A 120,304-nucleotide genomic window follows, 5' to 3' on the forward strand; every position below is an offset into this window, starting at 1 on the left:
GCTCTATCGCGCGGATCCATGATTCGGCCTTGGCCGGTTCTCCGAGTCCATCAAACACAGGTGGTTTCTTCTCCAAGAACAGCTTCACTATTTCCCGATTAACCGGGGGTGGGGGAGGCAATGGTGTCGGAATTGACTGCGTCACACTCTCCTCGCTCGAAGGCTGAGGTGTCGGTTGACGGTTATTGCATCGCGGCGGCATTCTGATTTACCAATACACGGATTATTCTCAAAATTCTAACAACAGTCGCATGGTATAACAAGGTCATGGGACAATTGTTTTGGTGTATATGGCGAAGCAAAAAGTTCGTCACATAGATGGATTTCACAAGTTGTGTCAAAACATTATTATCACAAAATCGGTTGCGCTATAGGGTATCAAAAGAATCATTGGTCCTTATCAACAAGGTAATTGTAATCAAGAGATAATTATGCAATTTAAGTGGCAAGTATAGGGCGCAATAAGGTATTCAAAGGTAGTGGCGTGATAATATGATGACATGATAACATAGTGATAGATAATTTTTCACAATGACATGGGAAAACAATATGGAAATCCATTGCATCATAAGGTAGTGAGTAATAAAAAAAATTCTCCCCATAGCATATCAATCAAAAACATTGCCTCAATGAGGTCTTAGTATCAACGGAATTTTAAAAGAGCAGAAATAGAAAGGTACGGCAAGAGTTTAGCAAAATAATCAAAAATATGGGGGAAGCAAAACAACGTTTTCCACGACCAACACTCCTAGTCAATATCATTCATATCCTCCTCGGGGTCCTTATCCTCATCAACATTTCCCATGTCCAAATCGTGTCCTTCCTCATAAGGTTCCTTGTCCTCGCTCGATCCACCAACATCCGGGGGCGGAGGGGTTATCACACGCATGTCCTCCACATTCTCATTTATGACCAACGGGTTAGACGTACAAGTCCTAAGCCTTGGTTTGGTAGGGATATGATCAACATGTGGCTCCTTATCACGACGATATCTCCATCGACGGGCCTGACTCGGCGGATACTTGTGCGATGGGGGACTAAGCGGCGGTCCATCCCTTGCAGCTGCCATGGCTGGGAGTAGCACTCCTATCAAGCCAATCATATCGCCTCGCAGCTTGTACTCAGGCGGACTGAACCACGTAAACGGTAACTCAGCTTGAGCAGTCCATTCACTCCATGGAGAAGGCAGGCTGTGGATCAATTTCGAGATCCCCGCGTGATGGGTAGCTCCCCCATACGCGTATGCATCCATCCAGCGATCGTAGAATTCAGTGACGTAGGATAGGAGAAAAGACTTTCCATCCCACTCAAAATCTTGGTAGGTCTCGACAGGGAAAACCTTGTTCTTCGCGTAACGGTCGCGCATCGGTGCGTAATACCGGTTAAGCATCTAAAAAAGAAATCTCAGCATCAGCACAAGGATCGAAGAAAATATCAATAGTGTATGAGGTTTCAAATGATGCTGAGAGTATGATGGATATATATATATATATGTACTATATATGGGTCGAACGATGGAGGTGTGAAGGTAATATCATATCAAGAATGAACGTAATTTCATTTCCGAGGCAAAAGGTTCGTGTATATATATATATATATTTCGCATTTCGGTAGTTCGCAATTTCATCCTCGTAAGTCGTTCGCCTCGCATTCGGCGTTTTTATGCCTCCAATTTCGGTATCGTATAACAATATTTTCTTTCACAACACGATTTTCAACTATGTATAGCAGTATGCTCACATTCATCCACATAAGTGTCGTTCATCATTCAATCAAGCAATCACAAATCATGTAGAATTTCATTTATTCGATTCGTAGAGATCTTAGTCGCAAAATCACTTGCATAACATCATTCATCATTTTTGCATAGTCGCAATTAGAAAATTTCACATGCATGCATAATCATCATTTCATACTCCAACACAAATCTCAAAATATCACAACCACTTCCATTCGCTTCAATTTCCAACATTTCATAATTCAATTCAATATTCAAAGATACGGGTTACCTCATTCTTCGTGGTTGAGCGGAGACGAGTCGTGGTGTTGAGCCTTCGACGATTATTACTTACTCAATTTACACAAATTTAAGATTTTAATACAACAAGACTCTTGGGTCCAGAGAGGAAAGAACTGAGGCTCTGATACCAACTGTAACAACCCGGATTTCTAGGGTATAATAAATACGGCGACTGCTACTTAGGCGAACTTAAAGGCAACAAGAACGTAGACTAGGGTTTCATTTAAAGAGATTTGACCAAGTGTTTAATGAACTATCAAGGCAATAAGTCAACGGCTTAATCACGAAAATCAAGTGTTTATAGATAACATAGGCTAAGCTCAAAAGTCAAGGGTTTGTTGTAAATCCAACAAAACGCAATATTTCACAGTATTCCAATAAGTTCAAATCAACCAAAGATAATAAGTTTCAAAAATTCAGCGGAAACAACCCAAGAGAAAGCGAAACCATATATGAAGACACGACTACACTCAAAGTTCCAAACAACCATTTTATTCGATTCAACTGTCTCAACACCACCGACCGCCCGTCTCCGCTCAACCTGCACATAGGGAAAACACATGCAGGGCTGAGTATTTTAAACATACTCAGTGGACTCATGCCAAAACGTTTTAATAGTTATGCTACCCTTACCATAGTGAACTCAAGGTTTAGCATTTAATTTAAAAGATAGCATCGAGTATCACAAAATATTTCATGGACTGGCCAGTCAAACAGTACCTCCCATCTTCTCATCAATCAACAATATCATGGTGCGAAGAAGTGTGGCCACACTTTCGCCCACGAGACCGGCCGACTAGCAAGGACAGCTCCCGATCTCCCGTGTACACTAGCCTGATAGGGTTTGCGGCCCTACTCAGACTCGAATTCGTTTATATAGTCCTATAGCCTAATGGAGCGCACTCGCAAACTAGGCATCAGACACACACAATATCGAAAATAATCATAGGCATGCATAACAGTTTAATCCACCCTTATCGCTCCACAATCATAATTTGCAACATAAGAGAGAGTTAAGAATAAAACCCACCTCTATTTCTAGGCCACAAGTACGTTCTTCTTCTTATTATCACTCCGTGAACGCGAGTTCTCACCTTTAATTTATGTATTACAAGTAAGTCTCAATCATTGATCAAAATCATGCATGTTCTCACGTTTCCCTTCTTCTCATCGATTAATTTCAATATCATCATTCAAAATCAAAGTACAATTATCATATCGTGTTTATTCGCACAACAACTCCAGATTTATCATCAAATCCTGTCACGCATGAGTGTTTCACACACACAACACACGCACACACACACAACACATGTGCACGCATACCGAGACGTGCACACACACACACATGCATCCCAAATTCATCGATTGTTTTCCCTTTCACTCAATCTAAATGCATGTGGACTTAAGAACACCGATTGATCGGTAGAAGAAGAGAGGATCAAAATAAAAATACCTTTTCAATAGAACAATCGGTAGGAAACAAGTAGTAGTCTTGGTTCTTCCAGATTTCTTGAATTGCAACTTCAATTCTTCTCCAAAAGATGATGAATAAATGGAGAAAAGTAGAAGAAAATTTGAGAGAGAGTGGGAGAGAGAGAGATCGAAATTTTGGGAGAGTGGGGGAGTGATTTTGTGATGCTAGGGTTTTGATTCACCTCCTATATTTATAGAGTGCAAGATATAATCCAATAATTAAATAAAAAAGATTTGGAGGAGATTTGGTGGTTATGGTTGGCGTGATTTGCTAGGAGAAATAAGGGAGTTTCAAATTTTTGGCTATTTAATTAGCCTATGATTTAATTCAAATATTTCACGGAGTAGAATAAAATATCACGGAGCAAAATAAAATAATAATTCTCCCCAATTAAAAGGAAATATGCGTGATTTTCATTCCTCCCACAAGGACTTTAATTAAAATCCTAATTTAAATAGGATATGGCAAGATCTTCTTAGATTTGGCAAGATATGCTAGGATATTTGAATTTATTTATGGAAGAGAATAAATAAGGGATCAAATAATATAACAATAAAATCCCTTCTCCCATAAAATTAGGAGATTTCGAAAATCTCCATAGAAACAACATAGGGGTCGAAAATTTCATGGAACAATTAAGGAATATTCGGACTTTGGATTTAATTCGGATAATTATCCCAAACAATAATTAAATCCAAGAAAAATAGAATTTCTTTCCAATAAATAGGGGTGGTCGAAAATTTCACTTAAATAAATAATGCTCCTATTAAATTCTCACTCCTCCCTTAGGAAAATAATTCACCACAATATTATTCCACCCCGCATCAAAACATTCACATATTCGAATTTCACCTCCACTTCACATTTTCCACCGACTTTGACCATTCCACGGCCACGTCATATTTTCCACAATATTGACTATTCAATAGCCACGTCACATATTCAACAAGTTTGACTATTCAACTCAAACTCAACTCCATATCGCAATTAGGTCACAAAGAATATTGCAATAAATCACTCATCATTTAATCCACATATATCTAGCATTAAAAGCATTTAATGCAAAAAATTTCACGTTTTAAAAATTAGAGTTCGAAAAAGTGGGATGTTACATTATATATAAAAATATATTAGTAAAAAATAAATAAAAACTGAAACAACTTGAAAACAAAAGAAATATAAATAACGGATTACAAAATTAAAATTTAAAACTTCAATTAAGTAAGAGGGTAATAGTGTAAACATTGCTTGAGCATTAAATACGGTAATTAAATGATTTTTATTCATAGTATTAATATTTAATAAAATATTATTTATGGTTAGTTATAATGTGGCCACGTAGCATTAGTGGACTTAATATAGAGTGATGCTAAATGGTTAATGTGGTCGGCCATCTACATAAAATATTAATAAAAATTTGTTATATTTAGTGCTGATTTACTGGTAATTAGTTCATCTTAAAAGTAACAATTTTCTAAGACCAGTTTACCCTTTGTCCACAAATAAATACATGTAAAAGACTAAGTCAACAGATTTCTATTCGTTTTTTTTTAACTTTTATTTATTGTTTTATATTTTGTTATTTAATTGTTTAATATATATAACTATTTTTATATCAGAATATATATATATATATAGGAAATATATATATATATAGGGGCATGTTAGGATGTCACCACCCCTTAAAATAACACCATACCATCATTCCTAGCCAATCATTTGTACACGTGGACGAATAAAAAGTTGTCACGTGGCAAAAGACGGCCAGCAATTTGTTGGTCTTTATATAACAATTTTTCTTGTCTAGCAATATCCGACACACTATACAACAATCTATAGATTGTTGTGTAGTGTTTGTGATAGTGTTGTATAGCGTTTATAATATTGTTGTATAAGTGGTGTCACGGTATCACTTTAAGAGGGGATTGTTATATATATGTGTGTGTGTGTATAGGGATGTACTAAGATAACAACCCTCTTTATTGTAACACCATACCACCATTTTAGGCCATTGGATCTGAAAATCGTGTGCTTGTCATGCTGCCACGTGTAAAAACACGGAGGGGTAAAATAGGAAATTTCTAATTTTACGTTACCAGATTGCAGTGCTGTTCATTGAATATTGCAGTCTTACCACAACAATATTGCAGTTTACCACGACTGCAATATCTAATACAGTAGACTGCAAACCCGTGTTTTTTCACGAAACTTAATCCTAGGCGTCCATAGATGAGATCTAACGGACTATATTGGTGGTATGATGTTATTTTAACTATGGTGGCACCCTAGTGCACCCCTGTGTGTGTGTATATATATATATATATATATGCGTTAGGCTCCTTTGCACCCTAAGTGTCCTATTTCCTTCTTAATCTCAGCCCTTGGATCCTTGAATTGGATGGTTATGATCAATGCATTATTAGTCTATAATATTGCATTATTAGCCGTTGTGCATTATTAGAATGAAAATGTGCATTATTAGTCTATAATGTTGCATAATTAGCCGCTGTGCATTATTAGAATGAAAATGTGCATTATTAAATGACACGTGGCATTAATCTAACCGTCAGATGACAAAATCGTGGGGCTAGGATTAAGAAGGAAAAAGGACAAAAGATATGAAAAGTATTTGAATACATCCCTATATATATATATATATATATATAGGGAGATGATCAAAATAAGTATGTGTTTAAATCCAGAAATGCAGCCCAAATCTCAGCCCTAGGATTAGATGATCTAATGGTCAATAATTAACCAAAAATACGGAAGGTCATAATTAAGCTGTTTTAGGTCATATTATAAGATTTGGGTTTATGTCATGTTAAGATCATTTTGGGTCATGCTTTGTTAGCATGACCTAAAAATAGACTAACTATGACTTAAAAATGCCCTACGTATGACTTTGTTCTCCGTTTCTGTATTTAAATCTGGTCTTCATAGATCAAAACCCTATATATATATATATATATATATATATATATATATATAGGTTTGTGCTAAAATGACAACACCTCTTAAGGTAACACCATACCACCAATCCTAGCCAATCATTTGTACACATGGACGAATAATCAGCTGCCATGTGGCAATCATAAAAATTGCTCAAGGGTAAATTTTCGCGGACTGCAATATCCAATACGCTAGACTGCAATTTTTCCCGCCTGCAATATCCAATACGCTGGACTGCAATCTATAGATTGCAGTCTAGTGTATTGGATATTGCAGTCTAGCGTTTATAATATTGCTGTCTAGCGTGGTGTCACAGTGTCATTTTAAGAGTGTTGTCATTTTAACGCATCCCTATATATATATATTTATTTATTTATTTATATATATATATATATAGGGATGTATTCATATGTTTATATTCATGCTCCTATTATTAATAAAATCATTATTTTAATAAGAAAAAGGGCAAATTTGGTAGTGATAGTTTTAGGCGGTTAATTACATTCCTTGATTCACTCCTTTTTAACTTTGGTAAATAAATAATCTAATTTATTTTGCTTATTGATTCACGCTTCAATCTTTCTTCTCTCTTTCTTCTCTATCAAAATTTTCAGCGTTCTTCTCTCCTTCTCCTCTATCGAAATTTTCAGCGCGACTTCTCCATTGAAGAATTTGCCATTCCTAAATTGTTGTTTGGTTTTCTAAATTGAAGAATCCAAGGTTTAATTGATTTCGTTTTTCTTTAAACGATGGAAGAAGGGAGCAATAGGGGCCTAATGCTCTCCCTCATCGTTTTTCCTCCATTGAAGACCTTCTCAAGAAATTGATGTCGTCTTTTTTCAATTGCAGACGCCTGTTTTTTTGTTGATTATTGATAAATTATGGTAGAAAGTAATTGTATTAAGCGTGTGATTGACCTTTATGGTTTTCTCTATTTGTTTGTGATTAGTTCGTTGTTGTATTTAGTTTTATTTTGCATCAATTGTCAATTTATTTTCATGAAATCATCCATTGCTTACAGATTTTCGTATTTTCTTTCCGTTAGTTACAGTTTGTAAATTTTCGACAAGTAATGCACTATATTAAATGTATAATGTAGATTGTATTAATATACGATTATAGTTGTATAATGTATATTCAGCTTTGAATAATGTACATTACAATGGGTTTAATGTGTGACAGAAGTTAAATCCATTCCCCTTTGGGTTTAGCAATCCATGTGGCTAGAGTATAGTACCAACCGAAATACGAAAACGTGACCCAGGGCAGAGAGTTTGAATCATTCCCCTTGGGTTTAGCAACCCATGGGGCTAGGTTATAGCACCACCACATGAATTAAATTTCTTTTTTTTAATGCGTTTACGATTTGGTACAGTAAATAATGTACCAAGAGTATCTAATAATGTGCACGGATCATTGATTAATGTACAGACTGAATAGAATAACATTGAAAGGAAATTGAATTCATGCCCTTTGGGTTTAGCAATCCATGGGGCTAGGTTTTAGTACCCACTCACGAACGGAACCATCACAAATGACAAGAGAGTTTGAATCATTTCCCTTGGGTTTAGCAACCCATTGGGCTAGGCTATAGCACCACGACATGAATTAAATTTCATTTTTTAATGCGTTTAAGATTTGGTAGAGTAAATAATGTACCAATAGTATCTAATAATGTGCATAGATCAGTGAATATTGTACAAATTGAATAGAATAATGTTGAAAGAAAATTGAATTCATGCCCTTTGGATTTAGCTATCCATGAGGCTAGGTTGTAGTACCCACTCACAAATGGAACCATCTGATAAGGCTCGTTTCATGCATTGGTTTAGGGTTAAAATTCTGTGCATTTGGAGCGCTAATGTGCGTTATTGAGTTCAGGTGCGAAGTAAATCTGCCGGACCTAGGAGTTGCTGTTACCGGACCTGGCAGATGCAAAAGAGATGAAATTGAAGCAAAAATCAGAAGTCGTCGTTCGGACCAGGGAGAATCAAAAGTTGGCGACAGGAGCAGAATGGAGCGAGAGTGGATTATTTTAAAGAGTCTTACTCAAGGGCAAGGGCGTAAAATCACCAGAGGGATACCCTAAGGATCAGAGCCTCACATATATAAAGAGCTCAACCTTGAAGGACAAGACATCCGTGAACAGCCACTTCTACGCTCTCCTAGCTCTAGTTCTAGTTCCATACTTCAAATTTTCATTCTCGACTGCTGCGCACTTGGACATGGAGGGTTCTGGCCACCGTGGTTCTCATCGTCATCGTTGTTATTTTGCTGTGTAACACCGTCTTGTGGAGGCGAAGAAAAAAATTTATTTGCTTTCGTTTAGTACCTTGTTGGTTTTTAAGTTCCGCAACTCTAGTTTCTTGCTTTGATCTACTGGATTCAGGCCTATTTCTAGTTATTATGGAAGTTTATATTTACTTTTGGTTGAATATCTCTGAGTTTATGTTCATCTCTTGCTTTTAGCTTTAGTTCTTTGTTTGTTGTTGGACGTTTGGAGCTGAATTCTGTTAGTTTGTTGTTGGAGGTTGGGGATTTATATATGGAGATGTTTAGATTTGTTGAATCGTGGTGTTTTGGAGTTGAGGTTTCGCATATTTGGTGCTTGATGTTTACGTTGTGCATGATTATGGCTATTTACTTTCTGTTTCTGCATCCTTTAGGTCCAGTAGCGTAGATCTGTTAGTTTAGGCTTTAATTCCTCGTTTTAAGTCCATATCTAAAGTTTGCTCTGTTTTCATGGTGATTAAAACTCTGTTTTCTCTGCTATTCTCGTTTGATTCCTGAAGAAGATGAAGTTGTTGGTAGTTAGAACCAGATCTGCTTTATGTCAGTACTTTTCAGCATGTACTTTGCTTTTTCTGCATGTCCCCTAGACCTGTCAGTACGATCCACTTTGTCTCTTTTACTTTTCTGCATGCTTTTCCAGACGCTGGTAGTTTAAGGAAACTTGTCTTGCTTTTTGCTTTATGCTTGTCTGTCCAAATTAGGAAAGCCTTTCTAGTTAAGTTTACTCCAGCTGTTTTAGAACTTAAAAATATCTCAGTTTCTCTAAGTCATGCATGTTCCGTACACTCACAATTCTTAGACCCAGTATGTAGAGTAAAGTTCTTCTGAACTATTAGACCCAGTAGGTAGAGTAAAGTTCTTCTGAACTATTAGACCCAGTAGGTAGAGTAAAGTTCTTCTGATCTATTAGACCCAGTAGTCTTAAGTTCTCGACCCACAAAATTGCGTGGCAGCAGCCAACCCCTTTTTTCCAAAACATCCTCAAATGCAGCTTCGTAGCACCTCCGTCCTCGTGAGATCGATCCTTTACTTCCCTGTGCTAAGTTGTAGTATAGTGGGTTGAGGTTTTTGAAGGGACAGAGTGCACCCAACGACCCCTTTCTGATAAGTTTCATAATCTTCTAGCCTCTGAAGTCTAGTCGAATCCTCTGGACCTGTTAGATCGAGTGACACATATCACACAGCACAAACCTGCATTGCACTTCTAGGACCTGTCACCATCTTAAAGGACAGAGAGTTTGAATCATTCCCCTTGGGTTTAACAACCCATTCGGCTAGGCTATAGCACCACCACATGAATTAAATTTCATTTTCTAATGCGTTTAAGATTTGCTACAGTAAATAATGTACTATATAGTATCTAATAATATGCACGGATTAGTGAATAATGTACGGATTGAAGAGAATAATTATGAAAGGAAATTTAATTCAAACCATACCAAGTGCTTTACATCGTCATAAATCTAGACAAAATACCCTACAAATATATTTCAAATCAGTTGGACACCTCCTGAAGTATATGTTGTTGTCTTTCTTGTTATGACTAGGTGATGCAAAATCCTCTCTCACCGAGACCGCCACAGAGCCGTCCCTGCCGCCGCAGCGCACAAGGAATGTGGTTGATCCATGGGCATGAGCATTTTCAAACAAGCCTACTTGGTTCATCTTTCTCCAACACCTCCTGGTTGGGTGAATTGAGATCGCCATTGCTGCCAAGTTCCTCCAACACCTCCTAGTTTAGCAAAAGGAAATTATATGTATCAGTGATGTAACATATCAATAATGTACAAAAATATATGTATAATGCATATGTAATAGCAACAACGGTAATGGTTAATATATCAGGTCAGTAATGTACGATGAATAACACATAATGCAAGACAACATATCAATAATGTACCAAAAGATAATTAAATTTTGCCATGCAACTCAGTAATGTACCAAGAAGTTCATATAATGAGTAGTAACTGGCTAATAATATACCAAACTTTACAACGAACACAATATTTCATACTGTAACTTGTCAGTAATGTATGCAAATTGGTAATGTAATGTACAAAACGGTATAAATAATGTAGCTTGCAACAGAACAGGATGAATAATGTATCAAATTAAACTTATGTAATGTACAAAACGGTATGCTAATGTAAAAATCCAGTTAAATGCATAATATACAAATGGAAGCAAATACTGTACAGATCCGAAATCATCAACCAAACAATTACAGCAACACAACCATGTTTGGCATTAAATCTGAATATAACATTTTCCCTATTAGACCGATTGATGAAGCTTAAAAAAAAAATGCATGCCACTACTCTATGAATTAAAGAGCCAAATACAATACACTGCTCACTTGCAGCCTGGGGGGGGAGGGTTGATATTTTAACGGTCGGCATCTTTTTGTCATTGTGGATCTGTTAGACGACCAAAATATTAAACTGGTAAAGATTTTCAGTACAATATCGTCCATTCGACAATTGTAGACCAGTAATTAAATAAAAGCTTCAATTATGTACAAAACCCTAACGAAAATGCAGACAATTTCATGATTTACAAAAATACCAAAACGCGTGTCCCAACCGTGATATTGTCTGAGAGAAAACATTGAATCGACTACTAGGTGGTGTTTCGCCGGTGAAAATCGATAATTAAAATTGGGTATTACAAAAAGTCGAAGCATTTAAACCCTACCTTGTTGTGGTCTTGAAATTCATGGTTGAGCGCGACGGTACTGAGGTTTCGACTGACGAACAGCGTCGGAAGCTTGGTTAATCGGTGAAAATCGAAGCTTGGATTGATTTCCGGTAGCGGCTAGGGTTTGGAAATGAAGGGGAATTAAAGGAGACGATTTTTTGTCGTGGGTTGAGGAGTGAGACGGGTGGAATGAAAGAGAGAGTGAGTATATATGAAAATCTTGCTTAAATCTCGCTCCTTCCATTTTGAAATGCGTTAGATTTACTGTAGTTTTACAATTATACCCATATAATGCACAGATTATGCTAAATAATGCAACACGGGATCCTTTATCAAAGAATCATCTAGTCCGTCCATCCATTAAATCCAATGGATGATATTAAGAAGGAAATAAACACTAAGGGGGCAATAGGACCTTAATGCTCCCCTATATATATATAGAGAGAGAGAGAGAGAGTCCTATTAACCACAAATCCACCCTTAAAGAACGAACTAGAGACCAGATTAGGGCCACTCATTTTTCTTAATCTTATGGTTATGATTAATTTACAATTAATTTAATATTTTATTAAATAAAAACATTTTTTTTTATTTTTAAAATTTTTTAATTTTTTATATATTTTTATATTTTTTATTTTAATTATTTTAATTTTTTTTTAATTTTTTATATTTTTTAATTTTTTTTTTTATTCGATAAAAACTTGATGGAGTAAATAATGAACTATATTCACTACATAATGAACTAAATGAATGTATGTTATGAACTTATTACTTCATTCAGTCGGGCTATTACTTCATTCCGTTAGTTTATTACTTCATTTATTAATGCTATTACTTCATTCTATTAGTTTATTACTTCATTCCGTTAGTTAATTACTTCATTCAGTCATGCTATTACTTCATTCCATTAGTTTATTACTTCATAATGTGTTATGACATAATTATCTTTCAGTTGGGTTTAGGGTTATTACTTCATTCAGTCATGTTATTGTTATGAGCTTATTACTTCATTCAGTCGTGCTATTACTTCATTCCATTAGTTTATTACTTCATTTATTCATGTTATTACTTCATTCTATTACTCCCTCCGTCCCGGCTAAGATGACACATTGCGTAGCCGGCACGGGGTTTTAGGAGTTATTGGTTAAAGTGTTTAATTGAGGAAAGAGAAGGTGGGTGTAAGTATTAAAGTAGAGAGATAAAGAAAGATGGATATTTTAATAGGAGTGAGAAAAAGTGGTTGAGTGTATTAATTGGAGAGAGAGAGTTACCAAAAAAGGAAATGTGTCATCTTAGTTGGGACAAACTAAAAAGGAAAACGTGTCATCTTAAGTGGGACGGAGGGAGTAGTTTATTTCTTCATTCCATTAGTTTATTACTTCATTCAGTCATGTTATTACTTCATTCCATTAGTTTATTACTTCATAATGTGTTATGACATAATTATCTTTCAGTTGGGTTTAGGGTTATTACTTCATTCCGTTAGTTTATCACTTCATTCAATCATGTTATTACTTCATTCTATTAGTTTAGTACTTCATTCCGTTAGTTTATTACTTCATTCAGTCATGCTATTACTTCATTCCGTTAGTTTATTACTTCATTCAGTTATGTTATTACTTCATTTCATAAGTTTACTACTCCCTTCGTTCCATAGTAATAGGGGCGTTTTTCCATTTCCGTCCGTTCCATAGTAATAGAGTCATTTCCCTTTTTAGTAAAAGTCAACACATTTCTCCACACCTACTTTACTCTCTGTTACTTTTTTCTATCTTCATCTCTCTACCTTTTCATTTTCCACTTTATTCTCTCTTTACTTAACTCACCTAACACAATTTTTCTTAATCTTCGTGCCGAAAAGTTTTGCCTTCATTACTATGGAACGGAGGGAGTACTTCATTTCATTAGTTTATTACTTCATTTTATTATTATTACTTCATAATGTGTTATGACATAATTATTTTCAGTTTAAGTAAATTCAGTATATAATGAATGCGAAAAATTACTTCATAACATACATTCATTTAGTTCATTATGTAGTGAATATAGTTCATTATTTACTCCAGCAAGTTTTTATCGAATAAAAAAAATTCTAAAAAAAAATTTTAAAAATATTAAAAATATTTAAAAAAATAAAATAAAAAATATATTTTTTTAAATTTTAAAAAAAATATAAAAAAAATAAAAACGTTTTTATATTAATAAAATATTAAATTAATTCTAAATTAATCATAACCATAAGATTAAGAAAAATGAGTGGCCCAAATTTGGTCTTTAGTTCGGTCTTTAAGAAGGGTTCCACATTGATCACAACTGTATTTGGAAGCCCTCGGCCAAACGAGTATTTCACAGAGAGCCGACAAGGAATTCCATTAATAACTGGCCGTTTTGATTCTTTGGAACAACTCGATGAATTTAGTAGATCGTTTTAGGAGGCCCTAATCAAATGACTATAGACCGAACCTATCCTATTTTTACAGTGCGATGGTTGGCTGTTCATGGCCTGGCTGTACCTACCGTCTTTTTTTTGGGGTCAATATCAGCAATGCAGTTCATCCAATGATAAACAGTTCATCCAATGATAAACCTAATCCCGAATTATAGAGCTATGACACAATCAAACCCGAATGAACAAAGTGTTGAATTGAATCGTACCGGTCTCTACTGGGGGTTATTACTCATTTTTGTACTTGCTGTTTTATTTTCCAATTATTTTTTCAATTAGGCAAATGAAAGAAAAAAACTAATAATTCTAGGCATTCTTTTAGCCCGTTCGGAAGGATCTCATAATTATCCCTGACTGTTTATGTCTCTAGCACGACCACTTTATGAAATTTGGAGGGAAGTGGAGTAAATGGCCGATACTACTGGAAGGATTCCTCTTTGGATAATAGGTACTGTAACTGGTATTCTTGTGATCGGTTTAGTAGGCATTTTCTTTTATGGTTCATATTCCGGATTAGGTTCATCCCTGTAGTAATCGGATGAATGCAGTTGTGACATGAAAGCGTAGGAACTCAACGGGATTCCCTTCTTTAGTTTGTCTGATTCGAGGGGAAAGGGCCCGTTGGGTTCTTAAGAATCAGAGTCTTTTTTTGTCTAAATGACAAAGTGGATTTCTTTTTCTGCTGGTTCAAAAAACTCCATTCTATTTTTTCTGATGATTGTTTTGAAAAATGAACTTCATTGGTTGATTCAGAACACCTCTTCCTTGATCTTGATAGTATCTATGGGTACTTTCCAAGTTAGAACAAAGGGGGAATCACTCAATTTCCTGGATTCTAATTCTATTTTATATATAGAATTATTCTATATTTTTTATTTCTGTAGATTAGATCTCGCACAAATACTTTCGATACTCTTTCTTACCCTACTTATCCCTATATTTTTTAGATTTGAGTATCTCAATGGTTTGTCCACTACTTTATATATTTTATTATACGTAATAAATCGAAAAAAAAAGTAAAGTTACGATACATATATATATATATATATATATATAGGGTTATCTTAGTGTGCTAACTAATTTATAGCAATAACTAATAACTTTCAATATTGTGTATTAAAATTATCAACACAAAGATATAATTATATCAATACAACATGTAAATTTAAAATGTCAATACAAAGACATAAGTTTATCAACACAAGAAGATTGATAAAATTATGTCTTTGTGTTGATGTTTTTAACATACAAAATTGATACTATTAGTTATTAGTTATTACTGTAACTTAGTTAGTATTAGATCACACACCTATATATATATACTGAAGGTGCTGGCAGCGGAAGCGGGCGCATAATAAATCACATAATTTTCAGATCTATTTAGCAGATTATTTAGACAAAACCTATTCGCGTAATTATCACATGTATCATGCTCATAACTTGAATTAATCATGCTTTAAGAATATTGAAACTTAAAACATGCTTTTCTACGGAGCAGAAAAATACCTAATTAATTCTCCAAAGAATTGAAGATGGCTAGCTTCTTCTCCATGTGATGCTTTGAGTACTAAACCACAAATCTTCTCTCTGGTTCCCGAACTGTATCCCAATATCAGTGTGGGCTGATCTTACTAGAATACTAGGACTTAAATAAAGAAGACAGAAGAAATCCTTTTTGGAATAGGAGAGGAATTCGAAAATTCCTACAGCTTGTGACAGCTGAAATTTTCGAAAATTTTAGCAAATAAAATTGTGTTATTTCTGTCTCCTTTATTCTCCTATTTATATTAAGTTCCTTTTGGGCCCAGACAGGGATCTATGGAAGGTTTTGGATATGGGCTCATCCAATTTACTTTTTACTAATTAAATTGAACCCACAATTTAATATAAGTTATAATTGGAATATTACGAGCAGCCACTACAGAAGTAATATTGAACTCTCCCCATCCAAATCCGAAATTACAAGTAATCCGGGTTTCCGTTTAACTTTCATTTCCCGTGCTTAAGATTAAAATGTCCATTAATTAATTAATGTCTGCTATTGACTTAATTAATTAACTTCTTATTAATTCCAAGAGTGGACTTAGCATGAAACGCTTATTTATTATTCATAGAGTAATCACACTCCAACTAGCTAGGTTCCGAATAATAAAACCTTGTTTCGCGCTCCTCTTGAGGACATTATCAAACGAGACTCAGCTCGCGCACGATTCAATATAATAGCAATCCTAGCACCGCTAGGTATCGATCACCACTACCCAATATATCAGGATAATTGGGTTACGAAAAACCCGCACCATTTGATAAGTCAAAGTAGTGCATAATCAATACCGTATGCTCAATGCTAACCTACATTGATTAAGAAACAAATATTTATCAAGACCTCGCCTTTCAGTAGATAGCCTAAGGCAAGTCTTGCTGTTAGATCCGTTCAGTGCTATACCACACCAATGTCATCTTATTTCAGTAAGGCTTAGAAATATGCGGACTGACATTGCAACCTTTCTCGATGGATAGTCAAATTCCATCTAGGTTGTGAAATTCATCTTTTTCTTTGTTTAGAACTGACCGTGTTACCTTAAAGTGGACGACGCCCACAACCGGTCTACTAAAACAAAGACATAGACTTTGTTAAGTTAACTTATACACTTAAACATGTATTAACATCCATTAAATGTAAAACATAACAACATTATGACAAAAATAATCTGTTTTATTTATTGGAAAATAAAATAAGAGTTTTACAGTATTCAATCACTCGAAACGTGATTTCTAGTATACAAACTCTAACATATACATCTTTATGATATAAAATTTTTATAATTATTGATTATGTATATAGATTCACTTACAAATGAAATAGTTTAAAGTATATTATATTTAACATTAATATTTAAATGACTTATATACAAAATAAATGTAAACATTATACTATACAATTATTTTATACACTAAATCAAACTTTTTGGGAAAAGATTGTTCCAATATTAAAAGTATATATAGAAAATATATTATTATTATTAAACGATATATAAAATTGATGGTTGGAGATCAGTTGAAATTTTAAATAATTTCAATAGTTCAAAAAAAAATTGAGACACAAACTATTGTGCAATTCATAATTAAAAAAATCCATTGAAATCCTTAACAATTCAATCAAATTAAAATTAATTAAATCATTAATAGAATATATGATCAATTAAAAATTTTTTAATTTTTATTTTACATCTAAAAAGTAATAGGAACTCTTAGTTGTTTAATTATACTAAATTTGTTCAATTATACTGAATTGAACCCTTAGTTGAAAATCATTTGATAAACTTAACTAGTTAATAATAATATAATATTCAATTATACTATAAATTTCATTCTAATTACTAATATACAAACGTAAACACCTAGTATATAAATAAATACTAGTACTAATCATATCAATCCATAAGATACTGTACTAGTATATTATACCACCTCCGATCTCATTCTACTCGTACTTTTCTTTTTCAGTTTGTCCCAAGCTATTTGTATTATTTCAATTTTAAATAAGAATTATACTAGTATTTAATTGTTTCATTATTAAGTGTTCTTCTATTACATTTAAAATACTAATTTAATTATGCAAAATATTTAATTATAAATTTACAATTTAAAATAAAAAGTGTGAATAGCATGAGACAGAGAAAGTATATATATTATAACAATCGATAATATTATACAAATATTATAACTTAATTTATGAATTATTTCTTGGGCAATAAACACAGGCAATCACGAATATAAAGGAGAATGAACACAAGAAATTATTTACCCAGGCACTCTATGTTCTATGAGAAACGTCAATGTTCTCTACTCTAAAGGCCTCACAGTTTGAAAACTCGATACATAAAAGATATCATGTTCTTTTCAAACTCTCTGACTGAAAGTAAACATCACTGTAGAAAAACTTTCTAACTCTCACTTTGAAAATCAAACCATTTTCTCACTTCAAAACTCACTCTTTTTGCAAAACACAACAAAGTACTTTTCTTGGTTTTAAACTGAAACTGTCATACGTAACACCTTTCCTTAAAACTGAAAACTATCCCGCAACGAGAATACGCTCCTGAAAAGCTGAAAACTGTAAAATTGTTCCACAAGGGAGTTTACTTCCTTTACTGCATAAGACACTTCGATCTCCTTTTTTTTTTTTTTAAAAGGTAAAAGTACCTCCTTTCCTAGTTGAGCATGACGAGTCGGGGTGTTGAGCTTTCGACGTTTAACCTGTTAGTCCAGAGATACTATTCTAGACTAAGACTGAAAGAAGACTCTTGGGTCCAGAGCAGAAAGAAAATTGCTCTGATACCACTCTGTCACGACTGCACTTTCTAAGGATAGAAAGTCCGGTTGATCGCGACTAGGGGAGGATGAAAGAAGCGGGGAAGAAAGGGGGAAAACTGTGGCACAACTGAACTTGAACTGAAATAACTTGGAATATATAAAAATCAGAGTGCATGGTACAAGAGAATGAAATCTCGACTTTTACATTGCAGCGGAAGAGTCAAGAGCAGATGACATCGTGTATGGAGACACGACGCATCCAAGTACTATTCTATCGAAGGATCTTCATCGTCTATGCTCAACACCGCCCGCCGTCATCACTGCTCAATCTGTAAATTTGTAAAACATATGCAGGGCTGAGTACTTGGTGTACTCAGTGGACACGTGCCGAAATATATTTTTCTAAAAACTGATTTTGTCAAGTCACTCCTAAGTAAACTCGGGATTTTAAGTGAAAGATCCGAGAACACTAAATCATTTTCCTTGTCATTATCAAAAGCGATCTGCTGTTCTATTTTCCTGGAACTTATGCCATATCTGAACTAACTCCTGGTGAAACGAAGTCACAACTCCTGGTGAAATAAATTCACAAACTCCTGGTGAAACGAATTCACAAACTCCTGGTGAAATGAATTCACAACTCCTGGTGAAATAAATTAACAAACTCCTAGTGAAACGAATTCACAACTCCTGGTGAAATAAATTCACAAACTCCTGGTGAAACGAATTCACAACTCCTGGTGAAATGAATTCACAAACTCCTGGTGAAACGAATTCACAACTCCTGGTGAAACTAATTCACAAATTCCTGGTCTAGTAGGGACATCGCCCTTGTTAGACAATCAGATAGGCAAAGTTCAAAACAAAACATGGCTTGACATAACTTTCAAAAACTTCTTTTTCCTCATAAACATATTTGACTAACACTCATTTTTCTATCGGTCATAGCCGAACTTATAACTTTCAAATATCAACCGAGGCTAACAGTTCATAAGCACTCGTTAAGTAACACACATTGTCATATAACATAAAATAACATCACTTTCACTTTATGCAAATAGCACTCTTCATAAGAGTGCACATTAAATAGCAAACTCGCACTTAATATCATATTTTAAATGGAAAGTGCACCAAATACTTTTCATAAAAACTGCAAACATACTTTAAACTGAAAGCTCACTAAAATACTTTAGTTCAAAAGGCCACGTAAAAACACTTTAATTCGAAAGCCCACGTAAAAACACTTTAGTTCGAAAGCCCACCTCGTTCGCTTCAAACTCCTTAAATTGATTTTCTTTCCTCACTCCGCCTTTACTCGCAGAGATAGCCTTTTGAAAGCAACCAACATACTAATAAGACTCAAGAAGTTCTCATACTTATAGGAATGCATGCCCCTAATAAATTCTTTTATCCTTCGTTCACTTCTAGGAAATTTTTAGAAACTTGCATATTAATTAAATCGGGAAATTTAATTAATAGCACTTTTTTATTAAACTTAATTATTTTCGTGGCTTGAGAACGTCGTCTCTCTTTCGTTCTATTTCCTTAGCGGCCGTCCGAGGCGTCGCGGGGCGACGCCGGTTGGCCCTTCGCATCTCGCAGTTAAATGTCTCCCATCTTCGAAAATAGAATAAATTATCCGGGGATTAATTCATCAAGCTCCAACTCGATATTTATTTGAGAATTAATTAATTGAGCTCCAACTCACTTAAATTAATTCCACTCCGACATGAATAATTCTCGACCCAAATCCATAGCCCATTTCTTGACTAGAGTTAATGGATCCCTTTCTTTTACCAATTTCTTAAGTCTAGTCCATTAATTCACTAAGGCCCAGCAACTAAGTTAATTCTTGGCTCAAATCCTTAATTAGCTTACTGGCCCAATTCTCATTAAATTACTTGGCCCAAACCATTACTTAAAATCAGCAGTACCCCCTTCCCATCGTCACTTTTCCTTCCCCAAATCACATTCTTCACAAATTGAAATCCCTAAAAGAAGAAGGAACAGCGTCGTCTTCCCTCTCCGTCGCCGCTCGTCTCCGGCGATCACAGTACCGTCGCCGGACACCGGTCCCTTTCTCCGTCGAGCTTTATCTCTATCGAACTCCCTCTTCTTCTGACAGAGACGGAACCTCTCTCCACCTCTCGCTTTCTCCAGCGATTTCACCGATGGGGAAGAAGGCGTCGCCTTTCCCTTCCGCCGGTTCCTCTCACTCTCGCTCGGAGAGCTCACGGCACCGCCGCCGACGTTTCTCGCCGTCCGCCGTCCGCCGCTCGCCGAATTTCCGTCGCTGCTGCCAGCGCCCTGCATCAGCTCTCTGCGTCGAGCTTTCCGCCGAGCTTTCCCTCCGGCAAGCAGTGCTGCTGCGTGCGCTCTCCCCAGCTCCCTCTAACGGGATCTCCGTCGTCGCTCGACCATGGTCGGACAGCTTCTCGATCAGCCTAAAGCTAAGTTCTTTAACTTCCATTATCTAGTTAGTATCTTGAGTTCCTCTTTGGGCAGTAGCTTTGTGGTATTAAAGTCTCTTGAAATTGATTGTTGGTGAAACCTTGGTGCATCTTTAGGCATTGAATTAGCTAAGGCAGCTTATGATCGATTCTTATTTTATCTTATGATGAAAGATCTCTAAAGCTCTAAGTTCTTGAGCTTAACATGGAAATTCTATTCTTTGCTACTGTTGAGGCTTCTAAATTTTCTAAGTTCCTGCCTAATCATGGGATTCTATCATGATGCAGAGGATGGTGTTGGGGTGTTGAGGTATTTACCTCACTCGGTTCATCCTCGGTTTATGCGGCTGTTCCTCCGCTTTGCCGCTGCCTCTCCTCGCCTTCTTGCTCCTCTCATTTCCTTCTGCACTCCTTGATTTTGAGTGAATTTGTGGTGTCTAAAGGAGAGGGGAGAGGAAGGCTGCTTATATAGTCCTCTTGTGTTGGAAACTTGGGGACAAAGACTCCCATATTTGGCTGCCAGCTCCATCTCTTTCTTGGCATCATGCTTCTTTACTTAATTGAGCAAGTCTTGGGGGCAAAGACTCCTATTTTTGGGGCTGCCAGCTTATCTCTTCCTTGTGTTTATCCAATTGTATACCATTTTGGTGTAAGTTGGGTCATACTTGCTATTTTGGAGAAGTCTCCAACTTTGAGTCTTTGTGAAGCCTATTTCTAATAATCCTTTTGGTGTTAACATTGCAGGTACAAGGCTGGAATCTTTGGAGTCTTATGGGGAGCATTTTCTCGAGAAACATGGGGGAGAAAAGAGAAGGAACCTTCGAGATCTTTGCTAGCAATTGTCTTGTTCAATTCTTCTTTTGGCTATCTCTTAAATTTCTAAGCTAGAGATAGATATAGTTGTACTCTCATTTTCATGTAATATTAGACATTGGAGCCCCTAAAGTAGAAGTGTAAGCATGTACTATTTCTATTTAAATTCCTCCACACATTTATTTAATAAAAGCATAGCCCTTACTTTTATCCTTGAAATATAAATTTCCTTGCACTTTATTTCCAATCGTCTCTTTGTCCAATTTTTTTTATACTCCAAAATCTTTACACGAAAACTCGGGGTGTTATAGTTTCTGATGCATATCCTCCAAGATCTTCATCATCTCCTTCGTCGACTTTGCTGCAGTCGTGTGATAAGCCACCTCCTTGGACAACGATAGCCTAATCGCGCTCATCGTTTTTCTTTCCAGCAGCTCCCACTCCTTCGGTTCCATCTTTTCGGATTTGGCTTTTAAAGGTTTCCACAAATCTTTACCGTACAGGTAATCCTCAATCTGCATCTTCCAAAATCTGAAATCAGATCCGTCGAACTTCTCTACAGCAATCTTCCCATCGATCCCCATCGTGATTTCTGCCTCTTAAACCCTAGGCTCTAGATACCAGTTGTTAGGCAATAAACACAGGCAATCACGAATATAAAGGAGAATGAACACAAGAAATGGTTTACCCACTTCGATACAATGCGTATCTACGTCCGGGGGCGATGTCAAGCCAGGGATTTCACTATATAATTTCAGGATGATTTTACAATGAGGGAGCACCTCTATTTATAAGCAAAATAGAGAGCCCTAATTCTAGTCAAACTAGGAAACATATTCCATAAGGAAATATCTTCTATGGAATAAATCTATCATGAGGAAATATACTTCTAGGAAACAAATCCTAAATATGATAGGAGATATTTTAGGTTCCATAATTAACATTATTTTTATTTTAAACGGTACTATAAAAGTGTGTAAAAATAAATAAATTCTAAAATTAGGCTAAATAAAAGATAAAAATTATACCGCCAAATCCCCAGTCCAATCCATTCCTCGGACCCATTCCCCCATACACCAATTCCCATTACTCAAACTCCATTGAAGAATTTAATATTAATTTTATTAGTAAAGAGTTATTTTGTAAAGACGCATGAACATAAAATAGACTTATTAATTTATGTTTTTGTTTGTTATGAATATCCTATTATAGTTAGCCATAATGTGACCATATAGTTATTATCCCTTAATGTAATAAAAAAGTTGAACCCAGTTTTCTTCATATCAGTGACCGTGCCTTTTGACAATTATGATATATTGTAATGTTTCTATTTCGGAGTCTGTGTTTTTTCTTGTCATTGATAACTAATTGGAATGAGATAAAAATTATGAAAGAAATATATAGTATTAATTCTCCACTACATTTGACTTGATTTAATATGAATCTATCTCTCATACTATTTTTTTTATTATTTTTGTTTAGATTTTAGGTACACACATTCATAAATATGCTGAAAAGTACACATGCGGATAGCTCTGTTAGAGTTTGTATACTAGAAATCACGTTTCGAGTGATTGAATACTGTAAAAGTCTTATTTTATTTTCCAATGAATAAAACAGATTATTTTTGTCATAATTTTGTTATGTTTTACATTTAATGGATGTTAATGCATGTTTAAATGTATAAGTTAACTTAACAAAGTCTAAGTCTTTGTTTTAGTAGACCGGTTGTGGGCGTCGTCCACTTTAAGGTAACACGATAAGTTCTAAACAAAGAAAAAGATGAATTTCACAACCTAGATGGAATTTGACTATCCATCGAGAAAGGTTGTAATGTCAGTCCGCATATTTCTAAGCAGTGGCGGATCCAGGTGGAGGCAGATGGGGGCGGTCGCCCCCACCATGCGACTAATTTTCCCTTATCCCGGATGTATATTTTCCATATCCGCCCCCTCCGTTGCCTCCGATGTCGCCCCGTTGACCGAAAAAAATAACCATTATCGTCCCAAGCTCAATTGAAATAACATCCACAGACTTGCTAAGTTGTATGGCATGCCTCGATCCAAAAAAGATTTCGTCATGCTTTTAATATTGATAAGCCTGTTCATCTTGCTACTCTTTACCCATAGGACTTCACATGGACTCAACATACTGAATTGTTTAAACAACTTGAAACTTTTGTTGATATTGTGAGAAGAGATGCACGATTGAATGCTATTGAAGATTTGGCTAGCCTATCTCAGAAGATTGTTGAAACCAAGAAAGATAAAGTTTTTTCGTTGGTTTATCGTCTGATTGAGTTGGTATTGATCTTACCCGTAGCGACTGCATCTGTTGAAAGAGTATTTTCAGCAATGAAATTTGTCAAGACTGACTTGTGGAATAGGATGGAAGATGAGTGGTTGAATGACAGTTTGGTAGTATACAATGAAAGATCCATCTTTGCTAGTGTTTCTAATGAAAGAATCTTCAAACGTTTTCAAGATATGGATACCCGTAGAAATCAGTTGTCTCGGTTAACAGATGCTAGAGCTACTTGAATTGTAATAGACTTTCATTTTGCTAAAAAAACATATTGAAATATTACATTTAATATTTTATTATTTTATTCCGCCCCCTCCATTTTTTAATCCTGGATCCGCCACTGTTTCTAAGCCTTACTGAAATAAGATGACATTGGTGTGGTATAGCACTGAACGGATCTAACAGCAAGACTTGTCCTTGGGCTATCTACTGAAAGGCGAGGTCTTGATAATATTTGTTTCTTAATCAATGTAGGTTAGCATTGAGCATACGGTATTGATTATGCATTACTTTGACTTATCAAATGGTGCGCGTTTTTCGTAACCCAATTATCCTGATATATTGGGTAGTGGTGATCAATATCTAGCGGTGCTAGGATTGCTATTATATTGAATCGTGCGCGAGCTGAGTCTCGTTTGATAATGTCCTCAAGAGGAGCGCGAAACAAGGTTTTATTATTCGGAACCTAGCTAGTTGGAGTTTGATTACTCTATGAATAATAAATAAGCGTTTCATGTTAAGTCCACTCTTGGAATTAATAAGAAGTTAATTAATTAAGTCAATAGCAGACATTAATTAATTAATTGATATTTTAATCTTAAGCGCGGGAAATGAAAGTTAAACGGAAACCCGGATTACTTGTAATTTCGGATTTGGATGGGGAGAGTTCAATATTACTTCTGTAGTGGCTGCTTGTAATATTCCAATTATAACTTATATTAAATTGTGGGTTCAATTTAATTAGTAAAAAGTAAATTGGATGAGCCCATATCCAAAACCTTCCATAGATCCATGTCTGGGCCCAAAAGGAACTTAATATAAATAGGAGAATAAAGGAGACAGAAACAACACAATTTTATTTCATAAAATTTTCGAAAATTTTCGGCCCCCTAGCTGAAGGAGATTTCGAATTCCACTCCTATTCCCAAAAGGATTTCTTCTGTCTTCTTTATTTAAGTCCTAGTATTCTAGTAAGATTAGCCTACACTGATATTGGAATACAGTTCGGGAACCAAAGAGAAGATTTGTGGTCTAGTATTCAAAGCGTCACGTGGAGAAGCTGCTAGCCATCTTCTATTCTTTGGAGAATTAATTAGGTATTTTACTGCTCCGTAGAAAAGCATGTTTTAGGTTTCAATATTCTTAAAGCATGATTAATTCAAGTTATGAGCATGATACATGTGATAATTACGCGAATAGATTTTGTCTAAATAATCTGCTAAATAGATCTGATTATTATGTGATTTATTGGTGTGATTAATAATTGTAAAATTATGATAATCAAGTCCAACACCGCTTCCGCTGCCGGTTCCATCAAGCTCCTCAAGGAGAGGCTATTATGTACCGACATGACCATATGATATACAGACGTGGTTCAACATGCTCATCGTTGACTAGAAACGGACTAGCTAACAAAGTAAGTGGAATTATATAAAGTATATATCACACAAATTGTTTGGTCACACACACTACTAATTTAATATTAATTGTATTTTTCAGACGATAGCACAAGCTGTGGGACATTGGTATTTCGACCGGAGCGAGTTCCAGGAGATGGACATGCTCAATGACTTGCCACGGAAGTGCACTAGTACCGACTATCAACCTACTTTGGAGAAAAAAGTGCAGGGATTATATTCATCATTAGATGCCATGAATTGATAGCATGTGAATTTGAATTTCTATTTTCAGTTATGAATGAAAGGTTAAAAGTTTTCGGTTAAATCAGCTTCTTAATTACTCCACAATTTAATTACTGGTGACAATAAACACTACTATTACATAGGAAGGTTACGTGTAATGAAATGAACTAAGTGAGGGATATGACATCTATAAAAGCAAGATGTTATAACTAGGGTTATTATACATATTATCTTAGAAGCATGAGTCCTCAAAACTCAGTCATGGTGATGGTGATTATGATAAATAGTTTGGTTGTAATGAGTGATTGGACAACAGTGGATGTGAAAGAGTGCTACATGAATTTGCCTGATGATTGTAAATTTGTGCTGTTGAAAGGGATATGCAGCGATCCTTACGGTTTCCCATGGGGTGGTTGTTGTACTCTCATCACTTTCAAAAAGATTAGTTCTGATTGCTACTTTGGAATTGCTAATGACCTAATAAACAATTACCCTTGCCCATACCCAGATCAGGCTCGTAGTGCCACTTTAAGTATGTATGAAAATTGTATGGGCTAATACTCCTATAATTTATTGCAAACGCTCATTTAATAATTGTATTTTATGGATACAAATTGGTGATCAAATTATATATTAATTACTCAAAACCTTATGTTTTAGTACTATGTTTTATTTATTGGAAAAAGGTTGAATACATAACCAAAGATTATCATACGTTAACCTACCCTAAATCTTATGTATAGAAATCATGATATTGATTCAACAACTGCTAAAACAGCCATATATAGTGTTGGCCGGAACAGCTCGTTTGCATTCAAGGGGCGAAGCTCAGCCTCTAATCAACCAAATTGTTTGTTACCAATTCAAGAACAAACTCGGGCCGGAGATGCTAGTAATTGACCAATTCAAGAAACATGATTTTTTCCTAAAACAGAAGAAACAATGTTTAAAGTTATATTTTGAAAGTCTTTAATTGACGATCCCAGGAATACAGAGGGAGTGGATTATACCTTATATATATGTGATCATGTTGAAACAATGCTCCAACGAGCTGCCGCTGTAACAATGTTACTTTGCTTTCATGACCACGAGATATAATGGTTTAAAAATAAGTTTAACAATTTTTACTTGTAAACAAATAAGTTTAAAAATAATGGTTTAAATGACATAATGAGTTTATCTATAACATTTATAGATGAAAAAATATTTGAAGTTGGTGATTAACAAATCGACCATGACCAATAACAATCTAAACCATAACAAAACCAACATAATAACAAATGTACCTATGAAAGCAACACGCAGCAATGTTAAGTCCGCACATCTCCTTTAACTACCGGTATCTATTTTGCGACATACGATATATCCAACCAATATCAATAAACAACGCAGTCTCCTCAAAGCAACCAAAGAAGAATATTATAACCACAAAAAAAACATGAAAAAATAAAACTCACAAGTGAAAAAAGAAAGGGATATTGGCGTCTAGTATCACGAAACTTTCAAAAAGTTGGATTTTTCCCACGAACTTTAAAATTGGCAGATAATATCACGAACTTTACCACCGGTTTGTTTTTTTCCACGAATGAAAAAATTCATGTTATTTTAATAAATTGAATAACAATTTTGCAGGGTGTGCTTCAAGAAAAACTAGCTTCAGAGATTGAAAAACTTAAAGCTCTCAAAATTGTTGTCGAGAAATTGCGAAAACAAATCTATATCATAATATTATTTGTGGGAATTTTTTCATTTGTGGGAAAAACCCAACTTTTTGAAAGTTTCGTGATATTAGATGTGAATATCCCTAAAAAAAATTACCGAAGTTTCAAGCTGCGTTAGTAGCCAATTTTTGAAAAAAATAATTATTTTTTGGTTAAATTACAATATTGGATACTAGTGTTGTGATAAATGAGGATAAATATACTTAAAACAATTAATCATTCATACAAAAGTGGTCTATGTGATATACCTAGCATATTTCATAAAATGCAAATCTGCAAAACAATAGTATATAGCCCAAAATAACTTGGGGCCATTAACCAAATCCACATTAATAGCATAATTTTATCTTGACATTAAACACATATTAGTGCACACCACATGACAACCCATAAATATAATACTAACTTTTTTTAAAATAAAATAAAATAACCTATCTCCTAGGTGTCACCCCAGCCTCTTATGAGCTTCTAGGGCTCTTAAATCTTAATTAATTCACAATTCCAAAAATGTCCACTTTCTCAAATTGATTTGCCACCTTCCAAGAAGGTCAATGTGGGGACTTCACATTAAATTTTTTGCCCAAAATTCAGTTTATTATCAAGACTCAACCATTAATGTCCCATTTGACTAATAAATTAAAAAGCAGCCGTTACATTCAAAAAACAAAATTCCGTGTTTCAAAATTCAAAGTTTTTAAAATCTATTAAATGGGAGAGAGTATTATGTATTAACTAGTACGGAGTATTAAATTACTAATTACCTCGATTAGTGTTAATTAATCCATTTGTTAAATACTCAGTAGATCCGCTTAGATATCTAAGATAGAGTATTTTAAATTTTTAATCTAAAGGTACAGTCTTTTTTATTGTTATTATTCGAATCTCTTGCTTTAGTGTTTTTTTTTAATTGTGATTAATTAATTCCTAATCTTGAATTTGCAACAGGATGACGATTGCATTAGCGATAGACCAATCCCTAATCACTCTCATGATTATGGAGAAAAGAGCTTTAGATATAAAAATTCAGCAGTTAGTGTTTGAATTATTTGAGACATGCCAGTTAATTAGGGATATAATGTTTAATTAATTTGAAGGTTTAATTTCAAATGGCCAGACATTTAATTTGTAAATCCTATGCATGTCTACTTAATGCATGATTGGGCTTTAAATATATTTAAAAAATTATTTATGGAGCTTGAATTCAAACTATATTCGTGTGTGTTACTTTCAAATAGTGTGAGTTTAAACATTTTTCATGTGCTTTATTCGTAGCTAACTAAAACTAACATTTTCAAATTAATTTAATGAAAATGTGTAGAAAGTTATGGATGTAAATTAGTTCACTACCTCAAATTAATTATAATTTATACTATATGATTTTGGAACAAAATGATGGTCAAGACTCAAGACATGCAAAAGAGACAAGGTTATCAACAGAAAAGAAACATCCAAGTACTATAATGTAGTCAAAGAGCACAATTAACAAAACAGCCTCATAATTATAGATTTTACCAGATAAAGTATGAGTACTTCAATAAAGCAAAAGAGAAGATTATTTCTCACCTCATATGATGAAAGCAAGTAGCCCACAATTTTCAAGAGACAGTACACAACCTCAAATCAAACCCTAATCATTACACTTTTCTTGTCAATAAATAATTTAAAAAATGTAGAAATAAATCAATTTAAAAATGTAGTTAACCATTTTTAAGAGAGTACATGAACTGCCACATGTCCCTCTTTATATAGAGTTCAATAGATATTGGAGGATATTAAAAACCCTTTTGTTTGTTGAAAATTTGATAAAAAAGTTAACATTAGCTAGCTAATGGATTTTGTAAAATTAAAGTTGACATCGTTTGATAATTGAATTCTTGTTTTTTAAATAGTTGGAGGTATGTGAGTATATTTTGTTGAGTTGAATAACAATGAGGTGTGTAAGTGAAACTGACATTTGATAGTACATTGATTCTCACTTGGATAATATAATTTATTTATTTTTTTGTGATTATTAAAATTGATTTTTCAGTTTTCTGTTTATGCATAGAGACACAACATACTCAATTTCGACAGTAAATAAATGATATTTATGCTATAATACAAATATAAAAATTACAAATATTGATATATAATGATATATATATTTTTTTAATTTTAAAAGTTTCCCCTCACTAGCTTGGAGCAAGTAAAAATATGTGCGAAAGTATTTTTATTTGATGTATTTGGAAATGGTTATTTGTAGCTGTCAATGATTCAATAACGTGGTGCTGTGGTAGTGTCACATGAGCTTCCACGTATGCAATATTTTTTATAATGTAATAATTGTAGATAAAAATGAATTACTTATAATTGAATGACAATTAGGTAGTGTGTTTGCAAGAATATGCGACCATTCATAAAATGTAGTAGTAGTTGATATTTGCTAGTCTGTAAATACTTATTTTGGAAAACTATTAAAATTTATAAAATCTATAAATACGTTAGTGAGTTTATGTATATATACATATATAGTAAGTCCAGTGAATTCCTCTTTGTGCAATAAATATTCAAATTAATCACAATATTTGGTTATTTATGATTTACAGGGTTTTTCAGTTTGAGTAATATTAAAGTGCAATTGAATTTTCAGTTGAAAAAAGCAATGGTTCATGTAACTTATTTTATGCCTAAGTTGTTTACAAACATTGTTGCATCGACCCTAAACAAATTAAGCACTTTTCCTCTACAATTTCCAAAGCTTCAAGAAATGTACTAGAACTCATGAAATCTTTTAGCCTTTAGGAGTAGTAAAATAGGACATATATTTTTTTAAAAATGCAAGAAAATCTCAATCATTGTTCTTTGTACAACTGAAGAATATTCTTCCTATATGTGGATGGAATAAATTCAGAGCGATTTAATTTACCAAGAGCAATTGTCATTTTGCAAAAACAAACATGTAGTTGAAAATTGTGCCCCTCTTATAATGACCAAGTCACATGGAAGTTTCAATATTGACACTATACAATAGTACTATATAAAATAAATATAACTAAGGGCGGGAAACAACTAATCTGTTCATTTCAAAATAGTACTAAGATTCTTACCTAAAAATGTTCTATTACACAACAATGTAAATATCTTTCATTTCAAAATAGTACTACTATATAAGATTTTTTTAGCTAAATATAATGTACGCTATAATTTAATAGGGAAAATAGTCAAAAAAATATATTTTGTCGAATTCCATTGTCACAAAAAATTACTCCGTAGTATTTTGTCAAATATTGGTTCATCTGACCACTTTAAAAATCACTCATAAAAATTACTAGTGTGAAGTTTGGATTTGGTTGTATTTATTTCATATAAAAGAATCCAGTCACCTACATATTATAGTATCTTTAATGATTTTTAGTGGGAGTTTTATTTTGGAAGAGACATATCGTTCAACTCACTAATGGCCTATCTATAATTTTCACGCTGTCATATCAAATAATATTTCCTTAAAAATATTCATCGGGAGATAATTGTGAATAATTCAAACATTTTGGTTTTTCATGTTGATTTTAAAAATTGAAGACTAACAAATTTTGATTAGAAGTTAATATACATATTTTCAACAATCTATTAATAAATTTTTTCCCCTTTAAATGGTTAATTTGATCAAAGCGGTAGTAAATTTTTTGGGTGCAAGTAATTTCATATTTTCAAGTAAGTGATTAGAAGTTTTTAAATTTCGAGATAAACTATACAATTGTATCAGTAATATTTTTTCATTCCCAAGATCTATTGCTTGCCATTGACATTATTATACATTATCCTTTGTATCGGTTTTGCTAGTCGATTGCAATTCTACTTAGATTTATTTTTATGTGGGAAGGAAGAAGAGGAATTGAACATATATATATATACTATTATAAGCAAAAACAAAACAAAAAAAAAGTTGATTTCATTACTTCAAAGCAAGGTGCTTAACATACTTTTGTCAAGGAATTTACATAAGCATTCTGTTATATTCTATCAAGAAAACAAACCATGTAGAGAGAGTTTTTATATGTTGACAAAGATGCATAATTTTAGCATATCATATAAATATTCATATCCTAAAATTCAAAATCTTCTTGAACTTGAGAACATGACTTCTGCATTCTAACGGCACTGAAGCTACTTCTTGAAGCCATTATCTCGTTCAACGAAAGGCGTTTCTTCGGGCCCGATTCGGGCCTTTGCTTCGGGGCGCTATACGACCTCAGCTTCGCCCTAAACGATTGCGTGTTCACCATGTAGTTTGGGCAGTTCGAGTACGGCCTAAATAAGCCGTCCCCACACACGCTCTTTGGCGGCGTGACCGGGACATGGGCCCGGCCCGAGCACGAGAATCTCGGGGTGTTTTGGGCGGTCCGGAACTTGTAGTCCTCCGTGACGAATCCCCAGTCGAAATCTTGAGGGTGGCGGCAATCGGGGATGGACAAGCGGGCCGGGACCGGATACGGGAGAGGCGACGATACTGCTTGGTAGCAATGATCGTCGCTGTACTCGGACACGGACCCGTTCATCCGCCTAGACCTCGATCTCGGGCCGCAAGTGTCAATTTCGACGATTTTTGGGCTATCGTCGAATGAGTTAACAGAAGGGTCATAGGAACCTGCGACGACCCTTCTGTTGTAAAACTCACCTCGATTTTCATCAAATCGGCTCTGAAAAGTTCACCAAAAGGGAAACCTTAGTAAATCGACATAACTGGTTAATTTAATATCTCGTAAAAATTTATGACGGGCCGTGTTTATACTTACCACGGGCTTTCTCGGTTGTGTCTCGAGTTGGTATCGGTAGTCATTCCCGATCGAACGACGGGCCCGTTGCGACCGTACGGCAGCTTGGGCCCGAAACAGAGCTTGCATACTATGAAGTGTTGCAGCTGCACGCTTCCTCACAAGGTAGCCTCTAACAAGAGCTTGCAACTTCACCAGCCCTTTTAGGGCCCGTAACGCTTTTCGGGCCTATTCAAAATTCCAAAATAAAGGCAAATTAGCAACACAAAAATCCAATTGAAATACACCAAAAATAGCAACGGTTTTAGAACAAAAAATTCAAATTCAAATTTCAAAAATTGGAACTGCCTAGACAATGATGCATGAAGATCACAGTCAAATAAATGAAATAATCAGAATAGGACAGCACATAAACATTCTGTTTGATTACAGTGTTACTACTAATTTTGCTTATATTTCAAGAAACCAACAAAATATAAACAAAATAAGCATTTAAATCAGTGTAACAACAAATAACACCAACCAATTAACTTTTGTTGGAACATTCCAAAAAATCAAGAAATCAGTAAATAACATTTGAAAATAAAATAACATACCAAAAATCCTCTAAACACAGTTTGAATCTTGGCAGCAGCCAATCTCTCTCTGCCACCTGTATACAAGCCTCCCCCTTTCCCTTGGCTGGTCAGCCGGACCACCGCCACGGCGGCCTGAGCGGCGGCGACGGCAGCATCGGCCGCCGCGGCCGTGGCCGCCGCGACCGCAATAGCGTGCTTATTCTGGTCCTTCTCAGTGTCGCCAATGTAGGGTCTCAACCAAGCCGGATCAGCCGCCGGAATCTGATTGAATCCGCCGGAATCCTTGCCGGATTTTGCAAAACTCCACCTTTTCTTCTCTCTCTTATCGCTTTCAACGTTTTCTTTATCTCTCTTCATCCCAAGAAGCCCCTTGAGCCACTTTGTAGCCTTCCCCATTTTCTTTTTTCAGTGATTTTGCTTCAAACAATGCTGAAATTGTACAAAAATGGCAGAATGTTATGTAAAGATTGAATCTTTATGTGCGAGAGAGATAGAGAGAGGGAAGAAAGAGAGAGAGGGACACTCAGAATCTTTACTTATAAGCAGAGGCAGAGCATAATACAGAGGAGTGTGGGGGGAAAATGGCCTTTACAAATGGCATCAAAACCTTAAACTTAAAAAAATAGTGAGAGAAGTGATAAAGATTGGATTTTTATATTTGGGTTTGGGGTTTTTTTGCATTTGTGATTTAATTTTTGAAAAAAATTATCCTCTCTGACACGACCTCGTGAGGAACAGTATTACAAGACAAAAAGGCATCACAGAAAGAAACGATTTTTAAAATAGCAATAATCATGATAAAATTCAAATAAAATTAGAAAATTTGAACTTGAAATTCCAACCAATAAGAAGCTCATGTTCAATCATTTCTCTCACAACTACAAATTCAAGAGGAAAACACAAATGTTCCTTAAAAGTCACTCAAAGAGATAAACAAACACACCTTTTTCAAATTCAAATAGCCACTCAATATTTCCAACCAGAAGCCCACAAAACATATAGAATCTCTCTCTCTCTTACAACTTCATGGAGCAACGTGCGAAAAATATGAGAAAAAACACCACTATTTGTAGATCTTGTAAACTAACATTAATATATGGGCAGACCCCTTTTCATGTAAAGTAAACAGAAATCACTAAAATAAAGTCTTTAATTGGTTGAATCTGACCAAAACTAGCAGTGCCCTTATCCCATATCACTTTCAGCTTTTAAGTAGCCTTTTTTCGAAGCTTTTAAATAGCTGAAATAAATAAAGAAATCGGTGGTGGAGAAAAAAGGGTCTCTGTTTCTTGAAAAAATTAATGCTTTTTTTTGGTCGTCAATAATAAAAGCACTTACCACATTAAAGCAGTGAAGAAATCTTGATGGCTTGTTGTTGAAAGAGATGGATGTTTTGAGGGTGTGGTTTAAATTTTGATTTTTGGGGTTGATTTGGAGAGGAATCTGTGCCTTTTTATAGTTGTTTTGGTGGAGTTTTGAAGAAGTGTCAAATCTTTGAGAAATGAGGATTATAGTGTAATTAAGAGTGGTATTAAGGTTTTGATTTGAATGTGGCGATGTAACGACTATTTTTCTGAAATTTATGGAGTATTTTAATTTGTTACTATCTCTATAAGAAATGCGTAGATGCTTATTTGTGAATTTTATTACTATGTGTATGCTCTAAATTAGAAAGAAGAAGAAGAATATTTTAATTTGATGACATGGTATCAGCGACAACGTGGATTCTCTGGTGCATTTCGAGGAACGGAATAATTGCAAAATGTGTTACAGATGGTGCGGAGTAATGGGCGTCGCTTAATAGAGCAAAGGAGGACGGGGTGTCACTCGACTCACTATGTGACCATTGAAAAGTATAGTCATGATGCCCACACGTAACACGCTAGACGTGCAAGTGGACATCAATTTTTCTTCTTTTTTTTTTCAAATGAGCGTTTAGTTTTACAGTTATCCTCTTTGTTTTTCTAAGATCGATTACAAATACGATTTGGAAGCATTTGTGTCATGGTGGTAAATGATAATGATTTCACATTACGTAAAATTTTTACATCCAATAATATATAAGGATTTTAATTTGATAAATTTTAGATTTTAATGAATTTTGTACTTTAATTAAATTGCATATTTTAATTGAATAAGAAATAAATTAGAAATACTAATATCAGTGTAAGGTTGTAGATGCGAATGTTATATCTCTAAGAATAATGATAAAAATGATGCGTGATTCTACTCCGTCCGCGAATAGGAGTCCCGTTTTTCCATTTTAGTCCGTGTGCGAATAAGAATCCCGGTTCACTTTTACCATAAATGGTAATAGGGTCTCACCTTTACCTAAATTCGTGCAGTCAAGAAATGTGACTCCTAGTAATGGACAGGGAGTAGTAATTAATTACTGGATGACTTTAGAATATTCACGATAGGAGTTGTGTGACACGTTTTGATAGCTATGACTGGACTAATATATGTACAATAATGTCGAATGCAAACAATAAAATACTTATGAGATTTTATAAATTTGAATTTGACCGAGTTGAGTTGTTAAGCCTCGTATTTACAATAAACTTATGATTTTCTTGTTGCAATAGATCAAATAATCGGGTAAAATTGTTAAGAATTTATGAAATTTAATTATTAGTGGTGTATCTTGTATGAGTGAAAAACATCAATAATATATTATAAGCGATCATAAATTTTTACCCGTGAAATAATTGTGAAAAAGATCCAAATTTTATGATTTTTCTAATTGATTTGAACTACAATACAAATACAAAATTTATGATTTTCTACCCGTAAGATAATTGCGAACAATTCCACATGTTAAAATCTAAATTTCTCATATTGATTGCAAAATTTACCATTTAATTTATATATCAATTTCATCGTGCATAGTACTCACTTTTCTTTTATATTTTTTAAAATTAGCGCCACAAAGAAATTAGACTTTTATTCGTGGACGAAAGGAGGAGTATTTAATAATGATACGAGTGTGCAATATAAATGAGATCACATATTAGATTAAGTACGTGAAATTATATCAACTGAATACTTATCAAAACTATTGTACAGTAACATTTTAGATTGAACTATTCATAGATTTGAGTTAAATCAATGGATGCGTCGTTAAAATAAAATATGTTAATCGGAACAGAACATGTATCTAACAAGGTCAAAATATTTGTAAGATAACTACAAATTTTAATTTCTGAAAATGCACTAATATTATCCGTGGTTCATATTTTTAAAAATATCACCAAACGTCCATAAAATCGATATAATTTTATTGATTTTTTTTGCAATATTTAAGACTTTTTCAAACGAACGTCATATTTATTTGATTTTCTGCTATAGTACTATTTTTTATTTTGACTGTTTAAGACAATTGAAAAAAAATGAAAAGATAATATTTTATGAGTATTATATGATACACTAAAAATAAATAAATAAAACTGTAATTTAAATAACAATGGCCTATTATATTTTTTAAAATTATATGTTGGAAAAATGGAGTGTATAAAGGGGAAACTCGTGAACAAATTTATGCCAACTTCAAGGTTACAAAATTAGGTGGCTGTGTACTATGCTTATGGTATGTTTGACCAGTCTACATCCAAATTTAAATACTCCATATTAATCATGATGTTTGTTAGGGGATAATCATTTGGAATTGGATCCCCTCTATTATACGGTAGGAATAAAAATAGGCTGTGAAAAATAGATATAAATTGTATTTTTATAATTCAAATTTTTCCATGAGTATTAATTAGTACTTTAAGGTGGTGTTCAGTTTTCTAGATAAAATAATATCAAGTTATAATCTAAAATTAAGTTGTGAGATTATTTTAGCAATAGCGGGTTAGCTATAACTAATTATCTCATAATTATCCATCTAGAATTGAATTGTGAAATTGAATCTAATGAACCAAACACATTACAAATTTGATCCGAGATACAATTTTGCAAATTGAACCCTCCTAAAATTAATTAACATAGTACTTACATAATAATCTTTCTGCGGTAATTTGGAAAAATAACACTGCTAACTTTTTATCAAACTAAAAATCATGATTGAATTTTCTTCTTTTCAAATTTATTGTCAGAGAGTATTTAATTGAACCCAAATTGGGCCGAGTACTCATGTGGTTTGGCCCACAAAGGAAAATAATATTGTTCGGTGATGTACGTTGGTCTTCACTGATTATTAATTTATCATTATTATATATCGGCCCAATTCCATGTGAATGTCGATTTTTATGCCACTATGTTTATAAATAATTATCGTACTTATTATGTTTTGAGATTCATAGATTGTGTAATTGAAAAAATTACAACTTCTTTTAAAGGATGTAATTTGAAATTTTAGTATGGGAAAATTTAATATGCAAATTATACATATTTCATTAAATTATAAGTTTAAATAAAACTAATTGGATTTAATATTAAATTTAGAAGCAATTATTAGGAGCGGACATTCAGATTTTGGATCGGTATTTTATCCAATCCAATTCGATCCGAAAATCAAAAGCGTTATGATGAATGAATTTGATCTGAGTTGATTAGAAAAATCTAAAATTACATAAACACATAACAAAATTTCAAGAATTCAGTACAAAAAATCTAAATTTTGAAAATCTATTACCAACAACCCTTAGAATTGTTCAACACAAATGTTTTATAAGGTTTGTGACAAAATTATATTTTTGTTACATATATGATAGTATTATGTAACAAAAATATATTTTAGATTACTTTGAATTACAAAATAACTAATCTAATCTGATCCGAACAACCGAAATATTTATGAATATGATTCAAACTAAAATTCCAAATCGAATGTTAAATTTCGGTTTAGTTTACATCGGATTTTGAATTTCAAATATTTTAGTCAGCAATTATGTATATACAAATACAATTATCTTTATTAAAACTTTTGCTAAATTTTGCAATAGGTGTGTTGGTGAAATCGCATTATTTTAGTCATAATAACGATAAAACTTGTTCAATGCATCAAAATTAAACTATTAATTGAAAATTAGTTGTTTCCTTCGTGGAAAATGAATGTTCGGAAGAAAAAGTTGGAAGTCAAGATTCAATATATTTAACAGTATTTATAAAGAATTTTTATGATAAAATTTTTGGAAAATTTATATTCAATTGTCATCATAGATAAAGATAGTTTACGAAAGGAAAAAGTTTAGTTAACTCTCAACTCACAAGGAAAAAACTAATTTACGGAAAATCAAATTCTGATTAACGGGATACTAAATACCTAAAATACCCCTGAACAGTGTAGATTCCGAGTAATCCGACACATCAATTTCCTTTTATACCCTTATTATGGTAAAAAAAAATACTAATCCAGAAAGGATACAGCTTAAAGAGAGAAATATAAATAGTGGTGAGCCCTAAAAAAAAGAAATAAACAAATATCTTTCCCATTAACTTTCAACTCAAATCGCCGCTGTTACTTCAACCGGCGAAGCTCCTTTACCCCTTCAATCTCTCTAGATTTCTCTAGCTAGGGTTTATCTAATAGATCTATCACTTTGTTTTTCTCAATTTTTCGGAATTTTGTTTGGATTTCTAGGGTTATTTGTTCGGTTTTGGTATCGATCGTTTAGGAATTTTGGGGTTATTTGAGCATTCGGAATACTGCGATCTGAGTTTGGATTGAAGGTAACGGTTATACGAGGCTGATTTCCTGGTGTTTTTGGTTTTTTACCGATTGTGGGTTTAAGGCTTTGGATCGGTGGTTAGGGTTTTGGGTGTTGGTGTCGCTTGATTGGGGTGAGATTAGTTTTTTGATAGGGTTAGGTTTAGGGCTCTAAGAGATTTTGAGGTGGAGTTATGGTTGAGTCGGATTGTTTGAAGTCATCTCCGCCGGTAGAGAAAATGCAGCCGCCAAAGCAGTGGGGAGTGGCCAAGCCCTTGTCGCTAGCTGGTCCGATTGATGCGGATATTCAGAGGAGTAGGGAGTTGGAGAAGGTTTGTTGCACTGTTTACATACTGTCTGACTTCAAGTTATTGTGGTTGATTAAGCCTTTGTTTCGGTTTGATTATAGTTTTTGGTGGAGTCGGGGCTTTACGAGAGTGCAGAAGAATCTGCCAAAAGGGAAGTGGTTCTTGCGCGACTTAAGCAGGTAATGATGGAAATAAACGCTATCAATGCAGCTTCAGTTAATCTAATGTGCATTAGATTATTTTCCATAGAACATTAGAGTTTTTCTCTAGAGCAATGTATTTATTATAATTTTGTTGCTATGTGTAGTAAAGGTAGTTGAAAGGACTTTGGGTGTAGTGTACTATTTAAATCCCTGAAATTGTATGGTAGTTCTGGTTGTACATAAACAATTGTTCTGGTAGATCCCTACAGTCATAATCAGACTGTTCTATGATTATTTCCTTTGGTCCTATAGCTTTTGAGTTGTATTTAGAATTCTTGAAGATACTAGAGTTAGTGCAATATATTTTGTAGACCTGTAAACTGTAAACCTGAATGCAGTTGCAACTTGTGGTGCAATTTGACTTGTATGGTATATTGGTTTAGGCGCCCCTGGCTAGAAGACTGCTTACCATCTAAAGTGGACTAAACTATACATATAAGTGAAGGGTTCTGGCATTACAAATGGACAGAAGTAGATGTTCATGTATTCAGTTTTTCCTCAAAATATAAGTTTTTCTTGCTTTAATATATACTCCCTCCTTCCGCCATTAGAAGTCTTGGTTTACCATTTTAGTGTGTCCGCCATTAGGAGTCCCGGTTCGCTTTTACTATAAATGGTAGGTAGACCCTACATTCCACTAACTCATTCCACCCAAATTTTATTATAGCACTAATATATGAAAATGGTTCCCACATTCCACTATCTTTTTCCATCCAATTTCCTTAATATTTCTTAAATCCCATGCGGAACTCAATGGGACTCCTAATGGGGGACGGAGGGAGGAACTTAAAAGTGAATCCAGCAAATTCCCAATCCATTGTTCCCCCCTTTATAGCAATGAAGACCTTGCAATGTTTGTAGGAAGAAAAGATATGAAATCTAGTAGCTGTGGAATTTTCATATAGGTGATTGTTATTAACAGGAGTTGATGCAAGTTTATAGTTCCCAGAATCCAACTATTGGATGTTGAATAGGTATACATTAATGTCTAGTTTTGAGTTTGTTGATACAGGTTACTGTGATAATTTCTAAGTTTCCTTATACTTAATGCAATTTGGTGTAAACGGATACTAGTTTTGGTTTTTAGCTAGCGCATATGTTTATGTTACATTTAATAATAATCCTTATTCCAAGGTTACCTTATTATATTCTTAATTCTCTATTGTAGATTGTGAAAGATTGGGTGAAAGGGCTTACTCGGTTGAGGGGATACACCGATCAAATGGTGGAAGATGCCAATGCTGTTATTTTTACTTTTGGTTCTTATAGACTTGGTGTAAGTAGCTTACATACATTATTGGATATTTTCATCATCTACAACATTTTTTTTACACTTGAAGCTGGAGTATTTTACTTTTGCTTCTTTTTATGAGAATGTCTTGGTGTAAGGGGCTTGTATATAAGATTGTAACTTTCGAAAATATTTGTGAAAAATGCTGTATTTTCAACTACAAGTAATTGTATGCAGTTTGCTTGAGTGGCTTTATAAACATAGTGATTGATTAGTCATATTAAAATATAATAATTGCAACTATTAGAGGTTTTAAATTTAATACTATCCTATACCAATTTGGGATTAAACAATAGTAAGATCTTACTCAATTATGCTGGCTGTGTATCTGATGCAATACAGTTATGGGTATGCTATTATCCTGGTAGTGCTTTTAATCCTTAAATTACTTTCAAATTGATCTTCCGCTTCATGTTTTTCAATGCATATCTTGAGGATTCAGGCGTCTTTGCTAAGTTTTGGTTTATTTAACCAGGTTCATGGACCTGGTGCGGACATTGACACATTGTGTATTGGGCCATCTTATGTTAACCGGGAGGTACAGTGTCAAGATTTTACTATTCTGGAGCTGGTCTTTAAATGTATAGTATGAGTTCATCGGAATATTTTGTTTACAGGAAGACTTCTTTTTTGTACTCCATAACATTTTGGCTGAAACGGAAGAAGTTTCTGAACTTCAACCAGTACCTGATGCTCACGTCCCTGTTATGAAATTCAAGCTTGATGGAATATCAATTGATCTTCTGTACGCAAGTATTTCACTGTTGGTCGTTCCAGATGTGAGTTTTTAAGTTTTATGCATCAAAATAGTTACAAATTTCTTGTTTGTGCATGCTTTTAATACTAAAGGAGTTCTAAATATAGTTCTTTTGCTTCCTAACGTAAAAAACCAGGCTTATCACATCAGTTAGACAAGTGTAATTCAGTTTGGAAAGTTTTTTTTAATGCGTCATTCTTATGTGGGTGACTGTGCTATTGTTCTAGCAGTGTCTAGTTTATTTTTAATGTCATTCTAGTTTCATATTTTCTACCACATGATGAATTACAAATGAGCCAAAGAAATTTGCATTCTGCTTATTTTGCATGCTTGTATAACAGAGCTGTACCTTACTTTTAAGTAAATATGCTTTAATTTTTTTATAATTTTAAATAATGGCTATTAGTTTAATATGAATGTATGCAGGATTTGGACATCTCAAACATCTCGGTGTTGCATGACATAGACGAACCAACTGTCCGTAGCCTTAATGGATGCCGAGTAGCTGATCAAATCCTCAAAGTTGTTCCAAATGTTGAGGTACATATACTAATAAACATGGATGTGGTCTACCAATCGCCTTATTCTCATATCTTACTATCATGCAATCTCAGAACTTCCGGATTACTCTGCGATGCCTAAAGTTCTGGGCTAAGAGACGTGGTGTTTATTCAAATGTAAGTTGTGTTTTCTTTAGAATACCTAATGTAGTACTATTGCCATGAAATAGTTGGTATATCTGTTAATTCCTGCAACGTATCCCTTTCCATTTCATTTCAGGTGATGGGGTTTCTTGGTGGTGTGAACTGGGCTATTCTTGTTGCTCGATTATGCCAGTTTTATCCAAAAGCCAATCCTAGTATGCTAGTTTCTCGGTTCTTCAGGGTGTATACAATGTGGCGCTGGCCAAATCCTGTGATGCTTTGTGAAATTGAGGATAATGAACTTGGATATTCTGTATGGGATCCTCGTAAGAATCCTTGGGATCGAACTCATCTCATGCCAATCATAACCCCTTCCTACCCATGCATGAACTCCAGTTACAATGTTTCAAATAGTACTCGTCGGGTTATGGCAGAGCAGTTCCAGTTTGCTAAAAAGATCTGTGAGGTAGGATACTCTTGTACCTTTTTGATGCCGTCGTTTTGCAGTTTAATATTGGTCTCTTACAACTTCCGCCCTGTAATCAGATGTCTTTGATTTGCATCTACAGGATATTGAGCTGAATAAGTTGCGATGGAATGCTTTATTTGAACCATATTTATTCTTCGAGAGCTATAAAAACTATCTACAGGTCGACATCATTGCTTCTGATCTTGATGACTTGCGATCTTGGAGAGGTTGGGTTGAATCCCGTCTGAGACAGCTAACTTTGATGGTAATGTCTTTTGTTTTGGTTTCCTAGAAATTTTATTATTGTGGTTTTTTTTATGTATTTTACAAGAACCCTGGTGCTGTTTCGGAAGTTTCATCAAGGTTTTTCTTCTCCTATTTGTGTTTTCCAATGGAAATGCAGATAGAGCGCGATACAACTGGGAAGTTACAATGTCATCCTTACCCACATGATTATGTTGATTCCTCAAAGCAGTGTGCACATTGTGTCTTTTTCATGGGCTTACAAAGGAAGCAAGGAGAGGTTATTAAAGAAGGCCAGCAGTTTGATATCCGTCAGACTGTTGATGAATTTAGACATCAAATAAATTCATACATGTACTGGAAGCCTGGGATGGATATATATGTTTCTCATGTTCGTAGAAAGCAAATTCCCTCTTATGTATTTCCAGAGGGCTACAAAAGAAGTCGACATACGCGATCACTAAGTCAGCAACAAGTTGATAAGAATTCTAGTGAAGGCAATGAGGGCTGCAGGACAGACTCTGCTGAGAGGATCCCAAAACGAAAGAGGAGCTGTGATGGATCAGAGCTGGAGGAAAGTCCTGAGAAGAGACCCTCCATTAGTCCTCAGAGGCAGGTATCAGTCTCACCGGAGTATATTTGTTCGGGAGATTCATTGAGAGGCAGTTGCACTCCTGTGTTCGAAACAACAAAGGGGAGCCCAACGGTGATTGTAGAATCTATGCCTAACAATGAAATGGCCAAAGTAGCCCCTGTGGTTATGGAGGATGTGCAAACCAGATGTAATGGAAATGACTTGCACTTTGATGATTGCAATAAAGAGATGTATTCAATCCCAATGCAGATGCAGTCAAACCAGGGGATGCGATGTGCAGAATTTTCTGACGTTACTAACATCTCAAGTTCTTGCACTACTCAACATTTGAGTACCAGTAACAGTAAGGATACGGAGATTGATAATGAAGGATCTTCACTAATTAGATCAAGTGAGGTTAGTGCGCAGCTGCTTATGGATAATGGATGTCAGAATGGTGCTTCTGTTCTTGGGAATGGACTAAGAGAGAAGCTACAGGTTTTGGATATAAGTTTCTTTGTTCATTTATTTTAATATGCATGAGCTATGCTGTTTTGTACTTGAATTTGATATGATTTATGATGTGCCCATTTATTCCGACAGTCTTGGGTTATTGTTTATTTTAACTTCAAATTTTCACGGGCTGAAGTTATGCTATTCTTGACTAGTGTTAGTATGGTATCTATATATTCTTAACATTTCTATCAGTCACACGTGCATGCTTTTCCATGAACCACATTGTGGAATTCTATTGAATTATTATGTTTTAATTATTACTACTAACAGAATTCATAATCTTGTTTGCTTTGTTTTCACATGAAGCCTAATGGGCCGCTCGCGATGGTTCTCAAATCTGTAGATGGAGTTGGGTCAGAACCTGTTGAGAAGAATGTCATGAGGCATGTTTATTGAAATTTTAAAATTACATTTCCTTTTTAATTACCTCTATACAATACCGTCTTTATGCTGCTCTGGCTTTGTTACTTTTGTCTATTAATGCAGCAACAGGCTGAGCCTCACTTCAACTGCCTGAATGTAAAGATGATACGAAGGCTTTTCAATTCACTGCCTAAAGAAGAAGTTAAGTTACCTGGATTGGTGTCACGTGACTGAAAGCCAGCAGCTCGGGTAAGTACCGTATTCAATGCTGGCTTTCATATGTTTCTTAATGTTTCCAGGCATGAAATCTTGGAAGGAAAACCGAGTAGCGTCAATCTGAGGAAAACCACCCTCTGGACATTTTGAATTCCTTATGTATAGTTTTTCGGATTAGAGGGCTCCATGGTGCAAAGTGATTCCGTTACTCCTCTGGAAAGAGATTGATCTTATTATACTGACTTCGTTAACTATGTGAAGATTTGTATTTGCATGGTTGTTGAAGGTTCTGCTATATTATGATACCGTTACCCAAGAGAGTTCGTTTGTATGTTCTAGAGGATTTTTTATGAAGTGTTAGGGTATGGAGTATTTCATTTCATTGTTAGTTGATATAAGGATTACACCTTAGTGTCCTTGTAATCAATCCTCTAGACTTGAATCTGTACATCATTAACATATGAAGACGTGTTCGTCATCTTCTATATATCGTTTTACTCAGCACGGCTACTTGTGTTTATATGTTTTCAGAGTAGCAACTTATGTGTGGTTTTAGAGTATACGGAGTATTATTCTCTCCATCTTCGAACAATAGCGCTGTTTAATATTGTCACTTAGTTTTAATATATGATGTGCTTAAACTGATACGGGCCTCATCCCACCAGACGTTAATATGTATCTGCGAGCCGAAGTCTAGAAATTCAGCCAATGGAAGCCACACGACGTTCCAGATCACACGCCTAGTCATATGTAAAGTTCATGTTTAAAGATAAAGGTCTAACTTATCCCACATCTTCCTTTATTTTTACATAATCTTGTAAATTTGTAATTGACAATCTTTGAGAAATAAAAATTACCCCTTCAGTAAGTTTTCATTCATAGGTAGTCAAATAAACAGATATCAACAATCAAACGGAAATAAAAAAATTACATACAAAACCGTCCAAAGCAGAGTAAAAGGTCCAAATTCTTTACATACAGGCTTTGAGTTACACCTTCATTACAAAACCCAGAAATGGCCCAATGTTTCAACAGCATAAACAGTTATATGGTCTTCAAAATATACATTTGAATCCAGAAAAAACACAAGAAAATGAGTCCAGTTCCGAGTCCTCAAAAAGTCGATGCTAAACACAAACTAGACATCCTCGCTACACTTAATTGTTCATGGAGATCTTTCCCTGTTTAGGTCCACCTACAATAGCAACATCGATCCAAAAATGGCACCCGTTAAAACCAAGCTTCGATAGATATCTCACATTCGATTTTTTTCATGACAAGTAAGGAGTTTGATGTCAGTAGGGAGTAGAAAGCTCACGAGACAATGCAGACAGTTCTGAGCTTTTCAGCACGCGAAGCCTTTTCACTGTTGAGACGAACATGCTAACAATAACAGAAACTTTTCTTAAGTATGAAAGTAAGCATTTGGAATGTAACCATAAATATTCATTTTTGAAGGCAAGCACAAGATCTCTATGAGTAGTTAGTCATATTAATGTTGCAATGGGATTGGTTTTAAAATATTTACTACCAAAGAGTTTCAGACATTAACTTGACAATGTAAGAAGCATTTGTCTGATTCAAACACATTAAAGAATCAAACAAAAGCAAAGGAATTTAAGCTGCATAAGAATCCAAATGAACAACATTATTATATATCAAATCTGCATCATCTCATACTATATAAAACTAAATTAAATCAAGCCAAATGTGACACAGGAATAAACACAATTAACAAAATTAAGGGATACTATCCATGGATGTAAAGATGCTTACTGCCAAGGAACATCACCAACAAGCATCCTGTCACCTTCATGATCCTCATACACGAGGGTATATTCCCCGCTCCCGTCTAATAAGCCGCCGATCTTCTCTACTCCATCGCCCTCGTCTATGATCCCATCACTGCACGATTTCTTCTGCACTGCAAATGGATCAAACAAACAAAAAGCTCATTCGAATCAGTCATTATTCAGTCGCAGCATTGCTCAAACCGACTCGTATTAGTTTGAACAAAGGCCGACCTGCAAGAAGGCCCCTGAAGAGCTCATCAACCGCAAATGACAGCTTTTCATAAGTATTGTATGATTTCAGATCAACTTTCCTCCCAATGGGGATACCATCCATGTTGATCTTCACAAAGGGAGTTCTTGAGCAGTTTTCGACGGTCGAAACCTTGCTCGGAGCAACATCAGGTGAGTCCGAAGCTTGTTTGGAGGAACTGCCGCTGGCAATATTTTTTCTGAATGAACGAATTGGAGGCCATCCCACCACTGAAGCAGGTGCAGTTCTTTTTTTTTTTGCATCATTAGGAAAAGGATAGAGTTAATCAATCAACTACTCCATATTAAATCCAAAGCATGAAAAATCCATTTTATAATAACACAATCACAACATTGAATTAAAATGGTTTGCATAAGAGTTAATCAATAAACTACTTTGATAAGTCCTAAGCATGAAAGATTCAATTTTTCATAATACAATGAATTACAAGATCATTAGACATTAGCAAGAATCTTGAAAAATGGATAGGGTTTTGATTCTTTTCACAGGAAGGGGAATATGGGAATTCAAGGAGAAAGGGAAAGCACAATAAATGAGGAAGGTAAAACAAAACTGCCAAATGCATGGACCACAAGATACATGAACAATTAAATGCAGGGAGAGAGAGAAAAAAGAGAAAGAAAGTGAATATACTCTTGCACAAAAGGCAAAAACTACAGGCAAAATGGAAGATAAAGGTGAGAACACCTTTTCTGAGCAGTGTTGTGCACAGCTGTATTTGCTGCTGAAAATGCCTTAGTTTCTGCTGCTGCTGCTCTATTGCTACAGAGCTGTGAGGATTCCCTTCTGACAGGATGGAGATATGAAGTTTGGAGGTGCTGCCATGGAGATGGAGGTTTCAAGACTGTATTTTGAGGACAATGGCCTAGAGAGAAAAGTCCATCTCTCTCTCTAGAGATGGTGGTGTTGCTTTCTTCAAAGCTCCATTCTCCTCCCGGTGGAGCAAGCCTTAGCTCAAGCTTCTTCTCCTCTGAAATCCCATGGCTTCTTTCCACTGCCCTTTTACCCACCCATTCTCCTCCTTTCGCAATCAAATCCAACAGCTGAGGACACCCTTCATCTTCCCTTGAATTAGAATAATCCTCCATTAACACACACAGAGAGGAAACCAGAGAGAGAGAAGTGTGTATGACTATGTGAGAAACTATATCACAACAAGAACACAGTAAAGATCGAAGCTTTAAAGGGATTGGAGAGAAGGGCTTAAAGTAATGAGAGCCCACATTTGAGAGGAAAGCCACAACCGATCTTCTTCGAAGACAGCACGAGGAAAAGAGCGGACTTTTGGCGAACAGGGCGTCGTCAAGGACAAGAAGGGAGCTTTTTGGAGAAAAAGAAATGATGGAAATGGAAGGAAAGGGGCCTCAAGCGGAAAGAGATGCAATATGCAATCATGCTTTTGAGGCTGCTGATTTCTTTCTTTCTTTCCCTCCCTTGAAATCTTTACAGAGACATGAGAAATGGAAGAGAGAGAGAGAGAGAGGAGACAAGTAGAGAGATTCTCTTCTATCGAAGTAGCTCTAAAACTAGAAACGGAATTAGAACGAAATGCACGCAACCAACTATGTAACGTTGTCTGATGCGGCAAGCAAAAGCGTGCTGACTTTCACCTCTATCTTCAAGACAATACTCCACTTTAACATATTATATACTCCATATATATATATATAATGACAAAAGTTCCTTAGTAATTCAGCACAGTACCCCAAGATCATGCTTACTTATCTTAATCAAGACTCAAACTTTAATTACAAAACCATTCAATATCAATGACGTGTGGATATAATTGAGCTAGTATTGAACAACCCCTTTTAATTTTGTGGTAAAAAGTTAAGATCTTTAATCCCTTCCACTTTGATGCTATCAAATTTACCCTCCAAAAATGGGTTAATAGCTCAAATATTATGCTAACACTTTGCAAGAGAGATTTATTGGGGGTCAATGCTTGCCACTCTCTACTCCTCTCAACTTAATCAATTCTTATTTTGCTGAACATCTTTAAATTAAATGAGTCATTATTTTTAAGCATAAAAAAATCAACTTTTAAAATCTTTGTAGTACTAGTACTCCACTAAATTAAAGATCGGAGAGGGAGAGATTTGCAGGCAGTGCAATAAAAACATGCAGATCCTATGATATTGTCTGCTAGCTACTCTCCGTCCACAGCCAACTATAGAGCTAAAGATACGGTGTGTGCACGGCCTACGGTATGGGTCAAAAGTCAACCATTGCATTTACACCATCTTTTCTTTTTTATTTAAAATGACAGTTATCAATTAATCATTCTCCATTTTTTTTATTCGTTTTACGAAATTGTGGTTGTGGGAAAAGGAAAAAGTACGTCGCCAACTTGGGTTCAATCGTATTCTAATTGTTGGTTTTCGCATTTGATTAATTTTCCAAATAAAATATTCCATTACAATAAATAATCTACATTTTGATGTGATGCGGATTTTAGTAGTAGTAGTAATTTTTAGATCGTGTTTTTTTGTATATGGAGAAAGAATCCATCTTTGTTAAAGTTAGTTAATACTTAATATACCTGTACACAATGGTAGATTGTAGTATTTGGTTTTGTGATAAATGGGGGTGTAAAATGAAAGTAAAATGTGATGAAAAGGTAAAAAATGAGAATAAAAAATATTGTGGGATATTAAACATAACAATGTGTCTACGGTTTTGGAATGAATTCTTATGAAATTGTTACTCCATTAAACATTAATCAATCTAGACCCATTATCATCGTTATTTATGTATTACCTCTCATTTTTTTATGTCGACAGTTGAATATTCGACTTTATACGTAGACCGTAGTCAAGCATCCACTTTAAATATGAAAAATGATTTCACTTGGTTTGTGGGTTGTGGGCCTCCAAGAAGTTGGGCCAAATAAGACCAATATGAAGTAAGTACTACTCTCAATACTACTATTATTGGAGTATTTAATTATTAGTGGAGTAATTGTTAGTGCCATGACTCTTCATATTTAATATGTTTCCATGCTTTTATATATGTGTCCCCTATTTATCCCCATGTATTTTCATTTTTTATTGATTGGTTCTATATTTCTGATTGGTAGAAAAGCACTAGCAATTGAGATTACTAGAGGCAATCTAATATCAAAAACTATTTTTAGTCCAATAGGTAGGCTTGTTCGCTTAATGTTCCCCTAAAGTCAAGCAACTTGACTTGCACCCTATTATAAAGTGTCCATCACATAAAAAAATTTAAAACATTGCTACATTTTATTTCCAGTCGTGAGATATTTCTTTCCGATACGGAGAAATTGGTGTTTATTAAGTTAGCTAAAGATAGAATAAAGTAAAATATTAAAATATTGAATTTTTGTAAAAAACTAAGAGATATGGGTGGAGAGGAATGGCCAATCGATGAAAGAACATGAAACCATTATGTTTCAATAGAGGTACGAGAAAGGGTTGGAGGCAATGAAGTAGATAAGTGGTTGGATTTTATGTGTTGTTCCAACCACGGCTAGATATGCTAACATGTTTTGGGTGATCCATATCTTAGGGTCAGACACGGATGAACATTCTATCTCAATGGGTCTTACCTAAGAAGATCTCACGCAATTTACTATGGCTTTAGGGGAATGCTCGACTGCCCTAACTTGTCTTTCATGGAGACAAAGGACCCAATACAACCTCTCGGCCATGTCTTCTTGATCAATTATGTATGTCTAAGTGTCATGTCGTGACGTCTGATAATCTTACAATAAGAAAGGGTTGTAAGAGAAGTAAGAACACCTTTCGACCGGACCTTAACCAACCTTACAGATCCAACTCAATCTTTTACACTAATGTATCGTACTCTCTCGATCAGGTCATCAAAAAGACTGCTAAATCTTTCAAAAAGAAATATGAATCTTCTATAGATCAAGATTTAAAAATAATTTCAGAAACATATTTGATATAAAATTAAAGAAATTATAAAACAATAAAGTCCTTGAAACCTATTTAGATTTTATTTTATAAACATATGAAAATTACATCAAGTCCAAATTCTTTTCCTGTGTTGGGGATCGGTGGCGCACACCCGAACTCTACATTCGTATGATATTGTCCGTTTTAGGCAACGTCCTCACGGTTTTGTTCTTGGAATACTCCCCAAAGGCCTCATATTAATGGAGTTGAGGTAACCCATTTATATGCTTACAACTCTTGTTCATTCCTTAACGTGGGAATTGTTTGCCCTCACATCCTTTATTTATTCTGAATAAATATATGATGATGTTTCTTTAAAAAAGCTAAAGGTGATGATAAGATCAAAGATCGATATTTTTTCGAATGATATGATGATTCCTTAAATGCTATGTTCTTGATTATCGTATAATGTGATACATTGCATCTACAAAGGAATAAATAAAAAATTAACACACAAAAGTAAAAAAGCGTCGTTTCAACTTATTTTATTTCATATAAGCTATGATTAGGGGTTTAGAAGTCGGATTAGATTTGGTTTTGATAATGACTACACATCTTTTAATATTTGAGTACATTATAGTGCTATTTCTTTTTGCTCATGCGTGCATGACTCATCACAATCAGTTTTATTCGTTAGAGAGAATTAGTTATAATAATAATCTCTCTCACTTTCAAATTAACACCACTAATCATATACATTGATCATATACATGTACATAGACCACATACAAATATTTGAGGACTCGTCCGTGTACAAAACGACATATTTCAGTGTTTCTCAAAACAATGTTATTTATTAAAATAATAAATAAACACTTATTTTACTGAAATAATATCGTTTTGAGAATTAATGAAAGATATTGTTCAATATATACAGTTAACAGTTGTAACAATTACGAAAAAAAAAATGAACTTTATGATAAAATGTTCTCCTTTTAAATCTAATGAAATTGATCAAAATCTGATTAAATTTAATAATTTAAAATAATAATATCACTATAGACAGTTTGTTAAACAAGATAATATGAAATACAATATGAAATTAATAATATCACTATAGACATAATACAATATTGAAATTGTGGAGACGAAATACTAGACCAATTTTTTTTAGAAAAGGCAACCAAATAAAAGGTAAAAATACACATTGAGTCATGTATATATACTCCCGTCATCACTTGACACCAACGAACTATTCAACTATATATTCAAGAATACTATTTATAGAATACCAGCCAATCAAATTGCCTATGCCCATATTGTAGCAATGATATCAAAATTTTAAAGTGAAAAGAAGTCCACTCATATATTAATACTATAAAAGAACATGAAAAGATCTTGAAACGAATAGATGAATGGATAGAATGGGGTCCAAATTCCTTTGAAAAAACGTGGGAAATTAAATCTAGACATGATGGATAAAGGTATGGCGACTGAATACCCTTTTAAATAATCATGGGAAACAATTAAATGTTTTAGATAAATAATGCAAATTTTATAAAGATCTCAACTACCCACAAAGAAGGTATATTTATACAAAAATATGTATTAAAAATTAAGTTAGTTCCCCATATTCCCCTCAATCATGACTTAAGGTAAGGTCTATGGACTTTCCTTGCAAAAGGAAAAAGAATAAATTAATTGGATTTAATTTGTATATTAAAATTAAAAGACTAGTTGCAAATTGCAAAGTCAAGTAGTTTATGAAGCTAGTGCCCTTTATTTGCCACACTTTTTCCTCCTTCCAAGTTCCTTCAATTTGAATATATCACACTTCGTATTCGGTGTTAAAGATTAAAAATAAATGATTTTTTTAATAAATATATATGTACATATTAGAGATTAAATAAGAGCTACATTAACATCCATATTAAGAAATCGCGACACCTAAAAATGGACACACATATAGTCTAATCAACCCATATTTTACTCGATTTGGTAGGGACAAAAAAACTAAATAAGGGGAGACTTTATCCAGTATACGGTACCATATAATTAAATTTTTTTTTGCATATTTTATATTTAAAATCAGTTCATAAATATTAATTAAAATTATATAATAATTAATAAATTGTAACTTTATATTTTTATAGTAACTTGAGTAAAGAATAACTTTTTAAAATTATATATTTTCATATGGGGTAATATAATTAACTAATAAAATCAATTTAAACAAAGCCGGTCTGATTCTATTTAAAATTTAGAGATATTATATGCGTATACATTTATGATTATCTCTACTCATAACGAAATATAACACCGAAATCATTTTAATCCTACCAAACTTTTTTTTTGGTAATGCAATCCTACCAAACTTTATAAATGCGAGTCTTTAAATACAAATAAATAAAGTGGTGTGTGGTTTGGACTGAAAACTGGGCCTAAAATTAATTTGCCCATATCAGCCCATGATCACATTAAATTTTGGCAACTGAAACTATTTATGATTACGATCAATTTAGTACTGTTACTAACTCAATAACGTAATCCTATTATAAAAATGTTGTTTGGTCGTGATGTGAAACATCGAGTAATAATTGGTATATTGAATTTCTATATTTTGGAATTGCATAGATTTATTGAGAGAAATAAATAATAGTAGTATGGAGTAGCAGTTGTTATTTGGGCCTAAACGACAAATTATTGAGTTAAGTTCAGTCGTACAGGCCCACTCAGTGAAGTCACTCATAGATGTTGGCCCAATTCCTACTCCCTGAATTAAAAAATGGCAAATTATAAAAAAAAATTATGAATTTGTTCAAGATCAAACAACTCCACAACTTTAAAAATTGCCAGTAAAGATAATAAATTCAAGCATTTTCTCATGCTGAAATATTCAGATTTAGTGCACATGTGTTGGGAAAAATGATAAAATTCACGTGCAGTCTTCTCTTTGAGATTTTCAAATGTCGCATTAGAGACAATTCCATCCAAATTAGATTGTGCAGTGAGAAAATGTTAGAATTCATTTTACGGTTGATTTTTAAAGTTGCGAGACGAACCATAATTTGACCAAACTTCATGATTTTATCACCTCCTAATAAACAGGTTAAGTTGCCGGAACAATTTAATTTGTCCCACAACTTGATTAATCAACCGGAAAAAACCTTGAAGTTTCGATTTGTTTGTAGCCGAAACAAATTGTAGATCATATATCACATTCCATCAATTTAGTAGCCTTTATCACATAAATCTAAATTCACTATCAAAGCTACTACATTTTCCAACTAAAATTCGAAAACTTATTATACTTGCAAATACACACTACTCAACTACTGAATCTTCATGAATACCACAAAGAACATCATCCACATTTTTATTCTAATCATTTGCATAGAGAAGCCAAGATCCTTCGAGGAGGGGTGAACGGCTTTCGAGCGTGAAGAACGGCCAGATTATCGATCAACAACACGTCGCCTTTTTGCCACGGAATGGCGACGCTTTCCTCCTCCAAGATCCTTAGGCAATCGTAGATGATGTGATCTGGCAACGGATCTCCGTTGCCAAAAGTCACCGCCTTCTTTGGATCGTTCCGCTTGTCCTCCCACCCCGTGTAGGCAGCCACCATGCTATTGAACCACGTCTTGCGCTGCTGCCTCGTCTCGTCCTCCTTGATGGCCGGGATCGGCCCCATTATCGTCTTCGCCCCGTCCTCTGTCCACTCCACCTTCATGTTAAGCTTAGCTGCCCTGTTATATATGAAAGGTAAAATTGTAATTTCATAAATCGACTTTTGAAAATATCAAATTAACAACATTTGAAGCTTCTTTAGTGGATCAAAGGTCATTATGTTTTTAGTGGACCCTAAAGTATATTAGATCATATTGCAAGGGCGGTACGCAGAAAAAAAAATAGTGTAAACTATGATTTTATAATTTTGATTTTGAGATTTTGAATAGACAATTTTATGATATCAACAATAGAGAGATTTGTACCTTTCCTCGGCTATGGCCTTATCCGCGGTAAGAAACGTAGATTTCCAGCCACGGCCGATGGGGGAGGAAGGGTCATCATCCTCCCCAAGAACTCGCGTGTAAATCACACCGTGCTTCTCCAACTTGTCCACGAACTCTGGGTGTTTCTCTTTCATTCTTTCGTATACGACGTGACTAGGAACGATAGGCGTTTCTCCGCCGGATACGGGCTCTGTTTCGCAGAAGAAAAACAGCTTTGTAGGGTACTTTGGCACCTTGTGATCAAGTAAACAACAAAATCGATCAACTTGTTTTTCAAATTATTTTCAAAATTATCATAAACTTAGGCAAGTTTGTTTAATTATATTGAGTCCAAAAGATTAATTCCAATAATACAAATTGAGATATCAAAATTAGGAATAAATTTGATAAATTGGGATGAAATTGATAAATTCGACCATGAGCCCCAAAATTAATTACAAACCTTTTTGGATTGGAGATAATATTAATCAAATTAGCAAAAGTTCAACTATTAAAAAATTTAATTACATATGAAGTTCTAATTGAATTGAAAATAAAAACTAATATACCTGAGCCATTTCATGGTGGAAAGGGATTTTCTGATCCGGCGGCGATTCATTAGCGGTGAAGACACGGCCGACGACGTTAGTCCTGGGGGCGGCGCCGCCGACGTACGGCAGCTCCTCGTACCCGAACGCTTCAACGACGTCGTTGAAGTCAGAGGCCGTGGCTACCGAATCAAATCCACGGAACAAAATCGCCCCGTGTTTGTGGAGAAGCGAGTCCAGCCACGGCCTCTGCTCCTTCACGGCCGATGTCAAAGTGGCCGCCGCGGCAACATGAGTTAACACGGCGGGGAAAATAACCCCGCCTTGGCTCTTCTGCTCCGGGAACTTTGCTTCGGCGAAGGCTGAGGAGTTCGTAGGCATCTTGTTGTGAATTTTGGATTGATTTGTTTGGTGTTATTATTGATTGTTGATTTACTATATGAATTAATTGATACAGTTGGTGATGGTGAGAGCTTTTATTATGAGGATTGAGAGATCAATCATGCATATATATTTGTTTTTTCCTTTTTGGATTTAAATTTTTTTTTTTTTATTGTTGTGATGTGTTTTTGGACGGAAAAGCAGCCAGATTCTATCGTAGAATAAATTATAATTTGACTAGTAGGATTGGAATAGTATAGAGAAAAATTTCAACAAAACTTCTTTTATTGTGGTCATTTATGAGGTAATATTCAGTTAATAGTTAATTTATTTTAGTACTTAACGTTATTTGTATTTTATTAGTTAGAACTTCATATTATAATTAAATATGGAAATATTGTCAAAATGGAGAAATTAATAAGTAGTGGTTAAAAACATTACTAATATGTTTAAAAGTGCTTCCTCGTCTTGGAAAAGAGTGTAGTATGTTTTAAGACGTTCTACCAACTATTGCTAACTTTTTAAGTTCAATTTTTTAAATTTTGGTTATAATTTACACTCATTTTACATAACTATACTCCATGTATAAAATGACCTATTTTATACACTACACTAACGAACATAAAAATAATAAAATGACCTATTTTACACTCACAAAATAACTAAACAACTTTTATTATCATATCAAAATGTGCACTTTTCTATACTCATGAACAATTGTACAACTTTCATAAATCAAGTCATACAAAATTGTGCATTACTATTTTTGAATGGTACATTACTTTTATGGACACATTATTTTAATTTATTATGCGTCTATTAATCCACATCATCATCAACGATTTACCAAAACTACATTACATTTTACCAAAACTACAAGTCATCCTTACATAAAAATAAGCTTTCGATGACCTAAAAATGACCTATGTATGCTTGGTTCTGTATTTTTGTATTAAGAATGAGTTTTACATATATCAAAACTCTATATTTCAAATCTTATATTATTCTATTCATAATTAATAATTCATTTTCAAAATTTGGATATCTACAAAAATTAAGGTATTTCTATTTTTGATAATATAATTAATTCTTTTTTTCCTTTCCTAATTATCAATATCGTTACTATATAAAATCCCCGCGCAGAGCAAAAATTTGAATGAAGAGAGAGAAATCACAACTTCAGTTACCGTTGGAGCAACCACCACACACACAAACGCGCAAGGAAGAAGAAGAGAAAATGCCGAAGAACGCCGGCGAATCGCAATCGAAATTAAAGATGAGGTTGAAATCGATGAGGAAGCCGCTGCGAGACGTCTCTAACGCCAAGGCAGCCAATAAATCTGCCAGTATTTACAACAAGATCTCCAAAGATGACGGTGGAAAAGCAGGAGGCGATTCGCTCGATCGCCTTCTCCTCGTGCACTCCGAACTCCGACGACAGGTAGCGAACGTGGAAATGTTTTGGATGGTGATAATTTGGGCGTTCTTTCAGATTTGGCTGTTTAATAGTTTCTACGAGGTCTAGGGTTTATGTGGTTCATTTTGTATGGTAATTTGGTGATTCTGTGATGATAAGATGTAACCACAACCGGATTTCACTGTTGTGAGTAGATTTATGTTTGTCAGGTTCTCTTGATGTTTAGTGTAACTTCTGACTGGTTAATGCTTTGAGATTGCAGTCACCGTTTCGCCTTTCCTTTGGTTTTTATCGTTCTGTTTAAGAGGTAGTTTTGTGTTCCAGCTAATGGTTTTGGTTTTAGAGCTTCTGTAGTATGGGTTCTCTAGAGTTCCTGAAGTATATAGGTTGGGTAATTCTGTTTTCATGAATGTTTGGATTAAATTATGGAGAGGCAGGGCTGGTAGTGCAATGGTAGGAATTTACGGAGCGTGTTTGAAATTTGAGGAGGAAGAGACATCTTGCATCGTGTTGTAGTCATAAATCATTTGAACCAATGGTCCTTGTGTTTCATCAACCAATTATTGTTTAGAGTATGTGTTTGTTTAGTAATCAGAGTAGAAAATGTGAAGCGATTGGAGGATTAGAGTGTTCACTTCAACGCATTGTTTGGCAGATAGATGAACTAGTTGCCGAAGCACTCAAGTTGAAGGGCAATGATAGAAGGGATGAGATCAAACAATTTGCAGAGACCTTGTCTGATATGCAGACTTCCTTAAAGGTAAATGTGTTGTTTGATTTTCTGATTTTGACACTCTTCATTTTACAATGTTTCAATTTTCGAATGTACGATTCTGCAGCCATGGGTTTCCATATTTCAAAAGGCAGCTCTCAGCCAATCCACAGTGCCAGAGAAAAATACTTCAGCGGAGCCAGTTGAGACAAAGGCACTTTATGTCTCAAAAGAAAATACAAATACTGCCGCTGAAAGCCCTGAAGAAACCAAGTTTGAGTCACTTGTCTCTCCATCACCCCTTGTATCGTGGCGGGCTGGATGCAACACCGAAAGTGGCAGACAGTTGTTCCTACTCACACCAATGCCTCAGAAGAAAGCTTTTTCATCAAAGCATCATGTATCTTCGCTACATGAAGTCGAAAAGATTCCATTGGATGAAGCTGCCCACCTGGTATATCTTTCTGATGCAGTACAAAACTTAGGTAATGATCTCAATGGAGGTCTATCAGCCAAGCCAACTCCAAAAGTGGCTTTCGATACAGAAAAGACTAAAGCTGTAGTAGACAAACCAGTCACTGATTGTGCTTCACCAGAAAAGGCTTCAACTACGAATTATTCTCTATTTGTCATGACTCCATGCATGAAAATGTCACCACCAAAGTCCTGCATATTACTCGAGTCCGTATCAGCCTTCTCCAGAAAGAAAGTCCAGGCAGTCCATAAATCTACACCTTTTCCTACTCGAGTCCACAGATTCAGTGATTCCCAGGATTCTGAGTCCGATTCTGAATCCTCCAGCGATCAATCTTCAGATGACCTGAAGCTGAAGTATCCCGAGCTCTATGGAATAAGAAAAGAAAATACACAGAAGAAAATGGCAGCAGAAGATTCACCAAACTGGATTGTCTCACCTCCTAAAACCTGCGCTGTAATGGATCCTTCCAACGAGCCATCATTTAAAAATGAAGCTGATCACTGCTTGCCATTGAAAACTAGTGTAGTGAGTAATCAGGTAGCTCACTTCCCCACCATGAAGACGAAAGAGTGTCAAGGTAGGCATGCCACTACCTCGAAGACGAAACTGCAAGGTAATATGTCTCTTTCATTTGCTTATTCAACTATTCAAACATACATAACAAACTGAAATTCCAATAAAAGTTAATTCACCCTCTCCTTGCAGATGTTATTCGTACGCTTGATTTAGCTGAAGTCACACCGATGATGAAGGCACCTATGAGCAGCATGCGAATGGGAAAGCATCCCGGGGAGAACACTTTGAAGAAGGAACTGTGGATGAAATTTGAAGCAGTAAGTAGTCTTGATTTTCGTTTCAATGGCTCTCTTGTCCAAGATTCTACCAAGAAAGGATTTCTTGACGCTTTGGACGAGGTGTCTGATGCATAACTATTGTTGGGATGAGGTTACTTCAGTGCTGCTGTAAAGATATGATCATGTATGTACAATTACTTGCAAAAGTTGCAGTTTGGTGTAGTTGCTGAAGTTTTGTGTAATTGCACTTTTGTGATGAAGAAAAAAGAATATTATCAAATTGACATGATTAGTTGTTTTGTTACAAAAATGAGTTTAAAGCAAATGTGTAGAGTATTTATTTATTTATTTATTAACATATGAGTAAAAAGACATTGTACTATAATATTTTGCATATCGAATAATTTATTATAAAAGGGGTTATTACCAATTGCAGGTATTTTATGTTTATATAGATTAATGAACTGTTAATTAATTTAAAATGAATTGGTAGTATACCTCATATTCATCTGTTTTATAATGATTTATGAGAATTTTATTTTTTTTCAAATTAATTATTGTGGAAAAAGATTAAGTTTTTTTTATATACTAGTATCTCCAAATCAAAGTTAAAATTTTGAGTGAATTCATCGTAGAAATTTTAAATAAATTTTTTAAATATCTTTAAAATATAATATGTACAATAAGTTAATAATAATAAATCGATTTGAATAAATTAACCCGATTTATTTAAACTTTAGCAGCATGTAAGTAAAATTTACTCCATATAAATAAAATATAACAAAATCAAAATATGTTCGTTGATTAAGAAATTGTAAATAATGGAGTATTATTATTTTTTTTCCCATTTAGAGCGTAGTATAAATAGAGGAAACGTTAAAAACATTCACTACCGGCGATAGCAGCAGAACTCCTTAAACCCTCAGCTCTCTCTCTCTCTCTCTCTCTCTCTCAATTCATACTCACACACAATGGGCGAATCAGTTCAATGGATTAAGCACATCGAATTGTACGTTAGCTCCACCGCCACTCCGTCCGAGCAGGTGAATTCTCCGATTAATTGCTGATAAATATGCATATCGACCATTATATTCCGATTACTTACGAAACAGTTGGCTATCTCCTTACAGTCTACCTAATGACAAAATCTCTGCCAATATTTTAAAATAAGAATTCAAGAGCTTAATCAGACTGAATATACTTCTTTTTTCTGTGAAAATTGCTCACTCACATTACTTTTTGAAAATTGTGCTCTGTTGGAACTCTGCTACTGTTAATTACCGACTTTTACTGATGTGATCGCTTTGTGCTGTGAAATTGGACCACAGTCTGCCAGTGTGGATGAAGTTGCCACTTTGCTGAAGAAGGGAATTTTTAATCTAGAAACACTTGTAAGCTCTTTCGCTACGATTTTGCGTGTGTTTGTAGATCAACATTATCTTAATTGAAGCTTTGGTATTGAATAAACTATAATGTCTACTCAAAGTTGCTTCCAAATAACATTGTTTCTGATCTATAGGTTAAGGAAATGGAGATGTATTTGACTACTACTGATAGCATTGTCCGCTCTAGAGGTAATTGTGTCTGTGTCATCACTGGATTTCTCCAGTTTTGTCTACTCACCTATACCTGTAGTGTTATTGTACATGACTGTGTGATGGCATCTGAGGATTTCCAAACAATATTTACTTTCTTGATAGTTGGAGTTGGTGCACTTTATTTGTTTGTTGAGAAGGTGTCTTTGTCCTTTATAGATCAACTGTATATATCTAAGCCTTTGATTTTGGAAATTCCAATTCAAGGTGTAGCAGATGTAGTTCTGGAGAAAAAGAACTATCTAATGGCATTTATTCTGTGCAATTACAAGATTTTAGAATTAGCAATCTGTTGCAGATAGCAATCTCACTTTAAGATGCATATATGAATGAGAATGGTTGTATTTTCTCTGATGCACCAACATGAAGTTTTTTAGGTTTCAAGTTGAGTGCACTTTCATTTTATCTGGTTCTTCACTAAACAAGTTCCTTCCCTTGGCAGAATATGTTTGCATTGTAACCTGGGATTCTTTTGTTGACTCATCTCTTTTTATTCTTCTTATTTTATTTATTTTATATTATAAATGTTGTATCAAACATATATTTTTCCATCATTCAGGGAATCTCCTCCTTGCTGAACTGTTGGATAAACTAGCATCAAAGCCCTTAAGTAGCAGTTCAATACATAGCCTAGTAGGATTCTTCACAGAAAGACTGGTAAGTGGACAAATGAGAAGCACTATACCTGCTACATTTGTAGTTTACTTATTTTAATTCATATTCCGGAAACATTGTTTTTACCCAAATTATCATTTATTTGATCAAGTGCCTTATTAGTTGCGTTGCGGAAGGGACTTGGTAGTAGTATTGGCTTGCTCAAAGAATGCCATTGCTTCATTTTACCAAATCTTCTAGGATCCACCTTCCCCTAGAAATTATAATTTTTATGCAGTCGCAAATATATATTGATAGTTTGACTTTGACAATAATGTGGCAATCTCTTGATATTTTGTTTATATAACTATGGGTTCATAAGTTTTGCCATGGGGCTTTTCAATCAGTCAATATGAAAGGCAGATAATATTTTCATATATCAGGCAGACTGGAAAGCATTACGTGGTGCACTTGTGGGCTGTTTGGCTTTATTGAGGAGAACAGTGGATGTTGGAAATGTCACTGATTCTGATGCAAAGGCTGTTGCTGAGTCTTATCTCCAAAATCTTCAAGTTCAGTCCTTGGGCCAACATGATAGGAAGGTAAGTCCCGGTATGATGAGATATATATACTTTAGTACTTTTTGGTTCTCATGCTAAAGATTATGCTAATTTTCGTTCATGCATCATATTCATTGCAGCTAAGCTTTCAACTCTTGGAATGCTTATTAAATCACTATCCGGGTGCAATAGGAGATTTGGTAAAGCTCATTTTACCTTCTCCCTATGTTCTTCTATTTTCGTCATCTTAAAATTTTAATGCTGAAGCCGTCTTCATTGGACTGTGAGCAACCTTTATATGTTTGTTGTAAAGATAAAAAGCAAGTGGTGGAAATCATTTCTCACCCCAGCTTTCCTTACATACTCACTGCCTCCTTTAATACTTTCAATCACGTTGCTTGTTGTTAATACACACCCTAACACTCAAAATCCCAATGCTCGAGCATTATCCATTATCAACTTGGTGTGTGGTAGTACCATGAGCAATATCTTGTTAAAAAACAAAGATGGTGATTTCCTGAAACCTTGTAGATTGAAGGACACCAATGAGGTTCTTTTGCACGTGAAATTTCCCTGTAGTTTGACATTCATAAGGTTCCGAATGATTCCACAGAACATTTAAGTTAAATAATTTCTGTACAGCTTTGGATTTCTAATGTTTTTCTTAATCATTTTGACTTGTTCACTGAATCAAGCATCAAACTTGGTCTGATATGCTGTGTGAATCACAGCTTCATTTCTGTCGGAATTATAATCATGTCACATGTACCATGTGGTTCTTGTTCTTTTAGTTTATCTTTTTATTTGACTGCTCCAAGTATGATAGGAGTAAAGGCAAGATGGTTGCAAGTAACACTTGAGGAGAAATGTAAAATAGAGATAATTTCAGGACGCGAGTAGAGTGCTCAGATAATGAAAAACCTCTAAACCCACTTTGGCCTTGCCAATTACAATTAAAGTAAAAACATGCTAAAGACTATCCCCACCAGTACTTATAAATACACCAATTACGGAAAAGTAACTGACTAATAGACTTAGTGGGAATGACTGACTCATTAATGGAGTTAATGGGAATAACTGCTCCATCATGGACTTAATGAAATATAACTGACTCAATAATAGACAATAACCGACTCAATAATGGAAATAACTGACTCAATAATGGAAATTACTGCTAGCTAAAACCTCTGCTTCACTCAGTAACGTTTACATCTTCCACCACAGCCACGTCATCCTTGCCTTTCGCCTTCCAGTCCACCACACCACGATGGCCTCGTTTGTAAACTTTCCATGCCCGATAGCTGTTGCTATCAACTGCCCCGGTTGCGGAAACAGCCTTGTCCTCAAGGCGGAAGTAAGGAAACTGACCTCGTACATCCTCGTTGTCCATCCACATTGCATCATCCGCAGGCAGGTCCAGCCACTGAATTAGAACCTGCTCCACCTCCTGGTCGTCGTGTTGCACCACTCTCCTGTTAAGAATAGTCTCTGGTAGGAAGGGTGGATTATCTGCGATTAACTCTTCAGGTAACATGGTATCCACCGGTTCTGCTCCTATCGCCTTCTTCAGTAAGGAAACATGAAAGACAGGATGTATTTTAGCACCTTCTGGAAGTCGTAAACGATACACAACAGAACCTATCCGCTCCTCAATAGGAAAAGGACCGAAAAACCTTGGGGCAAGCTTGCGATTCTGGACCTTGAACAATGTTGTTTGACGGAAGGGCCGAAACTTAAGATAGACAAAATCCCCTACTTGAAATTCAATGTCTCGGCGATGTTTGTTTGCCGAAGCCACCATCTGATTCTGTGCTCGCTGGAGATGGAAGCGCAATTGGGCGATGATGTCATCCCTTGAGCGCAACTCCTCAGCTACAGCATGGACCTGAATCTCCCTTGGTAAGTATTGCCGGATCGTGGGAGGAGGCTGACCATAAACAATTTCAAACGGAGTAGAGCTAGCTGATGAATGGAAGCTGGTATTGTAGCAAAATTCTGCCCAAGCCAACCAACGATTCCACTGTCGTGGCCTGTCCGAGGAGAAACAACGAAGATACGTTTTCTAAGAAACGATTGAGTACCTCCGTTTGGCCGTCAGATTCCGGATGATAAGCTGAACTCATCCGAAGTTTCGTACCTGCTATGCGGAACAATTCCTGCCAAAACGCACTCAAGAAGAGTGGATCTCAATCAGACACAATAGAAGAAGGAATGCCGTGCAACTTGACCACTTCACGTGTGAATACATCAGCGACCACACGAGCTGTGAAGGGGTGCTTCAAAGCCATAAAATGGGCATATTTTGAAAATCTGTCAACTACCACCAATATACAATCTAATCCCCCTGCTCTTGGTAATCCAGAAATGAAATCAATACTAATATCATCCCAAACCTTCACTGGAATAGGCAGTGGCGAAAGGAGGCCCGCCGGAGATTGGGTGTCATACTTATTCTTTTTGACACACGCTGCATTCTGCCACAAATTTTGAAACCATTCTCATCATGCCCCTCCAGTAGACAATGACAGCTAGGCGACGATACGTCCTATGGGCGCCTGCATGGCCACCTGTTGGTGTAGCATGGAACTCCTCCATCAGCTTAGGTATCCATGAAGAGGTTGAGGGTACAACTAGACGACCTTTATAAAATAAAAGGTCATGCACCAACATGTAGTGAGGTGTTGTTGACTTTCCTTGCTGGATGTTGGTTTTGATTCGAGCCAGATGCGGATCCTTGGCCAAGTCTTGCTGGATCGCTGCCCAATCTAACCACTTAGGCGTTGACAGTGCCGCACATTCGATGTCATCGTCACGGCGGGAAAGAGCATCAGCTGCCCTGTTTAGTGCCCCTTCCTTGTAAACTACTGAAAACTCGTAAACTCGTAACCCAATAATTTTGCTCCCCAATTTTGTTGTGCCGGCGTGGTCAAAGGTTGTGATAACAGATGTCGGAGGCTGCGTTGATCAGTACGGACTGTAAATTGTCGCCCCAGAAGATATGGCCTCCAATGTTGAATGGCAAGAACCAATGCCATTAGTTCTTTCTCGTAAGCCGACTTCGCCAATAGACGGGCCGAGAAATGCTTGCTGAAATAGGCTATCGGCTGGTTGTCCTGCATCAAAACAGCCCCAATGCCCCGGCCTGAAGCATCACACTCAACGACAAATGATTTGGAGAAATCCGGCATACGGAGCACAGGTGCCGAAGTAAGGGCTTCCTTAAGATTTGTGAATGCGTCATCTGTTTCTTGCGTCCACTCTAAATTGCGGGTCACAGATTTCTTTATTAAAGCCGTGAGTGGGGCAGCGATTTTCCCATAATCTTTGATGAACCTCCGATAGTAGCCGGTTAACCCCAAGAATCCCCGCAGTCCACGCAATGTAGTGGGAGTAGGCCAACGTAGAACAGCCGATATTTTTGACGGATCCATACGAACTCCCTGGAAAGAGACAATATGTCCAAGATATTCCACACTCATGCCCCACGAGGCATTTCTTGAGATTAAGAACTAATTTGTTATCCTTCAACACATGAAAAACTTGGCAGATATGGTCGACATGTGCTTCCCAAGAAGGGCTATAGATAAGAATATCGTCAAAAAAAACCAAGACGAACTTACGTAGTAGGGGCTGAAATATTTCGTTCATCAGGCTCTGGAACGTGGCCGGTGCATTGGTGAGACCGAAAGGCATAACCAAGAATTCATAATGCCCGGAATGAGTGCGAAAAGCCGTTTTGGGCACGTCGGCTGCCTCGACTCGTATTTGATGATATCCTGCCTTCAAGTCCAACTTGGTGAACCACTTCGCTGCTGCTGGAGCGTGAGAGCTTGAGTTAGTGGAGTTGAGCTGCTGCTGGTGTTGCTGCTCCCTGTCGCGCCGCTGGTGTTACTGGTCTGCTTTTACAGTATTCGCAAAACATTCCTCATATCATTTCCCATGGTGGAGATTTGTTCTTGTAGTTCCTTGACTGCACGACTTTGCTCCTCCGATGCCTTCTCCAATCCTTCAAGACGGGCTTCTGTACTGCGTGTAACCACCATGATTTCTTTCCATGTTCACCGCACCAATTGATAGGAGTAAAGGCAAGATGGTTGCAAGTAACACTTGAGGAGAAATGTAAAATAGAGATAATTTCAGGACGCGAATACAGTGCTCAGATAATGAACAACCTCTAAACCCACTTTGGCCTTGCCAATTACAATTCAAGTAAAAACATGCTAAAGACTATCCCCACCAGTACCTATAAATACACCAATTACGGAAAAGTAACTGACTAATAGACTTAGTGGGAATGACTGACTCATTAATGGAGTTAATGGGAATAACTGCTCCATCATGGACTTAATGAAATATAACTGACTCAATAATAGACAATAACCGACTCAATAATGGAAATAACTGACTCAATAATAGACAATAACCGACTCAATAATGGAAATAACTGACTCAATAATGGAAATTACTGCTAGCTAAAACCTCTGCTTCACTTAGTAACGTTTACATCTTCCACCACAGCCACGTCATCCTTGCCTTTCGCCTTCCAGTCCACCACACCACGATGGCCTCGTTTGTAAACTTTCCATGCCCGATAGCTGTTGCTATCAAAGTAGTTCTAACTATGTGGTTAACAATAACTTAACTTTGCCTGTTCCTTTTTTTTTCTACAGGGAGATGACCTTGTTTATGGAATCTGTGAGGCTGTTGACGGGGAAAAAGATCCTGAGTGCTTATTGCTTGTCTTTCATATAGTGGAATGTCTTGGACAGATATATCCCGATCCTTCTGGTCCTTTAGCAAATTATGCGGAGGATATGTTTGAAATTTTAGGAAGTTATTTCCCCATCCATTTCACACATGTGAGTGACCTCTTTAATCTATTTTCCCATGTCTCATCATATTTGTCGTATCTGTGCTTATGGCTCTTGTATTAAGCATTATATTTCATAACCTTATAATTTGATTGGTCATAGGTTTTATAGCATGGTGAGAAGAGCAGTATCTAAACTATGTTTGAACAAATTGGGGGGAGTTTAAATATATGTTTTAAACATTATTTGATAGAGCTGACTAAAGATAGAAGGATGTGTTGCACTCCTTTTGCATATTTTTGAGAGCACATTGTTTCCCAAATTTTTTAATTCATAATCTCATATTAGGAAATACATCACTCATTTGACCACACCTTGGGAATGTTTGTCTTAGAGTGTGTCTGGTGCTATTAGGACAGGAGGCTAATTTTTTCATTTTCCCCTCCCCCCAATCTTTTTAGGAGTATATGTTTTCCCCCTATTCTGATTTGATATTCAATATTTGTCCAGCCAAAAGGTGAGGATGATGACACAAAGAGAGAAGAACTATCAAGGGCATTAATGGTGAGCAATTTGTTTCATGTTACTATGTGGTCGCAGCCAAAGCTGAAATGACTAAATAGTCTGCTCTTCCTAAAGATGTTTATAAAGAAATTTAGACACTTACTTGTATTCTGATGTCTTTCAGTTGTCATTTGCTTCTACACCTCTTTTTGAACCTTTTTCTATCCCATTGCTGCTAGAGAAACTTTCATCTTCTCTTCCGTCAGCTAAGGTCGGTCTTCAACTCAATGCACCTCCGCAACCTTTTTATATGTCTGAAATATATTTCACTTAATTTGTTGGATGCCTACATGTTTATCTGCAGGTGGAGTCATTTAAGTATCTTAGCTATTGCACAGCAAAGTATGGACCAGAAAGGATGGCAAGCCACGCTGAAGTTCTTTGGTCTTCTGTAAAAGATGCCATATATATATCACCTCAGTGTACCCTGACAAAGGAGTCTGAATTATTTGGTGGAATGGGCTTTAAGGATAGTGATGTTATGATGCAGGCTTTTATACTCCTGCAGGAAGTTATTCAACAATATGGTGATTTCATTAGTTTAGTTTTAGGTGACAATGACATAAATGCCTTCATAAATTCCCTGAGTCAGTATAAGGAGATGGATGATATTCCTTCACTAGCAAAACAGAGATTGCATGTGGTTGGTCATATTATGTCCACTTGTGCTAAACCCTCACCTGCTTTGTGCAATAAAGTCTTTAACAGTTTCTTTCCGCTCCTCATGGAAAGTCTGGGGCTTTCAGTTGAAAAATCATTAAATGGCTACCTAGATGAAGATTGTTCTCCTCCAGCCAAATTTAATTTTGCAGCTATTTATCTCTGCACAGAACTTCTTGCAGCATGCAGATATGTGGCTGTCTCCCTCGACAGTTCTACCCCAGCCCTTGAATTTTCTCAACAGGCATGGTCTACCATGCTTAACAATTCCTGTAAATCACTAGTGAAAACATTCTTTTCCCTCTTAAGATCAACGGAAGCTGATCAAAGAGCAAGTTCTGGTGTTTACTTTGGAGGTTAGCTATTTTCTCCGAATGCTATCACTTTTTATGATAGGAAGAACATGTTAAGGTTCTTATAGGAATAGGATGTAAAATATCTTACTTGTGAATTCGTTGTCAATGACAATGGTTCGTTTTCTTTTTTATATTTATCATGATTCTTTTGAAAAATGACCTCCACTTATAGGTATGCTCATGTTGTAAAGATAACATGGCTTTTCCTTGTAATGCTATTTATTTATTTTGTTGTGAATAACTGCAGTTAAGGGCCTGGAAATTTTGGCTACGTTTCCAGAAAGCTTCCTTCCGGCGTCAAACTCCTTATATGACAATATATTGTCAGAGTTTGTCAGAACAGTTACTTCTGGCAGCCACGAGACATTCTTGTGGACATTGACTTTGAAGGCCCTGACAGAAATTGGTCTTTTTGCCAATAAACATCCAGAATCTGCAAAAGCTGTGATCTTTGAGAAAATTGTTGTAGAAAAATTTGTCTCCCTGATACCTTCTGGTGAATCAGCCATGCCTTCATCACTCAAACTGAAAGCTGCTTTTGAAATCGGTGGAACAAGGAAGGAGTTCATGTTCAAAGTTGTTCATGCGTTATCTGCAGCCATATATACCAATTTCTCAGCTGCTTATGTAAGTCTCTATGTTATACTGCCAAACATTAGGTATTTTTTTTCCACAGAAGTGCACCTTATAGTTTTGCATCATCATACATCCTGGTGGTTTGAATATTTGTAGAGTTTTGTAATCCTTCAAAGAATAAATAATCACTGAATAGATTATAATCCTTCTATAGTTATGCATGTGGTTAATGAGTTGTGTTGGTTCTTCATATCCTGTATTCTTTTTCATTATTTTGTATTTACTCTTGTAAAACTTTGTTCAACATTAATCCAAACAGGATGAAGGGAATCATGAATCTGGAAAATTGATGATCCTGCTTCTTGATACTTACACCGAAAAGGTGCTTCCATGGTGAGTGAATTTTTGGTAATCAATTTCCATTTCAGTATTTTGTTTCCTTGATTCATGTCTTATTATCTATTGAACACAAAAGCTACATTGAATTTAAGTTTCAGTATGGCAGGGAATGAAAAGAATTAAGTTTCAAGAACTAAATCAATTACGTTCTGAGTTGTGATTTCATATCTAATGTTTTAATGGACATGTTTCTTGACTTGGATCCAGGTTTCTTAAAATTGGAGGCTTTGAGGAAATCCCGCTGAATTTTGCTCTCGGTATCTGGGAGAAGATTGAACATACCATGTACTTAAACCTCAGTACCCTGGAAATTGCTATGGTAAGCTAGCCAAATTAATGTTGGATCTCTCCAGCCTGTTTCATTTCTTGTATTATACCACTAGGTAAATTTTGGATTTTGTTTTATTAGGGAGCAGGTTATAAGGATCTTCTCAGTGCAATAATGACTGCAATCAAGAAGGCTGTTGGGAGTTGTTCGAAAGAAAGCCAGGAAATAATCATTAATAAAGCCTTTGGAGTACTTTCTTCATGTACTGGTTTTGGGTTTGAATCTGGCAGTTCTCTTGTAAAGGAGGAAGATGTGAAGCAAAATCTCAATCCCGGTGACTCTTCCTGTAAACATGAGTGGCTTACTTCATTATTTGCTTCAGTCATTATAGCTCTCCGCCCTCAAACAAGTATACCAAATGGAAAAATGATTATACAGCTGTTCATAAAAAGCCTCCTTAACGGACATGTTCCATCTGCTCATGCACTGGGTTCTTTAGTTAATAAACTGCCTTTGGAGATCAAAGGAATGAACTGTGCTGAAAATCTGACTCTGAACACGGCACTGGACATGATATCTCCAACATTTACGGGGATTTCTCACCATGATAACGTTTCTCAAACTAATGGCAGTGGAATTGATTTCAGTAGTTTAAGATTGAATACCTTAAGAATGCAATCCGGGATTAACACTGCAATTGGATTGGCATGGATTGGTAAAGGATTACTTATGAGGGGGCATGAAAAGGTAAAAGATATAACCATGGCTTTATTGAGTTTGTTGATGTTGGATTGTGAAGGTGTAGACTCAAAAGAGCTCCAAATTATTGATGTAGAAGACATGCATCAGCTGAGAACAACTGCTGCTGATGCATTTCATATCATTATGAGTGACTCTGGGGAATGCCTGAGTCGAGCGTATCATGCAACCATACGACCGCTCTACAAGCAACGTTTTTTCAGCACCATCATGCCCATTTTTTTGTCCTTGGTGATAAAATCTGATGCATCACTTGTCAGGTATGAATCATGATAGGAAACGACTTTAATAATGCTGTTTAACTTTTGCACTATTGGCAGTGAATACAATAATACTTGAGCATCCTACACTTCACCTCTCAGGAACCACTTAAAAGTTGGGTTTCTCTGAAGTTTGTTTTTAGTTTAATGAGTTGATTTGGTTTGGATTATCTTCACTATTACATCTAACAAAAATGTATATGATCATGTATTAGGTGGTTTACTAGTTTTCAATGCATGTATTTTGTTTAAGTATGATTCAAACTTAGTTGAACTGAATGTGGCATCTATTTTTCTGTCTTGATCTAGTCCTACATACACTTCCAGATCTATGCTATATAGAGCCTTTGCACATGTTGTGTCTGATACTCCCGTGATTGCTGTTTTGGCTGAATCCAAAAAGGTCAGCGATATTAGTTCACTCTTACCATCTCCAATTTTGTGATACTATCCTTCAATATATTTATACACAGTTTTATTGAGATGTATGACTTTGCACACAGATTGTCCCTATTTTATTGGATTGCTTGTCCGTGCTGAGCAAGGATGTGGCTAACAAGGAAATTATTTACAATGTTTTACTTGTCATATCAGGAATATTGCTCGAGAAAAATGGTGAGAACATACATATCTTCCAATTCAACAATGCATGAACTGTGAAGGGCTTATGATTTTATCATTATCATTTGAACATGCTTGTTTGTTTTATGGAAATTTGTACTGCTTACTACTAAAAAGATACTGATTTTCGATCTTATTTTACTCTTGTTTTCGTGTATCGGTTGAAATGCATTTCGATTGCCAATTACCCTAATTTTTCTTGCACTCATTGCCACAGGACAAGAAGCTGCAGTAGAAAATGCACCTATCATTGTAAACCTGCTTATTGATCTCACAACATACCAACACATGATGGTAATGAACAGTCTGAATTCTCTTCGTGCTTTTGGTAAATGTGTTTATTTATTTCCCATAAAGCTACCATGTACTAGTGAAATTGAATTTCAAAATGTTTTCAGGCTATTCGAGAAACAGCAATACAGTGTCTCGTTGCTATGACTGAGCTTCCCTACACTAGAATTTATCCTCTGAGAACTAAGGTATGAATATTCTTACACTCAGGTGCACACATTGAAATCTCAAGGTGACAATCAACTATAGCACTAGTGATGCGTATATCTTTTCTCGTCATTACAAACTATCCAGTAACAAAATCATTTCTCAATGCAAGGTTTTACAAGCGACATCAAAGGCACTTGATGATCCTAAGAGGATTGTTCGTCAAGAAGCTGTCAGATGTCGACAATCTTGGTAAGTAAAAAATGTAGTATTTTCACTCACTTGTAGTAGTTTCGAATCTAAAATCAGATTTTTTCGTTGATTGATGTTTTCTTTTTCTTCCCCGACTTCATTTTTAGGGCTTCAATTGCGTCAAGAACTCTTCGCTTCTAAAACAAAGGGTAATTTGTTGGTGAGATATTGTTACAAGTAAGAAGCTTTGTTGCAGATAGTATTCTTGTGTTGTAACAGTAGCAGTAATTTTGTGTAGATTTCATAACTCATAGACTGGTATTGATGTATATTCTCTATAATCCTTGCTTCTCTTTATTTAGTACTGTAATATAGCCCGAAAGTGAGCATTCAAATTTCGGATTGGATTTTTACCTAATTTTGAGAGAATATAATCATATTAATCTAAACTGATACGTAATCTCGTATTCTGAAAATCAGAAAATTTATAATGATTGCAAACTGAAAAATATAATTTTTTTTAATAAACTATTGTTTAGAAAATAAATTAAATTGTTGTGTATGTATTAGACAAGCTTCGAATTTTATGATGCCAGACTGAAAATCCATATTTTGAGAATAATACATCTTAAAATATTAGATACTATAATTCAATTTTTTGGATTTTTTATTGAAAAGACAGACATCGAAAATCCATATTTAGAAATAAAGAAATCAGATGTGATCCTAAGATTTGAACCAAATTTGATATATTTCAATTTGATTCGATTATTTGAATTACAAATATTTTGCTTCCCCTCAAAATTTAGGAAACTGTATCAGAATCCTGCAAGGGCCAAAGTTTTAAGCAGCAAACATTCATCAAAGAGAGGCCTCCATCTTCTAAAGGAATAACATTCTCATCGCTCTTTCTCGGCTGAAGCTTCTGCTCCTTCCTCATCATCCGACTGTACAGATTCGTGCTTTGCAGCTGCCTGCAACACCCTGCTTTGGATGTCGGATGATGAAGGCGACATGGGCAGTCCATCGCCGTTGCTCCCCCCCTTTCCCGCTGCCCATGATATTGCCTGGCCTCCTAGTCTCACTGGAGTTAGCAGCAGCCTGAGGATGAACTCCAAAATTACAATCATTTTCGTGCTACCAAACGATATATATAACACTTTCTCTCGAATATCAAAGTTTCACGCGTAGGAAAACAGTAACATAATCCATAAAAACGTGCTTAAACACTCGATGCTGAGGCTCAGTGAAGTAAGGCAGTATACCTCACGTCCTGCTTCAAATCTTCTACGTTCTCGTATGAAGCAACTCGTCTGATTAGGCTCTGGCCCAGACCAATAACACCGATAAACTGCAGGGTCGTCTCCCATTCTGCAGGAAGGGGAAAAGAATTGTTAAACTTGACATAGCAAATGATATACAGCCATTTAACTGAGGCCACCAATTCGTTCAAAAAACAAAATTGTGGCCGAATGAAGTAGTTTCATTCGTACTAATAATGTACTGAGGCTACAGTCAATAACTTCGTCCAAAATACGTCTGATTCTGCTCCTGATTCTACGCATTTACATATTTTTGGATATTATTCTTCGTTTACAAACTTGGAACTGTTTTTCACTAGGTTCTTCTAAGCTGTGGTGAAATATTCAACTCCATAGAGATTCATGCATTGTTAGCCATCAAAAGTTTCAGTTAAACGGTCATAATCAGCTTCTGTTTGCTCGATAGTTGGGTAAACGATGAATAACAGTTTATAATTCTTGAAAAATACTACATGGAAGATGAAAGCACATTACCTACTATTGAATAGATCGCTGCAGCAAAACCCTACATGTGAAGAATCGGGCTAGTCAATCACTCCACGCCAAAGTTAAAAAGATAGAATCATTTATAGGGGAGATTAAAATGTCCATACGAGCCATCTTTAATTTGAAAGGACGAGAAATGTCTTCTTTGTCGCATGTAACACAAAAGCTAATTTACCTATTTAAAAGACGGAACGAATCCTTACCACTCCATACCCAATGGTTTTCAGTGGAGTTGGTTTAATTTCCTCCAATATCGCTTCAGCCTCCTACATAAATCCAGCCGAGAAGTCACAAAGTTGGTAAAGGAACACATCGACAGGAGCATCTTCGAAAATTACTTTCACATGATGCATAAAAAGATGGGAACTGATACAAGAGGTCAGAGTCCAGAAGGATCCTATTCCATGCGTTTTTAGCTCATTCGGGATATGAACTGACAAGCGCAAATCACTTGGATATTACTAAATTTAAAATGTAAAATCTTCATTTCGACACATCTTCTGCTTCAGAGAGAAGGCAGGCGAAAGACTTACCTCATTAAGTATTGTAAATGCTGTCTCGGGTTTTGCCATCTTAATACGTAACCCGTTTTTCACCCAAGCCCGAAAGCCACCTTTGACAATATAAGGTTTCTGTTGTGTGAAAAAAACACAAAAAAAAAGAATGGAAATAAGCTGAATGTCATTTTTGTATGATCTTGAAATACCGAAACTATTAGCTTTTCTGGTCATACTTGCCTTAGTCCCAAGCTTTCTCAGTGATCTTGCGACGCCCTTCGAGAAAGTTCCATCAGCATCCATAACTAAAACTTTAGACTTGTCCTGCATGTAAAGAAGTCGAAAAGAATAATTTCTTGTCAATCGTATTTCAATATAACCAGTAGCTCTTTTAACTATCAACAGACAGGATTGGAAGAGGAAAAATAGTCATGGACAAGCTTCATACATCAACTATGTTAAGGTTACGGATAACAGCAGCTAGCAATGTGTATTCAATATCTCGTCCCCCCTTCAGCAACCTCTTCGTGGAGCGATCAACCTGCGTATTTATGTAAAAGTAGAAAGATATTTAAGTACAAAAATCTCACCATCAATAGCCAATTAATCTGTCTTTCCCAATAACAAGATCTTAACTAGAGAAAATTGATGAGAGAAAAGATGCACTTACCTCAGGAAGTGTCACGCTGGCATATCGAAATCGAGCTGCCCTTCGAAGATCAGGAACGCCATCTCTTTCCTTGAAATTCTTTGCAGACAAATCAATAAAACAAGTTAACATAAGTGCTCTAACTTTAAAAAGTGGCAATTTGTAAACAATGACAAGAAGCTGATGAAAAGTCTCCTACCTCTGGTCGAATGTCTACAAGAACAGCGTTTTCATTCCCTTGTATGAGCTCCAGAGCCGACTTAGGAGACAAATCTCCTGCATATCCACTATATTTTACTATCCTATAAGAAGCCCTGCACAAAACTGATGAGAAATGTGATTTCCGTTCACTTTGCTCTAGATCGTGAAGAAAGGATCTAACACAAAAATAAAATGACAAAACGAGGTTTACCATAGAGTCACCCAGAGTCCAAGGAAAAGAACAAAAGGAACGAGTGGATCATTAGGGTTGAGGCCAAGACTTTCTTCAAATCCCTCCACAGCCATGTAAACCTTTGCATCAAAATTTTGAAGTATGATGTGATTAGACAACAACAAGAATGTAGCACTTTTTTGAAACCGAATCATTCATTTATACGATAAGCCAGTTTTCGCCAACAAATAAGCATACTTATACCTGATGAAGTGCAGTTCCAACAGGAAATAGTACTTCCTCTACTCTTTCTTCGGATACACCAACTGCTTCTCGGACTTGTGGAGGGAGAAATCCCTTCACGAAACTGTAAGCATATCCGACAGCTTTCCCCCCTCGTATCAAAGAGTCTTCACCTACAACAATTGTTCCCCTTAAAACATCAAGTGCAAAAGGCCCGGCTCTGCCTGATGCTTCCTTCAACTCAGTTGATAGTCCAGACAACATATCACCGGGCGACTGTGATCCTGCAGATTTTTTGACAAACAAGATAATCTCATCGATGGAATCACTCACTGCTCGATTGGTATTTTCCAGAACACTTTCTCCTATCTTAGATGCATCAGCAGCAGATTCGCGCAATTTGGAAACAATATCAGACAGTTTCGCCTCCAGATACGATAGTGAATCTTCATCCACGTTGAATGAATGAAATACCAGATGAGAAGGCACAACTGATTCAACAGGAAGCGCCTCGGCATTATCAACTGTGTTCGTAAGAAAATCCACTAGCTGGTCATCTACAAACACGATGTTATCCGATCCTAGGCAGCGTGCTCCATCTTTCACCCCAACTCGGTAACTACTCAGCCCACATTGTCTTAAATTTTGCAATCCAGATCGATATAACGACCGAGAAGCAGACATGAACAGTTTAGAGTTTCCAAGATTGTTGAGGTAAAGACATGAATTAGAGGAAGCTAAGTCAAGACTAAAGCAGTTTGCATCAAATCTCATCCCATGTGGAGAAAAGGATTTCAATCCTTCACAAACACAAATCTGCACTAGAATATGCAATATTTAATAAGTAAAACCCTTGTCATAAATTTCATTTAAGCAGCTGTTTCTCATTCACTCAGCCCATTGCAATTTCAATCAAACTTATGAATGTGAGAAAGCCCAGATTCTAGTCCTAGTCATAGAGCGTAAATGGAGATCATAAAAAAAAGAGGATTTAACACACGACACAATCAACTGATAACTGATTCTGTAAGTTAAAAAGATTGTACACTTCAGTTCCAAAAAAAAAAACGCACACACACACACGCACAAGTTTTGACCTTTGTTGGGGAAAGAGGCAGCATTGGATGTTGACTCGATCACTCCTGCAAATTCGCCTAATCCCTCGTTTCGAGTTCACTAAACCCGAAAAATGGAAAATGGAAAATGAAAAATCTGTTCTTGTTAAAGAGTAGATGCTGCAAGAATTGAAGCAAAGTGATGCGCCGTCTTTTACTGCTTTAAAAGTGATTATATATTTATTGCAACAATTGTTGGGAAGGTAATTATCAAAACTTAGATTAAACCATTTCTTTTAGATTTTATCTTGATCTTTACCAATCAAAATCATCGGAGCCTAAAAATAATCTTGTTTGTGATTTGAGTAGTTTAAGTGAAAAATAAATAAAAGTACTAATCTTTTTTTAATGAATAATTAGTGGAGAAAAAGTGATCATTTGATTAGGGAATAGTTTTGGGAGATTATTTATTTTGACCAGTTGAAATAACCGATCAATTTTACAATTTCAGTGTTAAAGAAGGAATCACAACATTGGTCTCAACTCAATTAGACAAACTGGCACAACCAATTCAATTCCATTCAGTATTAGCATAACACAAACTCTTTAAGTTCTTGCATAATAAGATGGCAAGAAACTAAAGAGGGAAAATTGCTATGTAATACATTTCTAAACATCTCAATAATTGTGGCATCTCAGTCATCCTGGAAAAATGCAGCTGATGCTGAAACTCAAACGAGGAATGCGGAGATAAACCTATATGCAGATTAAGGCCTCCATTTGATTTTAGAGATGTGGACAGAGCAACGAGGCCTAGCTCGAAACCTTCAAGCCAAAGTAGTTCGATCAGTCTTCTCTCATGTCAGTCTTTCGCCTGGCCTGAGATGCCAGCCGGACATCTCTTTCTCGCTCAAACTCCCGGTAATCAGCACGCTGCAAGAAAGAAACTTTGTCCAGATACTGATTTGAACTTTTCTTGTACGCATCGAGTTCATCTTCCATGCCTTTGTTTTCTTCCTTGAACTCACCCCAGTCCATCTTTGTCTTGTCAAGGACACTGAGTTTAGGCTTCTTTTTGATCTGTTCTAGAACAGCATCAACAGCTGAGACAGTGCCGGCTACACCTTTCCCTTTCTCAGCTGCCTCTTTCGAGGCAGTATCAACGAGTTTCCTTACTTCAATTTCCTCACCAGCAAAGTCTCGAACTTCAGTAACCTACCAAATTGACAAATTACACAATCTAGTAAATGATACGAAGTGAAGGAACATATGTTGTGACATAGATATCTGCTGAAGTTCGGATCCATCAAACACAGCATTTAACTTTTACAAAGATCTTCTAAAGTGATCATATGATGATGTGGAAGTAATAGTTGAAACTTGAAACGCCCAAGTAAAAAACATGATTAGAACCTACGAAGTGGAATTCGTAGAAAAGATGCTAGAGCAGAAAAACAAACCTCCACTTTTCCCCTTCCTGTAGTAGCTGAAGCAGCAGCAGCATCCTTAACTGCTGAAAGAGCGGCAGCAGCAAGTTTTTTTGCTTCCTCACTGGAACTATTCTCACTTGTTATGGCACGCTTTCCCAACCCTTGTACAGGAGATGGTGTCTTAGTTGATCCCAAACCGAGATAATTCATCCAACCCTGAAAGATAGGGCGGGTGAGGGAGATTCCTCACTGTCAAAGGTTTTAGTCAAGGTAAACAAATTTTCTTCACAATTTACTTAAAGAAACAAACTTTCCCAAAATCAGCACAACCACCCCCCTCACTCTTCGGGAACTCTGCTCTGTAACGTAAGCATTGTCTCGCTCTTTATGACCATTATTGACCAGAGATCAATCCATGGAATTGATTTCAATGTAATATGTATGCATTGAACAAAATACACAAGAAGTAGCATAGTAGTTCGCGACTATTGAATTGTAAAATGATAACAGAAAATGATTGTGTGAAGACTGAAAGACAACTAGTGTGCAATATTGCAAGTGGTTTGATTCAGCGGTCACATATCTAGATATTCTAATTTTTGCCTAGTAAAGATGGATGAGTGTAGTAGTAGAGCTGTTTCTCACTGTTGACGACTTCTGCACCGAACTTCCTCGAGCAGACTTGCTTGTGTTTGGACTCCGGATATCCAGAATACCTTTAAGAGATTTAGAAGGCACACCTTTATTCATTTGCTGCCACACAGCATCTACACGAGCTTTTCTCTCTGTCATCAACAAATTAAATCAGTTTGTCTCAGAGAATCTCTAATGCAATATAGTGAAGCTAATACCATAGGTTAAAACAACAGGGGATAAGAGATTGGACAAAGAGAAACAGCTCTGCTAAGTACTAACCCATTTCTTCAGGCTGAGCCTCTGAAACTGGAGCAACATCTTGTTTGGACTCCGTACGACACTCCTCCATCTTCACTACACATCGCGAGATAAAAAAAATTGGAATAACTATACGTGTGACAGTTGAATTAAACCTTTTAATGTTACAATTACAATTCAACAACCACAAATTACTATACTACTTCCTGTGTATTTTGTTCATTGCATACAGATCAAATTCAAATCAGCTCCATGGACCGATTTCCGTACAATAATGGCCAGAGAGAGAGAGAGAGAGCTTACGTTACAGAGCAGGGCCGCCGGAGAAGAGGCTTCGTGGCGGTTGAAGGAGACGAGAGGCGGCGGCGCAACGGCAAAAGAAATTAGGGCTGAAAGAGGGAGAACGGAAATTGGGAATTGATGAGACGGAGCAGTGATACAGTGACTGTGAGAGAACTAAAGTCAAATAAAAAAATTAATAATAATAGTATTATGATTTATAAAATACATAAAGAAAAAATAATTAATAGGAGAAATGAGGATAAACTTTTTCAATAGGAAAAAATGTGCATAAAAAAATAGTATAACGTGGAAAGTGTGAATTTTCAATAAAAAGTGAATCTGACTAATTTTTCAATAGGACATTAGAAATGAGGATAAACTTTTTCAATAGGAAAAATGTTCAAGCTGTCTCGCTCCATTTTATAATTCAAAAGAAAACATTAGAAAATGAGGATAAATTTTTTCAATTATTTAAATAGTTTCCTTTTCATTCACATCATCATCTATCTTATTAATATTAATTCAATTCATTAATATTTTTTTATTAGTTTATCAATGATTATCCAATCATATCATTATATATTTATTTTTATATTATTTTGAACAATAATACTATTATTTCAAATATTTAATAATTGCACGATTAAATGTATAAAAGAATAACAAATAATAAACTAAAATAAAAATAAGAAAAAACAAAAAACATAAATTACACAAATTGAAATACGAAATTGTAGATCCTATGTAGTAGTAGAAATTGGTTTTCAAAACATATGATAAAGAAAGATTATATGAAGAGAAATGATAAAAGAAAGATTATATTGGGCCGGGCTATGTTTCCCAAACCCGAGTCAAGCGTGCTGTAAGGCTGGGAAATGGGCTTTGTTGGGCCAAACTGCTTCATAGCTTTAAGCTGAGATGCGGAGATTCTAGGCGGTAAGTGTTGAAATGCTTGAGTGAAATGTTTGATGAAATGCTTAACTAAACACTGTTTGATGGAATGCTTGAGTGAATCTCGTTTGATAAAATGCTTGAGCGAATCTCGTTTGATAAAATGCTTGAGAGTTGATCCTGAAAGCGCAGTTAACCAAAAGACTCAACAACTAGGAGGAATCAAATTGATAATTAAACAACAATCTTATATATGGCCCAATCTTATTGATGTACTACTATTGATATTGGTAGTTTCAGTCAGAAGTTTAGCTATGAAGCTAGCTTACATATCAGGAATCAACTTCATGACAGTTATGGAAAAGATATGCAAAATCCCTAATTTATCTAAACTAAATAATGATCGTATCAGCTGAACACACTCTCCTCCCCAAGATTTACTGATTTTCCGTTTTCGCTGTAGTATAAATGCCCTCTATCAGTATAACTAGTTGTTTTAATGGCGATGAACTTGGAAGGATCAAGGCCATGATCACCTGCTTTTAAACGATACACATACAATCAAAATAAATGATTAATTTCGATGAAATATATGTATGATGTATCCAATGATTAATTAAGAGTTGAAAAACAAAGGATTAGGAGAGAAAGGCACTCCAACACCAGTTGGGATGAAAGGCGCATATTTTCTTATAAGCCTTCAAAGATATTTTTTTAACTTTTTAAAGATAATTGAAGGATTAAATATTCCTTCTGTTCCACCCAAGTTGAAATATTCTAACACCAGTTGGGATGAAAGGATACAAAAATTCTCGATAAGTACTCACTCCATTCCTAGTTATTTAAGTAAGTTTTATTGATATGGAGACAAAGAAAAAAATATTTAGCATGTTAAGTTAGTAGGTAATAAACTATAAGAAAATTTAAATGTAATACTAAGTGACCAAAGAATAAAACAGAAAAAAAATGTTACTAATTTTCACTAAAATTGCTTCATTTGATTTGAATCAAGAAGCTATTGTGTATCTTCAATAACTAGCCACCTTTATAGATAGATTTTACTACTCCTAGCCACTTCAAAACTTCATAAAACACTATTCATTTCAAGCATTTCATCAAACAGTTCCTGGCCCTGAATGTAAGGGCACAGAAATATACAGATACACGAAGCAGTATGGATGAGAATCAACATTGTCGCATCGCTAGCGCGTGGGTTACTAACGCAGGCCGCAGAGGTTGATGCACTTGGAAATGCAAATAGATGTCTGTTTGTGTAAATTGGTCGGTGGAAAGCTGTATTCAAAGATAAATAAAAGTTCTCCGTAGAAAAGCTAAGGACATATCTTGAAAGCTTCAAAACCATTGGGAATATATGCATAATTATGTGTGTGTTCCTATGTAGACATATTTCAGAAACTCGAGTAAATATGTAGCCCTGAAATACCCAGAAAGTGTTTGGTGAAATGCTTCAACGAATATTGTTTGGTGAAATGCTTCAAGCTGTTTGGTGAAATGCTTCAACGAAAATCCATTTAACCTAAATACTAAACAACTTCGAGTAATCAAATTGATAATACAAAAACAATATTAATCTTATTAATGAACTACATTTGATATTCATACTTTCCGTTACATGACAGAAGTTTAGCTATGAAGCTAGCTTGTATAATATATAGAAATCAACTTCATCACGGTTATTGATGACTGGAATAAAACGGCATGGGACGTTTAGACGAGGGCCTTAGTGGATTTGATAACAAAATGGAAGTTGTAAGAATTGATGGCTTTGTAAATACCATCATCCTGGTGAGTGTAAGAAACAGTGCCATCAGTGGAGCTACTGTCTTGCTGTGTGTAAGAATAAGGAATATCGATAGTGCCCCTTGTCCCCGCATACTCGATCGTAGCCGTACTCCTTGCAGGTAGAGAAACCGAACCCGAAGCCATAACTGATGTGGCGGTAGTGGTGGTGTCCGCCCACTGGAGAGTGGAGTTTATATTAAAACAGACTTTGATCGCTCCATCCACAATAAATGGGACGCCCGCTTTGATGGTGGTTTCCACCCCTGCTGTCAAAGAAGAGCTACGACTAAAACTATAAGATTTCTGGTCTTTATACGTAACCTGAGTAGTTATAGTAGCCTCCTGGTTGCCCGTGTTAGTAACAGAGGATGCGCATGCAACATAAGGCACTTCGTTGTATATCCTGGCGTCCTGCATCCGATATCTGACGTTGTAGACGTTTCTATGTAACACGAGCTCTTGCACCACCAGTCTTGCTTCCTTGGTGATGTTCTGGACGGCCGCAGTTAACATGTCGCGCTTCCCTATAGTTGAGAGACGTGAGCAGTATTGGTTGTTGCCCGCATTGCAGAGTGCAATGGTGTTGTTGTTTTGAACTTTGACTGGCCAGAAGAGAGTGTCGCGGTTGTTAGAGGAAGACTGATTGGAATCGGCCCATATCCAGCTAGGACTGCGCCTCCAAAACTGCCCCCTCCAGTGATCGGACGTTATCCGGACATATCCGTCGGGCATGAGATAAACCTTGTGGCCAGATGACCACTCATTAGGATCATTTGATGAGAACTGCATGTAGTTGTTCCCGTCCTTGGATATTCCTCTAAGGTACCTGAATATATATATATATATATAGGGGTGCGTTAAAATGACAATACTCTTAAAATGACACTGTAACACCACACTAGACTGTAATATTATATATGCTAGACTGCAATAGTATAAACGCTAGACTGCAATCTATATCGGGAAAAATTGCAGTCCGTGAAAATTTATCCTTGAGCAATTTTTATGATTGCCACATGGCAGCTTATTATTCGTCCACATATACAAATGATTGGCTAGGAATGGTGGTATGGTGTTACTTTAAGAGATGTTGTCATTTTAACACAATCCTATATATGATGAGGGTGCGTTAAAATGACAACACCTCTTAAAGTGACACTACGACACCACGCTAGTCTGCAATAGTATAAACGCTAGACTGCAATCTATAGATTGCAGTCTAGCGTATTGGATATTGCAGATGAGAAAAATTGCAGTCTAGCATATTGGATATTGCAGTCCTTGAAAATTTACCCTTGAACATTTTTTATGATTGCCACATGGCAGCTTATTATTCGTCCATATGTACAAATGATTGGCTAGAAATGGTGGTATGGTGTTACTTTAAGAGGTGTTGTCATTTTAACACAAACCTATAGGGATGTGCCTAAAAAATAACTAATTTTAAAGTTACAACGTACATCTGATCTCGTGCTGCCATGCGGTATGAAACATGCAATATGGTAAACACTAAAATGCAATATACATTTGTAGAAGCTATAGATGGATTTCGCTAGATTGCATTTTAGTTATAGGCTGATTGCATTTTGTATTGTTGAGTTTTACATTTTAGATATAGATTGTTTAATTTGCATTTGTTACAATCGAAATTTTCCAAGAGTTTTTGTTAAAATTGTATAACAAAATTGATGCGAATAAAAAATAAATGTCAACTACCGCAGGAGGAGAGAAGGGGTGTGTGAGTATTAGAGAGGATGAAAGAGGAGGAGAGAGGGAGAGAGAATTAGAGACGATGAGATATGAGAGAGTAGAGAGGGTGATGAAATTAGGAAGGAAGAGATGAAATTGACGATGATGTTGCCACATAGTGGTGTCCGGCAGATCAATCCTCATGTACCTATATATGTATAGTATTTCCTCCATCCATGAATAAATGTCCCATATTTGACCGGATCGCATTTGTGGATCTTTTTATATTTTAATTTTATAATAAAGTGTGAGTGAAAAATGAGACATTTAATGGCGGATGGTGAGAGTAATACATACCCATTAGATGATAATAACAAGAATATGTAACAGTACCTGCCGTTGTTCCCTTTAAAAGCCACGTGGGCAGGCAGCTTCACCAATGTACTCCAATCCACATAAGTTAGGTGACCTTGCGTAACCGAGGCTCCAACCTGCACGGAAAGGCCCCAGTTCGCCACATCTACCATTACACGCCCACCGGTCGGAACATGATTCAAGTAAAACACACTTGCCGCCAGACCAGGCGCCTGAAACGGCTGAAACAACGTGCATGAGGGATCCTTTGTGTCTTCCACGGGTTGCTTCAACTCAGCAACAACGACGTTGTTGTTTGCCCGCTTCGACCAATACTTGTTGGAATTACTGAATCGGAGGTGAACGTAGTTGGCGTTACTTGTTGCTCTTTCGACATCAATCTTCACAAGCGTGCTGAACACACTCTGCTCCCCAAGAGTTACTGACCTTTCTTTTTCGTTGTAGTGTAAATGACCTCTACTAGGATAACTAATTGTTTTAATGGCGATGAAATCTGGAAGCATGAAGCCCATGATCACCTACCTGCTTGTAAACATGTGGAGTACATATTAATATTATGACTGTTGGCAAATGAAAAACAAACAAGTTTAGTATGCAATTAATAAACAAGATTATGGAAGAATCTAACCTCTAATTCAACTATTTTCCAATTCGGGTTGATCTGGCTCCGTGAATCGCCGGGGAGTTCAGGTGGTTTCGGTTTAATTAGAAGATAGAGAGAAGAGAGCTACTCACACAAACTTATACTACTACTCCATATTCTTTAATCTTTTCTATATTCTGTGAGTTTTCTATAGGGGTGCGTTAAAATGACAACACCTCTTAAAATAACACCATACCACCATTCCTAGCCAATCATTTGTACACATGGACGAATAATCAACAGCCATGTGACAATCATAAAAAATGCTCAAGGGTAAATTTTTTCAGCCAGCAATATCCAATACACCAGAATAATATTTTTTTATCGGCCAGCAATATCCAATACGCTAGACAACAATCTATTGATTGCTGTGTAGCGTTTATACTATTGCTGTGTAGCGTTTATAATATTGTTGGATACATGATGTCACAGTGTCACTTTAAGAGATATTGCCATTTTAACACAAACCGTTTTCTATATTCTTTAATATTTCTATATTCTCTAATTAAACCTTTATATATTCCTTAATCTTTTCTATATTCTTTTAACTTTTTTATATTCTTTATACTCCAACTTTGCTATATTCTTTACTTTTCCCCTGTCTTTAACTTCCCAACGTAGTCCTCGTAAAGATTGGGGTCGAATTGGTTTTCAGCTGCTAGAAGAAAACCATCCCAAGTCTTCGATTCAACATTATCCTCCCAATAGGACATCCACTCTTCCGCAGCATCGTCAAACAAAAACGACGTCAAATATAAGCGACCGTGAAGGAAGAGGACTCAATTAAAGCACGAGTCGATAGAGTTTGAGTTCCCTATCGAATTTTTTGTAGAGCACACACAAAAACGTTGAACAATAAAGAAAGATTCTCCTAGTTGGAGTGCTAGGGTTTCGAAAGAAAGTTTTAATCTTATTTCTCAATGAAATGGGAATTCTACCATACTTGTCTTGACAATTCGACTTGGGAAAGAATCAATAAGAAAATCCAAGATGATTTAACACAATATATCCTAATTAAACAATAGTTCTTTATAAGTAAACAAATAAAAAATAACCAAAAATTAAAGATATCTTCTATAACAACTAGTGACCCGTGTAATCTTCGAATTTCGATGAAATCTGGAAGCATGAAGCCCATGATCACCTACCTGCTTGTAAACATATATACATATTACAGTAATATTTCTGCCTAAAGGAAAATTCCGTCGATAACTTTAAGACTGTTGGCAAATTAAAAACGAACAATCTCATGGAAGAATCTAACCTCTAATTCAACTATTTCTCAAGTTGGGTTGATGTGGCTGACCAAATTACCGCGAATCGCAGTGGAAGATAAGAGGGAAGAGAGCAACTCACACAAACTTACACCACTACTCTATATTCTTTAAACTTTTCTATATTTTCTTTAAACTTTTCTATATTCTCTAATCTTTTCTGTATTCCTTAATCTTTTCTATATTGTTTTAACTTTTTTATATTTTTTATATTCCAACTTTTCTATATTCTTTACTTTTCCCCTTATCTTTTTTCTTCTCCTTTTTTCCTACTTTCGATTCACCTCTTTTCTCTTGTTTTATTTCGTTTTCTATTCCCTTATAAATCACCTTCACTAATCTTTTAAAAACACTCACTACACGATTTTTGTATTAACTTATTTAACTAAAACATGCACAAAAACAAAGGGTGTCAGTGCAGCCTGTAACCCGTGTCCTAACTCAAATAGCCCGCTATATTTAGAGGATTAGGGTTGAAAATTTTTAGTTTGATACTCCCTCCATCCCCGATTAATTGTCACTCTTTGACCAGGCACGGGTTTTAAGAAATGAAAAGAAAAGTTGGTTGAAAAAGTTAGTGGAAGGTGGGACCCATTTTTTATTATTGGTTTTATAATAAAATGTGAGTGAAGTGGGTTAGTGGAATGTGGGACCTACTTACCATTCATGGTAAAAAAGAAGTGTGACAATTATTGAGGGACGGACCGAAATGGAAAAGAGTAACAATTAATCGGGGACGGAGGGAGTAACAAGCAAGCTTAACTAAAAATAATATTACTAAAATACTTAACCCTATCTTATGTTATTTTCATCCATCTCACTTTCACCTCAAATTTCATTCCCAATTAAGTTTAACTACACCATTAGGCATGTATCCTTAGATGATTTGAATAAATCTATCAAATAGTATCATGAACCACTAACTCAAATATTTGCTCCAGATGGGTCATGGAGTACAAATTAGAGTTCATTTAGTTTGATATTGATGATAAAAATCTAATCATCATCACCTAAGATCGCATAATCATTAATGCATCAAGAACTAAATCTCACAGATAAACATACCAATATGACCAAAACCTAATGCTTCTCAATTCGACATTGTATCAACGTTTAAGCTACAAAAATAAGCTAAGGTTGTAGAAATACCTTGAATTAATAGTACCCGACGATGCGACGTGAATGAGAGTTGAAAATTAAGAAAGCGGTTGAGGTTAGGCTATGGGGAGTGGACGATCATTTTGGCAGTGAATCCCCCAAATGGAGTTGATGGTATATATATATGGTTTCATATTTGTAATATTTTATTATATGGCTAGACTTATTGGACCAATAGAAATAATAGCATCTTTCTATGGAATCTTCTAGTTTATTCTTTAAAAAGTTGAACAACTAAGAATCTAAATTCTTTTTCCAATTTATGAGTATTAATACAGTTCAATTTATATTTCAAATGAGAGTTATTGTAGATAATTACTCCCTCCGTTCCTCATTAAGTGTCAACTTTTGCCATTTCAAGTCATCCCCATTAAGAGTCCATTTTCACTTTTTTTACCATAAATGGTATGTATAGGCCTCATATTCTTCATTTTTATTATAAAACAAATATATAAAAGTGAGACTCATATTTTACTAACCTATTCAACCCAATTTTCATTATATTTTTTAAAATCCTTATTTTCAAACATTACTTTTTGGGCATTACATTATTGACGAAAACGTCGGTAAAGCCGTAAAGCCCATTTTTTTTGCAATGCAGCAAGACTGCTAGAGTACTGCCGTAATACTTCCTCCGTCCCACTCAAGATATCCACATTTTTGAGTTACACGAGATTTTAGGAGCAGTTGTTAGGTGGATTAAATAGAGAGGAAAATGTAATTGAATATTTTAATAAATTATTTTTAAATATAGAAAATGGACATATAATTAAATTCTCTATAATCAAAATCCATATAGTTCAATTTGGAAGAAACTGTCTTTCAGTTATGGCACAACAGTTAAAGATCTGTTTCGACGCCATCGCCGACCTTAAAAAAAAAAGAATTCTACACAAAATCTGATATCTAAGAATTCGATTCCTTGAATTCCAAAGCATGAGCATTCCGATTATTAGAGAACCATCAATAAAGTGGTTTTGGTACCACTTATTGTAATAATTGAATGAACAGCCTCTCTGTAATATAAGTCAAAGGCGGTTTGCAAGCGTGAAAAAAATGACCTAAAATGTATGTTTTTATTATGTTCAATTGTTATTAAAATTGATAGATGGAAAGTTGTATCCAAAGATGAATCAAATGCACTCTAGATCTGTATATCTAAAAGTCATATCTTTACAATTCCAACACCAATCTATATAAGATTTTTTTTCTAGATGGGTCCATTTCCGTTAATAATAATCCAATCACTATTCTTTTTTCTATCTAGATAATCATTTTCCTTTTATAACTTTAAATCCAACTATTGGTTAACCGGAGGTTATAGCCGTAAAGTGTTTGATTAAATGCTTTAATGAAAAGTGTTATCAGATTAATGATCAAACCCAATCTCATTGATTAAATACTGTTGATATTGGTAGCTAGATATAAGAAATCAACTTCATTACGTTATTGATGATTGGGAAAATCGGCATGGGATGCTCAGTCAAGGCGCTGAGTGGATTTGATAACAAAGCGGAAGTTGTAACAACTGGTGCCTTTGTAAATACCATCAGCCTGCTCAGTGTAAGAAACACTGCCATTGGCGGAGCTCTTGTCTTGCTGTGTGTAGGAATAAGGAACATCGCAGGTGCCCTTCGTCCCGACATATTGTATCGTAGCGGTACTCCTCGCAGGTACAGGAACCGAATTCGAAGCCATAACTGATGTGGTGGTGGTGGTGGTCTCTGCCCACTGGAGGGCGGCGTTTATATTAAAAGAGACTTTGATCGCTCCTTCCGCAATAAAGGGCACGCCAGCTTTGATGGTGGCTTCCACCCCGGCTGTTAAAGAAAAGCTACGGCTAAAAGTATAAGATTTCTGGTCTTGATACGTAACCTGAACAGCCATAGTAGCCTCCTGTCTGCCGGTGTTAGTGACAATGGATGTGCCCGCCACGTAAGGCAGCTCGTCGTATATCCTAGCATCCTGCATCTGATATCTGACGTTGCAGATGTTTCTTTTGGACACGAGCTCTTGCACCACCAGTCTTGCTTCCTTGGTGATGTTCTGGGCGCCCGCAGTTAACATGTCGCGCTTCCATCTGGAGGAGAGACGAGAGCAGTATTGGTTGTTGCCCGCATTGCGGAGTGCAATTGTGTTGTTGTCGTCTACTTTGACCGGCCAGAAGAGAGTGTCGCGATTGTTGATGGAAGACTGATCGGAATCGGCCCATATCCAGCTAGGACTGCGCCTCCAAAACTGGCCCCTCCAGTGATCCGATGTTATCCGGACATATCCGTTGGGCATGAGATACACCTTGTGGCCGGATGACCAGTCATTAGGATCATTTGATGAGAACTGCATGTAGTTGTTCCCATCCTTGGATATTCCTCTGAGGTACCTACATGGAGATGATCAAAACAAGAATACATCTAAATCCATAAATGCAGCCTAAATCTTAGCCCTTGGATTAGATGATCTAATGATCAATAGTTAACCAAAAATGCAGAAGGTCGTAATTAAACAGTTTTTGGTCATATTATAAGATTTGGGTTTAATGTCAAAAATAAATTAATAATGATCTAAAAATGTCCTACGCATGATATTGTTCTGCGTTTCTGTATTTAAATCTAGTATTTATATGCATGAATGGGGATGTGATCAAATACGAACTATTTTAATGTGCTGCTACTTGCTAATGATAATATGTAACAGTACCTGCCGTTATCTCCTTTGAAAGCCACACGGGCAGGCAGTTTCACCAATGTACTCCAATCCACATAAGTTAGTATACTGACGCAATCTGGGGGGTTTTCCCTCACGTAAACGTCCCAGGTCCTGAAAGCTACCGACACACGCTGACCGGTCGGAACGTGATTCAATGAAAACAAACCTGCCTCCCGACCAGGTGCCTGAACCGGCTGGAACAACGTGCATGAAGGATCCTTTATGTCTTCCACGGGCTGCTTTGATTCAGCAACGACGACGTTGCTGTTCTCCCTCTTCGACCAATACCTGTTGAAATTACTAAATCGGAGGTGAACGTAGTTGGGGTTTCTTGTTGCTCGTTCCACTTCTATCTTCACGAGCGTGCTAAACACACTCTGCTCCCCAGCATATACTAACCTTTCTTTTTCGTTGTAGTATAAATAACATCTACTAGTATCATAAGTTTCTTGAATAGCAATGCAATCTGGAAGCATGACGCCCATCATCACATAGCTACCTGCTTGTAATATTTCTGACTAAAGGAAAATTCCGTCGATAACTTTAAGACTGTAGGCAAATGAAGAAAAACAAAAAAGTCTAATACGCAATAAACAAGCTCATACCTAATTTAAATATTTTCCAAGTTGGCTCAATCGCGAATCGCTGTGGGAGGTTTCGGTTTTGGACTTCGGAAGATAGAGAGAAGAGAGCTACTAACACAAACTTAATGCTACTACTCTATATTCTTTAAACTTTTCTATATTCTCTAAACTTTTCTGTATTCGGTTGCTTTTATGTATTCTTTAAACTTTTCTATATTCCAAACTTTTCTATATTCTTTAAACTTTTCCCCTTCTTTTTTCTTTCCTTTTTTCCAACTTCGGTTCACCCCTTTCCTACTCCTCCCATCCCACAATAAGAGTCGTATTTCACTTTTTGCATAAATGGTAAGTAGGTCTCACATTCCACTAACTCACTTCACTCACATTCTATTATATATCAATATAAAAAAGTGGACCACATATGCCACTAACTTTTCTAACCCATTATTCTTTACATTTCTTAAAATCCGTGTCCACACTAAATATGACTCCTATTGTGGGACGGAACTGGTGGAGCATTATTTTGATGACTCGTTTTCAAATTTTCTTTTATTCACCTTCACTTGTCCTTTTATAAACACTCACTACACGATTTATTTTTATCAACTTATCTAACTAAACATGGAAAAAAATAAGGGATGTTAGTGCAACCTGCAACCTCTGTGCTAACCCGAATAGCCTGCAAAAGATAAAGGGTTATGATTGAAAAATTTTAGTCAGATAATAAGCAAGCTTAATATTACTAAAATACTTAAACCATATCTTATCTTCACTTTCAACCATCTCACTTTCACCTCAAATTTCATTCCAAATTAAGTTTAACTACACCATTAGACATGTATCCGTAGATAATTTGAATAAATATATCAAATAATTTCATGAACACTAACTCAAATATTTATGATCAAAGTCTAATCATCACCACCTAAGATCTCATAATCTGATAACCATCAATACATAAAAAATTAAATCTCACACATAAACATACCAATATGACCAAAACCCAATGCTTCTCAATTCAATATTATATCAACGTTTAAGCTACAAAAATAAGCTAAGGTTGTAGAAATACCCTGATTTAGTAACGAAGATGTGAGTACCCGATAATGAGACGTGAATGAGGGTTGAAAATTAAGAACACGGTTGAGGTTAGGCTATGGGGAGTGGACGATCATTTTGGCAGTGAATCCCCCAAATGGAGTTGATGAAGGTATATATATATAATATACGGCTTCATTTTTATAACATTTTATCATATGGCTAGATTTATTGGACCAACAGAAACAATACATCTTTCTACAGAATCTTCTAGTTTATTCTTTAAAAAGTTGAACTAAGAATTACAATGCTTCTTCCAATTTATGAATATTAATATAATTCATTTTATATTTCAAATGAGAGTTGATATTACAATGATATTACATCAAATGTTAGACCCGTCCGAGGATATATTTTTAAAGTACACGGACCACGTTGGTGTTATTGCATAGTTAGGGGGCAGAATTTGTAATTCTCTGTTTTGAGAAAGACAGGAAATGATAAAAAACAATAAGGAGAGAAGACTATCGAAATTGAAAATAGAAACGCTGATTGATTAATTTGCTTTGATCTTGTTTGTGTGATTCTTTGTTGAAATGCATCCCCTCTATCTATGGATGAAGTAGTTAGCATGCTTATTTTTTTAAGGCTTCAGAGTTAAAACTGTTTAATCCCCAAACCCGGGTCGAGCGTGAAATGTGGGCTTTCGATAATGGGTCTAGGTCCGACTTGGCCCGGGCTATGTGGGCTGTGTTGGAGGTGTAGAAATCGGTAAAGGGAATTCGTTCTATTCAGTGTAAAAATGATACAGTGTTTACAACGTTAAATAGACTAAGGAAATCTACATATGGTAAACCTAATTACAATTATTGCTACTCTATTTTCGGCACAATATATTCCCATATCAATTTCATATCTTCTTCCTGATTTCGTGCGATATTATTCTGACACTCCCCCTCAAGCTAAGCAACAGGGTTCCCAATACTTAGCTTACACAGTACTTCTTGAAAAGATTTTGAATTTACCGCCTTCGTCAAGATATCCGCCAATTGATCCTCAGACTTGACATAAGGCATTTCCACCACTTTTGCTTCAATATTCTCCTTTATGAAATGTTTGTCAACTTTCACATGTTCGGTTCTATCATGTTGAACCGGGTTCTCAGAGATACAAGGTAGGACAGGTCGGAGGTCCAATTCGGTCATCAGTTTCCGCAACCATAATATCTCTGTCAGTCCACTCTTAATTCTTCTGAATTATGCTTCTGCACTAGACAGCGGTACTACTTTCTTCTTCTTGCTTCTCCATGTCACAAAATTTCCTCCTACAAAGGTAAAATATCTGGCAGTCGATTTCCTATCATTCGGATTGTCTGCCCAGTAAAACCGTGTATTTCCATGTGCCCATGTTTTCCAAACATGGGTCCATGCTCAGCCGTACCCTTCAAGTACCGGACAATCCTCAAGACTGCCTCCCAATGTTCCTCTTGCGGTGCGTGCATGAACTGACTCACTACTCCCACTGCATAAGCAATATCTGGTCTCGTGAGGGATAGATAAATAAGCTTGCCAACCAATCTCTGGTATCTCTCCCTGTCAGTCTGCCTTGCACCTTCCTTTATCTGTAGTCCATGATTTTGTACCATCGGGGTATCCACTGGTTTACAATCAACCATTCCAGTTTCTGCCAACAAATCGAGCACATACTTCCTTTGATTTATAAAGATCCCTTTCTTTGACCTCAACACTTCAATTCCCAAGAAGTACTTAGGAAGACCAATGTCCTTCATCTCGAACTCATGAAACAAATTCTTCCTCAGCTCGGCTATCTCCTCTTCATCATTTTCGGTAATGATCATGTCATCTACATATATAATCAAACACGTGATCTTGTCGCCCCTTTTCTTGATGAATAGAGTGTGGTCTAAGTTGCTCTGTTTGTACTCGTATTTCTTCATCACTTCTGTGAATCTCCCAAACCATGCTCTCGGTGATTGTTTCAGTCCATACAACGTCTTCTTGAGTTGACATACCTCTCCATCTAAAAAATCTTGCGAGAAACCCGGCGGCGGCTCCATGTATACTGGTTTTGGTAATTCTCCGTGTAGGAATGCATTGGTCACGTCAAACTGATGAAGTGGCCAATCCTTATTGGCGGCAATTGAGAATAATGCCCTCACAGTGTTGATTTTTGCCACAGGTGAAAAAGTCTCATCGTAATCCACACCATACGTCTGGGTATACCCCTTTGCCACAAGTCGTGCCTTATACCTTTCTATCGTTCCATCTGGCCTTTTTATTGTAAACACCCATCTGCATCCAACTGTCTTCACCCCTTCAGGTAGTTTGCCTCGTACCCAAGTCTCGTTTTTCATCAACGCCTTCATCTCAACAAACATTTCTTCCCTCCACTTCTTATGTTTCATCGCTTTTTCGGCTGACTGTGGAATTTCCTCCTCTTCATACAGTGCGGCTTCAAAAGCTCGAGCCGTTTTTGTCAGATTTCCTTGCACAAAGTTCGCCACTCCATATCGACTCTTCTTCCCAATTTTTTCTGGAGTACCTCTTCAGTGGAACTCCCCTTGTGATCCGAAAGAGAAGCACATATCTCCCCGTGTCTCCATCAATTGTGTTGTCCTCCTCTCGAGGTTCTGTACCAACAAGGTCAGTTGTAACGGGAATCTCAACTTCACTTGGTTCAGAGATTACCTCGGATATCGTCAGAGGAAGATCACAAGGACGTGGATGAGATTGCTCTTTTTGTGGTGAGACATGCTCGACGGAAGTGACAACTGGATCTGTTGGTTCTACGATCGAGGAGCTTGGAACCGGCACAACCCAACTTAGATAGTCCTCAGAACTACCTTGATCACTCTCCCCCTGACTACTAAGATGGGTATGGTAAAAAAGTTTGGTTTCTAAGAAGTTACAGTTCATGGTAGTAGTGATTTTCTTGGTGATGGGATCGAAGCATATATACTCTTTTTGGTTTGTCCCGTACCCCACAAAGACACACTTGACTGCACAAGAGGAGAGTTTAGTTCTTTCATGTTTCAGAATATGAGTGTAAACGGTGCATCCAAAGATTTTAGGTGGAAGGTTTAGGTATTCAAGGATGTTTGTTTGTTTGGATAGTATATCAAGAGGGGTTTTCATGTTCAAGATTTTGGTAGGAAGGCGATTAATGAGATAGATGGAGCTGGCAATGGCTTCGGGCCAAAAAAGTTTGGGAACTCTGGATTCGATCATAATCGCCCTTGTCATCTCTAGAATTGTTCGATTTATCCTTTCAGCTACCCCATTTTGTTTAGGTGTATAAGCACAAGAGGTTTGGTGAATCACTCCCTTTTCCTTACAAAACTGGGTCATAGTTCACAAATTCCCTCCCATTGTCGGACCTAAGGGTTTTGATAGTAGTATGAAATTGTGTTTGGACAAGTTTAAAAAAGGATGCAAATTTATCAAAAACTTCAGATTTGTGTTTCAAAAAATAGATCCATGTCATTGTAGTACAATCATCAACAAATATCACAAAATAACGAAAGCCATTCCCACCAAAAAATGGCGCGGGACCCCAAACATCAGAATGTACCAAAGAAAACATAGATTGCATACGAGTATTTATGGGTTTAAAAGTCTGTCTGTGGCTCTTTGCCAAAACACAAGTTTCACAATAAAAATCAGAGGGGATAGAAAGGTTCGGATAAAGCAACTTAAAATAATTAGGAGACGGATGTCCTAGTCGTCGGTGCCAGAGCCAAGTCTCCTGTTTCGTGGATCCGTGAGCCAGCATTGCACTTCCAGTTTGAGCTATCTCATCTACGTAGTAGAGCCCTTGTCTCTGAGTGCCACGCCCAAGAATCTTCCTCATCTGAATATCCTGCAGAATGCAAAAATCGGGATACATTAGAATAGTACAATTTAATTCTTTCGTCACATGACTTATAGGCATCAGTCTCTGAGCTAAAGTCAGAACATATAAGCAATTTTTGAGCCGGAGTGTAGGTGATATTTCAATTGTGCCCGACCCTACAACTGTGATTAATTCCCCATTTGCAGTTTTAATATACGACTTTGTGTCCTCACTAAAGTCAAGAAAATCCCCTTTTTCTGGAGTTATAGTATCAGTCGCCCTACAGTCAAATATCCAACCCTTCGGACTATTATCAGAGAAATCATATACATGAAATGCAGCGGAAATTTTTTGCAGGGTGTAAATCTATTTTTTGACTCAAAATTGGGGTCAATGTAAAATTTCGAAACAGTTTGGGGTTCAATTTTAAATTTCGGACAATCAAGGGGGTGAAATTTAATGGCATGGGTTCTATTCTCATATTTCACATTCTTCTGGGGTAAAAAATGAGAATAAGAAAAGATGGACCTAAAACCAAACCCTTTACCTCCTGAAGCGGCGCCGCCTCTGTTCTCCTTCTTCTCGGCGAAATTGCCGATACCTCGTACATTGCCGCCGACCGGTGGAGCCTCCTGATGCACCCCCGACCCTGCTCCGGTTGATTCCCCATGATTCCAGACTTCATTTCGCCGTGGGGTTCCATCTCCATTTACCCCGACTGCCAATTTTGCTCTGCCTTGAGTCGTCCTTGATTTCTGTCGTTCTTTCCACCAATCTGGGTATCTAACTCGTTTAAAGCATGTCTCCCAAGTGTGTTTTTATTTGCCGTAGTGGGAACACCAGAGTTTCGATGTATCAGGGCGGTTTCCCGGTCGGTTGGCGGTGGCAGAGCGCGTCGGCGGTGGTGGACTATTCCGATGTGGTGGTCGCCGAGCCTGTGCAGCGAATCCGTGTCCGATTCCCCCCCCCCCAAATGACGAATCGGCATTGCCGTTGGCTTCTCCGGTGGGTGAGGACGACGCCGGTGGCATGATTCGACGTCGAGCCACCTCCGTCTTCACCCATCCGTAGGCTTGCTCAACTGACGGGGTTGGTTCCTCCTTCAAGATGTCCCTCCGAATTGAATCGTACTCCTGATTCAATCCAGTTAGAAATTTGATCAGCCGTTTCTCATTCGAATGTGTTCGGAACTGATCGATTCCTTTATCGCAGCAGCTAATCGGTTGCTTCTGGCTTCTGTCAATGCCGATCCACAATCCGTGAATCCTCCGGTAATATGCTTCCAGATCAAGGTTTCCCTGTTTGATGTTTATTACCTTCTCTTCCAGGTCGTAGATGTGGTACTTGTCGGCTTTACTTTCTAACGTCACGGTGAGACTGTCCCACAGTGCTTTGGCGGTCAGATGGTGTGCGAAATCAGCAACTATATCGTTCTCAATGTTGTCGACGATCCACGAGAATACCACTAGGTCGTTCTCCTCCCACTCTTCGAACCCCTTACTGCCCGTTTCTGGGGGTTCATTCCTGATGTAGGAGTAAGCTCCTCTGCCTCCTATCTTGACCTTCATCAGTCGAGAGGGGGTAATTTTTTCCATTCAACTTGAATGCTACGGTGATGCTTTTGCTATTTCGTAGGCTTTGCGTCTGATCTGGATTGGGTTTCGTTTCCTCCTATGTATCTGACATGGTTTTTCCGTAGGGTTCCGGATTTGATTTTGGCTGGAAAAAGTTCGGGAATTGGTATTGGTTTCTGGATTTTGATTTTAGCCGGAAAAAAGGTCGAAAATCGGTATTGGCTACGATGAAATTTTTCTGAGCCTAGGATCGTTTTTCCTGTTCTGAGGCCATGTAGAAATCGGTAGAGGGAATTCGTTCTATTCAGTGTAAAAATGATACATAGTTTACAACGTTAAATAGACTAAGGAAATCTACATAAGGTAAACCTAATTACAATTATTGCTACTCTATTTTCGGCACAATATATTCCATATCAATTTCATATCTTCTTCCTGATTTCGTGCGATATTATTCTAACAGGAGGGCCTCTAATGGGCATTGACCTCATAACCTTAAAATCCAACGATCGGTTATCCGGAGATATAGCCAGAAGTGTTTGATAAAATGCTTGAATTAATAGTGTTTGATGAAATGCTTGTAATTTTTTTCCTAAAAGCGCAGTTAACCCAAACACAGAACAATTTCATTAAATCAAACTTATAATCAAAGACAATCTTATGGCCCAATGTTATTGATGAACTACGGTTGACATTCGTAGTTTCAGTTCATGTCAGAAGTTTAGCTATGATATATCAGAAATAAACTTCATGACAGTTATTGATGATTGGGAAAAACAGCATGAGATGTTCAGAAGAAGGCCTGAGTGGATTTGACAACAAAGTGGAAGTTGTAAAAACTGATGCCTTTGTAGTGGTATTAACCCAAACTGATGCCTTGGAAGTTCAATTATCGTAGTACTCCACGCAGGCACAGGAACCGAACCGGAAGCCATAACTGATGTCGCAGTCGTTGTGGTATTATCCCACTGGAGAGTGGTGTTTATCTCGAAAGAGACTGAGATCTCTCCTTCCACGATGAAAGGCATGCCATAACGTGTTTGATAAAATGCTTCAATGAAAAGTGTTATCAAATTGATGATCAAACCCAATCTTACTGAAATATTACTGTTGATATTCGTAGTTTCCGTTACATGTCAGAAGTTTAAGTATGAAGCTAGCTTAGATATAAGAAATAAAATTCATGACGTTATTGATGATTGGGAAAATCGGCATGGGATGCTCAGGCGAGGCGCTGAGTGGATTTGATAACAAAGCGGAAGTTGTAACAACTGACGCCTTTGTAAATACCATCAACCTGCTCAGTGTAAGAAACACTGCCATCGGCGGAGCTCATGTCTTGCTGCGTGTAAGAATAAGGAACATCGCAGGTGCCCCTCGTCCCGACATATTCTATCGTAGCTTTACTCCTCGCAGGTACAGGGACCGAACCAGATGCCATAACTGATGTGGTGGTGGTGGTGGTTTCCGCCCACTGGAGAGCGGCGTTTATATTAAAAGAGACTTTGATTGCTCCTTCCGCAATAAAGGGCACGCCAGCTTTGATGGTGGTTTCCACCCCTGCTGTTAAAGAAAAGCTACGGCTAAAAGTATATGATTTCTGGTCTTGATACGTAACCTGAACAGCCATAGTAGCCTCCTGTCTGCTGGTGTTAGTAAGCACGGATGTGCCTGCCACGTAAGGCAGCTCGTCGTGTATCCTAGCGTCCTGCATCCGATATCTGACGTTGTAGACGTTTCTTTGGGACACGAGCTCTTGCACCACCAGTCTTGCTTCTCTGGTGATGTTGCGGACGGCCGCTTTTAACATGTCGGTGGAGAGACGTGAGCAGTATTGGTTGTTGCTGGCATTGCGGAGTGCAATGGTGTTGTTTTTTTGTACTTTGACCGGCCAGAAGAGAGTGTGGCGGTTGTTGAAGGAAGACTGATCGGAATCGGCCCATATCCAGCTAGGACCGCTCCTCCAAAACTGGCCGCTCCAGTGATCCGACGCTAACCGGACATATCCGTCGGGCATGAGATACACCTTGTGCCCGGATGACCACTCATTAGGATCATCTGATGAGAACTGCATGTAGTTGTTCCCATCCTTGGATATTCCTCTAAGGTACCTGATACAGGAGTGTAATCAGATTCAAACCATATATATAGAGGTGCGTTAAAAAAACATGAACATTTCATTTATATGTAATGAACTACTCCCTGTAATGGACATTATGCATATAATGTTCACTATAAGGGATAGTCATTATATGTTCATTACAAGTGTATACAAAAATGTTCATGGTTAGTAGTCAAATGGTTCAGATCCTATCCGGATATTGAACTTTATTAATTTGTTAAAATTTGACGTGACATGTTAACTAATTTATAAAAGTAGTACTCCATTCTTCCATGATTAAATGTTCTATATTTAACTGGCTCAAACTTTAAGAAATTGTTTGACTTTCCGGATATTTGTTACAATTTTCACAAGCGTATCATTAGAGGAGAATAGCAAGCTAGAATATGTAACAGTACCTGCCGTTGTCCCCTTTGAAAGCGACGTGGGCAGGCAGTTTCACCAAGGTACTCCAATCCACATAAGTTAGATAATTGGACGAATCCGTGGGGAATAGACTCACGAAAACTCCCAAGCCAACCCGGGTCGCCAAATTTACCTTTAGACACCCACCGGTCCGAACGTGAGCCAAGTAAAACACACCTGCCGCCTGACCAGGCGCCTGAAACGGCTGGAACAACGTGCATGAAGGCTCCGTAACGTCTTCTTCGGGCTGCTTTGAGTTAGCAACGATGACGCTGCTGCTCTCCCCCTCCGACCAATACCTGTTGGAATGACTGAATCGGAGGTGAACGTATTTGGGGTTTGTTGTTGCTCGTTCCACTTCTATCTTCACGAGCGTGCTAAACACGCTCTGCTCCCCAAGATATACTGACTTTTTTTTTTCGTTGTAGTATATATGGCCTCCACTAGGATAACTAATTGTTTTGATGGCGATGGAATCTGGAAGCGTGAAGCGCATGATCGCCTACGGAAATTCCGGCGATAACTTTGAGATTGTTGGCAAATGAAAAACAAACAAGTCTAATACGAAATAAACAAGCTTATGGAAGAATCTATCCTCTAGTTCAACTATTTCCAATTTGGGTTGATCTGGCTCCGCGAATCGCCAGGGAGTTCAGGTGGTTTTGGTTTAATTAGAAGATAGAGAAGAGAGCTACTCACACATACTTATACTACTACTCTATAGGAATATGATCAAATGCAAACTCTAAATATTGTACAAACTCCATACTATGATCTAGACCGTTAAAAAGTATTAACAAATGACAAAATAACAGCAACAGAAAATATCAACACAGTGTCAACGGTTGACACCGTGTTGACATTGTGTTGACGTTGTGTTGACACTATGTTGAAAAGTTTGGAGTTTGTACAGTTATATAAGTTTGCATTTTATAACTATCCCTATTCTATATTCTTTAATCTTTCCTATATTCTTTTTTATATTCTCTAATCTTTTCTATATTCTCTAATCTTATTTATATTCTTTTCTCTTTAAAATATTCTTTAAAGCATTAACGATGAAAAAAGTGAATGCAGGTGTACATTTTGTGCTAAAGGTCTTTAGTATAATACTTTAATTTGTTTTGGGGTGCGTTAAAGATGGAGTAGTGAGGGAGTAAGTGGGTCGAATTGGTCCAATGGCCGCTTATAAAACGGGATATTTCCGAACTCGAGTCAAGCCCGACTTGGCCCAGGCTATGTGGGTTGTGTTCGAGGGCCTCTAATGAGCTTTGACTGGGCTAAAGTCCATTACTCTAAACCCAACGATTTGTTAAGCCCATGTTTGATGAAATGCTTGAATGAATATGGTTTGATGAAATGCTTGGGTGAATAAACACTCAACAACTTGGAGGAATCAAATTGATAATAAAGAAACACCAATCTTATTGATGAACTACAGCGGATATTCGCAGTTTCCGTTACATGTCAGATGGTTGCATATCAGAAATCAACTGCATGACGGTTATTGATGATTGGGAAAAACGGCATGCGATATTCAGAACAAGGCCTGAACAGATTTGACAACAAAGTGGAAGTTGTAAAAACTGATGCCTTTGTAAATACCATCAACCTGCTCAGTGTAAGAAACACTGCCATCGGTGGAGCTCTTGTCTTGCTGCGTGTAAGAATAAGGAACATCGCAGGTGCCCTTCGTCCCGACATATTCAATGACCGCAGTACTCCTCACAGGCACAGGAATCGAACCCGAAGCCATAACCGATGTTGTATTCGTTTTGACAGTATCCCACTGGAGAGTGGTGTTTATCTCGAAAGAGACTGTGATCTCTCCATCCAAGATGAAGGGCACGCCGGTACTGAAAGTGGTTTCCACCCCCGCAGTTAAAGACAAGCTACGGCTAAAAGTATAAGATTTCTCGTCTTGATAAGTAATCTGAACAGCCATAGCAGCCTCCTGGTCGCTCGAGTTAGTAAGCACGGATGAGCCAGCAATGTAAGGCATCTCGTCGTATATCCTGGCGTCCTGCATCCGATATACGACGTTGTAGATGTTTCTCTGCGACACGAGCTCTTGCACCACCAGTCTTGCTTGCTTGGTGATGTTATGGACGTCCGCGTTTAACATGTCGGTCTTCCCTTCGGTGGAGAGACGCGCGCAGTAATTGTTGTTGCCAGCATTGCGGAGTGCAATGGTGTTGCTGTTGTCTACTTTGACGGGCCAGAAGTGAGTGTCGCTGTCGTCGATGGAAGACTGATCGGAATCGGCCCATATCCAGTTTGGACTGCGCCTCCAGAACTGGCTGTCTGTTACAGACGTTCTCCGTAACGAGGCCGGATAACTAACTTCTCAGAGGGATAAGGTGATCGAACCTTTGACGTTCTCGAAAGATAGACCACAAATTGCTGATTTTCGGACGTTCTCCGACGAACAACAATTAGGAACGAAAGATAATCTTCTTGTTACTCAAGACAAGTTTAGGAAAAGTATTTCATTGATAATTGATTTCCCCACACAATGATATAATCTCTCCTATTTATAATAATAAGATACTACTACCCTAACTTATTGAATAAGAAACAAATATCTAAATATAAATGGAAAAGATATGGTGAATAAATAGGAAACTAAATAATTGGAATATCCTATGATATAGGATCGTATCAACTCCCCCACGGTTAAAATCCACCTTGTCCTCAAGGTGGGAACCACGAAGAAACTAAGAGAGTTGAAAGCCGACTTTGGCGAGGCATCTCCTCCTGGATCAAACACACACCGAACAGCTGAGCGTCTCCCTTCATCACCTCCGTAAAAAATCAATGAAGGCGGACTAATGTGTTCGTCCAAATTCAATGCTAAAATGGAAAGCTCTGCCACACATCCCTGAATGTGCAAACACAACTTGTTATTTCGCGGAGGAATCAACCTTGCATCGGCATTGAGCAATGGTAATCGAGGAGTCATATTTGGAACATCACTGACATTCAAATCCACATAGACACAAGCAAGTCCCTGCGAACCGGTGTGAGCATCTCCTGTCTTACCCAATTCTTCCGCTTGTAACTTAAGCACATCCTCGAACAACCTTCGCTTCTCTTTCAGTTCCACTTGACTGTCGTGCTTTTTCATATCAAATCCAGACTTATTGTCATCAACAAGGTTTTGAATCTCCATGCTCTCTCTCTTGCTCGGCTTTTTAGTCAACACAATGAAATCGTTTTCTTTCGTCGCTAAACTAGATCGAAGGGCTTCAACTGTATTCTCTTTCTCGAGCAGCTGCAAAAAGTGTTATTGACCTCTTCTTCTCTTTTGGCCATATAGTCATTCCACAAACTAGTAAATACGATCAACTTCTCCTCCCTCTTCTCTTCACAATTATGCGAATCAATTTCCCACTCATTTTTCCTTGAGCTTGAGACACTCGCTTGCAGTTGATGAGGAGAGGCGCATAATGGAGCTTTCACGGACAACGATAGCAAGGGCTGGCAAGGGCTCAATGCGGCGTAGGGCGAAAGCTCAATAGTCGATGTTGTACTTGGCTGTTTTAGCAGACGATCTGACTGCAGCGGTGGCTTCTGGTCGAGCACGAGCCGGTCGTGTGGGGGTACGGGAGCTTGGGAACGTGGGTCGCTGGTTCTGGTTTTGGGGCTGCTGGCACAGCAGGTCTGGTGGAGTCGGCTGTGGCGGAGGTTCTGGCAGCGGGGAAGTGCGAATATCTTCAATATGGCGACCGGACGTTTGGGAGGGTGGATCCCAGCAAGTCTGCCTTTTCGCATCTAGAAATTGCTGCTGATGCGATTCTGGAGAAAACCAACCCGAGTTCGGGCTTTGGCGTGCGCAATGCGGCTGTCGGAGTGGCCGTTCCTGCTCCACAAACTGATCCCTAGAGGGGAAGGCATTGCGCGGCGGCTGATAGGCATTCTGTCGGGTGGAATACCGGCGAGCAGGTAGCGGCTCATATGCGGCCCGACCGAACTGTTGCCGATAGCCCGGAGGGTCCTAGCAAGGCAGCAAATAGTACCGCAGATCTTGAGCCGGCTGTGGCTCTGGCTCTGGCAGCGGACGAGTGCAAAGCTTTCTGCGGGAATCGGAGTACGCATAGGGCTGCTGTAGGGCTGTTGTGTATATGTTGCTTTTGACGTATGCAAGTTTGTCACACGTTGTTCGATTTTGTCGCAACGTGATTCCAACCTGGAGATAGCGGCATCAAATTGATCGAACAGATGTTCATAACGCCCCAACCGGTGTAGTTGCGTGACATGATGACTTTGAACGGCGGCGGTGAAGCTCGGGCAGGTGCTATGACTGAATTTTTTTTTGTTTAATATTGGTGATTTATTTGGGTAATATGGATGAAGAAGATGAACGATTCAACGGCTGAAATTTTTTGATATTGGTGTATAATTTGGGTAATATGAATGAAGAAGATGGACGATTTGGCGGACCTGAACTTTTTTTTTTTTTTTGATATTGGTGAATAATTTGGGGGATATGGAAGAACGAAGATGGAGGATGAGTACGGGACGAAAGCACCGGTTGTTACAGACGTTCTCCGTAACGAGGCCGGATAACTAACTTCTCAGAGGGATAAGGTGATCGAACCTTCGACGTTCTCGAAAGATAGACCACGAATTGCTGATTTTCGGACGTTCTCCGACGAACAACAATTAGGAACGAAAGATAATCTTCTTGTTACTCAAGACAAGTTTAGGAAAAGTATTTCATTGATAATTGATTTCCCCATACAATGATATAATCTCTCCTATTTATAATAATAAGATACTACTACCCTAACTTATTGAATAAGAAACAAATATCTAAATATAAATGGAAAAGATATGGTGAATAAATAGGAAACTAAATAATTGGAATATCCTATGATATAGGATCGTATCACTGTCCCAGTAATCTGACGTTATCCGGACATGTCCGTCGGGCATGAACGACACGTGATGGCCAGACGCCTCCTCATTAGGGTCATCGGATGAGAACTGCAGGTAGTTGTACCCATCCCAGGACCTTCCTTCAAGGAACCTAAACTTATATGCTCTAAATTAGGATATTGAACCTTAATTTATTAAAGAGTGTAACAGTCAATTTTGGCTCATAACATTCACCGACAAGAATTTCATTTGTTATGGTTCAAAAAGTGAATATTTTAGACCAAATTCGTATTTTGGTCATATACTTAGGACCAAAATTGACCTTTACTCTTTATTAAAATTAGTGATGTAAAAAGGACGAATTAAGAATGACTGAACTATGAGGTTATCAAAGACGCTCTAATTCCTTGAAACGAAATTAATATTATAAAATTAAAAACTGCATTTCAAAACAAAGAGATCCGCTAGCGTTTAGAAAACTATAGAAACTTATATTAAAACAAAATCAGGAAATTTAAAATTAACCCCAAAAACCAGTAAATTGTCTTTTCCGCCACCTAAACAATGTCAGATGGCTAAAATCCATTTGAATTTCAAGTCATTCTATCACAGAACTGCATCAATCTGACTCAACTAATAATCAATTTTCGTAGTGTATCATTAGATGATGACAAGAATATGTAACAGTACCTGCCGTTATCCCCTTTGAAAGCCCCGTGGGCAGGCAGTTTCACCAATGTACTCCAATCCACAAAAGTTAAGAAATCGTACGAATCTAGGGCGTTTACCTGCACGAAAACGCCCCAGTACTCCCTATCTACCAACACGCGCCCACCGGTCTGAACGTGATTAAAGTAAAACTGACCTGCTGGCCTACGAGGCGCCTGAATCGCCTCAAACAACGTGCATGAAGGATTCGTTGTGTCTTCCACGGGCTCCCTTAATTCAGCAACGATACCGTTTCCGTTCACTCTCTGCGACCAATACCTGTTGGAATGACAGAATCGGAGGTGAACGTAGGTGGCGTTGCTTGTTGCTCTTTTGACTTCAATCTTCACGAGCGTGCAGAACACACTCTGCTCCCCAAGCTCTACTACTCTTGCACTTTCGTTGTAGTAAAGATGCCCTCTATCAGGATAACCAATTGTTCTAATGGCGATGAACCTTGGAAGATTGAAGGCCATGATCACCTGCTTGTAAAAATATATACATATAATCAAAATAGCTACTACTTCTTCCGTCTACCAATAATTATCTCAAATTTCCATTTTTGTCCATCCACCAATAAATATTCCGTTTACTTTTTTACTACTACTTTTGGCAATAGACACCTTATTGCACTAACTTTATCTCATTCACATTGTATTATAAATATATAAAAGTAGGATACACATTATGTTATTTTTTCAATTCAATTTTCATTATATTTCTTAAAACCTGTGTCTGATCAAACTGAACCTTTTATTCGTGGACAAATGGATTTTAAGATGAAACTCAATGGATTTCTATCAATGGATTTTAAGATGAGTTACTAACTATAAGTTTGAAATTTTAACAAGCCCAACAATATATCTAAACTGAAATAAAAGGATAACTGTAATTATTTAGACCTAAACTAAAAAATAAAGCTAAGGCCCAATAATATAATATATTTGGGTTTAGAAAGTACAACCTCGTTCACCTTAAAGAGTTTGAGGGAGGGTGGTGACAAATGAAAAACAAGCGATAGTGTAAAGAGTCAGAGTAAATTTTTAACCGACATCTTAAATTCGTCGATAGATATTTTGCAGACATTGTCTTTGTCGCCACGGGCTATCCTTCCATTACAATTCTAGGAGTTTATTGACGGAAAAAATCATCGGTAAAGCTCAACAAAATTTGATGAAATAAAGAAAAAGACTATTATATTTATCCAACGATAATAACAAAGGACTAGGAGAGAAGATTACCGAAATTGAAAAGTGGAAATGCAAAAGGCTTCAATCTTGTTTGTGTGATTCTCTGTGGAAATGCAGTGACTCTATTTACAGATGAAATAATTAGTAGTATTGTAACGCCCCGCTTTTTCGAACCCTAATTTTTGAGACGTGGAAATTTTTGCATTAAATGATTATAATGCTATGATATATGTGGATTAAATGATGAGTGATTTATTGCAATATTCTTTGTGACCTAATTGCGATATGGAGTTGAGTTTGAGTTGAATAGTCAAACTTGTTGAATATGTGACGTGACTATTGAATAGTCAGTATTGTGGAAAATATGACGTGGCCGTGGAATGGTTAAAGTCGGTGGAAAATGTGAAGTGGAGGTGGATTTCGAATATGTGAATATTTTGATGCGGGGGAAAATAATATGGTGGTGAATTATTTTCCAAAGGGATGAGTGAGAATTTAATAGGAGCATTATTTATTTAAGTGGAATTTTCGACACCTCCTATTTATTGGAAAGAAATCCTATTTTTCTTGAATTTAATTATTGCTTGGGATAATTATCTGAATTAAATCTAAAGTCCAATATTCCTTATTTAATTGGTGAATTTTCGGCCCCTATGATTTCTCTAAGGAGATTTTTCGAAAATCTCCTATATTATGGGAGAAGGGATTATTTTATTCTATTATTTGATCCCTTGTTTATTCTCTTCCATAAATAAATTCAAATATCCTAGCATATCTTGCCAAATCTAAGAAGATCTTGCCATATCCTAATTAAATTAGGATTTTAATTAAATTCCTTCTAAGGAATTGAAAATCACGCCTACTTCTATATTTTTGGGGAGATTTATTATTTTATTCTGCTCCGTGATATTTTATTCTACTCCGTGAAATATTCAAATTAAATCATAGGCTAATTTAAAAGCCTAAATTTCGAAATCTCCTATTTTCTCTACCATTTTAACGCCACTTCAACCACCAAATCTCTTTCAAATCTTCATTTATTTAATTAAAGATATTATATCTTGCACTTTATAAATAAGAGAGAAGACCTAAACCCTAGCACAACAGAAATCGCCCCCCCCCACTCTCTCTCGTCGTTCACTCCTCTCTCCCACTCTCTCAAATTTTTCTTCTACTTTCTCCATTAATTCTTCATCTTTTGGAGAAGAATTGAAGCTGCAATTCGAGAATTTGTTGAAGAATCAAGATCCTACTTGTTTCCTACCGATTGTTCTTTTTGAAAAGGTATTTTTATTTTGATATTCTCTTCTTCTACCGATCAATCGGTGTTCTTGAGTCCACATGCATTTAGAATGAGTGAAGTGGAAATTAATCGATTAATTTTGGATGCATGTATATGTGTGTGTGACTGTGTGCATGCCTCGGTAAGCGTGCGCATGCGTTGTGTGTGTGCGTGTGTTGTGTGTGGAAAACACTCATGCGTGTCACGATGTGATGATAAATCTGGAGTTGTTATGTGAATAAAAACGATATGATAATCGTACTTTGATTTTGAATGGGAATATTGAAAATAATTGATGGGAAAAAGGGAAACGTGAGAACATGCATGATTTTGATCCATGATTGAGACTTATTTGAAATACATGAACTAAAGGTGAACGCTCGCGTTCTCGGTGTGATAACAAGAAGAAGTACAAACTTGAAATCGAAGGAAATCGAGGTGGGCTTTATACTTAAACTCTCTCTTATGTTGCAAATTATGATTGTGGAGCGATAAGGGTGGATTAAACTGTTATGCCATGCCTATGATTATTTTGGATATTGTGTGTGCCTGATGCCTAGTTTGCGAGTACGCTCCATTAGGCTAAACGAATTCGGGTCTGAGTAGGGCCGCAAACCCTATCAGGCTAGTGTACACTGGAGATCGGGAGCCGTCCTTGCTAGTCGGCCGGTCTCGTGGGAGAAAGTGTGGCCACACTTCGTCGCACCATATGAATTGTTGATTGATGAGAAAATGGGAGGTATTGTTTGACTGGCCAGTCCATGAAATATTTTGTGATACTCGATGCTATCTTTTAAATTAAATGCTAAACCTCGAGTTCACTATGGTAAGGGTGGCATAACTATTAAAACGTTTTGGCATGAGTCCACTGGGTATGTTTAAAATACTCACCCCTGCATGTGTTTTCCCTATGTGCAGGTTTAGCGGCGACGGGCGGTCGGTGGTGTTGAGACAGTTGAATCGAATAAAATGGATGTTTGGAACGTTATGTTTAGTCGTGTCTTCATACATGGCTCCGCTTTCTCTTGGATTGCTTCCGCTGAATATTTTGAAACTTATTATCTTTGGTTGTTTTGAACTTATTTCTTTGAATTGGAATATGGTGAATTATTGCGTTTTGTTGGAATTACATTAAACCCTTGCCTTTTGAGCTTAGCCTATGATTCTATTAAATCTTGATTTTCGTGAGTAAGCCATTGACTTATTGCCTTGACAGTTCATTAAACACTTGGGCAAATTTCTTTAAATGAAACCCTAGTCTACATTTCTTGTTGCCTTAAGTTCGCCTAGTTAACAGTCGCCGTATTTATTATACCCTAAAAATCCGGGCTGTTACAAGTATGCTTTTATTGATAAGGTTGGTACAGTTGGCAAACGCAGAAATAGATGTCGTTTTGGATATAGTATTTGATTGGTGGAGAAAGATAAATGAAAGATAAGATAAATGCACGCCTTCCAAAGGTGATCTTGATAATAATGAAAGACGTATTTTATTATACGGAATTCTTAGAATTTACGAGGACCATATATTTACGAGGATACGCCTTCCAAAAGTATACACCTTGGTATATTTGTTTTTTTCTTCATTTAGTAAATAGGAGTGATTTGTTATCTTTTGAATCAATCAATAATACAATTGTATATTATCATCTTTATGGTTCTTCTTTCTGCGAGAAACCTAATCGCGTTGATCAATCTCCTCGACGGAAACTTATCTTTGATTTTTGATCTACGGACGCCGATCAGCCCGATAGGATATGCACTGTAGATGAGAAACAGGGATAATAAAACAGATGAAAACACCACAACAGTGAAGAATAAATGCATAAATCTACAAGGTAACATAATAAATGCTACTCTGATAGGTCCTTGACCTATCGAGCCTGAGCACCACGATTTAAACGAACAAATAGATGATAAGATAAACCCTAATTGAGGTGCTAGGGGATTCCGCCAGAACCAGGAATGAGAATAATGTGTTTTTTATTTCTCAATGAATCAAAATACTATAGAATTCTAGACCCTAAAATATATCTTGCTAATCAAGCTAGATAAATAAATAAAAAGCTTACAAAAGACATGGAAAGTAAATAAAGATAACTAACTAAAATAAAAGATATGTTAAATCAAGAAAGGCATATTGGAAATGATCTTCGGCGAGATTTGCTAAATCGATCGAGGACCCTATCATACTCCCTCCGTCCAAGGTAAAGTGTCTATGTTAACTGAGAACAAGTTTTAAGAAGTGTAATAGAAAGTGAGTAGAAAAAGTTAGTAGTGTATGGGTCCTACTTTTATGTACTCCCTCCTTCCCAAGATAAGTGACATACTTCTTTTGGGCACGGGATTTAAGGAATGATATTTAAATAAGTTAAAGTGGAGAGAGTAAAGTATGAGAGAGGGAAAAGTAGAGGAGGGAAGAGAGAATAAAGTAGGTGGAGAATAAAGTAAGAGAGATGACTTTTTGCTAAAAATGGAAATAGGTCACTTATAGTGGGACACCCCAAAAAGGAATACAAATCACTTATCTTGGGACGGAGGGAGTATTAATTTTAAAATAAAATATGAGTGAGATGAGTTAGTGGAATGTGTAGTCCATTACCAAAAGTAGTAAAAAGTAAATGAGAAACTTAAATATGGACGAACAAAAAAATGAAAACTTGAGATGTCTCAAACGTGGACATAGGAGTATTTATTAAATATTCCCTCTTTCGTTCCATAATAAGAATCAAATTTTACCATTTCGGGATGTCCCATAATAAGAGTCATATTTTACTTTTACCCTAAATAGTAAATATGTCTCACATTCTACTAACTCACTTCAGTCACATTCTATGAATATATTCTGAATAAGCCTTCCAAAAATAATCCAGCGCATAAAACACGTTTCCAAATCAGGACCATATATTCTGAACACGTGTTCAGAAATATTTTCAACGTTTTTATGAATTAAATATAAAAACATCAATAAATTCAAATCTAATTAGATTATTGAACTCAGCCACTTGTGCTAGGCAAAATATGGACCTACTCTGTTGAAATGCATTAAAAATTGGAGTGTAGGTGTAAATGAAATAAGATGAAAAGTGGTATTTTAGTCAGAATTTATGGTATAAAAATTAATAAAAAAGATTAAAACCCGCAATGAGCGGTTTTATCGGCATTGGAATGGAAATATATAAGGCCTCTACTTCTAGATAGGATATATAAAGAGAGAGAATAAAGTAAATGATGAAATAAAGTAAGTGTGATTGAATGTTTAGTTTATTGTTTAAAAATTAAATGATTCAACATAGTTATGACGTCCAAAAAAGGAAAATAACTCAACTTAGTTGGGACGGGTGAATATTTTAAAAAGAATCTTCAATTAATTCCTTAATTTCTTAATTAACAAAAATTGGTGAAATTTTCTAATTAATAATATGATTTCATGAATAAGTATATATTATTTATAATGAGTTAATTTTTTGTTATATATTCTCTTATATGAATAGTATTTTAATTTTAGAAATAAAATAATTAGTAGTGCAAGTTAAAAATTCTGGATTTGGTAGAATAAATAAAAATAGTTATGAAGCTACCTTACATGACACAAACCAATTGTAGCTATGAAGCTACCTTATTGATTAAATACTGTTAATTGGGAAATAAACCTCATGACACAAACCAATGAAGATAGCTTACATATAAGAAAGAGTATAGTACTATTTTGGCTCTTTATATAGGGTTGATTTATGATTTTGGTCCAGAACATTCACTTTTCAAAAAATAAGTCCAAAACAAATGAAAAATGGTATCATTTGCATCCATTTTTGACGGAACCCTCAATTCTCGACGGTCAACCGTCAATTAGTAAAATTTTACCCGATTAGACTTAAACTGAGATTATTAGTTGGTTAATATTATGTTAATTATTTTGCTAATAATTCAATTTTTTTAAATATTTCTGAATATGAATAATCAAACAACATTTTTAACTAAGTATAGAGAGTTGGAACTTCAAACGACAATCTCTCTCTTTTCTTTCTTCTCTCTCGTCACACCCTAAGAAGAACCCTAGTTCTGATTCCGACCAAGAGGCCGATTCCGATCAAGAAGCCTGTTAAGGGTGCAATCCCTTAACAAGATTCCGACGACGACGAGAGGTCGACGGCGAGAGATAAAAGGTAGACGAGGTAGTTGCGGGAGCTTTTCCCGTCGATCAAACCAAGATCGATACCGAATTGAAATAGAAGCGTAAAAATAAAATAGGATAATTGTATTTCTGATTGATTGAGAAGGATACAAATACTCCTATTTATAAGACTAGCCTAACTTAATGAGCAAGAAAATAAAGATATGAAAAAGATATGCAATCCTAATTTATCTAACTAAATAATGCAACTAAATAATAATGCATAATATGAAAGAGATATGGAATAATTAACGTATCAACTCTCTCCCGGTTAAAATCCACCTTGTCCTCAAGGTGGAAATCAAGAAGGAACGAAGAGAGTTGAAGGTGAACGCTCCAGCGTGGTATCTCCTCCTGGATCAAACATACGCCGAATAGTTGAGCTTCTTTCTTCATCTTGTCCATCAAAAATCACTAAGGGAGGACCCTTGGGGTCATGATAAATCAACACTAAAACGGGATGCTTGTCAACACATCCACAGATTCCCAAACATGGTGTGTCATTGATGCATGGAGGGTTCAACCGAGCCTCGGTGTCGAGCGACGTCATTGCAATTACATAGAAAATGGTGTAAGAACCTTTCCTCTTATCCCAACAATTCTCAACAACATCTTCGAATGGCACTCGAGCAGCATTGAACGATGCAACAACCTTCTTCACTTCCTCAATAGACCGATCCCTGTCCTCCTCCTACATAATACAAGTCTCTTCTGTAGAAAGCATGCTTTGCTTTCCATTGTCTGATTGCCTTTGAGTGCCTTCATTAAGAACATTACCAGCATTGATGCTCCCAGAAGGCAAGGCAGTAACTCCCACACCAGAAGATTGGATGTTACCATTCTTAGTGTACAACACCCTCACAGAGTCATCAATTACAGATGACCTATGTATCTTGTCAATCCAATTTGAAAGTGGTTTATTATTGAACTCATTACTAGGTTGAGGTTCAATAATTTCCTCTACATCCAATGGAGGAATCTCCGCTAGCCTGTCTTGAGTGCCTTCATAGTCAAACAATACATCCAATTCTCCATCGATATCGGGGCTAAATGGCAGAGAGATCGCTAGTGGTGGAGGCGGCCAGCCAGTTAGGGATGGCTGCTCATAAGTCGGGTAACCTTGCGATGAGGTTTGTGACGGCGGGTGGTAGTCCGGCTGCCCGTGCTGGTGTCCGGCGTGGAAGGGCCGCGACAGCCCAAATGTCTCTGAACCAGCAAATTGTGGCAACGGAGGATGGTAATTGTTACAAACTCTGCTCCTAGCTCTTCTCCACTACAGCGGCGCACATCTCCCACTCGCTCCACAACTCCAGTTTCAGCAGCCATTACTGATGCCACCACTTTCCCAACTTCCCTGAAAGCTCGCCCCACTCGCTCCATCAAGAAACCGCTGCATCTCAAGGATTATGTCTGAGTTATTGTTCTGTTAGGATTTCCTAGTTTTTCAAGTTGTTATTCATGTTATCGTGGTTTGTTTCATAGGATAGGATTTGCTTTTGAAGTTGTTATTTCTCCACTATAAATAGTGGTTTGCTCATTGTAGTTGATATCAGAAAATTAATGCATTCCTTCAGTTAAATTTCCTTTATCCTTGTGCTCTACCATTCGTGTGTTTCCATAGATTCGAGCAAGAAGTTGCTCAAAATACTTCTTCCTCTAACAGTAATCCAGTCTCCCTGGCTGGTAACCAGGGTGAAAGTTCCACGGCTGGCCGTTAGGGTCTGGTTCGGTGTAGAGGGGCTGCCCAAAAGAAGAAATCGGAGTCTGATCCAGCGGTGAGAAGGATGGGGGCAGTGGCTGGTCGGCTGTGTAGCGGGGTTGGTGGCCAGTGGACTGGATTTGACGTTCCAGTGGCTGGTCATCAGGCCGTAATCCCGACGGTGGCTGGTATCCTGGTGGGTCCCAGCAGGACGGTTGATGCTGCTGTCCGTGAGGCTGGAAAGAGTTCTGCGGTGGCGGAGACCATCCTGAATAGTGATTCACAGCTGAAAAATTGAGGTGCGACTGATTATTTGCTCCAGCGTCGCGGTAGGGGCTCAAACTCCAGGTGTGCAGCTGGGTATTTTGGAGGCACTGTGCGGCGGCGTACAGCGGGGGTCCGTCGGGTGGGTCAGGTTCTGGGCGCAACGGAGGGAGCGTGGCTGCTGCCCTACGCTCATGCTCAATCAATCGGGTCTCGATTCGGGCGCACCTAACGAGAATATCCTCTAGCATTGCTGCTGTTGAATTCTCTGGGGCGTGCGTCGCTACCGCGGCGCGCGGCATGATCAGGGACTCCGTTCTCACCATTTCGTGATAGACTTCAGCCATGAACGAAGATGGGAGGATGAGAACCAATGGAAGTACCAATTGTTAAGGGTGCAATCCCTTAACAAGATTCCGACGACGACGAGAGGTCGACGGCGAGAGATAAAAGGTAGACGAGGTAGTCGCGGGAGCTTTGCCCGTCGATCAAACCAAGATCGATACCGAATTGAAATAGAAGCGTAAAAATAAAATACTCCCTCCATTTCTTCATAGTTGAGTCATTTTACCATTTCGGGAAGTTTCTTCATAGTTGAGTCGTTTCCTTATATGGTAGTTTTTTCCTCTCTCTTACTTTACTCTCTCTTACTTTATTCTATCTACTTTATTCATTTTATACTTTATTCTCTCCACCTTTTCCTCTCTCTTACTTTTTTATCTATTTATTTAACACACTCAACATTCATTTCTAAAACTCCGTGCCGAAAAGTTCCGTCTCAATTATAAAGAAATGGAGGGAGTAGGATAATTGTATTTCTGATTGAATACTCCTATTTATAAGACTAGCCTAACTTAATGAGCAAGAAAATAAAGATATGAAAAAGATATGCAATCCTAATTTATCTAACTAAATAATGCAACTAAATAATAATGCATAATATGAAAGAGATATGGAATAATTAACGTATCAAAGCCCGATATCGACCGATTCCAACCTATTATTGTTGGTTGTCATGAGTTGGAAGTCGCCGTACCCAAACCACCATTACACCGAAGGTCTCACCGACGTGAAAAAATCATATGCGAGGAAGAGAAAGAAGGCTGAAATGAGCGATTCACGTCCGCCTGACACCGAACAAGGACCGTCGGCTGCGTCGGGATTTGTGGGTTCTAACCCTAGCTCTGATGCGGATGTCCATTCTTTACCGAAAATGAACCCCACTTCTTCAGTCGGTGACCGTCGAGCTTCCCCAGAAAGCGACCTCGATTTTGAGAGGACGAAGAAAGCCCAATATCCCCGTCATTTTCACCAAAAGCCGCCGCTCCATCTAATGTTGCTGCCTCTGTTCCCGCGAAGAAGAAACCACCCAGCAAGAAGAAGGGTGTTTGATCTTGGCATTTGACTTTAAAAGTCGTGTCATGTTGTGTAACAAATTGATTCACTTGGATTTTACATGGTTTTAGAGGGTAGTTTTACTTGAATTTGATCGTATATTGTGTATTTTGAGACATGGTTACGGCTACTTCTCTATGATATTGTTATTTTGACCATTTTGTGAAGAATGTGTATAAATGCTTAAAGGAATACTGTTTGATTAAATGCTTGAATGAATACTGTTTGATTAAATGCTTGAAAGTGTTTCCTGAAATCGCAGTTAACCTAAACACTTAACAACTCCATGGAATCAAATTGATAAAAAACAACAATCTAGCTTCGCTATGATGATATCTTTCATATCATAAATCAGCTTCAAAAATGTTATAGATGATTGGGAAAAACGGCAGGGAGGTGTTCAGCCTCCTGGTTGGTGGAGTTTAACCACGGATGCCTCAGTAACTGTTTGATGAAATGCTTGAATGAAGAGTGATTGATGAAATGCCGCTTATAAAACGGGCTATTTTCCAAACTCGAGTCAAGCATGAAATGAGTCTAAGTCCGACTGGGCCCAAGCTATATGGATTCTGTTCGAGGGCCTCTAATGGGCTTTGACATCCAACGATTTGCTAAGCCCAGAAAGTGTTTGATGAAATGCTTGGATGAATAAACACTCAACAACTTGGAGGAATCAAATTGATAATAAAGAAACACCAATCTTATTGATGAACTACAGTTGGTATTCGTAGTGTCCGTTACATGTCAGAAGTTTATCTATGAAGCTAGCTTGCATATCAGAAATCAACTGCATGACGGTTATTGATGATTGGGAAAAACGGCATGGGATATTCAGAACAAGGTCTTAGCGGATTTGACAACAAAGTGGAAGTTGTAAAAACTGATGCCTTTGTAAATACCATCAGCCTGCTCAGTGTAAGAAACACTGCCATCAGCGGAGCTCTTGTCTTGCTGCGTGTAAGAATAAGGAACATCGCAGGTGCCCTTCGTCCCGACATATTCAATTACCGCAGTACTCTTCGCAGGCACAGGAATCGAACCCGAAGCCACAACTGATGTCGTAGTCTTTGTAGCGGTTTCCCACTGGAGAGTGGTGTTTATCTCAAAAGAGACTGTGATCTCTCCTTCCACGATGAAGGGCATGCCGGTACTGAAGGTGGTTTCCACCCCCGCAGTTAAAGACAAGTTACGGCTGAAAGTATAAGACTTCTCGTCTTGATAAGTAATCTGAACAGCCATAGCAGCCTCCTGGTCGCTGGAGTTAGTAAGCACGGATGAGCTTGCAACGTAAGGCACCTCGTCGTATATCCTGGCGTCCTGCATCCGATATACGACGTTGTAGATGTTTCTCTGGGACACGAGCTCTTGCACCACCAGTCTTGCTTCATTGGTGATGTTTTGGACGTCCGCGTTTAACATGTCGGTCTTCCCTTCGGTGGAGAGACGCACGCAGTAATTGTTGTTTCCAGCGTTGCGGAGTGCAATGGTGTTGTCGTCTACTTTGACGGGCCAGAAGTGAGTGTCGCTGTCGTCGATGGAAGACTGATCGGAATCGGCCCATATCCAGTTTGGACTGCGCCTCCAGAACTGGTTGTCCCAGTGACCTGACGTTATCCGGACATGTCCGTCGGGCATGAACGACACGCGATGGCCGGACGCCTCCTCATTAGGATCATCGGATGAGAACTGCAGGTAGTTGTAATCATCCCAGGACCTTCCTTCAAGGAACCTGAATAAATATGGTCTAAATTAGAATATTGAACCTTAATGTATTAAAATCCGTGATGGAAAAAGACGTATAAGAATGACTGAACTATGAGGTTATCAAAGACACTCTAAGTCCTTGAAACAAAATTAATATTATAAAATCAAAAACCGCAGTCAAAACAATAACATTCACTATTTATAAGCGTTTAGAATAGCCTAAAAATTCAAAAGGAAATAAAACGAAAATTAAAAAGTAAAAACTTTACCCCAAAAAACAATAAATTATCTTTTCAATCAATTTAAATTTCAAGCCATTCTAACATAGAACGTTTTTGGCATGTTTTGGGCGTTGCCAACACCTATTGCTGGAACTGCATCAATCTGAGTCGACTATTAATCAATTTTCGCTGTGTATCATTAGATGATGACAAGAATATGTAACAGTACCTGCCATTATCCCCTTTGAAAGCCACGTGGGCAGGTAGTTTCACCAATGTACTCCAATCCACAAAAGTTAGGAAATCGTACGAATCTAGGGCGTTTACCTGCACGAAAACGCCCCAGTACTCCGTATCTACCAACACGCGCCCACCGGTCTGAACGTGATTCAAGTAAAAGTTACCTGCCGTCTCACCAGGAGCCTGAACCACCTCGAACAACGTGCATGAAGGATCCGTTGTGTCTTCCACGGGCTTCTTTAATTCAGCAACGATGCCGTTTCCGTTCGCTCTCTGCGACCAATACCTGTTGAAATTACTGAATCGGAGGTGAACATAGTTGGGGTTGCTTGTTGCTTGTTGCTTGTTCGACTTCAATCTTCACGAGTGTGCTGAACACACTCTGCTCCCCAATAGTTACTGAACTTCCACTTCCACTGTCGTTGAAGTATAAATGCCCTTTATCAGGATAACTAGCTGTTTTAATGGCGATGAGCTTTGGAAGCATGAAGGCCATGATCGCCTACTTGTAAACATATATACATTTACTCAAAATAAGAAGAATAGCTAAAGTATTACAGTTACTTAGGAAGAAGAAATAATCAAAAAACTTTGATGAAATAAGAAAAAAGACTTATGTATCCAATGATCAAGAGTTGGAAAAAAAAGGATTAGGAGAGAGGATTACCGAAATTGAAGTGTAGAAATGAAAAAGGCTTAATTTGCTTCAACCTTGTTTGTGTGATTCTTAGTGGAAATGCATCCACTCTATTTATAGATGAAGTAGACATGCTTTTAAGGCTGCTGAGGAATTTGGAGCAGTTGGGAAACGCAAATTTATCCGTAAAAAGCAGTTGGAATAAATTGTTTAGAAATTTTAACTTTATAAATAATGTTATAGAAAAAGTGGTGGAATGTGAGTTACTGTAACATCCCGAATTCCCGAACCCTAATTTTAGAGCCCTAGAATTTATTTTTGATGACGTGGAGTCGTGAATGCATTTATTGCATGTGATGCTATGGCCGAGTCAAGACTAGGGTTTTGCGTTGGAAGTTTGAAAAATCAAACTTATTGATTTTGTGATGTGGCATGTGATTTATTAAATTATGAGATTCTGTGGTAAATTATTTGTTTAAGGGTGAGTGAGAATATTAGGGAAAATTTCCATAAATATTATGACCCTATTTTTCCTTGTTGAAATTTTCGAACCTTTCACCCTTTGAAGAGGGAATTCTATTTTTCCGGATTTAATTTAGTTCTTGGGATATTTATCCAAATTAAATCCAAGACCCAATTATTCCTTATTTTAAAGAGGGAAAAATCGACACCACCCCTTTGTTCCTAGTGATTTTCGAAAATCACCAATATAAGGAAGGGAGTATTATTTTTATTATTTAATTGATCCCTTATTTAATTTTCCTTCCATACATATGATTTGAATATTCTACCAAATCTTTCCATACTTCAAGAAATCTTGCCATACCCTATTTTAGTTAATAATCAAAAATCCATGCCTTATTTAAAAGGCATAGAGACGCCTCTTTCCTTGCTCCCATGGGAGGATCTTTATTTTTATTTTGTTCCATAATATTTTATTCTACTCCGGAAAAATACCAAACAAAATCTTGGCTATTTAAAAAGCCATAATTTTCGAAAATCATAGAATATGGCCTTAGAGTCTATTTTTGTTAATTCTTCTTCCCTACTCCATAATATTGTTTTATTTAATTGTGGAGAATAAAATCTTACCAAATATTCTAAAGATCTTATTGGACTCTATAAATAAGAGCCAAAACCCCTAACCCTAGCCCCCATATTTTCGCCCCCACCCAAATTTTCGTCCCCTCCCTCTCAACTCTCTCCCTCAATTTTCTTCTACTTTACTCCATTAATCATTCATCCTTTGAGAAGAAATTGAAGTTTGATCCAAGAATTTTCAAAGAACCAAGTCTTTACTTACTTTCTACCGATCGTTTTTCTCAAAAAGGTATTCTTATATTAATCTTCTTCTTTCTACTTGATTCCTCTTCTTTCTAACTGATTAATCGGTTTTCTTGAACCCTCATGCATCTTGGTTGAGTGAAAGTGGGATAAAGGGGATATGGGAATATGTTACATGTGTGTGGCGTGTGTGGGTGCGCGTGTCGTGTGTGTGTGTTGTGTTGGTGTAGTGTGTGTTTGATGGCTAAATATTCTTGTGTGACAAATGTCGATGTTAGATCTAGATTGGAGATGCTAATAGAACTTGTGTGATAAACATGATCTTGATTGATTAGTAATGATAAGATAAATCGATGGGAAAAGGGGAAAAGCATTGAGACATGCATGAGTAAGAGTAGTGTTGAACCTAATTTTGTGATATGTGCCTATGTGATTAAAAGGTGAAACTTTGGTTGCGACGCCGGATAACGGAAAAGCGAAACTACTTGAAATCTAAGCAGTCGAGGTGGGCTTTACTCTTAAACTCTTTTATTTGCAAATTTATGAATATGGAGAAATAAGGGTGGTTTAACTGTTATGCCATGCCTATGTCTGTTTTATTGTGATATTGTGTGCCTGATGCCTAGCTTCTGAGTTCGCTCCATTGGGCTATAGGGCTATGGATATGTTTATACGAATTCAGGTCTGAGTATGGGCCGCAAACCCTACCAGGCTGTGTACACGAGGGGATTGGGAGCCGTCCTTGCTAGTCGGCCGGTCTCGTGGGCGAAAAGTGTGGCCACACTTTCGTCGCACCATGGATATGATTGTGATTGGTGATTTTGTTGAGGAAAATGGGGAGTTATTTTGACTGGCCAGTCTATGAAAAATATTTTTGTGATACTCGTTGATCATTTATTTTGATAATTGTAAAACCTCGAGTTCACTTGGTAAGGGTGGCATAACTTATAAAACGTTTTGGCAATGAGCTCACTGAGTATTTCAAAATACTCAACCCTGCATGTGTTTTCCTTATGTGCAGGTTGAACGATGACGAGCGGTGGCGGGTGTTGAACATGTTAACTAATTAGGATGGACGTCTTTGAACTTCAGGCGTAGTTGTGTCTTCATACATAGCTGCACTTTCTCTTGGTCGTTTTCCGCTGAATTCTCTTTGAAACACTTTAGTATTTTGGATATCTGTTTTTCCCTTTTGGTTTAGAGGCTTTAGACTATCTTGTGGTTTTTATCTTGGAAACTATGTCATACTCTTGAGATTTTTGGACGTCATTTATGATACCTTCCTTTTTCTTATTCAAGCTTCTAGGTTAAGTTGTTGCTTTAAATGCTCTGATGTTTTCCTTTAAATCTTTCGGTCAACTCTCTAAATGAAACCCTAGCCTATGTTCACTTCTTTAAGTCCGTTTGGTAGCAGTCGCCGTATTTATTGTACCCTCGGAGGGCGGGCTGTTACAGTTACACTTTATACTCTCTCTTTGCCATCAATTGTCCAATATGCTAGTTTCGTCCGCCCGTGAATAATTGTTTCATTTGCTTTTTGTTACTCAACTTTTGGGCACGGAGAAAAAAAAAATTGTGTTGAAAAGTAAGAGAGAGAAATAAAGTGAGATTAATAAAGAGAGAATAAAGTAAATGATGAAATAAAGTTAGTGTGATTGAATGTTTTGTTTATTGTTAAAAAATAAAATGACTCAACATAGTTGTGACGTCCCAAAAAGGAATACAACTCAACTTATTTGGGACGGGGGAATACTTTTGACAATGGACCCCACCTTTACTTTTTATTAATCCCTCCGTTTCCTCATAGTTGGGGCGAAACTTTTCGGCACGGAGTTTAAGAAGAGATGTTGAGTGTGTTAAATAAATAGATAAAAAATAAGAAAGGGTAAGAAAGTAGAGAGAATAGTAAAAAGTGAATAAAGTGGATACAATAAAGTAAGAAAGAGAAAAATGTTACTATATAAGAAAATGACTCAACTATGAGAGAACTTCCCGAAATGAAAAAATGACTAGACTATAAGGGAATAGAGGGAGTATATTTTAAAAAAGAATCTTTAATTAATTTCTTAATTAACAAAAATTGGTGAAATTTTATAATTAATAATGATTTCATGAATAAACATATATTTAAAGTTTGACTTTTAAAGTATTTCTAACTTATAATGTTTTTAATGGGGTAATTTTGTGTTATATATTGTCTTATATGAATAGTATTTTAATTTTAGAAATAAAATAATTAGTAGTTGAAAGGTCAGGATTTTGCACGCATGTCGTAGGCGCGTGTACCTTCCTATTCAACATGATTTATGAGTTCCCACTTTCCAAAATACTATTAATTAGTATATGGTAAGTTAGGGTGTCGAACCCATGAGGAACGGTAGCATCCGTTATGTATTTCCACACTTAGAAAGGTTTTGGCGATGCCGCCACGCTTTAAATTGGGGGT

The 120,304-nt window shown here is 36.7% G+C and overlaps 13 protein-coding genes, 2 long non-coding RNA genes and 1 pseudogene across 28 annotated transcripts; 4 read left to right on the top strand and 12 right to left on the bottom strand.

Moving 5' to 3' along the window:
- Positions 1 to 18,331: 18,331 nt before the first annotated feature.
- On the bottom strand, positions 18,332 to 21,081 carry LOC125207726 (uncharacterized). Its single transcript, XR_007174013.2, has 2 exons — positions 20,967 to 21,081; positions 18,332 to 18,527 (listed from the first exon to the last, which is right to left on the bottom strand). It is a non-coding gene; the product is annotated as an uncharacterized LOC125207726 (long non-coding RNA).
- Positions 20,153 to 21,671, top strand: LOC125207724 (uncharacterized). The gene is made up of 2 exons (XR_007174012.2): positions 20,153 to 21,297; positions 21,393 to 21,671. It is a non-coding gene; the product is annotated as an uncharacterized LOC125207724 (long non-coding RNA).
- Positions 21,672 to 31,256: 9,585 nt separating this feature from the next.
- LOC125204093 (protein IQ-domain 26-like) lies at positions 31,257 to 33,872 on the bottom strand. Of its 2 annotated transcripts, none has more exons than XM_048102647.2 (4): positions 33,621 to 33,872; positions 32,696 to 33,106; positions 32,121 to 32,327; positions 31,257 to 32,024 (listed from the first exon to the last, which is right to left on the bottom strand). In XM_048102647.2, exons 2-4 carry the CDS (start codon positions 33,071 to 33,073, stop codon positions 31,431 to 31,433), a joined length of 1,179 nt encoding a protein of 392 aa, XP_047958604.1. In that variant the 5' UTR covers positions 33,074 to 33,106; positions 33,621 to 33,872; the 3' UTR covers positions 31,257 to 31,430. The 2 variants fall into 2 exon arrangements, with proteins under 2 accessions (XP_047958604.1, XP_047958603.1); XM_048102646.2 differs by lacking the exon at positions 33,621 to 33,872 and adding an exon at positions 33,214 to 33,588.
- Positions 33,873 to 38,086: 4,214 nt separating this feature from the next.
- LOC125207795 (nuclear poly(A) polymerase 4-like) lies at positions 38,087 to 44,415 on the top strand. 2 transcript variants are annotated; one of them, XM_048107289.1, is made up of 12 exons: positions 38,087 to 38,659; positions 38,737 to 38,814; positions 40,007 to 40,114; positions 40,605 to 40,667; positions 40,747 to 40,908; positions 41,313 to 41,426; positions 41,501 to 41,563; positions 41,667 to 41,996; positions 42,100 to 42,264; positions 42,403 to 43,314; positions 43,639 to 43,715; positions 43,825 to 44,415. In XM_048107289.1, the coding sequence occupies exons 1-12, from the start codon at positions 38,522 to 38,524 to the stop codon at positions 43,847 to 43,849; spliced, it is 2,235 nt and encodes a 744-aa protein (XP_047963246.1). In that variant the 5' UTR covers positions 38,087 to 38,521; the 3' UTR covers positions 43,850 to 44,415. The 2 variants fall into 2 exon arrangements, with proteins under 2 accessions (XP_047963246.1, XP_047963244.1); XM_048107287.1 differs by having other exon boundaries at positions 38,088 to 38,659; positions 43,819 to 44,415.
- A 377-nt stretch (positions 44,416 to 44,792) lies between these two features.
- On the bottom strand, positions 44,793 to 47,589 carry LOC125207797 (auxin-responsive protein IAA26-like). Of its 2 annotated transcripts, XM_048107292.2 has the most exons (6): positions 47,199 to 47,589; positions 46,663 to 47,040; positions 45,936 to 46,201; positions 45,688 to 45,835; positions 45,230 to 45,294; positions 44,793 to 45,106 (listed from the first exon to the last, which is right to left on the bottom strand). In XM_048107292.2, coding segments are annotated over exons 1-6 (897 nt in total). In that variant the 5' UTR covers positions 47,201 to 47,589; the 3' UTR covers positions 44,793 to 45,068. The 2 variants fall into 2 exon arrangements, with proteins under 2 accessions (XP_047963249.1, XP_047963248.1); XM_048107291.2 differs by having other exon boundaries at positions 46,663 to 47,588.
- A 5,447-nt stretch (positions 47,590 to 53,036) lies between these two features.
- Positions 53,037 to 54,847, bottom strand: LOC125204297 (clavaminate synthase-like protein At3g21360). The gene is made up of 3 exons (XM_048102901.2): positions 54,421 to 54,847; positions 53,852 to 54,105; positions 53,037 to 53,605 (listed from the first exon to the last, which is right to left on the bottom strand). The coding sequence occupies exons 1-3, from the start codon at positions 54,778 to 54,780 to the stop codon at positions 53,242 to 53,244; spliced, it is 978 nt and encodes a 325-aa protein (XP_047958858.1). The 5' UTR covers positions 54,781 to 54,847; the 3' UTR covers positions 53,037 to 53,241.
- Positions 54,848 to 55,958: 1,111 nt separating this feature from the next.
- Positions 55,959 to 58,495, top strand: LOC125207818 (uncharacterized). The gene is made up of 4 exons (XM_048107317.2): positions 55,959 to 56,221; positions 56,853 to 56,957; positions 57,037 to 58,000; positions 58,093 to 58,495. The coding sequence occupies exons 1-4, from the start codon at positions 56,018 to 56,020 to the stop codon at positions 58,314 to 58,316; spliced, it is 1,497 nt and encodes a 498-aa protein (XP_047963274.1). The 5' UTR covers positions 55,959 to 56,017; the 3' UTR covers positions 58,317 to 58,495.
- Positions 58,496 to 59,085: 590 nt separating this feature from the next.
- MET18 (ARM repeat superfamily protein) lies at positions 59,086 to 71,232 on the top strand. 2 transcript variants are annotated; one of them, XM_048105382.1, is made up of 20 exons: positions 59,086 to 59,224; positions 59,510 to 59,572; positions 59,701 to 59,755; positions 60,336 to 60,433; positions 60,814 to 60,972; positions 61,071 to 61,130; positions 65,601 to 65,789; positions 66,252 to 66,305; positions 66,430 to 66,516; positions 66,610 to 67,321; positions 67,569 to 67,948; positions 68,217 to 68,290; positions 68,504 to 68,615; positions 68,706 to 69,583; positions 69,893 to 69,986; positions 70,087 to 70,198; positions 70,422 to 70,498; positions 70,603 to 70,683; positions 70,815 to 70,894; positions 71,002 to 71,232. In XM_048105382.1, exons 1-20 carry the CDS (start codon positions 59,153 to 59,155, stop codon positions 71,033 to 71,035), a joined length of 3,471 nt encoding a protein of 1,156 aa, XP_047961339.1. In that variant the 5' UTR covers positions 59,086 to 59,152; the 3' UTR covers positions 71,036 to 71,232. The 2 variants fall into 2 exon arrangements, with proteins under 2 accessions (XP_047961339.1, XP_047961340.1); XM_048105383.1 differs by having other exon boundaries at positions 69,911 to 69,986.
- A 323-nt stretch (positions 71,233 to 71,555) lies between these two features.
- Positions 71,556 to 75,664, bottom strand: LOC125204405 (uncharacterized). The gene is made up of 12 exons (XM_048103062.2): positions 75,502 to 75,664; positions 74,426 to 75,220; positions 74,201 to 74,301; positions 73,988 to 74,102; positions 73,810 to 73,887; positions 73,588 to 73,680; positions 73,380 to 73,463; positions 73,176 to 73,274; positions 72,846 to 72,908; positions 72,631 to 72,661; positions 72,100 to 72,205; positions 71,556 to 71,935 (listed from the first exon to the last, which is right to left on the bottom strand). The coding sequence occupies exons 1-12, from the start codon at positions 75,523 to 75,525 to the stop codon at positions 71,734 to 71,736; spliced, it is 1,791 nt and encodes a 596-aa protein (XP_047959019.1). The 5' UTR covers positions 75,526 to 75,664; the 3' UTR covers positions 71,556 to 71,733.
- Positions 75,665 to 76,007: 343 nt separating this feature from the next.
- On the bottom strand, positions 76,008 to 78,246 carry LOC125203573 (craniofacial development-like protein). Its single transcript, XM_048101954.2, has 5 exons — positions 78,087 to 78,246; positions 77,805 to 77,879; positions 77,535 to 77,674; positions 76,920 to 77,105; positions 76,008 to 76,674 (listed from the first exon to the last, which is right to left on the bottom strand). Exons 2-5 carry the CDS (start codon positions 77,872 to 77,874, stop codon positions 76,306 to 76,308), a joined length of 765 nt encoding a protein of 254 aa, XP_047957911.1. The 5' UTR covers positions 77,875 to 77,879; positions 78,087 to 78,246; the 3' UTR covers positions 76,008 to 76,305.
- Positions 78,247 to 80,527: 2,281 nt separating this feature from the next.
- LOC125204688 (uncharacterized) lies at positions 80,528 to 86,005 on the bottom strand. 4 transcript variants are annotated; one of them, XM_048103395.2, is made up of 4 exons: positions 85,890 to 86,005; positions 83,452 to 84,184; positions 82,842 to 83,345; positions 80,528 to 81,585 (listed from the first exon to the last, which is right to left on the bottom strand). In XM_048103395.2, exons 3-4 carry the CDS (start codon positions 83,333 to 83,335, stop codon positions 80,685 to 80,687), a joined length of 1,395 nt encoding a protein of 464 aa, XP_047959352.1. In that variant the 5' UTR covers positions 83,336 to 83,345; positions 83,452 to 84,184; positions 85,890 to 86,005; the 3' UTR covers positions 80,528 to 80,684. The 4 variants fall into 4 exon arrangements, with proteins under 4 accessions (XP_047959352.1, XP_088918072.1, XP_088918073.1 ...); XM_089061946.1 differs by having other exon boundaries at positions 83,452 to 84,614; XM_089061947.1 differs by having other exon boundaries at positions 83,452 to 83,484; positions 85,890 to 85,989.
- Positions 86,006 to 87,323: 1,318 nt separating this feature from the next.
- On the bottom strand, positions 87,324 to 90,399 carry LOC125203862 (uncharacterized). Of its 6 annotated transcripts, XM_089061945.1 has the most exons (5): positions 90,261 to 90,399; positions 89,210 to 89,867; positions 89,004 to 89,103; positions 88,596 to 88,892; positions 87,324 to 88,278 (listed from the first exon to the last, which is right to left on the bottom strand). In XM_089061945.1, exons 3-5 carry the CDS (start codon positions 89,090 to 89,092, stop codon positions 87,378 to 87,380), a joined length of 1,287 nt encoding a protein of 428 aa, XP_088918071.1. In that variant the 5' UTR covers positions 89,093 to 89,103; positions 89,210 to 89,867; positions 90,261 to 90,399; the 3' UTR covers positions 87,324 to 87,377. The 6 variants fall into 6 exon arrangements, with proteins under 6 accessions (XP_088918071.1, XP_047958323.1, XP_088918070.1 ...); XM_048102366.2 differs by having other exon boundaries at positions 88,596 to 89,103; XM_089061944.1 differs by having other exon boundaries at positions 88,596 to 89,118.
- Positions 90,400 to 96,745: 6,346 nt separating this feature from the next.
- On the bottom strand, positions 96,746 to 98,838 carry LOC125203196 (uncharacterized). The gene is made up of 2 exons (XM_048101502.2): positions 98,173 to 98,838; positions 96,746 to 97,763 (listed from the first exon to the last, which is right to left on the bottom strand). The coding sequence occupies exons 1-2, from the start codon at positions 98,673 to 98,675 to the stop codon at positions 96,875 to 96,877; spliced, it is 1,392 nt and encodes a 463-aa protein (XP_047957459.2). The 5' UTR covers positions 98,676 to 98,838; the 3' UTR covers positions 96,746 to 96,874.
- Positions 98,839 to 99,716: 878 nt separating this feature from the next.
- Positions 99,717 to 104,306, bottom strand: LOC125206488 (uncharacterized). Its single transcript, XM_089061506.1, has 3 exons — positions 103,751 to 104,306; positions 103,075 to 103,211; positions 99,717 to 100,483 (listed from the first exon to the last, which is right to left on the bottom strand). The coding sequence occupies exons 1-3, from the start codon at positions 104,242 to 104,244 to the stop codon at positions 99,717 to 99,719; spliced, it is 1,398 nt and encodes a 465-aa protein (XP_088917632.1). The 5' UTR covers positions 104,245 to 104,306.
- On the bottom strand, positions 100,874 to 101,953 carry LOC148923481 (uncharacterized; annotated as a pseudogene).
- Positions 104,307 to 114,450: 10,144 nt separating the features above from the next.
- Positions 114,451 to 116,649, bottom strand: LOC125203646 (uncharacterized). 2 transcript variants are annotated; one of them, XM_048102038.2, is made up of 3 exons: positions 116,605 to 116,649; positions 115,927 to 116,353; positions 114,451 to 115,501 (listed from the first exon to the last, which is right to left on the bottom strand). In XM_048102038.2, the coding sequence occupies exon 3, from the start codon at positions 115,405 to 115,407 to the stop codon at positions 114,604 to 114,606; it is 804 nt and encodes a 267-aa protein (XP_047957995.2). In that variant the 5' UTR covers positions 115,408 to 115,501; positions 115,927 to 116,353; positions 116,605 to 116,649; the 3' UTR covers positions 114,451 to 114,603. The 2 variants fall into 2 exon arrangements, with proteins under 2 accessions (XP_047957995.2, XP_047957994.2); XM_048102037.2 differs by lacking the exon at positions 116,605 to 116,649 and having other exon boundaries at positions 115,927 to 116,533.
- Between the last annotated feature and the right edge of the window lie 3,655 nt (positions 116,650 to 120,304).

This window comes from Salvia hispanica, chromosome 6 (assembly GCF_029641045.1).
Source record: "Salvia hispanica isolate PSC_SH4W2 chromosome 6, Shi_PSC_v1, whole genome shotgun sequence".
Classification (NCBI taxonomy): Eukaryota; Viridiplantae; Streptophyta; class Magnoliopsida; order Lamiales; family Lamiaceae; genus Salvia; species Salvia hispanica.

Bases quoted from the DNA above. Each gene is read 5' to 3' on its own strand.
- LOC125204093 (XM_048102647.2), bottom strand. From the start codon at position 33,073: ATGGGGAAGGCTACAAAGTGGCTCAAGGGGCTTCTTGGGATGAAGAGA. The intron at 32,328-32,695 runs GTATGTTATTTT...AATTTTGAATAG, and splicing joins CTGTGTTTAGAGGATTTTTG to GCCCGAAAAGCGTTACGGGC. The intron at 32,025-32,120 runs GTAAGTATAAAC...TGAACTTTTCAG, and splicing joins CACAACCGAGAAAGCCCGTG to AGCCGATTTGATGAAAATCG.
- LOC125207795 (XM_048107287.1), top strand. From the start codon at position 38,522: ATGGTTGAGTCGGATTGTTTGAAGTCATCTCCGCCGGTAGAGAAAATG. The intron at 38,660-38,736 runs GTTTGTTGCACT...GTTTGATTATAG, and splicing joins GGAGTAGGGAGTTGGAGAAG to TTTTTGGTGGAGTCGGGGCT. The intron at 41,564-41,666 runs GTAAGTTGTGTT...ATTTCATTTCAG, and splicing joins GACGTGGTGTTTATTCAAAT to GTGATGGGGTTTCTTGGTGG.
- LOC125207797 (XM_048107291.2), bottom strand. From the start codon at position 47,063: ATGGAGGATTATTCTAATTCAAGGGAAGATGAAGGGTGTCCTCAGCTG. The intron at 45,295-45,687 runs GTAAGCATCTTT...TGTTATTGTTAG, and splicing joins GTTGGTGATGTTCCTTGGCA to CATGTTCGTCTCAACAGTGA. The intron at 45,107-45,229 runs GTGAGCTTTCTA...TTGCTATTGTAG, and splicing joins AGAACTGTCTGCATTGTCTC to GTGGACCTAAACAGGGAAAG.
- LOC125204297 (XM_048102901.2), bottom strand. From the start codon at position 54,780: ATGCCTACGAACTCCTCAGCCTTCGCCGAAGCAAAGTTCCCGGAGCAG. The intron at 54,106-54,420 runs GTATATTAGTTT...CTTGATCACAAG, and splicing joins TCCACCATGAAATGGCTCAG to GTGCCAAAGTACCCTACAAA. The intron at 53,606-53,851 runs GTACAAATCTCT...CATATATAACAG, and splicing joins AAGGCCATAGCCGAGGAAAG to GGCAGCTAAGCTTAACATGA.
- LOC125207818 (XM_048107317.2), top strand. From the start codon at position 56,018: ATGCCGAAGAACGCCGGCGAATCGCAATCGAAATTAAAGATGAGGTTG. The intron at 56,222-56,852 runs GTAGCGAACGTG...ATTGTTTGGCAG, and splicing joins ACTCCGAACTCCGACGACAG to ATAGATGAACTAGTTGCCGA. The intron at 58,001-58,092 runs GTAATATGTCTC...CTCTCCTTGCAG, and splicing joins CTCGAAGACGAAACTGCAAG to ATGTTATTCGTACGCTTGAT.
- MET18 (XM_048105382.1), top strand. From the start codon at position 59,153: ATGGGCGAATCAGTTCAATGGATTAAGCACATCGAATTGTACGTTAGC. The intron at 60,434-60,813 runs GTAAGTGGACAA...TTCATATATCAG, and splicing joins GATTCTTCACAGAAAGACTG to GCAGACTGGAAAGCATTACG. The intron at 70,684-70,814 runs GTATGAATATTC...TCTCAATGCAAG, and splicing joins TTTATCCTCTGAGAACTAAG to GTTTTACAAGCGACATCAAA.
- LOC125204405 (XM_048103062.2), bottom strand. From the start codon at position 75,525: ATGCTGCCTCTTTCCCCAACAAAG. The intron at 73,275-73,379 runs GCAAGTATGACC...TTCACACAACAG, and splicing joins TGAGAAAGCTTGGGACTAAG to AAACCTTATATTGTCAAAGG. The intron at 72,909-73,175 runs GTAAGTCTTTCG...GGATTTATGTAG, and splicing joins CATTTACAATACTTAATGAG to GAGGCTGAAGCGATATTGGA.
- LOC125203573 (XM_048101954.2), bottom strand. From the start codon at position 77,874: ATGGAGGAGTGTCGTACGGAGTCCAAACAAGATGTTGCTCCAGTTTCA. The intron at 77,106-77,534 runs GTGAGAAACAGC...CCTATCTTTCAG, and splicing joins CGGTGCAGAAGTCGTCAACA to GGTTGGATGAATTATCTCGG. The intron at 76,675-76,919 runs GTTTGTTTTTCT...TCAATTTGGTAG, and splicing joins CAGGAAGGGGAAAAGTGGAG to GTTACTGAAGTTCGAGACTT.
- LOC125204688 (XM_048103395.2), bottom strand. From the start codon at position 83,335: ATGGGCTTCATGCTTCCAGATTTCATCGCCATTAAAACAATTAGTTAT. The intron at 81,586-82,841 runs GTACTGTTACAT...ATATATATTCAG, and splicing joins TTTAAAGGGAACAACGGCAG to GTACCTTAGAGGAATATCCA.
- LOC125203862 (XM_048102366.2), bottom strand. From the start codon at position 89,092: ATGATGGGCGTCATGCTTCCAGATTGCATTGCTATTCAAGAAACTTAT. The intron at 88,279-88,595 runs GTACTGTTACAT...ATCTCCATGTAG, and splicing joins TTCAAAGGAGATAACGGCAG to GTACCTCAGAGGAATATCCA.
- LOC125203196 (XM_048101502.2), bottom strand. From the start codon at position 98,675: ATGCGCTTCACGCTTCCAGATTCCATCGCCATCAAAACAATTAGTTAT. The intron at 97,764-98,172 runs GTACTGTTACAT...CTCCTGTATCAG, and splicing joins TTCAAAGGGGACAACGGCAG to GTACCTTAGAGGAATATCCA.
- LOC125206488 (XM_089061506.1), bottom strand. From the start codon at position 104,244: ATGGCCTTCAATCTTCCAAGGTTCATCGCCATTAGAACAATTGGTTAT. The intron at 103,212-103,750 runs GTACTGTTACAT...ATATAAGTTTAG, and splicing joins TTCAAAGGGGATAACGGCAG to GTTCCTTGAAGGAAGGTCCT. The intron at 100,484-103,074 runs GTGATACGATCC...CGTCTGTAACAG, and splicing joins AACGTCAGATTACTGGGACA to ACAGCCAGTTCTGGAGGCGC.
- LOC125203646 (XM_048102038.2), bottom strand. From the start codon at position 115,407: ATGCCCGACGGACATGTCCGGATAACGTCAGGTCACTGGGACAACCAG.